Here is a 144,179-nt window from a genome sequence, read left to right on the forward strand (position 1 = left end):
TGTTTGCACAGTCATGCTTAAAACCGTATTTTTCACTGACTTTGCTTCTTTAACTTCCTAATTACATTTACATGTTTGTGAATGTGACTTTGTTTTTTTGTGTTCAGCATTATTAGAGAAACCACTTTTTTATTATTATTATGGTACTTGTTTCCTAGCACGGCGCCCATCGTGGGTGATCGCATACCTTAAGTTAAGGTAACTTAAGGTATGTGATGGACGCGACCGACGCGATTTTAGGGCTATTTTTAGCCTTTTCTCTGACCATTAAAAAATCGCGTCCACCGCATACCTCAAGTTAAGGTATGCGATGCGACCGACGTGATTTAACATTGAATGCATTGTATTCAATGTTAAATTCCGATGTAAAATCGGGTCCATTGTATGCCATTATAATGGCATACAATGCGACCGATGCGATAGACCCGATTTTACATAGGGAACAATGTTAAATGGCCCAATGGACCAGATTTTTGATTGTATACCCACCCTGATGGGTAATTTGTATGTAAAATGCCCTACCATCGTTAACGCCACCCCACGATGAACGCCAATGTAAAATCGGGTCTCAGGGACCATTTTACATCGGTTCCAATGTAAAAAATCGCGTCCATCGCATGCGATTTGGTGGCATGCGATGCGATCGACGCAATTTTTTTAGGTCCCGATCGATACAATTTTTATCGCTGGCGCCGTGCTAGGAAACAAGTACCATTATTATTATTAATTCCCCCGAGTGTATTCCGGCACGTGCATGGCTGCGGATGCATTTGCAACCATGCACATGAGGGGAAACCCATTCGGAGTCACTCATTTTCCCCTCTGTTCGCAGCGCCGAGTACGTTTAGACTCAGTGCGTCGAAGGCCATAGAGAGAAGGATGCCGCTGATGATGTCAGCGGCCTTACCTCCCAATGGTTAAGGAATGTCTGTGTTTTGTGAGGCACTCTCAGAAAACACTGGTTTACCACCCCCAAATGGGCGCTGGGTAGTGAATGCTTGGTTTTGTGTACCATTTATTTTTGTATTTGTGTCCCTTTTCCTGGCTTCTCTGAGTTCTTGAAGAAGTTTTCTTCTGTGCTGTGACTACATGACACCTCAGTGACAGGGTAAAGTACATTCTGTTTCCATCTGCAGACTGAGAAGTGAACAATTAGCGAGTATTACTCACTGTGTGAGAGTTGAGCAGAGCAATTAGATGCGTTATCATTTGACCTGTCATTGTGTTTACACTACCTGATGTCATAAGACCCATCACTTCCATCAGAAGTTTGGTGCTAGATAAAAGAACCCGAGAATCACTATTGCTAGCTCAGCACATTAATTTTGAGCTCCTGCATCTTTAGAAAGATAAACAAAAAGATACCTAATCCCATTTAGTCTCCTGCCGCTAGTCAGGATGCCGGCATCGTTGTTGTGACTGCCGGCGTCCCAACTGCCAGGATGCTTGCTCATCGTGCCTTAATGTCCTACCTGATATTCAGCCCATCATTTTTAGGAGAAGGGAATCAAGTAGTTACAGTTTGTTGTTGATATTTGGAAAATAGGTAATTTCTTTGTAATATTTATTATGCACAAATCATGTTTCTTGTGAAATATTTGTTTCTATTACTGCACTCTACAGATTTGTTTACCTGTTTACATTTTTATGTTTCCAGTGGAATTATGCGTCCTGGACTAAATGCAATTTTGGGACCTACTGGCAGTGGCAAATCATCGTAAGTAATGCTTCATGAATGGAATCTTATGTTTATAGATTTATACTAGTTAATTGAAGTTACAGTTTGAATAGTTAATGAGACCATTATTATATGTGCTGATGCAGATAAATCTGGAAGAAGGTTTCAGGATTCCTGTACTTATGTTTGTTCTGTTCAGTGAGTGTATGTGTTGGACTGCATTACAGTGTAAAGCAGGGTACACACTAGACTATGTGTACCCAGTGACCATGACTGGACCATGCATGAAGCTGGGACTGTCAAAGTGCACATCTTGTCGCTGCTGGGAGCTGCCAGCCATGGTGGGGCATTCGGAGAATGGGAGTGGGTATTGTCAGCCTGTTCCACCGTTTTGGGGCGACCTATCCTCTAGTGTGTACCCAGCTTTACTCTTTTATGCATTGGATAGTGAGATGATTGCTGTGCACATTTGGGTGTGTACATAAATACAGAGATATATAAGAAGAGGTGGTAAGTGAAAAATGTGCTAGAACTAGTGCTATTTGCCACTTAAGGTGGCCATACACTAGTGCGATTTGGCCTGAGAAATCAGTCGATATTGAGCATATCGCATGTGTTGCGGCCCCATGCACATCGAAACGGAGCCCCTAGATCGCAGGTGATGCATGTAGGATCTGTTGGATCATACAGCCTCCAGCAGCACTTTCTGGGATCACATGCAAAATAACCACATGCGATCCTGATCGGCTGCATCTACAATGTAGAGAAGTCGCAGCAGTTTATGGCCACGTTTACATTAAACATTGATGAATCAAAACATTGAAATGAAAGCGGACAGCATAAAAAAATTGACTTTGTCTTTACAATATCTGCACTCTAATAATTTTGCTCCTGTCATACTATTGTATGAATGGAAAAGCTAGACATTATTAAAAACTAAGCGCACTTTTGTGGCTTGTCATTTTTACACATATAGTCAGGGTAATCTGCTGGAATGTGTGCTATCCTGCGAAGCCTGTTTGTTGGTGTCGGGCTGCATACAAGATCTTACACACGCACAATGAAAATGGGGACAGTGGTTTCCAAACGGTGTGCCCTGGCACCCCAGGGTGAGTCGGGACACTTACAGGGGTGCCTCTGGTTGGTGGTTCAGGACCAATGAAAATTATTTATGGTAATTGTAATAGGCAAAACCAGTGCCGGTATCTGCCAATCATAAATTATGTGGACTAACCAGTGAATCCTGTCCCTCTCCACATAACTAAACCTAAGGACGACTTACCAATTCATTTAATTTAATATTATTTTCTAAATTTCTCAGTAAGACACCTTTGGCTTAGGGGTGCTTTGAAAAAAAATTCTTATACTTCAGGGTGCTATAATTCCAAAAATGGGCATCAGCCTGTTCTTTCTGTCCACCATTAAAGAGGCCATTTATTTAATTACTTGAAGCAGGAAGAGCCGCTGCTATAGCAACATGATGCATGCCACTATATCTCCCCCTCGGTGTACAAGTAATGTGCAGGTGTGGGGTGTGTTGGCACCTATGGATAAACACAGAACCTGAAATCACTGCAACTTGCTGTTTACACTTCAGGCTCCTGGATGTTCTTGCTGCTAGGAAAGATCCAAATGGCCTCACTGGTGAGGTGCTCATAGACGGGAAGCCACAGCCACCTAACTTCAAATGCCTCTCTGGCTATGTTGTGCAGGTAAGTTAATGTAGTAAATAGAAGCATGTGATATGATGGGTAATACTTTTACAAATGGGAAGATCTTTTTGAGGGCAAGTGATATCAGAGCTACAAGGGTGTGGATCATTAGGTTGATAGTCAAAACATTGTCCAATATTGGTGGACACATAAAAAAGGTTGACACAAGCAAAAGGTCGACTTTGAAATGGTCAACAAAGGAAACATGAGTTTTTCATATATATTTTTTGTGTCTATATATTGAAATCTGCTGACCTGGTCACCGTATGTGCCATGCTCTTGGCACACAATTATACTCTGCCTGAGAAGGGGAAGCAGAGGGCTCTGGGTGGGCTGGAGCCTTGTAGACCCTAGGTAAAATCTACCACTTACTAGTATCCTCTACTCATTCACTTTTTTTCACCAGTATGGTTTTAAAAATTTTAAGCATAGTAATTTTGACTATAACAAGTTTTTTTGTTGCAAATAGGAGTAGGTATTGCATTAACTATACTTAGTACAGTATGTCCTTACCACTGTTTCTTAGGAAGGGTTCTACCCAAACTTTGAGAGCGATAACAAATTAACCAATCAGCTCCCCTGTCCTTTTTCGAACAGCGTGTAAAAAATAAAAGTTACTGTAGAAGCTGATTGTTAGTGCTTTCTTACTCATCATACCTTAATTGCTTTACGTTTTGCCACCGTGGCTTTAATAATAACTTGGGTTTTTTTTCATTGTAAATATTTATTGGCATGTTTCTCTTTAAGGATGATGTTGTGATGGGAACATTGACGGTTAGGGAGAACCTGCAGTTCTCTGCAGCCCTTAGATTACCAAGAGCAGTGAGGCAAAAGGAGAAGGATGAGCGCATCAATCAGATCATCAAGGAACTTGGATTAACCAAAGTGGCTGACTCGAAGGTAAGATGTAACATCTGCATAGGGGTGTCTCCAAATATCCTGACATTCAAAATGTTGTTGTTGCTCGTATTATATGCAAATGTAACAGGTCTGTATTTTTGTTTTAGGTTGGCACCCAACTAATTCGCGGTGTATCTGGTGGGGAGAGGAAAAGGACAAACATTGGTATGGAGCTCATCACTGACCCTGGGATTTTATTCTTGGATGAGCCAACTACTGGTTTGGATGCCAGCACTGCTAATGCTGTTCTGTTGCTGCTGAAAAGGTGATGGAACCGTTAAACGTTTCCTAATGTGTAATCTATTCAATGCTTAACTGACTTAACAGGATATTCCTCTTTACACTCTCCTTTGAGTTCATGCCATTGATTTTAAGGTTGCATGCTCATCTATAATAGTAAATTATTTTACCAAGGTTCCCCTTACCTTCAGCCATGGCTAAAAATCGTAAGGTAGTGGCAGCTTATTGTAAGCCCGCTAGTTTTGATTGTTTCTCCCTCTCACTTGTCTGATTTAAGCAAGTATTCATTTATTATTAATTGATGTATTGCAGATGATTGGGAATAATGTGTTACATGCAGCAGAGTCGAGGTGACTGGGTAGAATTTGTTACCTACTTGTGTTAGTGCAGATTTAATTGTCAATATATATATTTTTTTTGCTTGTGTTTTAAAAATTCCTCATGCCTTAGATCAGCAATTTCCAAACTCGGTCCTCAAGTACCCCCAACAGCTCACCACACAAGTGCACTTACTACTCACTGACAGTTTAAAAAATCTACAGGTGGAGCTAATTATTTCACTTGTGATTCTGTAAGGATACTTGGAATACGTGCACTGTTGGGGGTCTCTGAGAAAGTATTCCCCTTCTCTGGGAATACAGTTTTTATACGGTACTTGTTTCCTAGCACGACGCCCCTCGCATACCGTATATAGTGGTATGCGATGCAATATTCACGTAAATTAACAGGAATGTACAATTAAATATCGCATGCCAGCATTTTTTTTTATTTGTACAAGCACCCTGATGCGTGCTTACAATGTTAAATGCACCCCCATTGTAAACGCCACCCCCACTATCAACGCCAACCCGAAGCGTGGCGAGCGCAGTGAGGAGCGGCGGTACGCGTCCTCTGACCTTTTCTTACACCCGCTATCCACGTCGGTGTGGAGTTAGATAGTGTGGCGAGCGCACGCGGAATACATGTAAAGTAATTTGCGGGGCTCGCCACGCTTCGGACTTGGTGGCTCGCTGCGCTCGCCACACTATCTGAAATCAACTCCACGACGACGTGGATAGTGGGGAATGAAAAGGTCGGAGGACGCGTACCGCCGCCCCTAGCGGGCACGCTGCGCTCGCCACGCTTCGGGTTGCTGTTGATAGTGGGGGTGGCGTTGACGATGGGGGTGCATTTAACATTGTAAGCACCCATCAGGGTGCTTGTACAATTAAAAATCACATTGCATGCCGCTATATTGCATACGATGCGATGTACTTCGATCAAAATCGGGGGCGCCATGCTAGGAAACAAGTGCCGTTTATACAAACCATAATATGATATTATTGGGTAGATGTATGAAGCAGCGATAAGGGACAATGATTAGGACCATAGGGGTTGATGTATGAAGCAGTGATAAGGGAGGAGAAGTGATAAAGTGCCTGGTATTAATCACCGGCCAATCAGCCTTATCACTGCTTCAACCCCTATGTTCCTAATCATTGTAATATATTTAATCACTGCATATGTCAAACCCTGAATATATTCCTTTAGGAAAGACCATTGTTCAGGTGGCAATCCCATTAGTGCCAGTTCCAGTATTTGTTAGTGAAACATGATTAGTTTACATTAGTGTGGTTGGCAAAACAATAGAAAGCTTTAGTACATCTTTATTGGATTCCCATAATGCCACCTGGGTGGGTGTAAGGTTTGCCTGAAAATGGCAAGACTAAAACAAGATCTCTTTAGAGAGAAAAACATGGAGTAAAGGATGCACATAAATACTTGTATCTCTCAGAGTAGTTTGCAGCCCTCTGCTTTTATGACCACCTTTGTAACCTCTGCCCAGGCATCGTTTTTAATACTGGAGAACAGTGGCCATAGTTTTTTGTCAGTCTTCATGCAAACACCTAGAAATACTTTTTTTTAATTTTAATCTTTTTTTTTTACCATTTGTAGGATGTCAAACCAAGGAAAGACCATCATCTTCTCTATACACCAGCCACGCTATTCCATCTTCAGGCTATTTAGTAGCATGACCTTGCTGGCTGGAGGCAGAATGCTATATCATGGGCCTACTGAGCATGCGCTGGATTACTTTACAGAACTAGGTAAGACATTCTGACAGAGATTCAGTGGTCCTTAATAATATCACACACTTATTAGGACTCTTTGCTCTGGGAAATAATGATTTTTGAGGAAAGTGCAAACATAACATTAATTGGTACTTCTATGTTAGTTGGGCGCCCACTAAGCCATTTGCTTAGTTTTCCGCTTCCCCTCGCGGGGCTCGGTGGCTCGCTGCGCTCGCCACACTATATAATATCAACTCCATGCCAACATGGATAGTGGGGGGTATGAGCGTACTAACTATAGTGGGCGCCCAACTAACCTATAAGTACCCATTAGGTCAGGTGTGTCCAAACTTTTTGCGATGAGGGCCAGATTTGGTGAAGTGTAAATGTGTGGGGGGCCGACCATTCAGCCTGACATTCTTTGAACCATTAATCGCATCAGAATGTTCCTACACTCTGCCCCCATTCACTCTGTCCCCCAGCCTGCCCCTTCACTGTATATTCCCCAGCCTGCCCCCCCTTCTCTGTATTTCCCCCAGCCTGCCCGCATTCACTGCATGTCCCCCACTCTGCACCTACTCTGTCCCCCAGCCTGCCCCTCCTTCACTGTATGTCCCCTAATCTGCCCCATTCACTGTATGTCCCCCAGCCTGCTCCTCCTTCACTGTATGACTGCCATTTACTGTATGTCCTCCAGCACTGTATATCCCCCACTCTGCCCCCATTGACTGTATGACCCCTTGCCTGCCCCCTCCCTTCTCTGTATGTTACCCAGCCCCTTGTGTGAGCCAGAGGATGGAGAGGCAAGCAGGCACTGCAAGGACAGGAGATGCTTGGGCTCCCGCCCTCCTCCACTCTGCATGTTACTGGAGCAAGCTTCCCCCTTGCTGCCCCCCTCCCCGCACACTGCTGTCACTGTGATTGCAGAGGAGGGTGATATATGATTATAGCAGCAAGGGTTGGACGCATACTCACCCGAAAGAGGCCAAACACATCTTACTGTGGTGGCCAGCACCTCCCCACTGCTGCACTAAAGGTGGGGACCTGTGCTCGCCTGGTACCCACCTTTATTGTCCTGTGCGTCCCGCATCTGATGCTCTGTCTGCTTCAGGCTGGAGGCTGCGGGCCGCTTAAAGTGACAGCGTGGGCCGCAATTGGCCCCCGGGCCGGACTTTGGACATGCCTGCATTAGGGTATAAGTACCCATTAATTTTAATAAACAAGTGTACAGAACTACTGGATATTGCTGCTTAGAGCAGGGCGGCTAATGTAAAAAATACATGCCAGAGGGCCACTTAGTGATTGTCGCACATTACTGGACATACACATCAGACCATTAACCCTTTGACTGCCAACATCTATGTGAGAGAGATGCAAAATATTGGCTAAAAATGCCAGCGCCCCTAATGGTGTGCACACTTGTACAATGTGCATGAGATTTTGACTATATAGTCAAAATCATCTGGATCGCATGCAGATCGCACAGGTTTTAACCCTTGCGATCCCGATGCACGCTCCCGTAAGTGTGTACACGCCATAACTCTTGATAAATAAACTCAAATAAAAAAATGTTGTGTAAAAAAAGATATTTCCTATAAAGAAACAGGTCATACATTGCAGGTCATTATGAATAATAAAAAGGTTTGATTGACAATTTTCACACCAATTTTGACAAATTCACTTGGCACTCAAAGGGATAAATGCTAAGAAGAATGTATTCCTTATGCTGAAATATCCTCTCTGAGACATTACAATGCTGTAAGGCTTCTCTAGTAATAGTGGGAATATGAGAAGGAGGACTCCTTTAAAAGTCCTATCTAGAAGTAGGTACTAAAGAATAGGAGTTGTGTCAAATGGGTTAGTTGAAAAGTACAGGTGCGTACACACGGGCATAAAATCACTGGCAATATGGTCGCTGAGTGACCATATTGCCAGCAATTGTAGTGTGCACCGGTGATAAATCGCCGGGACGCGCTCCCGTTTTTTAGCCCCCTTATGTTGGTCGCAGGAGCTTGCCAGCTGATTACCTCTGCGTCTCCCCCGGCAGAGATTCCCTTTTATCAGCGACCGTCTCTGGTCGCTAATGAAAAGGAGACACTGAGCAATGCTGAGCAATATATTGCTCAGCAATATATCGCCCCCGTGTGTACACCGCTTAATGCAATGCAGAGATAGCTATAAATGCACTAAAATAATGTGAGTGTATAGTATTCTCTCTCTCTCTGGGCCTTATTCAGATCTGAGCTCAGTACAAATTTGTTTGGAAAATGAGCAAAACCATGTGCACTGCAGGTGGGTCAGATGTAACCTGTGCAAAGAAAGTTAAATTTGGGTGGGGTGTGCTGTAACTGAAATCTAAATTGCAGTGTAAAAATAATGCAGCCAGTATTGACACTGCACGCAAACAAAATAACTCACACAAATCTACTGTAACTCTCTCTGCACATGTTACATCTGCTCCACCTGCAGTGCGCATGGTTTTACCCATTTTCCGAACAAATTTGTACTGAGCTCAGATCTAAATAAGGCCCCCTGTGTGTGTGTGTGTATATATATCTATACTAGGTGATTCATCGCGCCCTACGGGCGCTCTTCACACCGTCGTAAGGGGCTGCGCCCCCTTAATTTGTGAACGTTTGTATTGTGAGAAAGATGGTTAGAATTGTATGAAAGATGGCCTGTATTGTAACTTGAGTTATAGGTGAAATGTGTTAAATAGAGAGCATATGATGTGGAAGGGGGTGTGTATTGTTTTGTTTAATTAAAAAGAGGTTACAGAGTAAGATGTACATTGATAGTGTGGATGGTACAGTGACATTTGTAGGTGTGGGGGGGGGGCTGTGTGTGTATGTTGTTTAGGTGTGTGTGTGCAATAGTATAGTAGGGTGTTTCTGAGTCAGCGGCTCCCCACTGGCGGAGGTCACGACACAGGAAAACAGGAGGCTGGGTAGTGATAGGGTTGTGTGGGCATAAGGGGGACTAAAGAGGAGGGTGGGAGACACAGTGCAGCTTCTGCCAGTGGGTGAGGGTCCAGTGTGGCAGTACAGGAGTACAGGATGGTGGCCCTTAGTCAGTGTCTCCTCCTACTGGGTGGGAGTTCGGGTGCATGAGAGCAGGAGGCTGGGCTATGAGGCATGATAGGGGCATGTGGGCAAAACAGCGTCAGCGACTCCCCAGTGATGGAAGTTACGGTTCAGGAGAGCAGGAAGCTGGGTAGTGATAGGGGTGTGTGAGTATACGGGGTACTAAAGAGGGGCTTAGGGGTGCCGTGAATTGCGGGAGGGGCGCGGGGGGTGCCGTGAATCAAGGGAGGGAGAGGGCGCAGGTGTCTGCGAATCGCGGGAGAGGGCGGGGGTCCGCAAAGCGTGGGAGGGGTTGCGAATCGCGGGAGGGGGGGTGCGCGGGGGGTCGGTGAATTGCGGGAGGGGGGGGGGGCACGGGGCGCGATGAATCACCTAGTTGGTTATATATTCTTGTAGAAGGATGGTAGGATGTTGCTGTCATTCAGAATGCATTTACATAAACAGTAATAGTAGCAGTAAAAGATCTGACTTAAAACACCTACAGTAAAACCGAACCGGTGTTATATATTATACAAAGAATTGGTTGATGATGTGTAGGTTGACGTGCACATAGTTCATAGTTGTCACTGGAAAAAAATTGCTACAAGAAAAAATCAACACAGAAAGTTCAACACATGTAAATGTTGACATAAGTGTGGCACTTCATCGGTGTCCATGTCGACACATGAGAATGAATATGAAAACATTCAAAAAAAGAAAAATAAATCTTCAAAAACTCATGTCAACCTTTTTCATTGTCGACCATAGCCGTGCCAGTGTTTTGCATGTGCCATTTAATCCTGGGGTTGCCGTGAATCGCATGCGGGGGTAGGGGGGGGGAGGGAAGAGGTGAGGGGTGTCCGCGAATCACGGGAGGAGGGGTCGTGGGTGGATGCCGTGAATTGCGGGAGGGGGGTCGCGGGGGGGGGGGGTGTGTGGGTGCCGCGAATCGTGGAATGGGGGGGCGCGGGGGTTGCAGTGAATCGCGGGAGGGTGGGTCGCGGGGGCGGGGGGTTGCCGCAATGACAGGAGGGGGGGGGGTCAGGGGTGGGGAATCACGGTAGGGGGGGTCGTGGGGGGCACCGTGAACCGCGGGAGGGGGGGCCCAGGGGGTTGGCGCGAATCGTGGGAAGGAGGGTCGCGGGGTGCCGCGAATCGCAGGAGGGGGGGTGTGTCACGGGGTGGGGCCGCGATTGCGGGAGTCACCGGGGGTGCCGCGAATTGCGGGGGGGTGCTGCAAATCGCGGGGGGTGCCGCGAATCGCCACAAGAAAAAATCAACACAGAAAGGTCAACACATGTAAATGTTGACATAAGTGCGGCACTTCATTGGTGTCCATGTCGACACATGAGAATGAATATGAAAACATTGAAAAAGTGAAAAATAAATCATCAACCTTTTTCATTGTCGACCATAGCCATGTCAGTGTTTTGCATGTGCCATTTATTCATGGGGATGCCGTGAATGGGGGGGGGGGGGGGGGAAGGGAAGTGAGGGAGGTGCATACCCAACATGACCCTCTCCAGGAGGGACACATTGCTCTGTTTCTGGACTTTCTTCTTAATTTATGGATTACCATCACCTGTGCTTAAACACCTTTCTTATCAATTACCCTGTTTAAAATGACAGGTGATGACAATCATAAATTAAGATGGAAGTCCACAAACAGAGCATTCTGTCCCTCCTGGAGAGGGTCATGTTGGGAGGTATGGAGGTGTGGGGCGCTCACCTGGTGTGTGTGGTGAGTAGCTGTGTCTTTGCTGGGTAACATGGGGAGGCAGAGGGTGTCTGGCACTGTCTGTGGGCTCACTGGGCTGGTTCTCTGTCATGTGAGTCAGTCATGTGAGTCAGAGGCTCCACCCAGCGTTATAGCTCCAGACACACTTTGAGTGACAGATGTAGCCAAATATATAAGAGATATATATATATATATATATATCACAGAAGACCGGCATCAACCACTGCTCCCACGCTGAACAGCTGCGCTGGGTGCCCTCCCTGGGGGGTAGATTTATTAAGCTTGGTGAAGTGATAGTGTCTGGTTTTTGTCACCGGCCAATCAGCTCCTACCTGTCATTTTTCAAACCAAGCCTGTAACTTCACAGTTAGAAGCTGATTGGCCGGTGATAAAAACCAGACTCTATATCACTTTACTGAGCTTAATAAATCTGCCCCTGAGTATGTAGACAAGCAGCAGGGATATATATATATATATATATATATATATATATATATATATATATATATAGATAGATAGATAGATAGATAGATAGATGATATAGATATATGATAACATTAATTCGGTATATTGAATTTGTATTATATTTTATATTAATTTATCTCTGGTCTTCCTAGGTTATGAATGTGAATCTCATAACAATCCTGCTGATTTCTTTTTGGATGTAATCAATGGAGACTCAACAGCCGTTGCCCTCAACAATCTGGAAGAGTTGGATCTAGGTGTGTGTACAGTATATTTGTGTGTGATATCTCTATCTATCTATCTATCTATCTATCTATCTATCTATCTATCTCTATACATACATATACATTGTTTGTGTGTGTATATATATATATATATATATATATATATATATGTGTGTGTGTAGATGTCTATATACAGTATGTATATGTGTAGGGAAAGGATGTAATGCTTGTAAACTCTTTGAAAATGATATCGTATGCAAATGATTTGGATATAAAATGCCAGTGGTCGGGATCCTTGTGGTCAGAATGCCATTGGATCAGGGGAGTATTCTAAGCATAGCCCTAACCTTCCCCTCCTGCAACCTTACCCTCCTCCAGCCTAACCCTAAAACTAACCCTAATATATACCATCAGCATCTGTTGGCGTTGGGACCCCCGACTGCATGGATACTGACTACATCCTATTTTACCCTATTATCACCTTTCTTGTGCATAAAAGTTTTAGAATGATGTATTAGTTTGCACTATTAATAATTTGGACATAAGGATTATTACATTATAGAAATTTATTATGGCACAAGGTGTATTCAGGTCATTACCGTGTCTGCTTTGCTATTTTATCATTTAATAACTTTGTGTCGATTGGCCATTGATTATTTATTAATATGGTGCCCTGACTTCCCCTGAGCTCTCCCGGCAGCTTCCTGGGAGATCTCAGCAAGATTTTGCTATGATCCGATTTATCACATTTAACCCGGGGAGCTGCAGGCAGATGTGTGGGAGAATACAAAAAATCCTGTTCAAAAGACTGAGCGGCCGCTGATTGGCTGAGAGCTCTCAACCAATCAGAGGCTGCTGAGCTCTCTCAGCCAATCGGCGGCCACCCAGTCTATCCAAAAGACTGCTCTCCGGTCCCTGCTCACCACACCCGACTCACTGACGGCTGCACATAAGATTTATCGGTACTTATGTAGTAGCCAGGTGCCCACTAAGCAAATATCTTAGTGGGCTATTCTGCTATTGCATGCGATTTCCTATGTAATGTATTCACTGCTCTCTGGCCTTGGGCGGTAAGATCAGATCGCATCACATCGGTTCGCACCGCATTTGAAATCGCATGCGATTTTATAGGGTGCCATGCCATTTAATTTAGTATACACTTTGATGACATACAATGTGATTTACGCACCCCCCCCCCAATATCCACGCCACCCCCCACTATCCACGCCACTCCGAAGCGTGACGAGCGCAGCGGAATGTGACCTCCCGACCTTTTCATACCCCCACTATCCACGTCGGCGTGGAGTTGATTTTATATAGTATGGAGAGCGCACGCGCATTACGTTACATGTATTCCGCGTCCCCTTGCAGGGCTCGCTGCGCTTGCCACGCTTCGGGTGCGGTGGCTCGCTGCGCTCGCCACACTATTAAATCAACTCCACGCCGGCGTGGATAGTGGGGGCATGAAAAATCGGGCCCAAATTGCATAGTGTTTGTGGGCCGAAGGAAGAACAATTCTCTAATGCATAAGATTTATCAGTCTATATATTGAGAGATCTTAGGGATACAAAGCTCAAGATAGTCTATAATTTGTTTTGCTTCTTTATTGGGTACAGACAAAGTGAATGATAATGGCTCACAAACGGTGGTGGAGAGGTTGGCTACAGAATTCTGCAAAAGCAGCTATTATAAGGACACAAAAGCCGAACTGGAAAAAATGTCAAGCGGTGAAAAAATAAAGACCAATTTTTTTTCCAGACAAATCACATACAACACCTCCTTCTTCCACCAGCTGAAATGGGTCTCCAAGAGATCCATTAAAAACCTCTTGGGTAATCCTCAAGCTTCCATTGCCCAGGTAAGCCTATTATTTGTGCTGTTTAATATATATTATTTTTATATTGCCTTCTAGTTATGATTTTTTTTTTTAAACCAGTCCCAAGTACTGAAGGAATGGTGTGCACAAATACTATTTACATTATAGAAGATACATATATTTTTTAATTGGTACACCTTAATGTACCATGTGAATAAAATTATTGGAGAGAAAACACAATAAATATACCATACATGTTCTTCGTTTGTTGTACATTTCATTTATGGTAAATGTGCAATTGTTACATTTAGCTCTCAACTACCTTGTTAACTTGCTGTTCTTGCCTTCTGCATTTCTGTAGCCAACTATTGAATGGCTGTAACATATATTTTTTTGCATTGCCTACTTATTATTTTGCAAATGTTTCAGTTAATTCTAAACTATTATAATATATTATCATTAAGCTTCTATGTTTTGATTTGTTTTTCAATAAAGAGTGTGACCTGCCCACCACCAATGATAGACCTGTGCTTGCCCCAGTCTGATTGCTTAACCCATTGTGAAAATTGGCAAGCAAATATTTTTATTCACCATAATGACTTGTAAGGTTTACCTTATATAGGAAATGTAATCTTTTTTTACACAACATTTTTAATTTGAATTCATATAACAAATGTGAGCAGCGCTGGCATTTTTAGCAGATATTTTTGCGCATCTCTCACAGATGTTGGCACTCAAAGGGTTAAACAGCTGGTGGATTTTCATCTATGGTGGACTACAATTCTGGCTTGTTGCTGCAGGCCAACCTATTTATTTTTACTGTTTTGCTTTTTTGGAACATATTTGATATTGATTTGCTAGGGCTGTTTTTAGTCAATTAATTTTAGTTACATAGTACAAGTTTCATTGTGTCCACAATAACCATTGATTCAAATGATAATCATTAACCTGGTTGCATATATTTGGGATTTATACTTAATGAGGGGTATTTAATGCCCCTGACTGCGAGCAGTGCCGATAGCTCACCATCAGAGTATTCAACTCCCTCCCCTTCACTTGCCATTTCCCCCTCTTGGTTCCTTTTTGGCTTCCTTTTGTACTGACTTACAAGCAGTTTAATAAATGATAACCCCACTATATAGCTTGATTGTCCAATGTCTACACATTTGCTCAAAGAATTGGCTCTGGAAGTCTTACACCGCTTGGCCCTAGCTCTGTTGGATGCCATGTTAGCTGATTTTACATTATGGGTATTTAAATACATATAGCCAAGGAGCAGCTGATGATTTGGGGCGCACTGAGATCTGCTCGGAGCTTCCAAAAGAAATTGTTTTCCAGCAAGATAGGTGAGCGGAAGCAATACACAAATACATTGTCAATGGCCAAGGGTTTCTTACACGGGTCGAAAAGAGAAGCCAATGAATGGAATAGCTGCACAGGAGCGGAACCTACTGGCCAAACATAACCCTTTAGTACAGGGGTGTCAAACTCAAATTCATCGGGGGCCACATCAGCAGTTTAGTCACCCTCAAAGGGCCGGTTGTATCTGTAGGTCCCCCTGTATAATTATAATGCCATGACACCACAGGCTGCTCCCCCTGTATAATATAAAATGAATGCCATGACACCACAGGCTGCTCCCCCTGTATAATAATAATGCCATGAAACCACAGACTGCTCCCCCTGTATAATATAATAAAAGTAATGCCATGACACATAAATGATTATACAGGAGGAGCAGCCTGTGGTGTCATGGCATTATTATTATTATACACAGGGACACCTCAGGAAACAGCAGATATATATATATTTTTTTTATTGTGTGTGTGATCCTCATCCTCACTTACTGTTTCTCCGTCTGTCCTGCAGCTGCTGCGGCTTCCAGCTTTTCTTCACTGCTTGCTGCGGCCACACTGTCCCCGACTCCCGGTCCAGCTTCCCTGCCTGCTCCTACTTCTCTACAGACGCATGGGCGGGCGGCGTCATCGTCATGACGTCCCCACCCAGTGTCTGTCACTGCCAGGCATCAGAGGGAACAGGCGGCCGGGCCCTCCTCCATGTAGCCGTGGAGGCCGATGGCCATGTTTCTGTAGCCGCATACATATGTGCCTACAGGAACATGGCCGCCGACAGTGGAGGCACAGGTAAGGCGGCCGCAGTGGGGTGGGTAAGAGGGGATGGCCTAGGCAGGAGCTGGGACACACGTGCTTTAGTATATGCACTTGATTTAGGTGCATCCCCGCTTCTTTGCCTATGTTGTTGGTGCCTGTGTAGGCTTGAATGGCCTTTTGCTGCTCCTCTATCCTCTGCAGCATATAGAGCAGTGGTTCCCAACCCTGGTCCTCAAGTACCTGCAACAGTGCACGTTTTCCAGGTCACCCGGCAGGCGCAGACTACAGGGATAAATATGTAATATACAGCACAGCGCAGACTCTGTCAGTGCACCACTACACTACAGTCAGACTCAGCAGGTTGTCACGATCAGCAGTGTAGTAGTTAAAACTACTACACCACGCAGGTTGTCACTATCAGCAGTGTAGAACTACTACACCACGCAGGTTGAACTTGTTACTATCAGCAGTGTAGTAGTTAAAACTACTACACCACGCAGGTTGCACAGCGGGGTGGGAGAGTGAGCATGCACGCGGGCGCCAGGGAAGACAGCCAGACGTGCACACTGTTCAATCTCCTAGACTGGAGTGAACATGGTGCCCGCTCGGCCGTCCTTATATACATATAGTGACGTAGTGACGATGTCAGGATCTCGTGAGCCGACAGCGAGAATTCGCGGGCGCCGGATAGGCGCACTTCGAGTCTGGGCGGAAAAACCCGAACAGGCTCGTGACCGTGTTTGGGGGTGTCCGGATTCCCAGAAGCGATAGATATTATGCCCAGCACATAATATATTGAGATGCAAGATTCGACACACGTGCAATTGGCTTGCGATCCATGGGATTTGTCGGTGCGATTCATCGAAATCACACAATTGTATGGGCACCATAATTGATAACCTGTAGAAAGACATCTATTTTTAATTAAAGTTCCCATAATGCCTTAAATGCATTGGAAAAAATTATGCATCCAAAAAACTTGTGACACGACTTAGCTCCCACGTAATTGGCAGTAATTGTCTTAACTCATTTTGTAATGTGTGCACCCTTCTTTCTCTTTAATGTTTCCGACATCTCATTAGTGCTGGATTTCCAAAGCTTTCTATGCGTGGTACACAGTTCGTTAAACACCATTTCATCTTACCCAACTGAAATTGGTTCTGATATGATCCTTGTTTTCCACCACAACTAGCTTAATGGCTAATTAATCCGTGCCCCTTGATCTTTTTGGCGGGCTCTTAGTAATACAGTCCCACTTATCCCCAAAGATTTGGGAATTAAGAGCTAATACATCTTTACAGCTTTCACTTAAACAATCAGCCTGATAATAATTTGAAAATATTTTACCCACCTTTGTACAATGCAGTTGTCAGAAAAGGTCAAAGCGTTTAATGTAATCTCCTAATCTCCTCGCTGGTTCCTTTGTATCATTGCCACTTGATCACATACAGACAGTGCTATACTGTGAACTATATTTAAAGGGTTTAAGCTTTATTAAGCTTTTTCATAGTATTGTTTAAATAAATCAGCAATAATGATAGTAAATCACACAACAGAAAGATATCCAAAATTTTTAGTTACTTGTCTAGCGCCAGAGTATTTCATTGCACTTTACAGTAGGTAATGCAGTTAGCTGGTTAAACATCAGAACTGGTTGGCTGGTTGGAATGATAATCTGGCAGTGGGGCAGATTTATTAAGCCTAGCAGAGAGATAAAGTGGAAGGAGATAACGCACCAGCCAATCAACTGCCAACTGTCAAATTTCAAACACAGCTGATTGGCTGGTGCTTTATCTCCTTCTACTTTATCTCCACTTTATCTCTTTGCCAGGCTTAATACATCTGCCCCAGTGTGTGGGAGCAACCGTTTATCAAAGAATGGGTTATAACCGAGACACAGAGAGCCCTGGTAACAAGTTTATAATCTATAGGGAAATATGCACTGATACACAAGGATAAATGCTACATATTCCACATTGATCCAGCCTGTTTTAAGGGGATCTTTATGGGCTGTATCATCCAGTTACAAGGCAATGTTGGCTTAGGGTCAGTGGGATATGTGAGTGTACAAAAGGAAAATATGCAAAATTATGCATTAACTCTTTAGAGGGGGTGTAATTGGATATAATATGTAATGGAGGTTATTTGGGTAGTTCTGGAATTTGTTAAGCTTCTCTGGAATTCTGTTGTGTGTTAGAGGGCATTCCATAAGCCCCCAAAATGTCCTATGATCATGTATGGGAGAAGGTAGGTAGGAAGCGCAGATCTTGTGCAGAGTGGAGGGGTTAATCTGGGAGATATATTGAGAATAAGCTTGTCTTTTTTGGAAAGTGGTGAGATGACATCTAAGATAAAATGGCAGAAGATCCTTAGTAATGTGGACCAACACAGATGGTGGCAAAACTGAAGAGGATAGGTAGATTTGAGTATAATCTGCAGAATTTGCCGCGCTATATAAGAAACTGATTAATAAATAATACACAATACAATCCTAAATCGAACTAGAAATTTTAGTGTTTGGATTTATTTGATTACACTAGTCCGATTTGGCCACTTTTCGCCTGATTCCAACGGATCGGCTGAGAAATCGGGTGAAAAATGGCCAAATCGGTTGTGTTTAAATCTGATCCGTTGTCTTGTGGGCATCGGATTGGAGTCAGAGGTCAGACCTTCTGCATGTTCAACCTCCGACTTGGCGATACATCACGTGCAGAAGGACCGCATGCGTTCCTGTCACCCAGGAAGGTCCCGTGCACCTCAAAGATGATCGAATGGCCATACACTGCTGCGAGTAATGTATGGCCACCTTCAGGCATTCATATTTCTGTGAAATATCCAGTACCAATTATATTTGTAATTATACCTGGTCCACCTTTTACTTGCTGAGACAGTGTGGTGTGTCTGACTTGTTTGTGTCATTGTGATAAGAGCTGGGGAGAAACAAGTAATAGTTTTTTTGTTGTATTTTTTTCCACCTGATAAAGTGCCGAAAGTGGCTCTAAATAAAAGCAAAAAGAGCCATTTATCATGTAATAGGGCAAGATATATCTCTCCAGCGCCTTGTGATTGGGTGACCTTAAACTTGATAATAGCAAAATGCTTGCAGCTTTTATGCCATTTCCTCATTTATTAAGTATTGTTTTGTGTTTTCTACTTATCTGTGCAGGTACTGGTTACTCTTGTTCTCTCCCTTATTGTCGGGGCCATTTTCTTTGGTGTAAAAGAAGACCAGAATGGAATTCAAAACAGGTTGGTCACTATACCTAAATATAAAGTGTCTGTGGTAAAGAGTGACTTTGCGCATTTAGCGAGAAGTCCCCTCTCACACCCGGCCACCTCCAGAGTGTTGCTGTAATTAGACCTTGTTAGCAGGTCAAACCTGTTATGGGTCACCGGTGTCGAGGAAAAGTGGGTGGTATCCGACTCAGAGGAAGATATGGTTTTGCCACACCTAAATTAAGCTAGATTTGGAGGAGCGGCTAAGGATGTATGAGGCTTTTGTTCCTTCAGGGTGGGACAATTGATGAACAAGCTGGATGGTAAAGAGTTAAACAATATTAGATTAGTGAGTGGTATCCAACTAAACTTTTTGAATAATATTTCCATCATAACAAATAAATAGCAGACTATATTCTAGAAATGTTATATTGATGTGTCCCATCATATACACACTGATGTTTATGGTATAAAACATAGACTGACTCATGATAGACAGTCATATGGTCGACCACTAATGGTCGACGGTCTAACGGTGGACAGGGTCTAAAGGTGGACATGAGTTTTTAATGTTTTTAGGGTGTCTATGTTGACATAGGACGACATGGACACTAAGTGTACCGCGTCCGCTCACCATGCTTCGGGCTCGCTGCGCTCGGCACAGTATTTTGTTCTCCCTCCATGCCCTAGTGGATGGTAGGGCATGAAATAACGCCTGTCGGCTGAAAATTTAGAAAAAAAATGCCTGTCTACCTTTTTCATGTCGACCTTTAGACCCTGTCCACCTTTAAACCCTGTCGTCCTTTTGACTGTCTACCTTTTGACCCTGTTGACCTTGTGACTGTTGACCATTAGTGGTCGACCATATGACTGTCTATCATGAGTCAGTCTATGACCAGTCCGGATACTCTGGCTAGTCATAGAAAATGTTCACTTAGTGTGTATGCATGCAGCTCCACATAATCTTCAAAATGCTGTGGGGAATGAGCAGGGTTCTGCGTGTGTATATTAACCATATTTCTTATATTTCTTTACAGAGTGGGCTCTTTGTTTTTTATAACTACAAACCAGTGTTTTAGCAGCGTATCAGCCATAGAGCTCTTTATTGTGGAGAAGAAAATATTCATGTGAGTGAGTTTTTATCCTTAAAAGTGTGTGTTATGCGTCCTAACCATTGGTGTACTCGGGTATGTTGCTATTGGCTCAGCTAGGCCAGTTTCTTTCTGGCTTACAAACATTTTTAACTTGACATCTGAATGTATTTCCCAAGCCATCACGCCGGGCTTTAATAAGATTGTGATTTTAAAAGCATCTGAAAAAATGTGACTAAAGTTCATGTACAAAGTTCCTGGAATTGAGCTGTGCCCAAAAAGTCTGAGAAGGGAATTCAATTACTTTGTTGACTTTTATGGCTATTTTTTTAGGGTACACCAATCATCCTTTTTTTCCAGGTGCAAAAAAATGTGTTCCTAATTGCAATCATGAATACACAGCTCTTATCAAGGATTTTGTTTTTCCTAGCAGGTAAAACAAAATCCCTGATTAGTGCTGGCTATCAGGCATAATTGAATTACCCCCTTGATTAGTTAATCGGGGGGCTAATGCCCCCATAATATCTTCAATGTGCTAGAATTGAAACTGTTTATATATTTTTAGAGAGATTCTGTAGAGAAGGTACTGTATAACTTCCAACCAAATCTGTTATTTACTAAGTATTTTAATCCTTCTCTTTTCCTTCAGACACGAGTACATTAGTGGTTACTACAGATTGTCGTCTTACTTCGTCTCCAAGTTGCTGGGAGATCTGCTTCCCATGAGGACGCTGCCAAGCATTATTTTTACCTGTGTTATCTATTTTATGATTGGTAAGCATACAGTGCACAGTGGGGCAATTCAATTCAGCGCAATATGAAAAGCACCAATAAGTAGGACCTGGAGCTATTCATTTGTCCCCATCGCAGCCTGGTAATGACTTAAATTGGGTGTTTAGTTGCGATAACCAGCTTTCCCCAACCTAAGGGCCTTATTCTGGTTCACTCTCAGAGGCAAATTCCTTATCAAATGGACAAAACCATGTGCACTGCAGGGGGGGCAGATGTAACATTAGCAGAGAGAATTAGATTTGGGTGAGTTATTTTGTTTCTGTTCAGGATAAATACTGACTGATTTATTTTTACACTGCAATAAAGATCTCACTTTGAAGAAAAACCCCACCCATATCTAATTCTCTCTGCACATGTTACATATGCCCCACCTGCAGTGCACATGGTTTTGTCCATTTGAGAAGGAATTTGCCTCTTATAGTGAACCAGAATAAGGCCCTTAGTGCATGCGTTAAGGCAGATTACAGCATATAACGTAGGCACTAATTCCGATTTCTCTAGTTGGGCTTAACAGCATGGCTAATTGAATAGCTTCCACCTTCCCAGCAAGATATCTTGGTGTTGATAGTGTAGCTGTTCTGATAGAGGAAATGCACTTCTCCATACAGATTACTGTGGGAGCCTGTAGTTGTCAGTTCTGTGTGTCTAAATTATATACTCTGTTGACTATATATATATTTCTATTTTGCTCTTCAGGATTTAAACCCACTGTAGGGGCTTTCTTCACCATGATGTTCACTTTGACGATGATCTCCTACACGGCCACCTCTATGGCTCTAGCTATTGCAGCCGGACAAGATGTAGTTGCTGTCGCCAACCTTCTAATGACTATATGCTTTGTCTTTATGATTGTGAGTGTAGTTTCTATATTACCATGCCTGCTTGCTAAGTGTATTGTATATGTACACCTTGGGGGAAATTTACCAAAATTCAATTTGGCAGTTTATTGCGGTGCAATTGCATGAATTGCATATTTACCAAGGATTAATTTGCATGGTGTTGCATGTCAAACACTCAAGTTCATGGCAAATAAACATGGGTACAAACATTGTAAAAAAAACATACATTTTAGTGAAAAATCACACATTTACTAAGAATCGCCAGAAATCTACACTAAAATCGTATAAATAACACCCCTCGTTGTACAAAATCAGTTTTGTTTTTTCCGGTATCCGGACTATTTGTCTACAACAAGAAGATAGACAGCCATTAGGTCGACACCATTAGTTCGACAACTCAATAGGTCGACATGCTTTTAGGTTGACATGTCATTAGGTCAACATGCCATTAGGTCGACAGTGTCTAGGTCGACATGGTTTTTTCACTGTTTTTTGAGCCGAAATGTGCCGACAGGCGGTATTTCATGCCCTACCATCCACTAGGGCGTGGGGTTAGATTATAATAGTGTGCCGAGCGCAGCGAGGCACCGTGCCCGAAGCATCGCGAGCGAATCGGTTCACTTCAAACTGTGTCCATGTCGACTGTGTCGACATTTGGGTAAAAAAAAACAATGAAAAAAAACCCATGTCGACCTAATGGCAGTGTCGACCTATTGAGTTGTCGAACTAATGGTGTCGACCTAATGGCTGTCTATCTTCTTGTTGTAGACAAATGGTCCCGCATCCGTTTTTTTCAGCATCTTGACATACAGCATAAACACCATTTTTTTCACTAAGTTTCATTAAAAGACCTATCAAATCACTCCTCAGAGCACCTCTTCCAAAAAACAATGTGAAAACTATTTTAATTGTGGCTAAACCAATCAGAATGCTAATAAACACCCACCAAGTCAGCTAAATCGCTCACTTTTTTAGCTTTCAACCATGGCTGCTGCAGGTTGTGTTGTGCCTGGATCCAGGCAGTGATTTTATGTGGCCTGCCACAGCTGACTGAAAAGGGATCGGGGCCAAGAGACCAGCAGGAATGTGTTTTTGGGATTTTTTGGCTTTACTGCAATTTGTGCGAATTGAGGTACTGTACAACTTGTGATGTAAAGTAAGGCATAATTTTTGTTGTTTTAGCTTTGGACTTCCGAGGCATTCTATTTCAAATTGTAGCGCATTCAAATGCAACTTTCCATATGCAAAATGGATAAATATCTACAGCATCATACACCAGTGATGGCTAACCTTGACACTCCAGCTGTTGTTGAACTACACATCCTAGCATGCCCTGCTACAGTTTTACTATTTGGCCATTCTAAATCTGATGTGGGGCATGCTGGGATGTGTAGTTCAACAACAGCTGGAGTGTCAAGGTTAGCCATCACTGGCATACACCATTGAAAGACAAAGGGTGGTATTCAATGCTGCTGGCGAGGGTTTTTTTTCAACGAGGATGGCCTGTTTTCAGCGAAGATCATTAAAAACAAGCCATCCACACCGTCTAACCCCCTTCGCCGGCCGCTTGCCATATTCAATGTTCTGGTGAAATCCTCCCCTCAGAGGACAGTGAGGATTCCCTTGGATGGCTAGGTTTGCTGCAAATGCCGTTTTGACGGCAGCAATCGCAGTTTCCACCTCGCTGAAATGAACCAGTGAGTTGGAAATGGCGAGTGAAGGGAGGTGGCTTGAATACTGAGGGCGAGCTATGACGGCAAGCTATCGGCTCTGCTCGCCATCGTAGCTCGCCCTCAGGGCACTGAATATACCTCAATTACTTAAATAAAAATGCTTGTTAGTAAATGTTCTATTCTGTAATCATTTAGAAAACAGACATGTGACTTTTTAAATCTATTTCTATTGCTAAAATGTATTTTTGCTTTGTAGATCTTTTCTGGATTACTTGTGAATTTGACATCTATAATGGATTGGATATCCTGGTTGAAGTACTTCAGCATACCCCGATATGGCCTGACCGTAAGTCCTACACGCTTGCATAAACAGACAGGTTACAGCTGTTGATTGGACACTTGTTTTTACAAGGTTTTCAAACTGATTGTCACTAAAACATTTTACTCCTTACTGCTCAATTTTTTATTTTCATTAAACCGATGGTTCTGAACTGATAAAATTTGGAAAGGTTTCTTGGCGGAAACCCTGCTATACGTTGTGGGAATGCTTAATACTGTATATATTGATGTATTATTCATTCTGCCACCTGCAGCCATCCCCTTCCCCTCAAACACTTGCACGGCTCCTTACCCGCAGCCTAGCGCTGTCAGTCTGACAGTGGAGTGAGCCGGGTCCCCAGCACTGAGAGCGGACAGCGGAGACCCTGCTGAGTCCTGACCTCCTTGCCGTAAGGAGCCATGAACAGTGTGGGATGGGAAGGGGATGGCCAGAGGAGGCAGTAGTAGGATGCCGGGCAGGGACACTGCTGCTGGGTGTCTGTCAGTGCAGGGTAAGAGGGAGGGAGCAGGACTTCTGGCTGCCTGGGTGGGGGCGATCCCCCCCCCTCCTTCTCCGTTCCTACTCTAGGGATACAGGGAGCTGCGGCGCATAGTTTGGGAACCACTGCCCTAGGGCATAAAATACTGCCTGTCGGCACACGCCTGCTCAAAGAAATGCAAAAAAACCCATGATGACTTTTTGACTGCCCATGTCCACCTAATGCTTGTGTCGACCCAATGATGAGGTGTCTACCGAAGCCAATGCATGTCGACCTTAGGTGTGTCAACCTAATGACTGCATACCCTGTGATGAATGGCTGGTGGCACTGTAAAAATTAAAGATAATTAAAGTTCCTAAACAATTGATGACCCAACTCTCATATACAGTGAAAATGAAAAAGTCTGTACAATGCTAATAATGTCAGTGTCTCTGTGTTTATGTACAGTAGTACTTGGTGAATGGGCTTACTGTATAACATTTATTTCTCATTTCAGGCTCTTCAAGCAAATGAATTTCCCGGCCTGACTTTCTGTGTAAACAGTACCGCCACTTATTATGACCCCGCTCCTTGCAATGCGAGCAGCCCTGACTTTGTGTAAGTGTACATTTTGTGACACATCATGTATTCTTTGTTAACAACTTTGTCTGTGTACATTGAATGTATGTAGGTAAATGGCCGGTGGTTCTGTGGATTGGTATCAGGACCGACTTCCTGAAGGAAACTTTCTAAGGGCACAAATGGTATGCGATCATTAGGTGAATAGTCAAAAGGACGTCACATAAAAAGGTCAACATGCATTAGATCTACACAAGCAAAAGGTTGACATGGGTTTTTCATGATTTTGATGAAACCAACTTGTTCCTTGGTCATAGAGGGAGAATATAATAGTGTGCCGAGCACAGCAAGTCATGCAAGAGGACGTGGTACACTTATAAGGTGTCCATGTCATCATGTGTCGACAGACACAAAAATAACGTAAAAAAACCTCTTGTTGGCATTCTAACCTTTTCAACATGTTAACCTTTGATAGTCGACTGAATGATCACTTCTGGCATTAAACATTGCTTATTATAGCTCTCCCCAAACAAACAGCTCTAAGATGTCTGATTTTCTAGAGCTGTGTTGTGTGAGATTTGCCAACTCTGCTCCCATTACTTCCTATCCTGCAACCATTATACTACAGATGGAGCCGCTCTCATCTGGGTGAATGGCTTGGCACGCCTTGGCCCCATTCGAAAGCAATAGACGCGCGAGCGTGTGAGTCATATCATCGGCATTATCTTTCACTTCTTTTCTAGAAGTGGCTAAATAATGACTTCAATATCTTCATTTTTATGATAACACTTAAATGGTAGTTGTGTCTTTCAGTTCATATTACAGAGATGCAGTAAGCCTGTACTTGAAGATGAGCGTGTAGTGATGATATTAGGTTGCAAATGTACCTTTGTATTTTTAAGTTTGTGTATAAATGCTTATGACAACTGTGTTTCTTTGATGGTGGTCATTGTGCATCAGTTTTACTTTGCCATTCTGGTAAGGAGACCTTAACGTGGTGAGCAGGTAGATATATTTGTATATAAATGTATGCCAACATCCTCATAAATGAATCATAAAAGTAATGATTGTATAGTGCACCTGCAAACCCCCCTCTGTTTTGCATATAGCTATAAATCTCAGCAAGGTAGCACCTCTCATTACAGGGTGTGCAGTCTAGGGCCCCCCTCTTCCCATTCTGGTAAAAGCACTGATGTTTTAACACTTAACACTGTGGCGTTTGTATGTACAACCACTGGTTGAATGGGTTTCCGGTAAGTCAGGCATGTCCAGCTGTTGTGAAACGACACATCACTGCATGCCCTGCCATAGTTTTAGCATTCCCTAATCGCAAAGCTGTGGCAAGGAATGATGGGACTTGTAGTTTCACAACAGCTGGGAGGGCCATAGTTTGGAAATGCCTGCTCTTAGTGCTCTGATTTCCTCCAACAATCCAAAAATATATAAGCAGGGTAATTGCAGTCTTACAAATTAAAGTACACACACTTACTGATGTGGGGGCTGGTGCGTAGCTACATTTTGCAGCGCCAACAGAAGACAAAGCTAACTCCCACAAAGTGTGCAGATCACAGGTACACATTAAAAAGACGTGTCATTCTAATTTGGCCGTAAATAAAGTTTCAGACTGAGATTGCTCTAGTGTGCACCTGGCTTAAGTGTGTGTGGTGGTGAATATAAACTCCACTGGGACAGGGACTAATGTGAATGAATAAATGTTGTCATACAACAATATGGAAGGAATGGCACATACTCTTTTGCTCTTAAAGTTGTTAGATATGGATAATTTGTACTAGACCAACTTCAAAACTGGACTCGTTAAATAATAGAGTATTAGGTTGAAGGTGCTCCCGCAATCATATGTAAACACACTATAACATAACAAAATGCTGAAAAATCGTAACTGAAAGAATAAAAATCATTCTTTCAGTTGCGACTTTGCAGCTGTCTTTGCATTTTTTAATGCATAAATGTTGTCTGTCAAGCACTGTGGAATATGCGAGTGTGATAAAAATAATAACACCAAGATTGCTTATAAAACTGTTAAGCCCCATACACACTAAACGATACCGTCCGCGACCGATATAATTAACTTGGGGAGCGTGCATAGTTAACGATGTTGTGTATACACTACACAATATTGTGAACAATATCGCTCACTTAGCAATTCTGTTCACAATATCACCTACTGTTTATGGGGCTTTAAAGGGCTGACAAAATTCCCAGCTTCATAGTGCTGTAGATCAGCCTAATATGTGATCAATGACTAACCACTTTTATATTACTCTTTACAGGACCACTGGCAAGGACTACTTAACAAATCAAGGAATTGGATATGACACCTGGGGACTATGGCAGAACCATTTAGCGTTGGCTATAATGACTTTTATATTCCTTACGATCGCCTACTTGAAGTTATACTTTATGAAGAAGCTTACATAAGCTACGAGCAGCCAAAAGCACTATAAATGTTTATATGTACATATGTTCTGTAAACTGAATCACTAAGTGATCCTTCAATTCCTTTGGCTGATGCACATTTAAGCTTAAATCAGCAGTTTGCAGCCAATAGATTACCATGTATCGCCTGCTGAAGACGCACTACTGATTGATGTAATGCAGATTAGGGTGGCAATGTAAGCTTATTAACAAATCAATAACACAAATTCCCTTTGAGCTACACAATGATCAGTTGTGACCCTTATGACCTGATGGTGCTCTGTGTGTATGTTCCAGATACAGGGCTGTTGTGTGCAGAAATGACACAACATGTTTTACAGTACCTTTGTTCCGTTTCATGTTATAAGTATTACTTTACAGTAATGGAAATTGTACTTGTTCTGATTTATTTATGACTAATGTTTATAATACTATAATAGTTCTAATTTTTAGTAACTTTGTTTCTATTTTTATATGTTTTTTTTTTCCCTAAACCAGCTAAAATTGGTTTTGTAATAACTGTAATGAAACAATTCTAGGTTTATGCTATGCAGTTTTTGCAGGGACAAAATGTACAGCATTTTTGACAATACGATAACTTAATGTTTTAAAAAAAAAAAAAAACAACATCAGTGTTTGTGTCCAAAATAAATCAAATATTCATAAACTTGTTTAATGACTTATTTGGAGAACAGCTTTAGCATGTGTGGTGTAGCAATTGCGCTTATGTAAAGGGTACATACAGAGACATGGGCTCTGTCCAATTTGACGTGCTTCTTGCATTTGGTAATGTGCATATATTGAATTTACCATTTTGAGGTCACCTATCGCTACAGGCCCTACATACACAGCGGTGTGCTTAATTTCTAAGCAATCTAGTTAGATCACAATATGGGACAATGGGGCAGATGTATTAAGCCTTAACAAGATATAAATGCAAGGGAGATGGAGATAAAGGTCCAATCAATCAGCTCCTTACTGCCACTTTACAGGCTGTGTTTGAAAAAAGTCAGTTAGGATGTGATTGGCTGGACATTTATCTCTCTTTATCACCCTTGCATTTATCTATTGTTAAGGCTTAACACATCTGCCCCAAAGCCTGCCGTATTCGTACCTAAAGGCATAAATAATTGAATGTCTCCCATAAGGTGCAGTCAAACAACTGAACCCCCCCACCCCACCCCACCACCACCACCACAAAAAAAAAAAAACACTAAAAAGGAAGGAACTAAAAACTGCAGATTGCTTTTTAGTACCTTCATAATCTATTACACCACACTAACAGCTTGGATTTCAGAGTTGCAATTAACTTGTAGAATTTACAAAAACACTACAATTTCCGAAAAGATACAAAATCTTTTATTTTAAAGTGCGTATTGTAACATACTGTACCTATCGGTTCTACACCATACTATATATCTAGCAATCACACAATGCAATTTGCTGCTGAGTGATAAGATGCTCACACATGGTGCGTTTTGGGCTTGCGATGCGCGCACATCACATTGCAAAGTACAAGTATGTGCAGCACGTATTTTTGAACTAGGAGTTCAAAACGCATTCTGTTGTAGCATATTACATTCATTTTGAACTAGATGTGATGCGATCTAGTTCAAAACGCAGAGTACATCGCTTAGTGTTTCTTTGACTATATATCACACCATGTGTATGCACCTTAACTGTTGTCTGACAAACGTAAAAATGAGTGTCAATAGCCCCATTCATCTTACATAAATTCAGCATAAGGCAACGTATGACACTGGCAAATACAGATGACCTAAAACATTGTGTGATGTAGAAAATATTCATTTCTGTTCAGCAGAATTATTATAAAACTTACACGGATATCCATGAAACTTTAAGCACTTCAAGATGAAGTTTGTTCACAAAATAAAACCGTAACAACATGTTACAGACATATTTACAAAATGATTTTATCCCGTTATAGAATTTACTGGGAAATAATAAATGGTCTGAAAAAGCTTTGTTTATAGTTATGCATACATTTTCTACGTACAGTATTGTGTTGCCATTTTCAAGAAAACTTGGTATATAAAATGTATTCAATTAATTTCAGCTGGTGTAAGTAGCAAATTTATTAAATGTGCAGAAATGATATCTGAGCTCCAGATTAATTGGTGTATTGTTACTATGACAGAGCTTCTGAAGAAAGATCACCATCGTCCACATACCTGTTAATAGTTTTAAGTCATTAAGGACAAAACAGCTGATCCACCAATGTCCGCCGGCGAGGCATGTGCAGTTTGTTGGCCGCAATCGATCTCCCGCACCTAACGTTAATCAGCTGATCATATATCAACGGTAAAACTATTTACCATCAATGTCAGACCATTGATGGCTGATGTCCATCAGAAGATCCCTCGCTAATAATACTGTAATAGTCCATAGGATACAATGGCAATAACTATCTGGGTTTGGTAACTAGAGCCTGACTACTGTCTCGCCTGGATAAAATGTTTTATAGTGTTCATTTACATAATGCAGGCAATCATTTATACTGCAAAATCAAACTGGTTTTGCAGTGTAAATGATTGCAGCTTTAAAAAAACTGAATATTTCTTACCAAATCTCTCATTTTCTGAATCTCTCATCCTATTAAATTCCACCCTATGTGTCTTCAGATGCAGTGCCCACAAGTTTAATGGGGTGATCTAAGCACCATTTCTAAGCGATCTGACTAGATTACTTTAGTTTTCCTTGTGAATAGGGTATTAGTCACGTCGCCATTTTTATGTGTGCATATATTTGAAGTATAACTTTCAGTATGTGTTTATATTTCCTGGAGCTCAATGAGAGGCTTATTTGTGGTTTAAAACAAACAAAAAAATAATATATATATATATTATTTGTCAAAGGTTTTAAAGTAACTTGAATTATCATATACCCATTTACAAGGCAAAAAATAAAAAGCAATGGTATTTGTAAAACTTGCATGAAAACATATGATGGCACTTAAAGTACCATTACAATTCTTTCAACTATATGCTAATATACTAACGTTACACATAAGATATGTACGCACACATGTTCCTAATTGTGCCCATGGTACACTACCTAGTGCAGTCTCCTGACTACTCACTATGACGAATGTTTGGTGTATGCTCCCTACATGCTGCAAATATAGTAGGTTGGAGGAAAAGCAGTGAGTACCTACAATGCAGTACTCATGCCGATTAATGGGTCATTGTGGGCATTCCCATCCTCTGTCTTCGCAGCACACTAGCAATACAGGCTTTAGTGTTGTCCATGCTTGAGCACAGGTGACTTAATTAGTACATCAATTATTTTGATTTAACCATGTGTGTTAAGCCTGGATATCACAAAAACCTGCACGGTTAGTGTGCCTTGAGGAACGAGTTTGGCAATGCTGGCTGGAATTAGACTGTTCACCAATGCTGTAGAAGGAAATACACCACACTTGTGTGCATAAATTCTGTAAAAACAAATGGCGTAGAGTGATCTATGGTTTTGGCAGCTGGGTGAATAGCAGAAAAGCCACATGCTTACCTTCTCTAGCCTATGTGCACCTTAGTGTTATAAGAAATATGCCTTTATCACCAAATGTATAATTAAATCTGGCTATTTGCAACACTGGCAGCCACTCCTCCCCCATCAAGACCCTCTGTAGACTGAGAAGATGGAGGGCGGGAGTTTCTGGAGCGGGGCTGACCATTGATTCCACTAGGAGTCCCCAAGCGATGACTCATTTGGGAAGCGGTGTCATCAGATTCCCATCGCTCTAATTCCTCTCTCACCAGGCGCTCCATTTGTTCTCTGTGCACCTCATTATCCCGGCCAAGCCTTTCATCCTGCATAACAAAATGTACAACATATTTCACATTACCTATCTGTTACATAATGCAATTAAAATGTCACATGTGCCCTACACTCAGAGCTCCCACTAGGGACCTTCTATGTCTGCTTTATATTGCCAGTTTTCCCAAGGCCTCCCACGCACTCACATTTTTTGTACTCTAAAATTACATTATTCACATAGTAAGAGTAGCCGAACCGATCCAACAAGCTGTTCCCTTCGTGTGGCACTCATACTGTATGTACTCAATAAGATATTACATGCGTGACCACACATATGTAATACAAGAATATCAAACCACACTTGATGAGTGGAGAAAGAATAGCAGAGAGATTTACAGTTAATACAAATCACTGTGAAAAGAACACCATTCCATTGTGGTGGAAAAAAAAAATTATATATAGAATTATTATTTACAGATTCTTATATAGTGCAGCATATTCCGTTGCGCTTTACAATTGGAAACAATAGTGGTTAAACAAACCGACATGGAGGTAGGAGGGCCCTGCTCGCAAGCTTACAATGTATAGTGATAATAGGAGGGATACATAAGGATAGAATTCCATTGCAGGTCAGTCCCATCAGATTACAAGACAGTCCTGTTGGGATTTAATTAGATAGAATGCTACTGGAGGTTGTGTGGGGGTCCTGAATGATAAATTTGCCTGAAGAGGTGAGTTTTCAGGAAAAGCTTGAAATTTTGGAGGCTAGAGGAGAGTCTAAGTGTGCATGGAAGAGCATTCCATAAGGTGGGTGCTGCCCGACAAAAATCCTGCAAGTGTAAGTGGGAGCGGGGTAATGAGTGTGGATGAGAGACGCAGGGGTGCGTAAAACCTCATTTTATGACATAGAATAATATGATTGCATTAAATGAAAAAAAAAAAAAAAAATCGCACGGCACTAAAATGGCCCATGGCAAATAGCTTAGTGGGCGCCATTCTAGGAAACAAGTACCATAGAAGTATTTTATATTGAATGCGGTAATATACAGGCAACCAATGGAGGGACTGGCAGAGCGGATTAGCAGACGATGAACGTCTAGGCAGGAAGATCAGCCTCGCAGCTGCATTCAAAACGCATGTTTGCACAATTCTCTGGGTCAGAGGTTTTAACTAAAACCATGTCAATATTGTGTGGACTCCTTTTTACCTTTATTCAGTGTTATAAGCCAGCGGGTTTTTAATGGCAATGTATTACATGGCATAACAGCTATAAACACCAGTATTACATACTATTATGGAAAGCTTATCCGTCTTTTACTTTACAAAGTCAGATGATGTTGTTCCTTATCAATACATCTACTTGTTATCTGCAGGATGTTTTCGTTAATTATTTAGATGTAGAATGTGCGGCAAATAAAATTCAACTTGAAGTCGATAAATATTCAGCGAGTCAGTGAAAAATAAAGACATGTAATGAAATTATTAAGTGAAAACATACCTCAGTGACTCCATCCAGAAGTCTCGCCAGAACCTCTCTGCGCTTCATTTTTGCCCTCTCCATGGCTTCCAGTTTAACAATAACTGCATCGATTTTGGACACAATGCTTCCAATTGAGTGTTCCATCCGATCAACTCGTCTTACCAAGCTATAGGGGAACGATAAAATGTAGGGTTACTGAAAGCACTGATAGACAATTAACTGTCCGATTAAGCCTTAGGGGCCGCTTGCATGATCCATTCCTCTCTTGTCAATGCAGCCTCCCCGGCTTTTACAGATGTATATAGTATATGGTGGACAGTATAGAGCAGGGATGGGGGGCTTTGTCACTCCAGCTGTTGTTAAACGAAACATTCCAGCATGCCCTGCTACACTTTTGCTATTTGGTCATGCTAACTGTTCAGGGCATGTTGGGATGTGTAGTTAAACATCAGCTGGAATTCCAAAGTCCCCCACCCATGCTATGAGATACGGTCATTTGGTCTACAGCATGATGGTCGACATGGGTCAAGGTCGACATACGAAAAGGTCGACATGGTTCTAGGTTGAAAGGTCATTAGTTCGACAGTGTCTAGGTCGACAGTCAAAAGGTAGACATGGGGTTTTTCACTGTTTTTTGAGACGACGTGCCGACAGGCTGTATTTCATGCCCTACCATCCACTAGGGTAGGGCTGGGCAATTGCGGCCCTCCAGATGTTGATGAACTACACATCCCAGCATGCCTTGCAACAGTTTTAGCATGGCCACATAGCAAAACTAATGCAAAGCATCCTGGGATGTGTAGTTCATCAACATCTGGAGGGCAGTAATTGCCCAGCCCTGCACTAGGGCGTGGTGGAAGAATAAATTAGTGTGCCGAGAGCAGCGAGGCACCATGCCCGATGCATTGCGAGCGCAACGAGGGATACGGTGCACTTTAAACTGTGTCCATGTCGACTGTGTTGACATCCAGGTAAAAAATCAGTGAAAACCCCCATGTCGACCTAGACATTGTCGAACTAATGACCTATTGACCTAGAAACATGTCGACCTTTCCCCATGTCGACCTAATGACTGTCAACCATCATGCTGTAGACCAAATGATCCCAACCCCATGCTATATGGTAAGGAAATTGCACATGTATTTAAAAAACACAATAAATAAATAAAAAAACACTAGCTATAGACCACAGGTTTATTGGTATATTAGCATTATGCAATATCAGACTGGCTCCTGTAATCAGTGTAAAATTGAATCCTGTATGGACATAAGGTACCACAATACCTCCAGCAACCAAATCTGCAGATTAATGGGCTGAAGGAATATCCACCAGGCATCCAGATCTCTTGCGGAAAGGGTATGGCAAAACTGATCCCCAAAAGAGCCCATGCTATGATACCCCTTCATACAATATATACAGTGCTTTGCAAAATTATTCACCCCCCACCCCCCCTCCCTTGGCTTTTTAACTATTACAACCTGTACTTTAAATGTTTTTTTTTTATCTGAATTTTATGTGATGGATATTCACAGAATAGTCTACGTTGGTGAAGTGACATGAGAAAAATATTTATAAAAAATCATTTAAAAAAAAAAAAAATCTTAAAACTGGCATGTGCATATGTATTCATCCCCTTTGCTATGAAGCGCCTCAAAAGTTCTGGTGCAACCAATTACCGTTAGAAGTCGCATAATTGGTGAAATGAAGTCCACTTGTGTGGTCTAAGTGTCACGTGAAAGGCCCCAGAGGCTGCAACACCCCTAAGCAAGAGGCATCACTCCATGAAGACCAAGGACCTCTCCAAACAAGGTCAGGGACAAAGTTGTTGAGAAGTCAGGGTTGGGTTATAAAAAAAAAAAAATAATCCAAATCTTTGATGATCCCCAGGAGCACCATCAAATCCATCAACTTCAAATGTAAAGAACATGGTACCACAACAAACCAGCCAAGAGAGCCATCCACCAAAAAACTCACAGATCGGGCAAGGAGGGCATTAATCAGAGAGGCAGCACAGAGTCGGGATCCCGACAGTCATTATCCCGATGTCTGGATCCCGACTGCCTGGTCTCAGACAGTGTGGTCAGCGCAACAAAGCCCCTTGCGGGCACGGTGGCGCGCTACCCTCGCCACTTATTCTATTCTCCCTCTATGGGGGTCGTGGACCCCCACGAGGGAAAATAGCCGACGGCCGTCAGGAACCCGACCGTCTGTGTTTTAACAGTCGGGATCCCGACTTTGAGTTAATGACTGTCGGGATCCCAACTGTCAGGACCCCGTCCGGCACCCAGAGACCAATGGTAACCTTGAAGGAGATGCAGAGTTCCACAGCAGAGACTCGTGTATCTGCGCATGGGACCACAATAAGCCGTAAACTCCATATAGCTGAGCTTGATGGAAGAGTGGCCAGAATAAAGCCATTCCTTAGCGTTAAAAATAAGAACGTTTTGAGTTTGGCATGTAGGCGACTCTCCAAATGTATAGAGGAAGGTTCTCTAGTCAGATGGGACTAAAATTGAACTTTTCTGCCACCTAGGAAAACGCTATGTCTGGTGCAAACCCAACACATCCCATCAACTCAAGAACATCATCCTGGGAAACTGATTCGACTCAGGGGGGAAAGATGAACGGTGCTAAATCATAGGATTTTAATCCTTTACTCGGAGTCCATATGGGATATTTGGGATTTCAGGCACATGGAAGCGCTTTCACTGGGTGTACTTGCTCCTCCCCTCTACTTCCTCCCACATGACCAGTTAATATGAAAACTGTGCCTGATGGAATGGAAAGTATATGAGAAAAGGATATAACTATGTGTTAACATATAAAGTGTATTAAAGTGGTGACATGCAACCAGCACACCCATAACTCAACAGTGGCCAAGAACAAGGATTGGCAATATAACTGAAGACAAGAAAACAGTAAAAGGTATAACTATTTCAAGAGAACAGTAGCAGGATCCATTATTCAGGATCAACAAGGCAGCAAGATCCCGCACTGAGGCGGGCGCCCAACATCCCATATAGACTACGAGAAAAGGATTTACCGGTAGGTATTAATACTATTTTCTCTATTATCCATATGGGATATTGGGGATTTTATCATAACATATGGGAATTATACCCAAGATTCAAGGACGGAGAGGAACGTGCGGAGATTGCTGCAGCACCGCATTCCCAAACTGAATGTGCTCCTTGGCAATGGTGTCAAATTTATAAAATTTGACAAATGTATGTTGGCTCGACCAGGTAGCTGCCCTACATAGCTGCAGAGCCGAAACACCCCGGGCAGCCGCCCAGGATGCACCCAATGCCCTTGTAGAATGAGCCCTAACAGTAGCAGGGCCAGGTAGGCCAGCCACAGCATAGGTCTGTTTGATAGCAGTACAAAGCCACCAAGCAATAGATTGCTTTGAGGCCGGATGACCTTTTTTCTGGGCATCGTACAGAACAAAGAGGGAATCTGTTTTGCGAAGCCTAGCCGTCCTCTGGACGTTTAACCTGAGAGCCCGAACCACATCCATTGTAGTAGGGATCTCCGAGTGAGGCCCACCTGCTGGAACCACAACAGGTTGGTTCAAATGGAAGGTCGAAACAACCTTTGGAAGAAACTGTGGGTTTGTCCTGAGCTCCGCCCTATCCTCATGGAATATAAGGTATGGGCTCTTGCAAGACAGAGTGCCCAGCTCTGACACCTTCCATGCTGAAGCCAAAGCTAACAGAACTGCTGTCTTCCATGTCCGGAACTTTAACTCCACGGAGTTCAAAGGTTCAAACCAAGATGACTGCAAGAAGTCTAAGACCACCTCCAATTCCCAAGGAGGTGTAGGCGGCACAAAGGGGGGTTGAATACGCAGAACCCCTTGCAGGAAAGTCTGGACCTCCGGCAAGGAAGCCAATTTCCTCTGGAAGAAAATGGAGAGGACCGAAATCTGTACCTTTAAAGGAACCTAAATGTAGTTTCATCTCCAAACCAGAAAATAAAGGAAGCGGTCCAATTTAAATTCTGCTGGTGGAAATTTCAACTTCACACACCAGCCCACATATCTCCTCCAAATTATGGTGGTAATGTGCAGAAGTCACCGGCTTCCTGGCCTAAGTCATCGTAGAGATGACTGACGCATGCCATCCCTTGTAAGCTAGAATCTGCCGTTCAACCTCCAGGCCGTTAAACGTAGTTGCTCTAAGGCCTGGCAGACGCAGGTTCCCTGAGTGAGCAAGTCTCTTTCTCGAGGGAGGTACCACGGGTTGTCCGCTACCATGGCTTGAAGGTCCGCGTACCACGCCCTGGGAGGACTGTCGGGAGCTATCAGAATTGCTTCCACTCCGTCGGATCTTACTTTTTTAGCACCTATACCAGTATTGGAATTGGCGGGAATACATACACCAGGTTGTAGCACCAAGGTGTTGTCAGTGCATCCACTGCCTCCGCTTGAGGATCTCTGGTCCTGGAGCAATACCGGGCCAACTTCTTGTTGGGCCTGGACACCATCAGATCTATCTGTGGGTTTCCCCACTGATCCACAATGCGTGCAAAGACCTGTTCTTTCAGGCTCCATTCTCCCGGGTGAAGGTTGTGACGATTCAGGAAGTCCGCCTCCCAATTGTCCACCCCGGGGATGAACATGGCCGACAGCAGTCAGATGAGCCTCTGCCCAACTGAGGATCTTGGTGACCTCTCTCATGCAGGACTTGCTCCTTGTGCCTCCTTGGCAGTTTATAAAAGCCACTGTCGTCGCATTGTCCGACTGGACTTTTACCGCCTGATCTTCCAGCCAAGGTGCAGCTTGCAGGAGAGGGCATAAAACTCCGCTCTCAACTCCAGATTGTTTATGTAGAGTTTGGATTCCCAAAAGGGACCACCTGCCTTGGAAAGTCATTCCCAGCATTACGGTGCCCCATCCTTGGAGACTGGTGTTCGTCGTTAGCAAAATCCAATTCTGGATCCCGAACCTGCTGCCTGCAAGCAGATTTGGAGGATGTAGACACCATTTCAGTGATTCCCTGGATCTCATGGACAGAAAAATCTTCCTGTGCATCTGCAGGTGGGACCCCAACCATTTGCTCAGGAGGTCTAACTGGAACACATGGGAGTGGAACCTCCCGTAAGAGATCGCCTTGAATGAGGCAACCATCTTGCCCAGAACCAGGATGCTTTGATGGACAGAGACTTGCACTGCAGCCAATAGATCGCTCACCAGGATCTGGAGCGCTTGAACCTTGTCCCCTGGCAAAAAAAACTTTCTGCTCACTGGTATCTAGTACCATGCCCAGAAACAGCAGCCGCTGAGATGGGATCAGCGAGGACTTGGGAAGGTTCAGTAACCACCCGTGTGCAATGAGGACCTGTGTAGATACCTGATTCAAAGCCTCCTCCGACCTGGCTTTTATAAGGAGGTCGTCCAGATAGGGTATGATTTTTATCCCCCTCTTTCTGAGTAAGATCATCATCTCCGCCATCACCTGCGTGAATATGCGGGGTGCAGTAGACAGACCAAAGGGAAGAGCCTGAAATTGATAATGGTCCTTCAGAATGGCAAACCGCAGGAATGCCTGATGTGGGACCCATATGGGGATGTGCAGGTAAGCATCCTTCACATCGAGGGATGCTAGGAACTCTCCCTGTTCTAATCCCGCTATGACTGCCTGAAGGGATTCCATTCAGAAAGTAGTTACCTTTAGGAATGGATTGAGAGACTTTAAGTTTAGAATTGGCCGTACCGAACAGTCCGGTTTCGGTACTACAAATAGGTTGGAGTAGTAACCCCTGCCCCTTTCCTGAGGAGGGACAGGGATAACTACCCGAAACAGCAATAGTCTCTGTATCGCCTGTAACAGGGTGGCCTGAGTCTCTCTCAATGCTGGTAGCCCTGATTTGAAGAACCTGTGCGGGGGCGGCTTTGCAAACTCTAGCTTGTAGCCTTGCAAAATGAGAGTCTGCACCCAGGGATTGGCACAGAACACCTCCCACAGCTGGGCATAGTGTAGCAGACGAGCTCCCACCTCTAGTAAAACTCAAGATGGTTCTGGGCCATCATGCAGAGGGCCTTATGGAACTTTGTCCGGGAACCCCTCTGTGCATTGGAGTCACCTCTCGCCTTCTGGCGGAATCTGTTGGCCCAAAAGGACTGCTGCATGGGACTTGAGAAGGGCCGGCGCTGCGCAGTGGAAGTAGATGGGAGGAATGTTCATTTCCCGGCAGTAGCCTTTGAAATCAGATCATCCAACTCACTCCCAAAAATCTGTCCCCCGTATAAGGGAGATTTTCAACGCTACGCTTCGAATCACCGTCTGCCGCCCACTGGCGTAGCCAGAGGGTTCTGCATCCCCGGAGACCACCATGGCAGAATTGTGTGCATTTATTGCACCTAATTCTTTTTGTGCATCGCACAGCATTTTGCCCATGTTTTGGATGTGGCCCAGTTTCTCTGAAACCTGCGCCACAGTCATGTCCCCCTGCAAGCCTTCCAATATCTGGGAGGCCCAAGTATGGAGGACCTTAGCTATCCAGCAACTCGCCAGTACTGGGCACTGACATGCACCGCTAGCGGTATAAACAGCCTTAAGGGTAGCTTCTACCTTTTTATCAGAGCTGTCCTTCAGAGATGAGGACCCTGGTACAGGTAGTACCACCTTTTTGGACAAGCGTGACAAGGACGTGCCCACAACAGGAGGCTCCTTCCATACTTTTTGGCCTGCCGGCTCGAAAGGGAAGGCAGACACGAGCCGTTTTGTGAGCTTAAAAACATTGTTCTGGGCACTTCCAAGCCGCCTTAAATGTTTCCTCCAGATCAGCCTGTTCTGGATAAACAATATGCTGTTTTTCTGGGCTCCAAAGAATGGATCCCCCACTACAGACTCAGTTAAAGGGAGGTCTAACACTTCCAGAATGGCCATAATGAATGGCCATAATGAGTGATGCAGGCTGCGAGTCCTGTAAGGGCTCATCTAAATCCTCCTCCACTTCAGGTTCCTCATCTGTATCAGGAGGGACAGCATCTGCGCCCCGTTTACGGGAGTGTGTGGGAGTTAAATTATCCACTCTGGCTGACAGAACAGAAAGGTCCTGTCTGACCTTTTGAGTCTGAGCAGTGTTTGCAGCTAGCTGAGAGGCATCCTGCACCATGCTCTTTATAGAGCTAGCCCAGGCTGGTTCTTGAGGCAGACTGCATATTCCCACTAAGCTGGGGAGAGACACCACTGAGCACTGGGGAAATACAAGCTTCACAAGTAACTTGAGAAGTAGAAGCAGGTGAAAACTTCACCTGTGTTGGAATGGCCTAGTCAAAGCCCAGATCTCAATCCAATTGAGAATCTGTGGTCAGACTTGAAGATTGCGGTTAACAAGCGGAAACCATCCAACATGAAGGAGCTGGAGCAGTTTTGCCTTTAGGAATGGTCAAAAATTAAGTTTTCTGTTATTTTGTCCTATTTGATGTCTGCTTCACAATTAAAGAAAACATCTTCAAAGTTGTAAGCATGTTCTGTGAATGAAATGATGCAAACCTTCAAAACACTCCATTCTAATTCCACACATTTATAGAACGCTGCAAGAAAATGGATTTGGGTACAAATACTGTTCATACTACATTGATGTACTGTCATGCAAAGATTTGAACTCATAACCTGTTGTATTCCAGTCAAACCCCCAACTATTTGAGATAATTGATCCTGCATTATGAGATTTCCAACTATAGGAATCTACTTGTACTTTGTGGAAAAAAAAAAAAATCACAATTGCAGCTGATGATTAGATGTGTGGCTGCACACTACATAGGATCTGCTCAATTGCAATGATTTCTTCCCCCAAAGTAAAGGTAATTGGCAAGTGCATCCAACAGCACCCCCTACCCCAGACCACCCTAGGTACAGCCCTGCTGATTGGCTCACTGCATCCCCCTCTCTGAAGCACTAAAGGAAGCTAGGTACAAATGGAGCCATTCTGATTGTACTCGCCGCCAGCACACTAATCGCCACAGCAGCTCTGACCCCACTCTCAGCATTGGACACGTGAGCGTCCAAGACGCTGGACCAACAGATACAGGGATCTGGCGCACCAGCGGGTACAATGAGAATGGCTCCATCTGTACTTTTTCCTTTGGGTCATATCCAGTGTTCAGCAGCTTTGGAGTGACAAGTGTGCTGAGGAGTACTAAATCCCTGTCCCTGACCCACTTAATCTGTATACATTGATATCATTATATATCAGTGTATACAGCACATGCCCAGTCTAATCTAGTCTTTAATACTAACAGCTGTGCTGTCTATTGGCAAAGAGTGAAAACCCCTGTAACTGGGTTTTCTTTCTTTTTTTTTTTATGTGAGTGCTCAGTTGCTTTACAGATGCAAGGTGTTTTCTTGATAACCACTATCAACAGAAATGTAACAGGTGCACTCACACTTGGAACTCCTCATAGGAGACACCACTGGAACTGCTGCCTCTCCTGCGGGAGCTGTGCCCACTGTCCTCATCATCATCTTCTTCCGAGTCATCTAGACTGCGTGGGAAGCTACGGCCACTCATGGGACGAGGCAGAGAGCCCCGGTCCAGCTCCAAGTCCTCCTTGTTGGAAACAAACAGGCAGCTACTGATTGATGGTCAAGAGGAATGCAAAACATCCAAAGTAGCACAAAGTTTTCATTGAGAAATAAAGAAAAATACAGATCTGGGTGATGAGTTGAATACAGAGCAGTGTTTCCCAACTCCAGTCCTAAAGGTGCCCATACACGGTACAATGGTTGGATGCGATGAGATGCATCATCACATCTCATCACACAGCTCAAAAAGTATGTGCTGCACATACTTTTTGTACTAGATCTCACCTCATTCTATTGCAAAACCTATGCAATGTGATGCAATCTAGTCCAAATTGTATACAATAATTGTACCGTGTATGGACACGTTAAGAGAACCCTGACAGGGTATGTTTTTCAGGTCTCCTCACGCAGGGGGAGGCTTGGAGAGTGATAAAGTAGAGAAAGGTATTCTAAAAGCCGATACCCTCACAACATTTATGCGAAATACGGTACTTCATCTATGAAAGAGGTAATGAATTGGAGGGGGACGACTATGGGAAACTAAACCAGCAAGCTGGTAGATGAAAAAGGATTGAAAACTAAGGCAAGCCTAAATCTCATGGAAATGATCATGACTGCCATCACAGTAAGGGTATCATGGTAACTATACCAGCAAACATCAGAAATCAAAGTCATAATACATCATTTAAATAAATAATAACATAATGAGTTCATGTGAAGGTAACATACAAAATACATATAAAGTAAGACAGCAGATGGTACATAATGTTATAAGCAAGAAAAAAACTTTCATATTAATGTCAATAGGTAAATGATCTTAAGTGCATAAAGTGAGGAGGCGTTATAATGAAAGAAAACGTAATATAAAAGGACTACAGTATATGCATTATCTGCCATCTAATGTTAGAATTAGCAACTGCAGTTTTATTTGCCCTGTGAAAACTAGGAAGGATTGCTGAACTATGAAGGTGCTTACACACCACAAGATTTTTTTAATGATATGCACAATAATGACATTGTAATGACATTATCGTGTACAACAACTAGTGTGTGTACATCTCAGTTGTAGCTTAGTGAGGATTTGCCAAAACTACAACTGCCAGCGCTAGGCTGAAGGGATGGGGGGTGGGGAATATTAGGGGCGCTCAGCACAAGGTAAGGCCGTCTACATGCCAGGTCCTGCCCCATGATTTACCCACAAAAAATTTCTGTAAAGTGTAAGCGCTCCACTACGCAGTGAGGCATGCAAACATCACCGGCTGTGCAAGATAGCTACAAAGCCACATGCATGCCGGCCGGCCATGTCTGGGGTTGAAGCATTTGTACATGACGTCCTGCAGCTATCCACCGAGCGGTCTGGACAGGTCTGCATTATCACACCACACCCACAAAGCACAGCATCGTCACCCCCAACCAGCACTGATACTATTATCTCCTGTGACCGCGCATACGGAGAATTGTGCAAATTGCCAAATAGCGATTTTCTCATGTCTGCACTTCTGCCTGACTCAGGCAACTCCACAGCCGGCAACTGTCACTCATCGCGTGTATGCACTTGATGATTCCGGCTACCCACTGTTACTCCCGATACCACGCTCAGTACACAATGTCTATATGAATGTATACAGCACATTCCCAGTCCAATCTATTCTTAAATATTACCTACTGTGCTGTCTTTTGGCAAAAAGTGATCTGTATTGTCTCATGTGTACGCAGCTTAAGTCAATACTGTGTTACACAAACTCCCCTTCATGATACAATGACCTGTTCCATCAAACATTAGTATAGTTGTGATGTAAAAGTTATCTGTCATGTATCCAGAGGGGATGGCAGCTATTTCTTGGGGTGAACCAAAACTTAGCAGGAATAAATTCCCCATAAATGTTAGACATACAGCATGATTAGGGTGGCCAAGCCCGGGATCAGTGGGATCCCAGGATTAGCCCCCAAAATGTCTGGGAATTCGGGATTAGATGCGCAGTCTAATGCCGGGCAGCGCGTGAACAACCATTTATAAGCTGCCCGGATGTGGCAGACCCTGGCGTGCGATTTGCGCAGTGTGACTAGATCATAGGTCTGCCGGAGCTCTCTCGCTGCCTCTACCGCATTTTTCTTTAGGGATACCAGTCCCGGGATTGAGCATTTTTCAATCTCGATTCCCATGATTGAAAAAATGCCCAGGGACTGGCAATTTAAGTGGCAATATAACTAAGATTGGAGTTCTACCGATTATCTTCAGATTCTACCCATTATCTTCTAGAAGGTGCTAAATAAATTAGAAGTGGAATATGATTGGTAGCCATGGGATGTTGCCCATGGCAACCAATCAGATTCCACTTCTAATTTATGTAGCACCTTCTAGAAGAGAATAGGTAGAATCTGATTCTTATTTAGTCTCTGTAAGGGGTTATTACATTTAAAGAGACTACAAGCCTAGATATTAATGTAATGTGACTCATGTGGCATTATAGTTTATGTATGACTTGTACTTTACAATATTTTGTCTTATGTTTATATTATTTTGGGTTACTAGGTTTAAATCCATTTAGTTTAGGGAGATGTGTCTTAGATAATGTTACTGTAAATTACTGATTAGCCAGTTATATGAGTGCAAGTACATGGAATTGAGATCATCAACACTATGAACCGCACAAAAGGGAAAATGTGGTTTACAACAGGGCCAGATAATCCCTAAAGTAATAAAAACCTCAATAAAAACATTCAATGACCTACAGAACAAGCATAGCTTAAGAGATGGATAGAAAGCAGAATGAGCAAAGTAACTTTAATATAAAAAAACAACAACATTTGTTCAAAAGGTTAATTAAAAAAACACATGCATTTTACTTTTAAATTGATTTATTATCAACAATAGATAATATTGGTATAAACCACTTCAAAGTAGAATCACATCCAATAGAAAATATGTATTTATTTACAGTTTCGGTACTTGTGTAATAGCACGGCGCCCGGCTACGCTACGTTTTCAGCGTAGCCCAATGGCTGCCTAGTGTAGTTAGTGTAGTGACTCCGCGGCAGCCCAATGGCTGCCTAGCGTAGTGACTCCGCGGCAGCCCGGCTCTGTCCCCGGCAAGCCTAGTGAGCCCCTCTCACACAGCACCGGTAACTGTGAGATTTTAGTGAATAATAAAGAAGAAAAAAAAAACACATAGCAAAAGTACAATAATATCTAATAACAAGACAAAGAAAATAATAAAACAGTTATTCTTCAGTTTCTGTATTCACAACAAATGCAGCGGAATTTGACACCGCTGTGTCTGCATTTGAGTCGTCTGCTTTGTCGGCCTTTGGGAGCAGAGTTAGGGCATGAAGAATCCGCTGGAAAGCGTTTTCTGTGCCGACAGTTTTGCACCAAATAAATTCCTGAAGATTGGAGTCCAGATTTTGACACGCAGTGCCCCTTTGCCTTTTGTTACGCCACTTACAAGATCCCCAAAGGCGTTCGATGTTTTGAGTATGAACACCAGTCTCCGGATCCACAAAAAAGGGATTTTTGTAAGAACTTACCGTTCGAATCCCTTTCTCTGATATGGTCCTGGTGACACAGCTCAACATTGGGATGTAGGAGGGTCCGTAGGAGCCAGGCACCTATCCTAAAGCTTTTGGAGGGTAGGCTCCTCCCTTCTGCATCCCAGATTCCTCAGTTCAATCTTGCAAAGCCACTGGAATACATTAACTCAGTACAAACGCCTGCACATATTATATGCACAATTTTAAAACTTTAACTTTTCAACCATATATAACATGAAACATCATGAACACTGGCATACTTACTGAGCATAAGGGAGGGATCGCTGTGTCACCAGGACCATATCAGAGAAAGGGATTTGAACGCTAAGTTCTTACAAAAATCCCTTTTTCTCTTTCAATGGTCCTGGTGACACAGCTCAGCATTGGGACGTTCAAGAGCCAGTTCTTTGGGAGGGTACGCTCAGGTCTGCAGCTCTCATCACTGCTCGCCCGAATGATGCGTCCTCCGACGCGAACTCATGGAACCTGTAGAATTTGGCAAAAGTGTGAACAGATGACCAAGTGGCAGCCCTGCAAACCTGCTCAGCTGTGGGCCCGTGTCGAACCGCCTAAGAGGTGGCGACCGACCTGGTGGTATTCGCATTAATCCTGGCCGGAACAGACCTACCAACCTTAGTATATGCAAAGGCAATGACAGAACGCAAACACCTAGCAATGGTCTGCTTAGACACAGGCCAACCAATCTTGTGCACATCATACAAGACTAACAAAGTATCAGTCGTCCTGACACTTTTCACCCTGTCCACATAAATGCGCAAGGCGCGCACAACATCCAAAATCCTCAATTTGTCCCTTTTTCTGGAACCCTCTGAGGGTTGAAACACAGGAAAAACTATCTCCTGATTCAAATGAAAAGCAGAGACTACTTACTTTTGGTAAAAATTGGGGGTACTGTTCGAAGAACAGCCCTGTCATCATGAAAAATAAGAAAGGGAGACTTGCAGGACAATGCTCCCAACTCCGAGACTCTCTTTGCAGAGGCAACAGCCAATAAAAAGACAAGTTTCCATGTAAGGAACTTAAGGTCAGCCGACCTTAACGGCTCAAAGGGCGCCCTTTGGAGACACTCCAGTACCAGTGATAAGTCCCAAGGAGCCACTGGTTGCTTATAGGGAGGTTTCAATCTGGAAACCCCTTGAAGAAAGGTCTGCACCTCCGGTAGCATTGCTATCCTCTTCTGGAAATAGATAGACAGCGCTGAGATCTGTACCTTGAGTGACTGAAGGCTTACACCAGATGAGAAGCCATCCTGCAAGAACTCAAGTAACCTTGAAAGTCGAAATCGAGACGTATGTGATTTCTGCCTCTCACACCATCTAATATAGGTCTTCCAGGCCCTATGATATTTAGCCGAAGACACCGACTTCCTGGCCTTTATCATGGTATTCACCACAGCCTCTGAGAAACCCTTGTTTTTTAAGATGGCGGTCTCAATAGCCAAGCCGTCAAATGTAGCCGAGCTAAATCCAGGTGGAAGAACGACCCTTGGCTTAACAGATCTGACCTCTGAGGTAGACGCCACGAGTCCACAGACAGTCACTTAACACTCGAGTACCAGGACCTCCTTGGCCAATCTGAAGTCACTAGAATCACCAGGATTCCTTGTGATTGAATTTGTTTCAGAACTCTCGCCAGCATTGGAAACGGCGGGAAAACATAAAGTAGATTCCCCTCCCAGTAGATAGTCATTGCATCCACCGCTTCGGCCAAGGGATCTCTTGTCCTGGCATAAAACCTGGGTACTTGATGATTGAACCTGGATGCCATAAGGTCCACATCCGGAGTTCCCCACTTCCCTGTAATCTGGTGAAATATCTGTGGGTTCAGACTCCATTCCCCTTCGAGCAGTTCCTCCCTGCTCAGGAAATCGGCCTCGACATTCTTCACCCCGGGGATGAATATCGCTGATAAAGCTGGAACCTTCTGCTCCGCCCACAAGAAGATCCAGGAAACTTCCTACATGGCCAGTCTGCTGCGTGTGCCCCCCTGATGATTCAGGTACGCCACAGCCGTGGCATTGTCTGACTGAATCCCAAGGGGAGACCCTACAATCTTTCTCCTGCCAGGGATATCACCATCCACACAGCCCGCAGTTCCAGGATGTTGATCGGCAAGGCTGACTCCTCCGTGGTCCACAAGCCCTGAAGCCGTAGGTCCAGCACAACTGCCCCCCAGCCCCTGAGACTGGTAGTGACTACCAGCCAGTCCCAGGACTGCAGAGACCGACCCCACTGAAGGGAATCCACCTCCATCCACCATTCCAGGGAAGACCGGGTTTCTGGAGACAACACTATCTGTTCTGACCTCATGGTCTGAGTATTCCCTGACCAGGATGTCAGAATGTTCCACTGGAATACTCGAGAGTGGAACCTGGCAAACTGTAGCGTCTCGAAAGTCGCCACCATTTTCCCCAGCAGCTTGAGACACCTCCAAACTGATGGACTCTGAGGCCCCAGAATCTCCGGAACCAAGATGGACATGTCCCTGGCCTTTGTCTCTGGTAAAAATACCCGATGTAGATGGGTATCCAGGATAACCCCCAGGAACTGGATTCTCTGAGACGGCACGAGCTGAGACTTTTGTAAATTTAAAAGCCAACCGTGAACTTGCAAAAACCTGATGGCTTCTTTCAAGTGTTTCTGCAAGATCTCCGCCAACTCTCCGTATTTGGACGACCTGCTGTTCAATACAATCACAGTGATTCCCCTCAGTCGGAAAGCAGCCGCCAACACTGACATAATTTTGGTGAATACCCTTGGAGCTGTGGCCAGACCAAAGGGCAACGCCGAAATTGCAGATGCAGGTTTCCTATGGCAAACCTCAGGAGAATCTGATGTTCCGGGTGGATAGGAACGTGCAGATATGCGTCCTGGACATCCATGGACGCCAAAAATTCTCCCTGGTCCAGGCTTAGCAACACAGACCGCAGGGATTCCATCTTGAAATGGTCCACCGACAGATGGAGATTCAAAGACTTTAAATTTAAGATTGGTCTGAAAGAACGTCTGGCTTGGACACCAAAAACAGAGTGGAATAAAAGCCTTTCTTCCACTCCGCTCGAGGGACCGGGATCACCACTCCTTTTTTTAACAGGGACTGAACCGCCCCCAAAAGAGCAGAATGGAGCCGTGACTCCTTTGGCATTGGTGTGGGTAGAAATCTTCTCGGAGGAAGACCCCTGAAGGGAATCCTGTACCCCTGGGACACAATGTCCAACAACCAAGGATCCCGGTCCAACAACGCCCAAGCGTCCCTGAACCATCTCAGACGCCCCCCCCCCACCTTGACCACCGCTGGGAGACTCCCCAGGTAGTCATGCTGAGGGCTTGTCCTCCCCTTTTGTGCTCTGTTTCTTGTGGAAAGAACCTTGCCCCTGGAGGACTGGAACTTTCCCCTAAATGAGTGTCCTCGAAAAGACGCACCCGCTCTAGGGAAGGCCTGAAAGGACGGCCTAAAAGCCGAAAATCTTGAGGCCTGTTTTGCTGCAGGAGCCGGCAGGAAAGTACTTTTGCCTCCCGTGGCCTGCTTAATAATCTCTTCTGGCTCGGAACCAAACAGCAGCTTTCCTTTAAAAGCTAACGCCTCAAAGGCCTTTTTAGATTCGTTATCCGCCTCCCAGGCTTTAAGCCAGAGCACTCTCCTGGCATTGACAGACACCGTGGATACTCTGGAAGCCATTTTAAGTGCTTCCTCCTCAGCCTCAAGCACATACTCCGCAGTTGCTTTCAATTTCTCAGCTAGCAGTAACACACCTGGGTCAGCGTGTAAAATAGTACATAAATCACTGGCCCAAACAATCATGGCCTTGGATACCCATGCTGATGCTATAAGAGGGCGTAAAGTGAAACCCACCCCCTCAAAGATTGCCTTGAGGTTACCTTCAAGCTTCTTGTCCACGGGGTCCTTAAAGGTCGCACCACCCTGGACAGGTAGCACAGTGGCTTTAGAAAGCCATGCCACGGAAGCATCTACCACCGGAACTTTTTCCCAGAGGTCCGCATGAGCCTCAGGCATGGGGTACAGACTTAAATACCTCTTAGGCATCTGAAGCCTCTTATCAGGCGTTTTCCAAGCCCCTTCCAGCAGATCCTGTAAACCTTCATCAGTAGGGAAGGTAACAGTTTCCTTACGCTGCCGCTTAAATATTCCTTTTGCAGGAGTCTTATCCTCCACAGACAAATTCAAAGCCTGTTTTACAGCAGTAATCAAATCCTCCACCCCTGAGGCAGAGGAATCTTCAGAATAATCACCCTGATCCCAGGGGATGTCTGTGCACTCTCCCTCCTCTCCAGATTCAACAGCAAGCAAAGGCACTGAATAAGACCTCTTAGGAGTCCCCACAGTATCACAATCAAATCTGTCAAGCAAATCATTAAATCTGCTGATCCCTTTTTGCAGTATCCTGCATGACCTGAAAGAGCCCAGGATCTGCTTGGGTCAGAGGCAGGGAGCCAGAGGACTGCTGAGATGATAACATAGGTCTAGGGGAAGATACCAACACATCACTCTGCCTGTCCAGCAATTGCACTAAGGCATTTACAGACCTGCCCAGGGCACTGGCCCACGCAGGTTCCGATTGCTCTACTCTCTGAGGTTCACTGCCCATGGGTCTCACACCAGCGCAAGTAATACACAAGCCCCCCTTGGCCATCTGTTCAGAGGCAATATTTAGTGTACAAACACTACAAGCACACAATGCATTAAGGGCTCCCTCCCCCAAAGCCACAGACTGTTGCTCAGACATGATGGAAAGTTAACACAGTCACAGTGTACAGGCGTTTTATACAGAGCCAATGTACCACAGTCACTTATCTGTCTGAAGCTTTCAGAAGTGGGGAAACGATGCCCAGGAAATCCAATCACTCTGCCAGGTGCTGTCAGCCAGCTCAGCTCCGCTGCCAGCGTTCCGAATGGCGCCAAAACAGCAGGGTCCGTGACTTTTGGCGCCAACCACCCCCACTGTAGGATCTCCAAGTTCCAGTGTCTTCCCCTCTGCTGGGGACCACTTAAAACATGCCTGTGACACACTGCTGTCCTCTCATACAGGAGCTCAGTGTGTAAGCTCCGCAGAAAATGGCCGTCGCCATCATGGAGCGCCTGTCCCCCATAATCCCCACCTAGCGTGAAGCTGGTTTCAGAGCGCTCCGGAGCCCAGGCAGCTTCTTAATAGTAGCTGTAAGCGCTGCACAGGGAGACCAGACAGTGTCTCCCCTGTGCGCAGTGAGCTGACAGGACGCACTTCTGTCAGCTCCTGCTGCGCTGTCAGTGTGAGGATTCAGTGAGAATCCTCACCCTGTGCCTACCTAGCTAGTGTAAAAGTTAATAAAATAAAAAACTCCTAAGTAACTCTAATCCTTCGGCTGCTCCTGCAGCCCTTTAGAATAGCACCCACTCCAGTGGGCACCTAACACGAACTGGGGAATCTGGGATGCAGAAGGGAGGAGCCTACCCTCCAAAAGCTTTAGGATAGGTGCCTGGCTCCTACGGACCCTCCTACATCCCAATGTTGAGCTGTGTCACCAGGACCATTGAAAGAGAAATGATACCGGTGGTTTATCCGTGTTATATGCACGCCAGCAATCAGAATATATAGTCGTAACCATCCTATATATTTTTTGATGGCGGACATCAGAGTGCTGGCGTCACATCTGTCCACAGGTGTTACAAAACACTCAGTGGTGTCTCAGGATATGCCTCCAAACAGCCACTGTTGAGGCAGCACATGTCCGACATGACTTTTTCTCAGGAAAAATAGACTCTCGTCCACCTCCACTATTTTTCCTGGCCCGCCAATCCGGCGTTGGGGCTGTGACATTAAATCCATGGAGCAGGCCTCCCGCATAAGGATAGTATACATCACGGTGGTTTTGTTTGACAACTTTAGTTGTCGCACACAAAAAGATATGCTTGTGAGCTCCTCTGTCCATGAAAATATAAAACGAAGTAGGGTAAGAAATGGGATACGACAGCCCGGACACCAATGTGCCGCACGGAGACTGACCTTCTTTCGGCATGTTTTAATGTGGCAGTGCCACATACACTCCTTCATACTCAAGCGCATTTGGTGGCCATTAAGACAGGTTTGTGTCAGTGGCAGCAAATGGTGCTGTTGAAAAAATGCCACCGACGACTCCTCTGTCTGCGGCAGGTTAAACATTGTCAGAGGTTCTGCAGCCATTCCTAATTAACAAGGAGCTTATACGAATAATAATAATAATGATAAATAATACAGTTCACCTCTGACTGATTACTGGAACTGCGTAACGCTGACTGACTACGCTGACCGCGGAAACACTACGCTGAATCTGACAGGTACAATGACTACGCTGGCCACGGGAACACTACGCTACTTCTGACAGGGACGCTGACTATGCTAACTATGCTAAGTGGCCGCGGGAACACTACACTACTTCTGATTGACTATGCTAACCACGCAAACATGATACTGATTCTGCCAGGGACGCTACACTAACTACGTAACGGGCACCGTGCTATTACACAAGTGCCACAGTTTCTTATATAGCGCAGCAGATTCCGTTGCGCTTTACAATTGTAGAAATATATATATATACTTTGTAAGCAGAGACTGCGGCACTCAGGTTTTGTAAAATAACGAACCAAAGCCAAGACTTGTAGGTTAACGTTTCAGCCCTTTTCAGGCTTTTTTCAAGTAATGTAAGGCTGTTTTGTAATGCATTTAAGGCTGTTTTGAAAAAAGCCCAATAAAGGTCTGTCTTTGGTTCGTTATTTTATAGCGGATCAAAAATTATCCGCACTCCAGTTTTATTAAACTTCTGTTGTCCGCACTGTGTTGTCAATGCTTTTCTGTGCTTTTCAGTCACTGCTCTTTATTTGTAACTGCAATGCAAGAAAATTTGGCTTCCCCACTTGTGATTTCAACAAAAGAAGAGCAGCGTGCAGGGATACAGTTTTTGTTGTCCGAGAGTGTCTGGTGCCAATAAAAAAACTTTGTGCACAGTATAAACAAAGTTTTCTGAAGAGAATTCACATCCTTACATGTTAAAGCATGCTTCCTATAATCCTGATCTTGCCCCATTGGACTATCACTTGTTTGGTCCCCTGAAAGAAGCCCTCAGAGGTCATAGATTTACATCTGATGAAGAGGTGAAGGCAGTGGTGTATTCCTGGCTCGCAGCTCAGCTTGAAATATTATTAATAAGCGAATACGAAATCTTGTTGACAGATGTACAAAGTGTATTGAAAGGCACAGATATGGGGCAGCATTGACAGTGTAATGACTAGCGTTACTGCTTCACAGCACTGAGTTCATTGGTTTAATTCCCACCATGGCTCTAACTGTGCAGAGTTGTATATTCTCCCTTTGCTTGCTTGGGGTTTCCTCCGGGTACTCCAGTTTCCTCCCACAATCCAAAAATAAACTGGTAGGTTAATAGGTTAATTGGCTTCCAACACAATTAACCCTAGTGCGTGTACATGTGATAGGGAACATAGATTGTAAGCTCCACTGGGGCAGGGACTGATATGAATGTTCAAATATTCTTTGTAAAGCGCTGCGGAATATGTGTGCGCTATATAAAAAAACTGGTAATAAATAAATGTAGACAAATTATGTATGCGTGCAGATCATTTTTGACTCCCTCTAATAAATTCAATGGGACAGCCACTGGAATTACAGAAAAAAAAAGCAACAACCCGCAGACAGTATTTACCACATCAAAGTTTGCAAAGAGAATGAATGTAAAAACATGTTGCATTTATTCTCCCTAATAAATATTTCTGTATTACCATCAGTGTGTTGGTCATCCTATAGAAGATACATCCTTAGATATGCAACACAGAGAATATCTAAATAAAATAACACTCACTCTGTTCATGGGAATAATAACTGCACTCAGAATATAGCTGTAATGTAAGCACCACAACTGTGAGAGAAAGTTACACACAGTGCTCAGCCTTTCATTCCTGCTACAACACAGATGCCACAATCTTTGTAATGGGGCCTACACATGTAGCGATATGCTGGTATTTTCTGAGCGATTTGACTTAATTTAACTACAATTGCTCAGAAAATGCCCCTATAACGCTGTGTGTGTGCTGGCCATAGCGATGTAGATACGTGGCCCCGCAAGTCGGTATCTCCCGGTGGTTAATAGCCAGCACGGTGGTTATTAGTCAATCGGAGACAGTGTTCTCACTGGAGAACACTGGCCCTGACACATAGCTCAACACACATTGCTGTGCAGTGCTGTGTGATGTGCGATCAGAGCATTCTTAGCAATCTAGTATGACTCAGCACTCTCTCCTACACACATCGATCCTACACTCCCATTGTTCAATCAAAACTAAAAGAGAAACAGGCTCACCCTTTCTTTCTCCAGGTCATCCCGCATCTGCTGATGCTCATGCTCCGTAAGCTCCTGGTCCCCGTCTTGGTCATATTTGGCAAAAATTGCCTCAATTTCTGCATCAGTATGTCCTTTCCTGAAATAGGAGCAAGACACACGTGAAAAAAGTGAACACAGTATTTCACAACAGATTCTCTATTAGTGAATTTGGAAATTAGAAGAACATTCAGCAATGAAGTCTGCATAAACAAAGGTGTACTCCTAATTAAAATAAACCCAAAATAAAATGTATTCAAATATATGATCCACATTTCCTAATTACTGCATGCTTACATTTCTTACATTGCTCACCATCAAGTTATCATGTCTTTGTCCAAAATATACAAAGAGAATTTTTTCAGTTTTTCTTATTAAAAATAAGTTACAGTAGGACACAATGCAGCTAAACAGATGGCACAGTACTTATTAGGTATCGGGGCAGTTCAATAAGAGAGCAAAATGACTTTACCCTTTTAAGTCTTGTCGTAGCTCATCAAAATTCAGCTTTCCCCCACCTTGCCGGAGGCTCTCCGAAATATCATCCACAGCGCTTTTTTTCAGCTTGAGTTTCACCATAGCCTTACCAAATGCCTGGGAAGATTATATATAAATATTTTTAGTTGTATTGCCTTTACTATCATTTACATTTGTAACTAATAAAATTCTGAAAGTGAAAGAGTAGAAAGTTACTATTTCATGTTTTTACCACATAATTTAATCCACAAAGGTGTAAGAAATTAAAATATGTATCAGACATCAATTTTGATTACTGCGAAAAAACATTATTAGTGCTGTTAGGTACAAGCAAAATAGTATCCAAATAGTAATAACAATGTAGAATATATATACAGCACAGTATATTAAAGCAAGAAAGATTCACTTCTTCCTAGGTAAATAAAATGACCTTGGAAATTAGATTCCAACATAGATCAACTCGAATCGATCAGTGAGCTGATCCCCCGTGAGCCACTCAAGAGATCTGCATGTAATACTGCATACCGCATACAATCCCACCCCCCACTACTGGTAGGCTGTCAGAGTTGGACGTGGGATGTGCAAGCAGGTCCAATTTCCGTCTCTGACCTGATGCACATGGGACCATGCATCAGATCGGACTAGATATCAAACAACTGCGATTTGGAACTTAACACCCGATTTCTCGTCAATCAGTCAGAATCGATTGAAAAGTGGTCAAATCGGACATTCAATGGGCAGTATTCAGTTGTTTTTCACCAACATTACAGCTTGCTAAAGGGGTGATGAGCTGAAATGCACAAATGTGTGACTAAACCTGACCATAATGAGCGCGATATGCTCAAAAAAATAGATTGTTAAATATTGCCCCATAATTTTAGTCAGGAGATCGAATACCACCCAATGTGTCTTTTTAACAAAATGATGACAGATGCTTTGTGACAAATCAAAAAGGGGATTTTGTACTTACTGTTAAATCCTTTTCTCAGACTCCATAGGTGACACTGGAGAGTTACAGTGGGGAATAGAAGGCGACCACAGGGAGCTTGGGCACTTTAGAATAAATTAAGAGTGACTAACTCCTCCCCTTCTACTTCCTCTCCTAGGCAGTCTAGGTATGTGCCCGGAGGGAGCTGGAAGAAAGGAAAACAACACACTTCCGAGAGGAGGTCAAACATAACATAACAAGTCACACACACACTCACATAGAGTGAAAATATATTTCAAAGAACAGCAGTCATAACAGAATGAACTCATTCACGAAAACTTGGTAAAACTTAGAACTTAGACTAAGTATAACAGTCTCTTTAACAGCAGGTAATTAACCCAACCTGAAAGCAAACAGTAACCAGGAGAGACAGCGTCGGGTGGGCGTCCAGTGTCACCTATGGAGTCTGAGAAAAGGATTTAACAGTAAGTACAAAATCCCCTTTTCTCTTTCCTCCACTAGGTGACACTGGAGAGTTACAGTGGGGACGTCCCAGAGCTCCCAACACGGGTGGGATGACGCTGAGAGCCCCCTAACACAGAACGGCCAAACCGCGAAGCAGCTGCCGCAAAAGTGTCAAACTTGTAAAAGCGGACAAAGGTCTTCTGACCAGACCACGTAGCCGCTCTACATAGATCCTGTATAGAAACTCCACGGGCAGCCGCCCAGGAGGTACCCACCGACCTTGTGGAATGGGCGGAAATAGAAGAAGGTGGCACCCTAGAGGAGGCCACATAAGCTTGACGAATTGTCAATCTGATCCACCTGGCCAGGGCCTGCTTGGAGGCGGGCCAACCAGGACGCAAGGAGTCATAGAGGACAAACAAGGCATCCGACTTACGTACAGACTCTGTTCTGGCCACGTAAATACGCAAGGCCCGGACCACGTCCAACGCCCTAGACTCCTGTGAGTCCTCCCGAAAGGCCGGCACCACAATAGGTTGGTTAATGTGGAATGCCGAGACCACCTTTGGGAGAAACACACTAGAGGTGCGCAGCTCTGCTCTATCCTCGTGGAAACATAAGAAGGGTGCCTTACAAGAAAGAGCACTGAGCTCCGACACCCTTCTAGCTGAAGCCAAAGCCAATAGTAGGACAGTCTTCCAAGTGACATATTTCAGTTCCACCTCCTCCATAGGCTCAAATACAGAGGACTGGAGAAAAGCCAGTACCACATCCAGGTCCCATGGAGCAGTAGGAGGTCTGAAGGGAGGTTGCAGCCGCAACACCCCTTGGAAGAAGGTCTGTACCTGAGGAAGAAGAGCTAGCTTCTTCTGGAAAAAAATGGAGAGGGCGGATACTTGAACCTTCAAGGACCCCAGCCGGAGTCCTGAGGCCAAGCCTTTTTGCAAGAACAGCAGCAATCTGGCCAACTTGAAGTTCACCGGAGAGACCCTCCTGGATTCGCACCAGGCCACATAGGCCCTCCAGATGCGGTGGTAATGCACCGAGGTAACCTGCTTTCTGGCTCCTATCATGGTTAGAATCACCGCCTGCGGGATCCCTGCCTTCCTCAGGATGGACCTCTCAACAGCCATGCCGTCAAATGAAGATGCTGTAAGTTGGGACAGGCGAACGGACCCTGTGTTAGCAGGTCTTCGCAGAGAGGCAGAGGCCATGGCTCGTCTACTAACAGGCCTGTTAGGAATGTGTACCACGACCGGCGAGGCCAGTCTGGGGCGATGAACAGCACTGTCACCGACTCCCGTCGGAATCTCTGCAGAACCCGAGGGATGAGAGGCACTGGAGGAAAGATGTAAAGAAACTGATCCGTCCAGGGTGCCGTGAGAGCGTCCACTGCCACTGCCTGAGGATCTCTTGTCCGGGCGCAGTACCGGGGCAACTGGTGGTTGTGTCTGGAGGCCATCATGTCTATCTGCGGACAACCCCACCGACGGGTCAAGGTCTGGAAGACCTGAGGGTTCAGACACCACTCTCCGTGGTGGACGTCTCGGCGGCTGAGGTAGTCTGCCTCCCAGTTTTCCACGCCTGGAATGAAAATGGCAGACACGGCCCCTGCGTGCTCCTGCACCCAGCACAGAATCCTCTTCACCTCTCTCATCGCTGCACGGCTGCGGGTGCCTCCCTGCTTGTTTATGTAAGCCACAGCCGTGGCATTGTCCGACTGCACCCTGATGTCCTTGTTCCGGAGGACCACTTCCGCCTGGAGCAGGGCATAATACACTGCTCGCAGCTCCAGCACATTGATGGACATCTGTGCTTCCTCCGGGGTCCACAGTCCCTGGAAGTGGAGGCCCAGCGTGACCGCTCCCCAGCCCGAGGCTGGCGTCCGTGGTGAGGAGCGTCCAATTGTGTATGGCGAACCTCCGCCCCTCCTGCAGGTTGCTGGAGTTGAGCCACCACACCAGTGATGCTCGAGCCTGATGGGAGAGAGAGATCCGCTGCTGTAGAAACAGGTGTGAGCCTGTCCACTGGCGGAGCAGACACAGGTGGAAGGGGCGAGATCGAAACCGCCCGTACTGCACCGCCTCGAACGTGGCCACCATCCTTCCCAGCAGCCTTGTGCAAAGGAGAACTGTGACTGTTCGATGCTGCAGCACCAGTCGAACCGCTTCCTGCAGGGACAAGATCTTGTCCATGGGGAGGAACACCCTTCTCTGGACCGTGTCCAGAGTCATCCCTAGGAACAGGATCCTCTGCGATGGGGTCAGCTGTGACTTCTGGATGTTGAGCAACCAACCATGGGACTCCAGAGTCCGACGTGTCAGGTGGATGTTGTGCAGAAGAACCTCCTTGGACGGAGCCTTCAACAGAAGGTCGTCCAAGTAAGGGACAATTGTAACTCCTTGAGCCCTGAGTATTTCCATCATGACAGCCATCACTTTGGTAAACACCCGGGGCGCAGAGGAGAGGCCGAATGGGAGGGCTCGGAACTGCAGGTGACAGTTCTGGACAGCAACCGCAAGTATGCCTGGTGAGGGGGCCAGATGGGGACATGCAGGTATGCATCTTTGATATCGATGGATACAAGAAACTCCCCTGGTTCCAGGCCTGCAATGACAGACTGCAGTGACTCCATCTTGAAGCGAGTGAACCGCAAGAAGGGATTGAGCTGCTTCAAGTTCAAGATGGGTCTTACCGAGCCGTCCGGCTTGGGAACCAGAAAAAGGCTGGAATAGAATCCCTTTGCCTTTTCCTGTTCCGGGACAACCACCCCTAGGTCCCTGAGCTTTTGAATGGCGGCCTGCAAAGCCCTGCCTTTCTCCTGTGAAGCTGGCAAACCTGTGGGAAAAAAACGTTGAGGAGGAGGCAACAAGAAATCTATCTTGTAGCCTACTGCTACCAGGTCCTTTACCCATGCATCCTGACATGAACCGGCCCATACCTGATGATAAAACAGCAGCCGGCCTCCCACCCTGTGATCTGGACAGGAGCTGGGGGAGTCATGCCGAGGGCTTTGAGGTAACCTTTGCATCCAGGATTGGAGCACTGGCTGAACCTCTGCCTCTTCCTCGGAAGCCTCTGGAGCTAGTAGCCGCTCCCCTAGACCTACCCCTGAATCTGGGGGTGGGCCGAAATGACCGAAAGGACTGGCCTCCAGTAGTAGGAAATGACCTACGTGGGGGAGGGGCTGCAGTGGGCAGGAACTGAGACTTACCCCCTGTAGCCTGTGAAATCATTTTGTCCAGCTCAGGACCAAAGAGGGCCTCACCGGCAAAGGGTAATGCTTCCACCGCCTTCTTGGAGTCGGCATCTGCATTCCACTGTCTCAACCAAAGAGTACGGCGAGCAGAAACTGAGAGGGCAGAGATACGAGCCGCAAGCATACAAACATCTGAAGAGGCTTCAACCAAATAACCTGCAGCCTCCCGTATGTGTTCCACTAAGAGCAACATATCACTTGCCCCTGGGTCTAGAGAGGAGGCCACCTGGGATGCCCATACCTCCATGGCCCTATTGACCCAACAACCCACTTGTGCTGGACGTTGTAAAAGACCAGCGGCTGTATAAATATTCTTCAGAGCACTCTCTAACCGCCTATCAGACACACCCTTAAGGGTAGAGGCTCCTGGAATGGGTAACACTGTCTTTTTGGACAAGCGTGATACCGAAGAATCAACAGCAGGTGGAGTCTCACAAGACTTTCTAGCATCCGTAGGAAAAGGATAGGCAGTGAAAAATCTCTGGGACACCTGAAACTTTTTGTCTGGGTGTAACCAGGCCTTCTGCAAGTGTTCATCCAGCTCCTCTGAGGCTGGGAAATATGCAGACTGTTTCTGCTTTTTAGCAAACACTGAGGGACGCGCAGCCGGTCTCACCTCCTCTGTGACATTGAGGGTTAACCGGACTGCTTGTATTAAGTCCTCTAAACCCTGAGAAGGGACATCAGTGTCCTGTATAAGCGGAGCATCAGGCTCAGCATCAGGCTGAGCATCAGGGTCATGAAATTCACCCTCCTCTAGAGCTGGCATGTCATCATCTGTATCGTCTAACAGAGGGACCTGAGGAAACATCCTATTAGCAGAAGCCAGTCTAGGGGGAGGGGGTGTAGAGGTGTCTGCCTGCAATGCTCTAGACAGACTCTCCACAGCAGAGGTTAACTCTGCCTGCTGATCCCTGGCTGCATCCCTATCTTGTCTGGCCGAAGATAACTCAGAAGCTAGCTGAGAAATCACTACAGACAACTGGGAAGCCCATACAGGCGTATCCTGCCCCGATGTTGATGGATTGGGGGCTGGGGATGCAGCACATGAGGGACATAAAATGGCTCCCTCCGCGTGTGGCGCGAACTTATTGCTGCACTTTTGGCACGCAATCTTTTTACCAGCCATCATACACTCAGCAATCTTTCACAGAGAGGAGAGAAAGATGGAAATACCGGACAGGAGAGGAGGTATAGAAAAAAGGCAGAGTCTGCCACAAGCCCGATACGCGCACTGTATATAAATATAACTTGCGCCGGCTAAGGGACCTTTTTGGACACAGTCCAAGCCGCCCTGACCTCCTATGTCCCGCTGTGACTCACTGCACCAGGGTCACCGGCACTTCAGACGCCTCGAGGGAGCCGCGGATCACGCTGCTGCTTCAATGGCTGCCGCTCCCACAAAGAAGGAGGAAGCGGAAGTACCCAGCATGCCGCGCTCTCGCTCCTCAGGAATGGCGCTGTATTTAAAAAGTGCGCTGCCGCGGCTTTTTACACTGAATCCCCCGCTAACGGGAGATCAGCGCTATACTTACCCCTGCCATGGCTGTCGGGTGCGGCGTGCTGACTGGTCCTCGAGGCGCGCTGCAAGCAGCGGCGACGGGACCTCAGGATCTGTGGATCCTGCAGCCGGGTACCGGAGGCAAGCTGCATGCAGCTGCGACCGGACCCGCCGACAGCGCCCTCGTCGCAGGCAGGTAGGGACAGGGAGCTACCTGCCTGTCCTCTTGCTGATTGTAGCATCATTTTACAATAAAAATATATAAAGCTCAGGAGTGAGCCTTGAACGCACCCAGCTCCCGCAGGGCACATGCTAAGACTGCCTGAGTTAGTCACTCTTAATTTATTCTAAAGTGCCCAAGCTCCCTGTGGTCGCCTTCTATTCCCCACTGTAACTCTCCAGTGTCACCTAGTGGAGGAAAGAGAAATATTTGTCAGGTTTCTATTAAATAAAGAACATGCTGCTCCTGTAGGATTATGTATTAGTTCAGAGCCAGTGTATACACCACGGGTCCCCAAACACAGTCCTCAAGGTACCCCAACTATTATCCATGCTTGGCTACAGGTAATTCAATATGTACTTCAGTCATTTTGATTTAACCATCTGTGCTGAGCCACGTATATACATAAAACCTGCACCATTGGGCTGCCCTGAGGACTGCGTTCGCATTTCTGACTGAGACAGTTTTTCAGAATGTTTGCAAACTGGGTTATTTCATGTCCACCAAAGTGACTTACAATAGGAGGAAGAAACAAGTATTTTTGTTAATGGGGAGCAACAGGGGTTTGCAGCATACATTAATCACTCAGGACCTACAGTATAGTAATATAAATAATCTCTTACTTTTTTAATAAGGTCAGCCAATTCCATTTCACTTTTTTGCTGAGCCATGTCTGTCTTGACTTCTGAATAGGTATCACTTATGATTGCCAAAAACATGTTCTGTGAAAGAATTTGTTAATAGGTAATAATTAAAACAAATTGAATTGAAAAATTATACACATGCTTGTGGGATGATCCCTTTGCGCCGAGCGGCAGACGAGACAATGAATTCCGCCTGTTGTTCTGCGGTCGATCAGACCGCAAACGGGACAGGGTCACGGCCATCTGCGAGGATCGACAGCCGTGATCCCGGATTGCATACCCCCCACAATATACCCCCCACAATGTTGCATGTAGGGTTACCATCCATCGTGGATTACTCCGGACAGTCCGGTAATTAAGACGAGTCTAGGCGGGTGGGGTTCCCAGACTATATAATGTCCGGGAATAGGCATGAAGCTGGTCATAATTACCAGACTGTCCGAAATGATCCCGGATGGGTGGTGGTAACCCTAGTTGTCTGGGCCAATATGCTGACAGACAAAATTGCTGTTGTACATTAGCTGTAACTTATTTAGCCTTACAGTCTACACAGAAATGGACTTGCTTACAAAGTTGTAGCTACCACAATGAGGCCAAAAGAAGGGGCACTCCCGCTACTCATTACATATGAAGCCGGAATTTGGCGGTGGAAGCATGCATTATAATAGCAGACACTTTTAGCTGTGAAGCTTCGGGAGGCCACGCTAAGCGGTGACGTATATGCATTGTGGTCAACAGGAAACAGCCTCACGCAGCTACGATGTTATAGGACACATCTGTACTATTAAAGCAAGACCATTCTACAAAATAATTCAGAGAGACAACGATAGTGTTTGGACATTTAAAATGATATCTATATAACAGAAGTGTGATCTCCTGAAGTCAGACCAAAAATAAAAATCACACTTCTATTTCACAGCTGAAGGAAACATTGAAAAGAAATGCATTTAAAATGGGACAACCAGAGACAACACAACAATCAATACAAAGCACACACATACCAACAGTATGAAGAACATAAAGAACACAAAAGTTGTGAAGTATATGGGCCCCAAAATGCGATTGGCTTCCTCAACCTCAGTAAAGTTGAAATCTCCCAAAAGAATACGGAACTGAGTGAAACTGAAAGAAAGAATACAAGTTCAACAGACATAAGAAACTGACAAAACTGCTAGTCTAATGAAAGCTAAAAAATAAAAATCACCTACATCACCCTGTAATTAGCACAGGGCTTACATAATACAATTATCTGGCCAACCCAAAAGATATTGGCGCATCAGGTATATTTGAAAGACTATCTATAAATCAGTCTGTCCGACATGTAAAATTAACTGGTATGTCTGATAAATGTGATAGCTTGCCATCTCACCAGGCAGCTCCCGGGCGACAGGACCACATACAATACATCGTATCCGGCACTTTTGCATACAATGTATCCTATGCAATCCTTTTCTTGGCTGCGGGATCCGATAGATCCTTACTGCAGCAGTGACTATATCCGCTCCAATCCAATATGCACAAGACCATTGAAAACGGAGGTTAAACAATGCCTTTGGAATCAGATGAAAGGGCCCAAATTGCACTAGTTGATGGGGCCTTAACTGACATTTTATCTGATGGTGCATGCATAAGCAATGCTACTTTTTGAGGGTAGATTGGACATGTACGTTGGGATCCTGCCTTTTGAAATATTCACAAACATGTGGCCAGGATGTTGGAGGTCACATGAGTGGTAACTACTGTACTGTTAACTCCAAAGTACAATATAATGTAGCTGCTAGAGATTGCATAAATCAATAATAAAAAGTATCTGAAGATCATGCTTGCCTTTAACATGCAATTCATTTCTTAATAATGAATTTACAGAATTACATTGTATTTCGTACAGGATGCTGCTATAATATTAGGATTATATTATATTAGCATGATGTTATATTTACAATTGTACCAGCACTCCTAATATTCACATTTCTTTTATGAGGTTTTGGGTTTGTCCCTTTAGTAATACTTATAAATAAATCCAAATGAAGAAATGCGACTGTACTGTGTAAGGAGGAGTGTATACGGAGAATGACGTGGTGTAAATACTTACATACAATCTTGGAAGGTGCGGAAGTCATCAACTTGGCTGCCAAATACTAAGTAGGCAAATTGGGCATATGCCAGAAAAATGATGAAAAACATAATGGAGAAGCCCAGGATGTCCTTGGCGCAGCGAGACATCGTTGTTGATAATTGGGTCATGGTCCTGTTGAAGTTCACAAACTTGAATAGCTGTCAGTGAAGTAGGAAGATGTATCAATGTACAGGTACAGGTACTTCTATTTTGGTGATCTCACATCTCATATCACAATGTCCCTACATGTTACAGGCTACAGCCATGTAGTTTCAAGAATAAGATTGTTCCACCTTCAAGTTAATAAATAGTATGTTATACATAATGAAAGGTAAGCACAGTGGTTAGCATTGCTGCCTCACAGCATGTGGTTTGGGGTTTTATTCAACCAGGGCCTAATTTGTTTTCATACTGTAGAGTACCTTACTCTAAATGGCAGCACAGACTGTAAAGGCCCATACACACTTGGCGATATAGGTCACAATATCGTTAAGAAAGGGCTTTCTGAGCGATATTGTGAACAATATCGGCCAGTGTGTATGCTGTGCACTGTTAATGATGTTAATCACCTGGAAATAACTTCATAGATAAAATTGTGTACCTTATAAAATAATAAAATATCCCAATATAAGTGTATACTTCCTAAACATTTAAATAATTCACTATGGATGACATCTCTATGCCAGGTGTAGATATGCTAATATGTGCCATAAAGTTTATCCCATATAATAAAAGCCTATAGTTGCTACTTAACTCGATGGTATGCTGGCAGACACTATATGGATCCTACCGGAGCTCCGTTCGGGCTAGCACACACACACACACACACACACACACACACACACACACACACATCTCAGCATGACCGAGCCCCGGTTCCTAACAGCACCGTCATTATGACTGGCAACTATTACTTTACTAAAGGCTCTGCATAAAGGTTAAAGTTCTCGGTGTAGGAACTCTGCTGTATATTTATACCCCTTTTATACCAAAAACGCTGGGTCGCACCCGGGTTTTTGATCCCCGCTTCAAGCCAGGTGCGACCCAGCGTTTGCTCCCTTTTACACTGCCGCATCCCCCAGCCGCCACTTGGAGATGATGTCATCTCCAAGCGCCGATCTCCGAGCACCCCCCAACCCTTGCCTGGGAGGTGAATGGATGCCGCACAGGCATCATTCACATACTCCGCTGCGGTCCGCAGGTTGGACGTTCCCCATTCATGTAAACGGGAGCCCGGCGTACCAGTTTACACCGCCCTTTACCCAGGTCTTAGCCGTGTTCTACCCAGGTCAGGACCTGGGTAGAAGTCCCGTGTAAAGGGATATTAGTACCGCAAGTTTCTGCTCATTTATTTCTTACGCATTAAAAAACTCTTCTGTTGTTCAGAATTTTGTGCACACAGTTGGGGCAGATAAACCAATCTACATGAGAATGAGGCCAAAAGACTCACAATGCAATAGACAGTATTGACATAACGGAGGCTAGAGGCATTTATTGCATATAATGACCTTTGCCTCAGTGAGGTATTTGGGCTACTCCAGACATGTGTAAAACCAGTTTCACGGCTCAGACTGGTAAACTGCTGAATCCAGCATCAAAGGGTGAGATGCAGCAAGCATTGCAAAAAGCTTGCATACTGGCATTTACTAATGCCATATTGCGGTAAGAGACGTCCTTTGCGATGATAGGACTCCGGGTGCAGAACCCAGAAGTCCTATCTGCACATGCATCGAGTGACGCAAGTGACAGAAATGCCGCCGGTGATGCTGGGAGGGAACCGGTTGGATCACTCACAGTAGGGGAAGAGTGAAATAAGCCCATAGGCTTCTATGGGCAATGCCAATTTTAAAATTGCATTGCCCATCACATCCAAGCCCCAGAATGTACCGCATTTGGGGCTTGGTGCATATGGAGGCTGCAGCCAAACCTCCAAAAGTGACATTTTCTGAGGTTTGGACGCATTTTTTACTTTGCTGCATCCCACCCAAAGAGAGGGAAAGAAGAAAGCAGCCCTATGTTACGGTAGTTGGGGTACTCCTACTGCATTTGTTACTATTGGATTTTAAGCCAGGCCGGGCCAATCTGGAGAACGACAAGTTGGCCTGGCCGACTACGAACTCTCATGAAACAGGACCTTACTTTTCAGGTATTTATATTGTCCTCTACTTGTAGGTCTGTGCTTGTCTGTCTGTGTGCTACATTTTTCTGCCTGATGCTATTCCTGTTATCAAACATCGGCAGCACAATGTGTGTCCAGCAGATATCACATAAATTACATATGAGCTATAATATTTTATAAACTATTACCTTAACCCAGGCGAAGAACACAGTTACCGCAGCAACATTATTAAATTGTTTCTGCCAGTAGGCTATAGATTCAAAGTTAGGAAAAGCATTCATGTCCACGATGAGCTCCTTCAGTGGTCCTTCCACAGCCGACATCCTGTGTAGGTTTATTGCTATCGCCACGACAGAGAGCTGCAAGAGAGATGTTAGAGTAAGAAATTACACAAATCGGTACTTGTGTAATATCTGGGAGCCCGATTTTTTCATTGTATTGCATCGCACTACTTAAGGCATGCAATGCAATGTGATTTTTCATTGTAAAGACCAGATTTTTAATTGTATAGTCACCCATGGGTGATTTCATACCCCCACTATCCAACTACGCATGGAGTTGATTTTATATAGTGTAGGGAGCGCAGCGAGCCCCGCGAGGGGATGCAGAAAACATGTAAAGTAATCCGCTACGCTCGCCACACTACATAAAATCAACTCCATGCGTAGTTGGATAGTGGGGGTATGAAATCACCCATGGGTGACTATCCAATTAAAAATCGGATCTTTACAATGAAAAATCGCATTGCATTGCATGCCTTAAGTAGTGGCATGCAATGAAAAAAAAGCGGGCGCCCAGATAATACACAAGTACCCACAAGTCTTATTGTAGGCAACATGGATGATAAAGTATGATGACATATTTTTTTATCCCTTTTAAACTGGTGTCGACATTTTTAGGTGTTGGTCTTTAGACCATGTTGACCTTTTGGTGTCAACCTATTGAGGCTCTATATAGACACTATACATCTATAAACCAGAACCACCCATGGTCTGTAGTATCTGAGATACCCTGCTTTCAGAGCACCCCCTTTGGTGCTCTGAACCTACATTGGTGGCCAGGAAACTTGGCAGCGATGACTGCACCACCCATCACTATGCCGTATTACTTCGGCGCACCCTGGCTAGCAACCTACTCCGGCCACGAGCACGCTAAAAGAATTCAAGGACAAAAAATAGTATCAATGTTCTGTCTGTACTCACTCCGCCCAGAACAGAAGGTAGAAATACTGGTGGGACAATTAAAAGGCCCTGTGCTGCGAGAAGTAAAAGCGTGGGAAGACAGAAAAAATAAAACCACGTAACAAATATTTGAAAAACTGTGAGACAGCTTCGATGAGATCAGGAGAACTGAAGTCATCTGCATGCGAGGAAACAACGACCGGGTGAGTCACTGCGAGAGTTTGCACTAGGCTTACAGGAAGCCATGAAGGCTCAAACTTATGATAGTCAAACTATTCTTCTGAGGCCGAACTCAGAACAAGTCACATGGTGTAAGATGAAAATGGGCTAAAAGGGGGCAAGGATTATGAGGCCTTGGTGAAATCTTGATGGGCGACAGCTATTCGCTGTGGCGAGAACACTGGTGAAGGCATTATATATGGAAGAGTACCCGTGAGGCTTCCAAACTCTAAACTCGTACACTATAAGACTTAATGGTGGCCAGAATCAGCTGGATCAACTTCCAGGACATTCTGGGGCTTAGTGTAACAGTGGTCGAGCAAGGAGCGACTGATGAATCTGAGGCAGTTGGCGGAAGGTCTCCATGGTACACTGGGATACAGATCGGTGACATGAACACCCCAGCCGACAATCGAGACGGGGTACTGCAGGTCATGAAGAACAACACTGTCGCGTTCAGTCAACATCCTTCCGATTTTGGCAAGGCTGACAGTGTACCACCACATTCCCACTGGATCGACACCCCCAATCAAGAAGATACTTAAACCCTGGATCGCAGTAAGTTGGGGACATGGGGAAATATTACTTTATTTACAGACACTGGTCTAACGTTACTTGTGTTTAGTGGGGACCAAGGACATTAAGACACAGACTGCCATATAATAGAGCTGTTCCTATCCCCTTCGTTTAAAGTTTAACACAGCAGGGAGAGACTCTTTTCGGATAAAGTTTATGCCTAACTTCATGTTTATCGCTGCAAAACCGTGACCCCTCATTAAAGACAGGTGTACATTTATTAAGCTTGGTAAAGTGATAAAGTGTCTGGCCAATCAGCTCCTACCCGTCCTTTTTCAAACCAATCCTGTAGCTTCAGTTAGGAGCGGATTGGCCGGTGATAAAGTACCAGCCACATTATCACTTCACCGAGCGTAATGAATCTGTCCCCCCAGAGCCTTCTCAACTAATAGAAAAGGTAATGGAACCAGTTTATAGAGAACGAGGGTTTAAGTCATTACCAGACAAGATGGTTAACTTCGTAACTTTTATTGCCTCCCCTGCAGCAGGAAAATGGATATCTGCATGAGACAACCCTCTAATTTATGTCATGCAGAAAATTGAATGATTATTGACCAGAGAGAGACTCAAATTCTGACAGCACATACAGAGGGGAAGTTTTACTTTGATAACCTCAGTGCTCAGTTACTTTAATATAAAGGAAGAGATACTTTTTATTTGAGGCCATTTCACTTAAGGAATCACTGACGTGACACGACAGTGACGCAAATTAGGTAATTAACGGCATAGGCCTTTAAAGTCTACCGCATGCATATTATTTCATTGATACATCGCCTTGCCAACTTCAGATTCACCACGTCCTTTCGCAAAGGAATAGCAAATGCTAACACCGACGCCCTCTCCCGACTACCCGTGACAGATTTAGTAGAAGACCACGATACAGAGGAAGACATTAAGATGCCGCTGTTTAAGGCCTACAAAGGGAAGAAGACCGTTACCTCAGATCCCCTGTCAGCCACAGGGAAACCACTGCCGGAGAGTTCTCTACTCAACACTTGTAGTATAGACTGGAGTGAGGTACAACAGAAAGACCCAGTACTGAAGGAATTCCTAGCCCTGCTAGGCCAAAACTGCTACTTAAACCGAACCCAACGAAACAAAGCTGATCCTGAACTGATCAAATTGTTGTGACACAGTGACCATGTTTGCATCGAAGGAGGCATTCTAGTATGCGCCAGTATGGACCCCAGCACCCAACATCCCATAGCGCAAGTGATTGTTCCAAGAGAACAGGCCTCGCTACTTATCATAGCCTACCATGACAAATCAGTCCACTTCAGCATACAGAAGACTGAAGCCATCCTGTGCACCCAATTCTTTTGGGTGAGCATGCAAGAAGATCTGGAGAAGTGGTGCCGTGGCTGCATCCCCTGTAATTTGAAGAGACGGTACTTGTGGAGTATCACGGCTCCCACGATGGGCATCGCACATGAAAAAAATCGCATCGCATGCGATTTTTAACAGAAAAGCATCCAAATGCATTGAAATTTGTATGAAACATGTTCAATGGCCCCCAAATGGCATTTTTGAGGATGTACCACCCCCACTATCAACGCGAACCCGAAGCGTGGTGAGCGCAGAAAGCCTGTGAGGGGTGGCGGTACGCGTCCTACGACCTTTTCATACCCCCACTATCCACGTCGGCATGGAGTTGAGAATAGAAAGTGTTGGCGAGCCACCGAGCCCGAAGCACGGCGAGCCCCGCGAGGGGACGCGGATACCTTCACAGGTATCCGCGTCCCCTCGCAGGCTTCACAGGTGTCCGCGTCCCCTCGCCACGCTTCGGGCTCGGTGGCTCGCTGCGCTCGCCACACTTTCTGTTCTCAACTCCACGCCGACGTGGATAGTGGGGGTATGAAAAGGTCGTAGGACGCGTACCGCTGCGCTCGCCATGCTTCGGGTTCGCGTTGATAGTGGGGGTGGTACAGCCTCAAAAATGCCATTTGGGGGCCATTGAACATGTTTCATACAAATTTCAATGCATTTGGATGCTTTTCTGTTAAAAATTGCATGCGATGCGATCGCATGCGAGGCGATGCGATTTTGTAAAAAAACAAACCCGTTAAAAAACGGCAAAAATCGCATCCCATCGCATGCCACTATATATGGCATGCGATGGGAGCCGTGATAATCCACAAGTACCGAAGAGACATCTCGACACCTCTCAGAAAGACTCTCTGCAACCCATCAAGAGCCAACAACCTCTACAGATTGTCACTCTGGATTATGTGAAGCTAGAACCAAGTACTAGTCATCAATATGCCTTGACCATCACGGATCACTACAGCAAGTTCCTTGTAGTCATTCCAGTTCGAGAACTCACTGCCAAAACCACAGCCAAACTGTTCCTGAAACACTTTGCCAGACCTTACGGATACCCTGACTGCATCCTTACTGATCAAGGGCCTGCCTTCGAGTCCAAATCTTCCACGAGCTGTGTTCTTATTATGGTTGCCAGAAGGTAGGGACGACAGCCTATAATCCGCAAGGGAATGGGCCAACCAGACCATCATTGTAATGCTCCGCAGTTGGTCGGCTGCAGATCACACTAAATGGTTGACTTTACTTCCAGACCTGATGTACCTCTATAACACTGAGCACTGCTCTACCGTCTTTACACCGTACTACTTAATGTTCGGCCGACGAAGCAAGTTACCCCAAGACATGGAAATGTCCCCTGCAGTGATTACCCGGTCAATCTGCAGACTGACTGGGTCTGAGAACACCAGAAAAAGGATTGAAGCTGCTCGAGAGATTGTAACCCAATGAGTGGAAAACGTGCAACACTCAATGCCATGTGGGAGTGTCCCGTACACCGTAGTCAAAGTGCCAGATGGTGAACGTTACACTTCTGAAATACAGAAAACTCCAGAAGGACCCGTCAGTGTGGTGTCAAGGGACTAACTCAAGCTTTGTACCGTAAAAGTACCAGCTGAAAAGAAAGACTCACTTGAGGCAGAAGGGCAGGGAACCCCAGGGGGCATACCCTAAAACAATTCCATTTCATGAAACCCGAAAGTCAGGGTGTAGCACCAAGGGCATCCCGCCCTTGAGGTACAGAATATAAATAATCAATGTTGTGATTTTGAATTGTAAATTGCACTTTGCAAATGTTTTGCTTGAATGTAAAAAAAAAATAAAAAAAAATGTTGTTTGCAGCTCATAGGTAATGTTTACCTTTAATGTTTTGATTCCAAATGAGTGTCTATGCCAGGACAGGCATGCTTCCAGTGGGAAAGCATGTGATACCCTGCATTAGTAGTAGCCCCATTGGTGCCCTGAACCTACATTGGTGGCCAGCCCTGCCTATAGACATAGACTTAAACTGAATCCCTTCCTTCAGACAACTGTCCTGCAGCAGCCATAAAAAGTGATGTGACTGTGTGGAACTACGACCCAGGGCATCATGCCAAGACATGGAAAAGCGGGAAGACGAAGCCCATTAGAGATTGGCAGCCAAAGAGCAGGAAGACGTAGAGGAGTCGTCGTAACCGGCGCAAAGAGGGCAAAGAGTGAGCAGTTCCCTGAGCCAGGCATGGGTGTGAGGAGCCGTGACAATGACACCAGCACACAGCGCCCACTGAATAGAGAGAAAGAACGCCCCAGGAGACCAGACCAGCACAGCAGCAGTGACCCCAAAGAGCCCAGCGGTAATTGCTGCCACACAAGACCCCAATGCGCTAAAGAACAGCAGAGAGCCGCGCAGTGATCCCCGGCACCAGGAGTAGCGGTAAAATCACAGGCGTATTATAGCCATTTTGTTTAGTGTATATATACAGATGGAGCCGTCTCCATCTTTGCAGGGGCTGGCGATTCTATCGTCAGCAGCCAGCTTGCGCGCCCCATGGCCGACGGGCCCCTTCGCCGCCCCGATTCCCTTGCGCACTGGGCAGCATCTCCCTGAAGTGGAGACAGGCAGGGAGACGCTGCCCAGCCGCCGTGATACTGGGAGTCGTGTGCGCGTCCCAGTCCCTATCACCGGCGCTCGCCAGAGAAGGGGATCTGGTGGGCACCGGCAAAGGATGAGGACAGCTACATCTGTAAGTGGTCAGCTGTAATCATGTATGCAGAGAAACATGGAGCCTGCATCACTACTCCAGCTGGCGCTCTTCCCAGTTATAGCATATAAGCTGCGAATGTGTACGCAATTGTGAATAAGCTGCAGTAGCTCCAGAGTGGGTCGATTTTCATTCGCTTGCTAACATTTGCAGCCATCTGTAGCCAAGAAAATAACAATTACATTAAGCATACAACTTACTCCGGTCCTACTTCATTACTGCAAAATGTTTTCAACCAAGATTAATAAACAGCAGACATTTGTATGTAGAACTACGACTGTGGCCACTAGTCAGGTGTGATACCCACCACAATGATGACAATGTCCAGGCAGTTCCAGAGGCTGCGGAAGTAGTGCAGGCGATGAATGCGGATCTCCAGGAATTCCTCCACCATGTAATACAGGATGAAGAAGCAGAATGTTATCTCACACGCAGCCAAGAAAAAGTCAAACATGGACACATAGCGTATCAGCTTTACGGTCTGAAACTGTAGGGATGTGACTAGCCCACCAGTAGCTGGGAACTCCACCAACAACCTAAATGAGACAAAGGTCAGCGTTACACACTGTTCACAACCACCTCAATGCAACGGCAATAGAACAGAAGTAAATAATCATTAGATGTATCCAAAAGCAAGTTTGAATTAAAATGACATAACACAAACATGAATTTATACATGTATCTTGTTTACAATTAGATAAAAAATGCATTGTGTAAAAACTGTAATTGATCTTACATATTCTGTTCTCTATGGTTTTGATTAGTACCTATAAATTATAACAGCAGACATGGCACCTAGAGTATTTAAAATGTAGAAATATCATATCAAAAATTGTTTTACATCTCTATACAGCTCAATCCAGAATACTCCAGAACGTAAAAAAGGTAAACTCTTCACAATAAAAGAAAAATACCTGAAAACGCAGAAGATATTAATGTTTGCATTGTAAACGGTAAAATCAATAAAGACTGCACGGGTGCCTCTGTCCAACCACAGATTCTTCTTCATAATCCCAATCTGAGCAGCGGCCACCTCTTTGCTCCTTGAGAGGTCCAAGTAATACCCAGCCCCACTGTAGGTGGAAATGAGACCCCACTGACTGCTGCCATTCAGATTCTTTTCTGTGGTGTAGGTCCATCTGTACAGACAAAACATAGGATTATAGTTGTGGAATGACAACCATACAGTATATTTTAGAATAATCTCTCTGGACTACAGGGCCGTGCACACAGTTGCATGTGCAGCTGCTATTTTGTACTAGTGAGAATATGCTCTGTAATATACTAGATAACTTCATGAACAGTATATGATAGTTTTTTGCAAACTGCGTCTATTAGCATAATATACCTCTGGTGTGGTTATGCACACATTAATACCTTAAAAAAAAATACAACTGTATATACTATTGTATAGTGGCCTTAGGCACAAAAACAGATTTAATCAACAAAGAAACGGTATACCAGCAAATCTAGAATAAGTACAGTATGACTACAGTATTTACAGCAAACCGCTATTTACAGCAATCTAGAGAAGGTTACAGTAAAGAGATACCTATACTAACAGTCTATAGCATTTCAGCAAATGAATAGAACATAGATGGGAATCACATAGATGAGAATTACAGCCAACAAATATACCTTTTTGTTTGCAAGCGCGTCCAGGAGTTAGCAGTCTTTAGACATTATGTAAGTGTGTGTGTAGATTAGGAGACTGATGCCTGATATTTGTGTACTGTATACAATAGAGAATCAATAGTATACAATGAAACCTCTTTTCATTGGTCTGAGAGACACACACCCGTCAAGTCATCAATGGCCCACACTCTGGTTTTGGTTAGTATGTAGTTTCAAGGACCTGCCTTACAACTCAGGCATATCAACTTATTCTCATAAATTGCGAATGCTGCTGGTGAAATACTGATTCATAAGAGTCCAAACATGGTGATATTTACATTAAGTAGACTATATATACATTGCAGTTATGTGTTTTTATGGCCTTTCCTAGCGATAACATATCGCAATGTGCATCTGTAGCAAAATATATGCACAGTGTACTGTAGTACGCCACTCAAAGCACATGGATACACGCAAGTGCTGAAAAATGCCATAATGTTATTTACTTTTGTAAACACAATTTTGAATTTGACAGTACCAACCCTGAGCAACCCAATGCGCTCTCAGAATAAGAGTCTCACCACTCTGTTTGGCAGACTATGGCAACTGGGCTTCCTCGCAGATGGACCCCATCATCGTATGCTCTACTTTTGCATACAATGTATTGTTTGCAATGCCACTCTCTGCCACAGGATCCAGCAGCCCTTTTGTCAGACATGTCTATCTCTGTATCTGATCCAACGTGCATGGGACCATACACTTAATCAAAGGTAATAGGTTTTTAGTAAAATTAGAAATTTCAATTGTCAACTATTGTTTGTAGGTGTTCGTGGGGATGACTTAGGCCTGGGGTAGCCAACCCTAGTCCTCGAGAGCTACCAACAGTGCATGTTTTGCAGGTCTCCACACAGAATCACAAGTGAGCTAATTAGCTCCATCGGTGTATCTTTTAAAATGTGTCAGTGATTAATGATTGCAGCTGTGCAGCAGCTAGGTTGTCTGGAAAATGTGCACTGTTGGTAGCTCTCGAGGGCTAGAGTTGGCTACCACTGCCTTAGGCGGTAATCTGTGATGTGTACAAGAAATACATTATCCAGAGGCAGATAGTGAAATAAACAGAAGGAGAATATAGAAAGTCAGGAGGTACATACGCTGTTCCATTGCATAATCCGAAAGGGGCGGTGTCTTCATTCCTGACAGAATACATGTCATAGCAGTCCTTTATTTCATCCCTCAGGTCTTCTGGCACGGTGCAGGATCCATTTTTTACCCTAAGTTGGCGAAGACGTGGTAACCCAAGTAGCAGGTTCTCATAATAGATAAAGCTTTGATTTTCTGCCACAGTCCTGTTGTTGTACCACATGTCCCAGTATAAACCATCTAAAAGGGGTCCTTCTGCAAACTGCAACAACCAAAAAGTAGACTCAAAAGAGAAAATTTAAAAAGGAGGTATTCAATTTTACGTGCATTCATAACTATTGGCTTAGAGGACATTGGCGCATACATATGTTTTCCATGTATATAAACAATGGAGAGACATTTACTGCAAATAAATATTACTACTCTATACAACTGTGCATTATAGAACAGCCCATGATCGCCCTGCATTTGCAGAACAGGCACACAGGGCTCATAAGCTGCGACGACCCACCAGCTGGGAGAGGGAAATCAAAGATGCAGGAGCAGCATGCACTGCTTCCATCACTGGAGGAGTACAGCGAACCACATGTTTAGGTCTCTTTATTAGAGATCTGTGCACATTATCAAGTGTTTTTTTTTTCTTTTAAAATTGATCAAAAGGTCTAAAATCATGTCACATAGCACCTCAACAGTATCCACTATAATAAAATGCCAACGCTGCTCCTCACCTCTAATTTATTAGCCCCAATGTAGATCAATTAGCTGCAGTAATCTCTGCCTATTTAAATGACTCCATTACGCATTGTTTGTTATATTGAAACTTCTGAAATGGTGAGGGCGTGCTAGACCTCATAAAAATTTTGTGTAGATGCACACTCAAACAGGAAAAAACAAACTCTATATGAGCACAATGAAAATGTGTATAACATCAGCCCTAGTGTGATCAAATTTATTTTTAATATAAGATATCATGTCCTGTATACCTTGTGGAATCACGTGTGTAATAACTATATGGAAACGCTGATTACTTTCACGTGTAATAAAATACAGCATGAAAAGTTGTATACGTTAAGTCCAAGACCTTACAGTGTGATAGAAAGATGTTTTATATTAGATATAAATAGATCATATATGTCCTGCATTTCTTGCAGAATCATTTGTATGGAGAAGCTGATCACTTTAAGAAAATAGTATATAATAATCACAGTTGGCCACTAGAGGGAGGCATTGCATCAGAGGTGTGTTTTAATAATAATAATAATTGTATTTATAGAGCGCTCTTTGTCCAATAGGACGGAAGCGGACATCTATTAGAATGAACTTAGGTCTACAGTCATTAGGTCGACCCCACTAGGTCGACTGGCAGGAAGGTCGACATGACTTAAGGTCGAATTTGCATAAAGGTCGACATGAGGAAGGTCGATTGGTCATAAGGTTGACATGGGTTTTTCACTGTTTTTTGAGCCGACATGTGCCGACAGGCAGTATTTCATGCCCTACCATCCACTAGGGCGTGGAGGAGGTTATTAAAGCTGTGGCGAGCGAAGCGTGCCACCGTGCCCGAAGCATTGCGAGCGAAGCGAGCAATGCGAGGGTCCGATTCTCATTGCCAACTGTGTCCATGTCGACATTCGGGTAAAAAAAAACTGTGAAAAACCCATGTCGACCTTATGACCAGTCGACCTTCCTCATGTCGACCTTTATGCAAATTCGACCTTAAGTCATGTCGACCTTGGCCCATGTCGACCTTAAGTCAGGTCGACCTTCCTGCCAGTCGACCTAGTGGGGTCGACCTAATGACTGTAGACCTAAGTGTGGTCTGACAGATGTCCCGATTCCAATAGGACTCAAGGCACTTTTACACAGAATGTATAAATTATTCAATCTTCCCAATACGTATACAAGGAATAAAAGAAACCAGAATGTTGTTCAATTTTTTGATATAAGGTAAAGTCAATGGGCGGTATTCAATGAGAATACCTGCGAGGTGCAGCGAATCCTTTTTAGGATTCGCTGCACATTCGCCACGTTCCGGAGCCGGCGGGCTCCGGTATTCAACGTGTCAGGGGCTCGCTGCCCCTGACTGGCGAATATGAGCTCCTACGGCGATTGCCGCAGGGAGCCTGAGGACGGTGGCAGGCAGAGAGATGGAAGTCTCTCTGCCTAGCCCAGAACGTTTGTGGGGGTTAGGTGGGCTCCCCGGGTGCCAGGCAGCATAGGCTGCCCCCCGTGGGTGCCAGCAGGGGACCCATATTCACTATACCCGATCGTAACGATTGGGTGCAGTGAATATATGAATATGTAATGAGCGGCTCGGCTCCGGCGCCCCCTGCTGGCTGCTGTGTAAAAAAATAAATACATTTTTTTAAATAAAATATATATTCATGTGCTTACAGCACATGAATAAAAGTAGCATGCCCCTCCTCAGAATAAAATTCCTGATTTTTTTACACCAAATGTAAAAAACAAAACACTTTATTTTAAAAGTTCACATTCCACTTCTCCATAAAAAGATAGCGATTGCTACTCGGTGAATCATGGCGAAAAAAACCTTCAAATGTATTCGCCATGTGGTCATTGAATAGGGCGATTCACCGTTTTAGTCAAAAATTCGCCAAACAGCACAAATTCGCCATAAAAACATGGCGAATCAGGCTCATTGAATACCGCTTAATGTGTGAGTGAGCTACAGTATGAGGTGTTGTATTACTTTATTAACCCTTTGAGTGCCAACATCTGTGATAAATATCTGCTAAAAATGCCCAACTATGTGGGAGATGCGCAAACAAATGGGATACAGTCACTAGGTCTACGTGCACTAGGTTGACAAGCATTAAGTTGACACCACACCACTTTGGGTTAGGTCATTAGGTCGACATGGGAAAGGTCGACAGTCAAAAGGTCGACATGGTTTTTCACCTTTTTTTTTTTTAGGAGCCGTCATGTGCCGACAGGTGGTATTTCATGCCCTACCATCCACTTGACCAATGATGGCTAACCTTGACACTCCAGCTGTTATTGAACTACACATCCCAGCATGCCCTGCATCGGTTTTAGCATGGCCAAATAGTAAAACTGTAGCAGGGCATGCTGGGATGTGTAGTTCAACAACAGCTGGAGTGTCAATGTTCCCGAAGCATGGTGAGCACAGCGAGCCATGCGAGGGGACGCGGTGCTACGTATCAGTGTCCATGTCGACTGTGTTGAAATTCGGGACAAAAAAAAAGTGGAAAACTCCATGTCGACATTATGCTTGTGTTGACCTTAATGCATGTCTGTCCAATGATCCATACCCAAACAAATGAGGGTTAACAAAATATCCGCTAAAAATTCCAGCGTCGCTCACATGTGTTATATAAATTCAAATATAAAATGTTGTGGGAAAAAAAAAAAAGAATTATATTTTCTATATAAAAAAGGTAAACATTACAGGTGATGAATAAAAAGGTTTGCTTGTGTTTGTCAATTTTCACACCTATTTTGACAAATTTAATTGGCACTGAAAGGGTTAATGGCTCATCAGCACCTAGTATCATCAATTCTAAAGCTGTGTACACACGGGGCGATATATCGCTCAGTATCCCATTTGCATCAGCGACCAGAGATGGTCACTGATGCAAACAGGACCATATTGCCCGCGATATTAGCAAATATTGCCCCTGTGTGTACACACCATAAGAGGTTTAAGTTGCCCCTATAGGTCATGTTCTATCTGTCATCTCATTAATAAAATAGTTTTATACATAGATCAAAAATACTGACTAGTACAACCTGTTAAAGGGTCATTTGGTACATACTGTAAACTAATCTTTTGGAAATTAAATGCAAATGCTGCAACGAAATAACATTGATAAAATTTTGCAACCCAGGTCTTCTATTTTGTTAAATGAAAGTATATTATTAACATGGTTGTTGGTGCATTTAAATAATGTGTCATTCGCGCATCAACCATTTTTAAACGGATTAAAAAATGTAAGCATTGTTAGATCCATTTCAATAACTGATATTAAAAAATAAAACAAAGCCCAAAAACCAGACAAAACAAAGAACAATCAGACAAAGGGGCCTTGATGAACAAATTGGGTTTCGGGTCATTAGGTCACCTGTCAAAAGGTGGACTATTGGTTAACAGGCAGGTCGACACATAAAAAGATCAACAATGTCAAAAGGTTTTGTGATTTATTTTTTTTAAACTGACTTTACCATCCCAGGGGGCATAGGGAGAATAGAACGTGTGCTTGGCACCGTGCCCGAAGCGATACACACGTCGACCTATTGACCGTCAATCTAATGATCCACACCCGACAAATTGAAACAGTACATAATATAAATACCAGCAAGGGCATTTAAAGAGAGGAGAGGGCCCACGGCTACTCTATAGCTGCAGTGTAGATTCTGCCTTTATGCCAGAGTCTATTGTACATTCTTCAGGAACATGGTGTCTACAACTGGTTCCTGGGGACATCGCTTTTGGAAATGGGCAAATCAACAGGTAAATGACTACCAGTGATTTTTGTCTGCAGCGCCAGGGCATTACTTTATGGGTGCGGAGAGTGTGCAGATACGCAAAAGCATACCAGGGTCTTAAAGAGAGGTTTGATGGGCATTTAAGTGGCATGTGGAGAGGTTTTATGGACATGGAAGGGGAATTTTGGGGAGGTCTCATGTCACGATGGAGAGTAGCTTACTAAGAAACAGTAACGTAAGATCTGTAGCAGCAATGACAGGCTTTAAGAAATTGATAGATCAGCCATCTGCATTCCAGGAGTACAGCAGGTGGCAGAATAAACACTGCACTGTTGCTCAATAGGGCTGCACATACCAGTCAGTCTCCTAGAGGTCCTCACGCTTAATGATTACCTCCCGATTACTGATTATCTCATTCACACAAAATCATAAGCCACCAGAACCACCCCCCTTAACTGATGTTCAGAGGCAAATAAATAGCACCATAATGCAGTACTTTACCTTCCAGAAGTCATCCATTGTCATCAAGGTTTTGAAATTGGTTTTCTCAGTCTTTGAAATCGGTGTATCCAGAAAAAGCTGGGTCATAGCTTTTGTATAGTAAAACATGCTTAAAGTCACCATTCCATAAGTTACTGCAAGAAAAAAAAAAATAATAATTGCATATTTCAGAAGAGAGAAGACGTCACTCCGAGCCTGCAGTCATGGTCACATAGGGCCTTATTCTAGTTCACTCTTAAGGCCCCCATACACTAGCCGATTTTGGTCAGATTTCAGCCAGATCAGTCGGATCTGGCCGAAATCGGACCAAAATCGTCTAGTTTTGATGTTCCCTCAGATCCGATGCGCGGTCCCGTGCGCATCGGATCTGCGTCGGGTGGTCGGACCTGCTGCACGTCCGACCACCCGACTTGGGAGCAGGGGGGGCTGGGGACGCTGCGGGGGACACGTCTGTGTCCCCCGCTGCTGGGGACAGCGTCTGTGCGGCGAGAAGGTAGAGGGAGCAGGGGGGGCTGGAGACGCTGCGGGGGACACGTCTGTGTCCCCCGCTGCTGGGGACAGCGTCTGTGCGGCGATAAGGTAGAGGGAGCAGGGGGGGGCTGGAGACGCTGCGGGCGGGGGACACAGGCTGCATAGAGCCGGGCAGGGGGAGCCGGCCGGGAGCTGTCAGTAATGAATAAAAAAAAAAGCCCATACAATGAATGGGCGGCCTGTGATTGGCTGAGCGCTCTCTCAGCCAGTCAGCAATTGGCTGAGAGAGCGCTCAGCAGCCAATCACAGGCTGCCCATTCATTGTATGGGCTTTTTTTTTTATTCATTACTGACAGCTCCCGGCCGGCTCCCCCTGCCCGGCTCTATGCAGCCTGTGTCCCCCGCCCGCAGCGTCTCCAGCCCCCCCCTGCTCCCTCTACCTTATCGCCGCACAGACGCTGTCCCCAGCAGCGGGGGACACAGACGTGTCCCCCGCAGCGTCTCCAGCCCCCCCTGCTCCCTCTACCTTATCGCCGCACAGACGCTGTGTCCCCAGCAGCGGGGGACACAGATGTGTCCCCCGCAGCGTCCCCAGCCCCCCTGCTCCCACCAGCTCTCACCTCTTAGCCCCCCCCCCCCACCCCCCCTGCTCCCCGGGTTTTTTACATGTGATAAATCGAGACGATTTATCACATGTAAAAAATGGCACATCAAGTGCCAATCTAATCAAGCTCCCCCGGGGAGCAGCCGGGGAAGCTCAGGGGGAAGTCGGGGGCGACTTGTCCTAAGGACAAGTCGCCCTAGTGTATGGGGGCCTTTAAGGTGCCCACACACTAGAAAGATCTGCGATCTTAAGATGTGCGCATAAATTAGCCTTCAAATCTTTTGTCCGATCTGGACAAAAGATTTCAGGCCAGCGCACATCTTTACCAAAGATTTTTCTTAAGATCCCGTGTGCGTTCCTATGGATCTTTTGTTAAATCTTCTGATCTTTTGTGCAGCACGTAAGATCAGAAGATTTAGCAAAAGATCCACGGGAGCGAGCATCGGCCGATTTTCGACCGATTATCGGTAAATATCGTACGATATATCGGCCGATTTATCGAAAATCGGACAATCGGCCAAAAAAATCGTTCTAGTGTGTGGGCACCTTTAGAGGCAAATTCCTTCTCAAATGGACAAAACCATGTGCACTGCAGGGGGGCAGATGTAACTTGTGCAGAGAGAATTAGATTTGGGTGGGGTTTTAGTTCAAAGTGAGATCTATATTGCAGTGTAAAAATAAAGCAGTCAGAATTTACCCTGCACAGAAACAAAATAACTCACCCAAATCTAATTCTCTCTGCACATTTTACATCTGCCCCCCTGCTGTGCACATGGTTTTGAAGAAGGATTTTGTCAGAAAGAGTGAACTAGAATAAGGCCCATAGTGCTGTTCCAATTTTCTTTTACCATATCTGGATCTAAGCAATGGGCTATACTGTGGAAGAAGATTTATATGGTAACGGTCTCAGGTAGTCTCTACATAAATGTTTTTAAAGCTCTGTATTTGTTTTTTCTAATTACATAGGATATATAATGAACATGATTATTTTCTATAACTTGTACACTTGCACCAAAAACTCAGAATGAGCTGCAAGGAGGAATTGGCTCATGCACTTTTGTTCAACCCCTCTGAACAAGCTAGGTACTGTGTGGTTTAGATTCAGGAATGGGGCACAGGGAATAAGTTCATGAAGACGGAAACATCTTTGCACCAGGATGCGGACATTTGGTCTACAGCATGATGGTAGACAGTCATTAGGTGGACACCATTAGGTTGACATGGGAAAAGGTCGACATGGTACTAGGTCGACAGGTCATCAGTTCGACAGTGTCTAGGTCGACAGTCAAAAGGACGACGGGGTTGTCACCATTTTTTTAGCCGACAGGCGGTATTTCATGCCCTACCATCCACTAGGGCGTGGTGGGAGAATAAAAAAGTGTGAAAAAAACAGTGAAAAACCCCATGTCGACCATTTCGCTGTCGACCTAGACATTGTCGAACTAATGACCTGTCAAAACTAATGACCTTTCGCCCTTTTCCCATGTTGACCTAATGACTGTCGACCATCATGCTGTAGACCAAATGATCCCAACATCTTTGCACCAGATATTCAGTTGTAATAAATTATATAGGTCTACAGTCATTAGGTCGACATGGCAATTAGGTCAGCATTAAAATGGTCAACATGAAAAACAAATGTGGTTTTTCATACTGTCCAAGTGGACATAGAGTAAGAATATAATAGTGCAGCTGATCAATGCCCTGTGCCCGAAGCATGGCGCAGCGTGCCATGCGATAGGACGCGGTGCACTTATACAGTGTCCATGTTGACTTAAGTCGGCATAGATAAAAAAACATGAAAAACGACTTTTTCAAGGCAGCCTTCTCCATGGTGACCCATATGCACAGACACTATATCTTCACATCCAATTCTGTATAGGACTCTTACAGTCCTAGAGCACAATGAACAGTATTCAATGCTCTGGAGGTGAACTATGACGGTGAGCTGTGCCGTCAAGAGTATACAACTGCCCCCCCCCCACATTTGCCGTTCCACCTCGCTGGTTCTTTTCAGCGAGGTGGAAACAGCATCCAAAATTTCCTCATCTGTGGCAAGTACAGACTGTGGGTGACAAAGCATCTTTTGAGATACTGGTACTAGATATAATATCAATAACATTCGACCAGAACGTCGCTATATGGGGGCATGTCCATAGTAAGTGCCAGAAAGATTCTTCCCGGACTCCACATTTGGGAAACCGCGGGACAGAGATGCTTCCTATGTGAAACAATTTATCTGGTGTGTAATATATCCTGTGTATAAGAAGAATTGGATCTGTTGAAATCTAACAGTCATGATACTAAAGCGGGGACTGGCCAGGGCAAACTCCCAAGTATCTTCAGGTATGGGTCCTAGATCCAAGTCCCACTTAGCTTTAAGCAGGAGTAGGGTGTTGGTATATACAGATAGTTGGATATTAGAATCCAGGTTAGAGACCAAATGATTAGCCAAAGTACCTATCCAGAGACTTTTTAGTGGTGAGTCTTTGAGCAGTGGGGGGGCATCTAGAAACTGGGTGTCGCAGTGCATTCCACAGTTGTAAGAACCTATAGAAGAAGGAATTAGGCGCAGAGAGGTTGGAGCTGAATCCTTGAAATTATTTGAGGGTGTTTCCTTTGTACATGTCCCCCAATATAGAGAGATTCCCCATTGTCCCAACGTGGATCTAATTTGCATTCCGGCACAATATTTAACTAAACTTCAATTAATTTACTGTTCAATAATTTGTGGACAATAGCTAAAATTATTCAAATTCCTCAAATCTGGCCCTGGCATTTTTAGTGGCTATTTTACACACCTCTTACACAACGATGGCACTCAAAGGGTTAAAGCCACATCTGTCATATTCATGACACATCTGTTCCTGTTATTTGCAAGGGGAGGGAGGAGCATTTGTTATATAGAGGTGGCCGCATTTCATAACATAAAATGTTCCTTTTTCTGGTAACATTTACATTTTCACTTTAAATGTAAATTTTATATTTTTTAATTGTAAGTATAGCAGCCCTCATCTTTATTTAGTGGTTCCGCTTGGACACGATGCGGGCAGGGGTTGTAGGAACAGTATATTTGCACAGTAAAATTGTATGTGGCCATTCAGGAGGCCACATACCCTGTCACTATAAAGGCCCCTGTACATTATGTGTATATATACATACACACAATATAGCAATCCAAAAGGCCCGCCACTAGGGGGTGGCTGAGTCAGCGTAATTACCTTGCCTGCATGCCTTCATAATGGAGACTTGGCATCCCGCCATGTACACAGCGAATAAATTAATTTGCTATGTGTGTGTATGTATATAATACACATGTACACACAGTTGACACTTTTGTAATAAAGATAAAGGTTATGAAATGTTACAATAATGGTTTCCTGGTGCTGCTGCTTTTCAGAACAAGCCTATGACTATTACCAGCATTTTCCTATTTCCGTCTTCCATTTTCACTGCCTACTGATTTTTCCATTTTTAGCACTTTACTTTTCCATTGCTTCATGCTAACTATTACAGTTGTAGTCTGCAAACACCCAGTGCATACAGTACTTAGGAAGTCAGTAAGGGGGGGAACTACAACTCAATTCTGTTAGATAATGCTTAAAGTCTGCAAATGGTCAACTGCATGGGTCTTCAAACTGCGGCCCTCCAGATGTTGTGAAACTACAAATCCCAGCATGCCTTGCCACAGTTTTTCTATAAGGGAGTGTTAAAACTGTGAAAAGGCATGCTGGGATTTGTAGTTTTAAAACATCTGGAGGGCCGCAGTTTGAAGACCCATGCTCAACAGTCTATAGATGGTTCAGCAACTTATTTTTTAGTTATTCTGTAATACTACTACCAGATAAAAGAGAATGAAATATTTAAGTACAGTAGTAGTTTAACTACTTTGCTACAGAGGAAGAGTGGAAACATACAGTGACACAGAAATATTATATATATACACACACACACACACACACACACACACGTACACCAGTGATAGCGGCAATATATATTTTATTAGCAATGTTTCAACGCTAATGTATCGTCATCAGGTTAGCCTATATTTTCCGTAAGCAAGTTGGTACTAGGGGCGGGATGCTATATAGCAGAAATGCGGTAAAAACCCCGTTTTCGGGGTTTCTACCGCATTTCTATATGCTATATGGCGCCTCCGCAGTGTCAGCGCTGCGGAGGGAATCGCCAGCTAAAGCTGGCGAATCCCTGCAGAAGCCTATGGGCTTCTTACCGCAGCGCTGTTTGAGGGATCCGTCACGGATCCCTCCCAGCGTGCCCTGCGGCCGGCGCCGGGGTCTGCGCATGCGCAGATGGACTCCCGGGTCACAGACCCGGAAGTCCAGTGCCGGCACCGCATCGCAAGGGACAGCTCTTACCGCAAGAGCTGTCCCTTGCATGAATAACGGCATATGTTATAGCATATGCCGTTATTAAAAATGCGATGTCCGGCGAAGGGGGGCCGCGGATGTTATAACATCCCGCCCTAGATATCATTGATAATAAATCTTGAAAAAGTTTTCGGTACTTGTTTCCTAGCACGGCGCCCACGATTTTCATCTTCTGCCATCGTATCGATCGGATCGCATCGCATGCGTCCCGATTGCATGCGATGCGATGAGACCCGATTTTTAATTGTACAGGCACCCTGATGGGTGTTTACTATGTTAAATGCACCCCCATTGTTAAGGCCACCCCCACTATAAACGCTAACCCGAAGCATGGCGAGCGCAGCGAGCCCGCAAGGGGTGGTGGTACGCGTCCTCCGACCTTTTCATACCCCCACTATCCAAGTCAGCGTGGAGTCGATTTTATATAGTGTGGCGAGCGCAGCGAGCCACCGAGCCCAAAGCGTGGCGAGGGGACGCGGATTACTTCACATGTATTCCGTGTCTGCTCGCCACGCTTTGGGCTCGGTGGCTCGCCACACTATATGAAATCATCTCCACACCGACGTGGATAGTGGTGGTATGAAAAGGTCGGAGGATGCATACCGCTGCGCTCGCCACGCTTCGAGTTGGCATTGATAGTGGGGGTGGCGTTAACAATGGGAGTGCATTTAACATAGTAATCACCCATCAGGGTGCCTGTACAATTAAAAATCGCATGCCATTGTAATGGCATGCGATGCAACGCGATATTAAAATTGTACAGTCTTAGGACCCGAAAAAATCGAGTCCCATCGCATACCTTAATTAGTGGTATGCGATGGCATACGATGGGCGCCGTGCTAGGAAACAAGTACCGGGTTTTCCTTTAGTGAGGAGGAAATAGAGGTTTTGGCAATGCTCACACGTATGATAGTCCAAGAGTCATCAATTGGTGGGTTTCCCAGGTCCTTCACCCATTGGAGCTCCCGATTATGGGTATTTAGAAATTTGGCATAAAGCAAATAGTTAGAGCAGAGGGCCTCGTTCGGGGTCAAAGGTCTGGAGACAGAATGGAGAGGTAGAGAGTAGTATAAAATGACGGGATTGGATGTATACAAAGTGGTTTATAGTAGGCAGTTTAAATTTGTTCTGTAGGGCAACCTACGTAGCGCAATGGCATGAATCAACTAAACTGTATATTACAGTGATACCACCTGTAGACTATGAAGAAAACCTCCTGCAAATCAAGGCCAGGGGGGAATGCTGGGTTGGTAGGAGGTAATGTCAAATAAAGCGTGTATTGCCATAAATCCACATTGAGCAGGTAAAATCAACAATAGGATGTGTCTGCCTGATAGGTCTATCTGTGAGAGCTAACCCTATAATAGGAGGACATTGAAATTACATTACAAGAGTGAGCTTCTACTGAGACCCATATAGGGGTTTGAGAAGATGTGAATCATGCTACTGCTTGGCTTAAATCGGTTGAATAGAACTGAGTTTATTTGATAATCCAGTTCCACCATTGGAGGTCTAAAGGTGCCCACACACTAGAAAGATCTGCGATCATAAGATGTGCGCATAAATTAGCCTTCAAATCTTTTGTCCGATCTGGACAAAAGATTTCAGGCAAGTGCACATCTTTACCAAAGATTTTTCTTAAGATCCCGTGTGCGTTCCTATGGATCTTTTGTTAAATCTTCTGATCTTTTGTGCAGCACGTAAGATCAGAAGATTTAGCAAAAGATCCACGGGAGCGAGCATCGGCCGATTTTCGACCGATTATCGGTAAATATCGGCCGATATATCGACCGATTTATCGAAAATCGGGTTAGAAAACTAATATGAGGTGGTTTAAGCATCCAGACAAATTGCATTAACAATTTATGTTGCGCCAGGAAATATTTGGGGACCTAGACAGGAAGGGTCTTGAAAAAGAGAGCAGATGGGGTAATACGTTCATTTTAATAGCCACAATCCTGCGCAACCAGGAGGTGAGGGTTCGCCAGTGAAGGAGGTCCAACTTAATAGCCGTAAACAAGAGGGCAGAATTAGCCATAAATAGAGTCATAATAGACTCATTATATAAACTGCTAAGTATTTCATTTTGGAAGGATGCCAAGCGTTTTATTGAAACACCGAAAGTCACAATATTACAAATTGAATACAAGTATGATAATTTCAATAAAAGTAGCATGGACATTGGAAATTAATATCATTGTTTGATATTATCAATTTAACCATACATTGACAGTTATAAATAAAGGCTTTGTAGAAATAAAAGATGTGTCCGTGTCACTTCTTCATGTATAGTATGCAACCTGTCTGTCTATAAACCCTCCATGGCCCAGGGCTGCCACCCATCCCGAATTAAGCGAAAACACCATACTGGCGTCTAATACTATTGGGGATCCCCTGAAACAATTCTCATCAGAAACACTGGGTATCCCTGAATGAATTATAAAGTTTGGTTCTAATTTCCAATGAGAGCACCGTTCTATAGCTTTCCCATGTATCAAATAGTTTCTTAGTATGGCGTTCTTTGTTCAGAAGGCATTCAATCCACTCCATGTTGAAAACATGGAACAGCTTTGTCCTGAATAACTGCAGAGAAGGGGGGTAGCGTCGATCCATGTCTGCAAAATGGCCTTGCGTGCGACTGCACTAACAATCACCAAAAGTCGCTTGCTCCCTCTAATCATTCTTTGGTCCTCTAGTAATATACCAAAGATAGCCCAGTGGTCTGTAAACGGAACATAATTCACTAAATAGTCTTGCGCAAACTTCCTAACCTGAAGCCAAAACTATCTAATTATGGGGCAAACCCAGAAATAATGGTACAGATTTGCTTCACCAGCCTGACACCTCGGGCACGCTGCCGAGGGAGTCATCCCAGCAAGGAATTGTCTGCGGGAGAGAAGTATGCTTTGTGAAAAATGTTGAGGAAGATTCACTGGTATTGAATTGCAGGCAACAATTTCCTAGAGCGCGACAGTGCCTTGGATAGCTGTGGGCATGTTAAATTTGGAATTACCTAGATCCAGGCTTTGAATAACATGTTTTGTTGTATATGGGAGGATGGGGTGAGAGGTCAATGTTTGTCACTGGACAATTAGATTTGGGTGTTATTTTGTTTCTGTGCAGAGTAAATACTGGCTGCTTTATTTTTACACTGCAATAAAGATATCACTTTGAAGTACAGACACAGACCCAATATTACCCTAAACCACAGAAAATATTTGATTTGATGATTTCTGTATTATATGGTTGGGATGGCAGGATGTGTCATAGCACACACATAATTACCTGGTACTATGTGTGTAATTCAGCAGATGAATGGACATAAAATGGAGGCAGGTCCAGATGTACAGCAAATCAGTAGACGCCTTTGTGGTGGCTTGTAGGTGGGCTGACACGTTTCACTGTGCCCAAACTGCAGCTTTATCAAAGCTGCAGTTTGGGCAGAGAGAAATGCTGAACGCACACACAGTACGGATTTACTTCAGCTGGAATTTGATCCCACACACTGCCGCAATAGTTGAGAACTCCACTGACATGCTTCCATTTAAGGAAATATCCATCCAGCTGTGAAATTGTGGTAAATATATCTAAGTGGGACTATATATACCATACAAATAACTATAAGTATCAGCTTATACATTTGTTGTCTAAACAGAGGCCTTCATTGAAATGGATTTAATCGAAATGTATTAATGATTTCAGACCATATTGCATAGTAATGGTATGTGGTGACTTATTATTCAAGTTTCTATTAGAGCATTTAATTGCTATTAACACTGGATTATATTCTATTTCCCCTGAATGAAACATCAAGCGCTACATATTTATTTAGAATTTTTGTGGGTACCACTTATGGAAATCAGAGACATAGACTGTGAGAATGTGACAGGCAGCAGCTGTGTGTAAAAGAAAAGGTAATGATCTATATTTTGTCTTTACTTGTAAGGATGTAAGACTCAGGGATACTTAAGCTTCTCAAAAATTAAAAGACGTTGTCTTTCATGTTCTAGGATGCAATAGAGAAATAATAGACATAATTTAATTGGTTGCTAATGGCAACATCACCTCTTTTCCTTTTTAGAAGCTTTAGTAACATTTACCCCTTATAGACAATCTAGTGCAAAACAAAACTTGGTTCCCAGAATTATTATGCAAGTGACAGTCACAAATGCTTCACCCTGGCCTTGTAAAGTCGGTGTCAAAATAGGAATTCCCCTAGTGTAGTGAAGCATGAAGGCAGAAAAGCCCATAAAAGTGCCATAAGTGGCATTTAGGCAGACTTACATTTCCATGCTAGTTGTGTGGCTGGTCCTTCACATGAACATAGGATATTGTATGGTGACTTTGTATTAAAAACTGATCTTTGAAAGGATGATTTTTCTATTCTGCTCCTGTGTGCAGATCACATATAATTCATTTTTATGCTTTTATTTATTATATAATTTTATCGCATGTTTATTTTTTTGTGACCCTTTACTTTTTTTGCAAAAGGTGGTGCTACCCTTCTCTAAGTATGTAGACGAATATAAATTGAGAAAGAAAATGGTAGATATCTTTTGAGTGCACTTATTTATTGTGTGTTCTATTCAACTAATAGCATAACTTTTTCTATATAAAATTTAATGGTTTACAGATAGAGCCGGCACCTTTCTCTCCAGCCAATGGAAGGGGGCACACGTGCATTAGGATGGAGCTCCCCGCAGGGTCACAGCGCACAGCCGCCAAGTGACTGGGACGTGTGTGTTTGTGAGACACACGCACATCCCAGTCTGATGGAGTCCATCTCCATCAGCGCTCTTTGTTATTTTGGCTGCGCTCGCCACGCTATCTAAAATCAACTCTGCATCTATCTCAGCCAATCAGCCTTATTATTGGTGCATATATGGAAACTCCAGTATTTGTATATACATTACATTAAAGATATACCGTAGTAGGTTTGTTTTTTCCCTATCATTGGATTTTTATTTATTTATTATTATTATTATTATTATTATTATTATTATTATTATTATTATTATTATTATTATTATTATTAAATTGGACTCAAGCCACTAAACAGTTCACATATATTCTTTTATTCAATACAGGTGCCCCTTATATCACATTTATCTGGGGTCAGATTTGTCCTGTTTTGTTATCTGGGTAGCTGGCTGTCCCCTGCATCTGTACTTAGCTTTGTGCAGCCCGGACAGATCCGTGTGTGTATATGTATGTGTGTATTACACTCTCTGTTTAGTACAAACACCGCTTATGTCATATTTATTAGGGGTAACACATGTCCTCTTTCACTATCTCGGCGGGAAACGGTCATTCGGTCACCAGCATGTTGGCCGACAGTCATTAGGCCGACATCCAGGACGGCCAAAATGGGTTAGGTCAACAAGGTCATTAGGTCGACATGGGGTTTTTCCCTTTTTTTTTTGAGCCGACAGACGATACTTCATGCCCTACCATCCACTAGGGTGTGGTGGGAGAATAAAATAGTGCCCGAAGCATGGCAAGCACAGCGAGCCATGCGAGGGGATGCGGTGCTACATTTCAGTGTTCATGTTGACTGTGTTCACATTCAGACCAAAAAATTTGTGTAAAACCCCATGTTGACCTACCCATCCTGTCGACCTACAGTCATATCAACCTAATGATCCATACCCATCTGGGCAGTCTGCTGTTTCAAACTGACAGCAACATCTGTACTCAACCTCATGTAGCCTGGTCAGATCAGCTCAATTCTCCCCTTTGCTTGAATGCGGCATCCTCCGTTAGCACCGTTGTCTGTACTCAGCCTTATGCAACCCGGATATAGTAGTGGAGACATATAGATAGATAAAATCATATCTATCAGGTGATACGGTTGGTTGGACAACCTGAAGATGGTCGACAGTCATTAGGTCGACACCATTGGGTCAACATACTAGAAGTTTGACCGGTGTATAGTTCGACACAAGCATTAGGTCGACATGGGTTAGGTCGACAGTCAAAATGTCAACATGGGGTTTTTCACTGTCTTTTGAGCCGACATGTGCCGATAGGCGGTATTTCATGCCCTACCATCCACTAGGGCATGTTGGGAGTATAAAATAGTGTGCCCGAAGCATGGCAAGCACAGCGAGCCATGCGAGGGGACACGGTGCACTTAAAACGGTGTCCATGTCGATATTTGGGTAAAAAAAAAACATTGAAAAACCCCATGTCGACCTTTGGACTGTCGACCTAACCCATGTCGACCTATTGCTTGTGTCGACCTAGACACCTGTCGACCATCTCTTTGGTCAACCCAATGAAAAAATATATAAAATATAAAACACCATGTTGATGTGACGTAGTAACACATTATATGGACACATAGTCCCATAACAGGTGCTTGGAAAAAAGGCAACAGTTTCAATGGGAAAATAGGAACCTTCTAACTGCTACAGTAAAGAGCTGGCAATAAGCCCAGAAGAGGAGATCAAATACTTAAAGAACTCTGCCAAAACAATGCAGATACAAATAACAGCAAATTGTTACATATCGAAACAAGTAGGGACAAATATACCTGTAGAATATATCTCTACCATTTTCTATCTTGATTATATACGTAATAAACTGATCACTTGCAGAATAGAATAATGACAATGCTTACAGACCAAGAACTTTAAATAAATTCATTGTATGCCGGTATTATAAATCATATAGAGGTTTTTAGATAAGAAAACCTTTAATGTAACAGGATCCTCCAGGCCTCTCACACTCCTGCCTTGTCTACAAATATATGTAACAATTGGCTAAATAAATTAACCTCGCACCATCACTTGGATTCTTCAAGTTGACCGCCTCACCCTCCCGTGTGAGTGGACACTTACTTGATCTGGTCATTACTTGCTGTTGTGATATTTCCGGACTACTCACATTCCTCTTCCCCCTCTCTGACCATCACCTGCCCCCCTAACCTACACCTCTCTGCTTCTCCAACTCTGTTGATGCTTTCTACACCATTTCCGTATCCTCTCTTTTAAGGTGCCCATACACTGTACAATTACCATGTACGAGGAGACGTACGCTCCTGCGCACATCCTATCGCAAAGCTCAAAAAGTATGTGCTGCCTATACTTATTTTAACTAGATCATATAACATGCGATGTGATCTAGTCCATAAAACATACAATAATTGTACTGTGTATGGACACCTTAATTCACTTCTCTCTATCCTGCCCTGAACATGCCACTTTTTATGTAATGCTCTCATCAATGTTGCTCCGTCTTACTGCTACTCACCCGTGCAGCACAACATTTCAACCCTGGCATTCCAAACTCACCTGATATCTGCAAAAGTCTGCACGTACTGCCAAACAGTGGGGGAAATCATACTCTATGGTGGACTTCCCCCATTTCCAATGTATGCTTATCGCACAGTGCTGCTCTTTTCCTCTCCAAAACAGTCACATTGCAAAAAACTCATCCCCACCAAGCCTTCAAACCCCTGGTGTCTCTTTGCCACTGTCAATTCCCTACTCTGCCCACCCCCTCATCAACTTACTCCTTACACTCTGCCCTTGACTTTGCCACCCACTTCACATCCAAAATAGACTCCTTTGAGGGAGATTTACTAACATGCAAGTTCTATTTCACATGGGATATTGCTACGGACAACCAATCAGAATCTACCTCTAATTTATTTAGCACCTTCTAGAAGATAATAGATAGTATCTGATTGGTTGCCCATAGCAACATCCCACCTGAAATAGAACTCCCATCTTTGTAAATTTTCCCCCTCCAGTCAGGTCGACACATTCCACCAGACCCTCAACAGCCCACCCCTTCCTTTCTCTGACCACTTCTCCTCATTTTTCCTACCAACCCCAAATTACTTTTCCCCAGTATTTGGAGAGGAAGTCAGTGCCCTCAGGAACCACACCTGCACATTTCATGTTCTCATCTTGCCCATCTCCTCAAACTCCATATTCCTTACAATGGCACCTAGCCCTCAGTATCGGACACCCTCATGTTCCCCCAATTCAGACATGCCTATATACCATGTACTTGTCCTACATTGTCTTGTACAGCAAGTCACTGGTTTTCTTGTTTCTTCATTTGGTTATGTACTTTGGTAGGTGATGATGAACCACTGTGGTGCCACATAAATTAAGGATAACAACAACATGTCTCAGAATGACAATAAGCATATGTATTAAAGGGGATACCCATTATTGGACAACAAACGCTCCATACAAATATGCTCTTTCTGTACACCAAGGGCCAAATGTAATAGTCTGAGATTTTTGCTAAGTACATAGAATTTGGGGTATGGATCTTTGGATAGACACAAATTAGGTCTACAAGCACTAGTTCGACCACTGAAGGTCGACATGCATGAAGGTCTACATGGGTTAGATCAACACAAGCATTAGCTCGAGAGGTTTTTCACTTTATTGCCCCAAATGTCCACACAGTCGACATGCACACTAATAAAGTGCAGTGTCCTATCGCTTGGCTCGCTGTGCTCGAGCCACTATGTTATTCTCTCACCACACCCTAGTGGATGGTAGGGCATGAAATACCACCTCTCGGCACATTTTGGCTAAAAAAAGAAGTGAAAACCCCCATGTAGGGGCGTGGCCTGAGCGAGGAAGAAGGAGGAAGCAAGAAGCCAGAGCTCCTGCTTACCCTTCCAGCAAAGTGCATTAAAACACACTATTTGGGCATCCATCTGCACCCCCACCCACCCCAGCAACACCCCAGACCAGCGGGGGACAGTGTGGGAACAGCTGCGGAATCGGGAGACCCCTTATAGAGGTCTCTGCGGATTGCGGCCTAGTACCCCTACAAGCCGGGGCCTCGATTTTGAGCCGCACCCGCCGCCGGAGCTCCGCAGCGGCGATCGCGACGGGACTACCCGTTTTTCAACAAATTTCTGCTCCGGAGGTGCCCCCCACTACTGCCAGACATCACCAGGGGCTCAGCCCCCCTCCTAGAAGGTAAGAAGAGCCTGTGAGGCCGCCTCAGGCTTCTCACTGAGGACACGGCGGCCATCTTGGGAGCTGAGCTTAGCTGCAGCTGCGCTCCCCCTGCTGCTCCCCCAGCCACACACCTCACCCCAGACAGCGGGCAACGCACCTCATAGCCTCATAGCCCTCACCCCAGCACCTCATAGCCCTTACCTGCACAGGCACCCCCAGAGGGAAGCGCCCTTCCATACCCCACACCAGGCGCTGGAGGCAGTGGAGAGCGGCCATATTGAGTGGGGCAGACACCCCTCACTCTCACCAGTCAGGGCTTCCTGGGCTCTGCGTTCATACAGAGTGACAGGGAGATCTTACTACCTGACCTTGGGGGGCTGCAGGCTGCCCCATACCTGGCCCTCCTCCCCTGTGGCAGGCCCTGGTCATTTATCACCTGAATACAGCCATTCCTGTCCCCACTGCTGTGACTGCTCTATATCGCTTTATATTGGGACATATTTAAAGGTACAGCTCTGCTTTTCATCGCCACTGACCTTCCTGGGGTTAACCATTCTGTGATCTGTCACACCAATACCTAGAGACTCAGAACCCCTGCGGTGGTGCTACGGGGTCCACCTTATTCTCCACCAGGGGTACTAGCCGTGACAGGTTCAGCTTGAAAAAGAAAAGACTGCCCTACTTTTCGGTCTCTATTATGGGACTTCTCAAAGTGCTAAAACTCCTATCTATGCTAATTTAGCACGTATGACTCCTCCCGCCTTCTGCCAAAAGTAGGGGGATTCCTCAGTCTCACCTATGAAAACGGAACCCATTGTTATGTAACTTTCCATGAACGGATACCTTCCATAGCTGAACAGCACAATTGTCATGCCAGCCAAACGCTCCAAGACCCCCAAACCAAACCCCCAAATCTCCTTCTTCAAACCGCCCTCTCAACAACCTAGACCTACAGACGCGATCCCTCCCGCCACCCCCACGACCTCTCATCTCCCGTCTCCCATGACAACTCCGGTCGCCTCGCCAGCTCCTTGCTCCACGGTGGTTCCCATGGGAGATGGAGACGCTCTGACGGTGGGCACGATGAAGTGTCTTCTAACCCAATTTAAGGATGACGTCACCGCGGAATTCCGCGCCACACTACAAGCCTGCCAACATTCGATTGACGACTTAGGTGGGCGCACTAATCACCTGGAGACTAAGATGGAGGAGGTGGTGGGGTCACACAACAGCCTACTAGATTCTCATAATGAACTTGAGGCGGAGGTCCGAGCGCTACGTGACAAAGTAACGGATTTGGAAGATAGATCGCGGCGTAATAACATAAAGCTGCGTGGCATCCCTGAATCGGTGTCGAATAGTAGCCTGCATGACTATGCTATCAACCTCTTTAAGGGGCTCTTACCGCAGTCTTCTACTGCAACCCTTCTTATCGACCGAATACATCGCTTGCCTAAGGCCAGGGCGGCTCCGGATAATGCGCCTCGTGATGTCCTATTACGGATGCACTACTTCCAGACGAAGGAAGCTCTGCTTAAAGCTGCCAGACCATCCTCTGACACGGCTACATCCCTTGGGGATATCCAGCTCTTCGGGGACTTATCCGCTGCAACGCTCCTGAAACGCAGGTCACTGAAGCCTATTACAGTTGCCCTACAGAAAGCTGGTACCCCCTACAGATGGGGCTTCCCCACAAAATTGTTAGTGACGCGTGAAGGCTCCATTGTCCCTATCAACTCTGTAGAAGAAGGCCTGAGGCTACTACAGTCGTGGAACATTACTAGCTCCCCCAACCGCAGGCTTCAGCGGGACTGGTCTGTGGTTGAGTAGGGGGTAAGCCCTCCTAGTTATATTGTTCTGACTGTTACCTGTTTGATATACACTTCTTTTCCCCATTATCTAAATGTGCATTAATGTTTGAGTGTATGTCTTGCTTAATATTGAAGCAGTTACCACGTTATGGGACTTTTCTCAGTTTGCTTAGTCAAGAACTTAGGGTCCTATTACCTACCTATATATGTTATTTTGTATTCCAGCTAGGATTGGTTTAAGTACCTATAGTGTGATTGTATGTCTTGCTTAATATTGAAGCACCTACCACGTTATGGGACATCTCTCAGTTTCCTTAGTCAAGAATTTAAGGTCCTGCTATTTACCTATGCATGTTACTTCGCATTCCAGTTATGTTCTGATTAAGTATTTACAGTTATATGTCTTGTGGGGCTGAGGCCTCCCCCTTTCGTTAGAGCTATGCTAAATGACTGAGATACGGTAGAAGGTGGGGGGTATGCCACTACCCCCCCTACTCTATGTACACAGCCGCCTCGTTATGGCGACTGGCTAGGATCTCAAGAGAGATCAACTTAGTCTTTTTATTTACTTTCTGTTTTAGTTCCCCTATGTCTCCCCTTTATGTCGCCTTGTACACCCCCTACTTATACATCAGGTATAGTAATTTATTCTCTCGATTCCATCAACGCCACGCCAGCTGTCCCTTATGCCCGTCATGGTTAACATAGCTTCTATCAATGCAAAGGGCTTAAACTCCCCTTCTAAAAGAAAGGTAGCTTTAAATTATTTTCACAAACTAAAAGCACAAGTAGTAGCGGTCCAAGAGACTCATTTTCAAAAAAATAACCCACCCCTCTTCACTGATTCCAGATACCCTCACTGTTTTACGGCCAATGGTCCCACAAAAAAGGCTGGTGTAGCAATACTTATAGCTCAACACTGTACATTTCAGCTGTCATCTAAATATGAGGATCCGGAAGGGAGATTCCTGATTCTTGTAGGCCATTTAAATAATATTGAAACCACTTTGGTTTCGTGCTATGCTCCAAATGCCAAACAAATAGCATTCTGCAGAAACTTTTGCAGAACTCTCCAACAACACATGAAAGGGGCCTTAATGATACTAGGAGATTTCAATATGGTCCTCGATCCTGGTATTGATCGTTCACACCCAACCCAAAGCCGGCAGCAGAGGCCACCTAATGACCCCTCCTCTAAATTTCGTCAACTGCTCGCCGAATATGCCTTATTCGATGCCTGGAGATCCAAACACCCCTCAGTGCGAGACTACACCTTTTACTCCCATGTGCACAGGTCGTACTCTAGGATTGACATGGCACTGGTGGATAGAGAGACACTAGCATCCATTAGCAAGATTAGTATCCTCCCAATATCTTGGTCAGACCATTCCCCACTTTTGCTTAGCTGGGAGGTTAGTAGACGCACAATCGCCCCGGGCTCCTGGAGACTGGGTACATATCTCATAGCACAACCAGACGCTCGCCAGACTCTGTCAGATTCGCTGGACTCATATATTAAAACCAACTCCCCCTCGGATACCTCTGTCTTCACGCATTGGTGTGCGCTGAAGGCAGTGATCCGAGGCTCAGCAATACAAGTGGCATCTAGAATGAAGCGACAGTACAAACAACGCCAAGCCTCGGCAGAAAGGAAATCAGCCACACTAGAAAAAGCCCATAAAGCAGACCCTTATAATAAAGCCCTTTTTAGACAACTCCTAATCGCCCGAGATACAGTCAACACATTTTCCCTCACAGAAGTCCATCGTAATATCCAAAGGCTTAACCAAAGATATTATACGCTGGGCAATAAGGCAGGCCGCCTGTTGGCCCGCAAACTGAGAGGCCGTAGAGCCAAAGAACGCATACATGCAATTTACACCCCCAGGGGTACCAAAGTAGTTGACCCTTTTACCATAGCCGACACTTTCGCGGAGTACTACTCGCAACTGTATAATCTAAAAGATGATCCCAACACGCCCCAACCAACTTTAGCTAAAATAAATAAGTTCCTTGATAGCCTAGACCTCCCCTCTCTTGACTCAGTGACTTGCGAAGCACTTGGCTCCCCGTGGACGCTGAGTGAAGTAGAGGCGGCCATCGATTCATTCCCCTCAGATAAAGCCCCAGGCCCAGACGGCTACCCTTCTAATTTCTTCAAAGCATTTAAGACTACACTTGCACCTGTGCTCCTGTCGGTCTTTAACGAAGCCTCTCATTCCTCCTCCTTTCCTAAGGAGATGTTGGGGGCCCGAATAGTTACTATACCGAAGCCAGGCAAGCCGCCCACTGCGGTACAAAACTATCGCCCCATAGCTTTATTAAACACGGATATAAAAATATTTGCGAAGATGATAGCCAACAGAATATCGCCATTACTCCCCAAACTCATTCACCAGGACCAGGTGGGCTTTGTGCTGGGCAGGCAAGCGTCCGACAACACCCGGAGGGTCATTAACCTAATGGAGTATTGTCAACTCCAGGGCCTCCCAATGCTAGTTCTCTCCCTGGACGCGGAAAAAGCCTTTGATAGGCTCAACTGGGACTACATGAAGGCCACTCTCACTAGGTTTGGGTTCAAGGGAGGAATATTACAATCCATGCTAGCGTTATACTCCGCCCCATCGGCCTCGGTATTCACTAATGGCTGTTCTTCCACCCCATTCAATATCTCCAATGGGACACGTCAAGGATGCCCCCTATCACCCCTGATGTTTGCCTTGTCCATTGAACCCCTAGCGCAATGTATTAGATCTAGGCAATCTGTCGTTGGACCTGAGATTGGCGGGCTTTCTCATAAAATCAGCCTCTTTGCTGATGACATTTTACTATGCCTACTCCAACCTGAGGCTTCTCTCTCACACCTACACAATATCCTAGACTCCTATACAGACATCTCCTTCTACAAATTAAATACGACAAAAACAGAAGCCCTTCCTATAAACGTGCCGGAGGAGGTCCTACGTAGACTAAAAGAAAAATACAAATACTCATGGCAATCAAAATCGATTAAATACCTGGGGGTTAATCTCTCCAGAGAAGGGGACCTAATGAACTGTAACTTTGACCCACTATATAGAGCATTTGAAAAGATCACAAAAGAGTGGATGATGCAGGAAGTTTCTTGGGTCGGCCGTGTGGCAGCGGCAAAAATGGTATTACTCCCCAAGCTAATGTACCTTTTTCGTACAATCCCTAGACCCTTCCCTAAAGCTCTGTGCAATAAATTTAACCGCTTATTATCCAAATACATCTGGGGCGGGGCAAGACCGAGAATAGCTAGATCAACTCTGACTCTGGCCAAAAGTGTAGGGGGGGTGGCATACCCAGATTTGGAAAAATACCACTTGGCGTGTATGCTTGGCCAGATTAGGGACTGGTTCTCTAGAGATGCTCCCAAACCGTGGGTATCCATAGAACAGAACGCAGTTTTACCTTTCTCCCTATCAGATTTTCCCTGGATGCCGGGGGCTTTGGCTACCCGAGAAGCCAGGAACTGTAGAGCGATTCTGGCGGCCTTGTCCGCTTGGCACGGTCTGATCCATAGCACTCAGGATAAGGCCTTGCCCACCCCGCAGTTATCCCTCCACTCCATAGCCCTCACGATTCAGGACCTACAGCTAAATACCTGGCGAGATTTAGGCCTGCAGTCCATACAGGATGTCCTTCTTGATGGGACTGTAGCCCCCTTCTCTTTCCTTCAATCTAAATACAACATCCCGAAGCAGGATTTTTACAAATATCTGCAGGTACGGAATTGGGTGCAGAAACACATGCCAAAATCCCCAGTGCAGAGTGGTCTCCCTAAAATCCTAACATTTCTCCTCACTTCCCAGTCTACGAAAGGGAATATCTCTAGGTGGTATCAATATTTACTCAGCGTACAGCAAAAAGTGAAGTTCCCAGCACAAGTTAAGTGGGAGAGAGATCTTCCTAACACTTTTAACGAAGAAATTTGGGAAGCTATTTTTAAATCGAGCTTTAAGATTTCTGGGTGTGTAAACCACTCAGAAATGTTTTACAAACTGATTCATAGAATGTACTTCACCCCGGTGCGGTTACATACAATTTGGCCAGATGTCTCAGCTAGCTGTTGGAGGAATTGTGGAATGACGGGAGACCTTTTGCACATCTTTTGGCGCTGCCCTGCAATTCACACACTCTGGAGTGAGGTGTTCCTACTTATCTCAGAGGTACTGGGGGTGACTGTCCCAAAGGATCCTCTAGTGGCGCTATTCCACTATCTCCCCAAAGACACGATTGGAGAAGACAAATACCTCCTGGGTCATATCCTGATAGCTACAAAAGCCTCCTTGGCCTACCTGTGGAAATCATCCGAAATCCCTAATATATCAGTGATTATAAATAAGATACACAAACATTTTGTATTCGAGACAGTTGACTACGGTTTTTCCACAACGTCCCCATCTATACGCACAAAGTGGCTTAAGTGGTCCAAATATAGGGAGAGAACGGGCTGTCTTTCCACGCAAAACGTCCCGATTAGTTTGTCTTCCCTCAGATCCCCTAGTTTAAGCCCAAGGGCCCCTGCCCTGACTTGTGATTGACCCGTTGATTGACAAGTAGGATATTTACAACTTGTTGTTGTTGAGACATTGTGTACCTGATGTACTTCCCCCTTCCCCATACTCCCCCTCCCAATCTCGCCCTGTTTCTTTTTTCTGTACCCCCGTACCCCCATCCCTCCTTTCTATTTGCTCAATTACTGTAATTGTCTTATATCATATGTTGATATTTTGTGCAACTAAAACAAGAAATATTTTCTCAATAAAAATCTAATGATAAAAAAAAAAAAAAAAACCCCATGTCAATCTTTTGAATGTCAACCTTCCCCATGTCGACCTAATGACCTGGTTAACCTTCAGTCATGTTGACCATCAGTGGTTGTAGACCTAGTGACCCTATCCCAGATTTGTTGCTTTAGCTGCAAGATTTGCACTTATTTATTTATTAATTTTTTTGATAAGGTAGAAGATCAATGTTGTCCCAAAGCAGATTTTTGCTCCCACAAGCTGCTGCTGGCAGACTATCTGTCCATCCCTTTGCTACAATGCTCTATGATAACTGTTACACTGAGATATATAAAAGGCTACTATAGAATAATAGCCTGCTGTGAGCTTGTTTGAGAAACATTTGCCATGTGATATGTCCCTGTCTTTAGCCCTACAGTGGAAAAGCCCTTTTAGCCATTTTAGAAGGCTAGTAAGCATAAATGTAGAATATTTTTTCTGTAAATTTTAAATACTGATCATAATAATTTATGGAAGTACTTACAAATACATAAAATGAGGAGAAACACAGCATAAGTGACTAACTCGCGGAGGACACTCTTCAGGTATTTCTCTCTCGTAGCTATCCGATCTTCTGTATATCTTGTACCCCAAAGACCTGTAAAATGAGACGGAGAGAAAAATGCAGATTGGTTTATTTTAACCTTTTTAGGATTGTTCTTATAACCTTTCACCAGGTTCTGTTATAAATTCCAACTGTCATTTTAGCAAAGGATTAATAAGAACCCCATGAATAAGAATTAACGCCTCCTGTACTGTATATGAAACATGACTTCTGGGGAGATATGTGATCTCCCTCTCTTCTATATGCAGCTAGTAATTATTGAGGACACGTGACTTTGCCAAGGTTTACCAATTAGAAAAATATGCATGCAATATAGAGATATGTGTATGAGATCAAACCTACAGGAACCTCAGATATATTAACCCCTGATTTACTAGCACTGCCAAAGAATAAAAGCAAACATCACTGGAAATACTCATTTATGTATGGGCATAATTATTATTTTTTTTATTAACCCCTAACTGAAAATCTTAATAATTTTTTTCCATATATTTGTGCAGATGTATATCCACACTAAGGTTGTGAAGTAGGAATAATAAGTGTCAGAATTAATCAATGTACAAGTGGTGTGGAAATTTACTTCTCCGGCATGATCATAACTTCCTGTACCAGGAGCACAGGCAGAACAGGGAACTATGCATACACAAAACCAACTATGCATACATACAGACGCCAGTCCAGAAATACCTCTAATCACTACTCTTGGCACACTATTATTATTTAACTCTATGCCCACTTGGATGGTAGAGTATGAGCCAAGTCAGTCTAAAGCAAACAAATGTGAAAGAATCATGTCAACATTGTGTTGGTCGATCATGTTGACCCATCGACCTAATGCATGTGTCAAACTTTCATTAGTCAATCTAGGTGCTGTCCACTATCTTTATGCATCTAACTAGATCAGTGATTTTCAACCTTTTTACCTCGCGGCACACTAAATAGGACTTTAAAATTGCCAAGGCACTGGGGCGTGGCCTAGCAGGCAATGGTGGAGGACGCACCTGAAGTGAGCTCCCGTCTCCTATAGCCTGCATCAAGCCTATAAACCCTTCTGGGCTAAGGAATCCAATCCCCACCACGACGGAGGAGCCCCGGGCACGCTCCGACAGCACACAGGGCAGTGTCGGCGGAATCGGGGGAGACACTAGGTCTCCCTGCGGGTTGCGGCCTGTCCCTGCACCGCAAGCCGGGACCCTGATTAGCAGCCCCGTCCACCCCGACGAGCGGCACCTTAAAGGTCGCGACGCGACTCACCTCCTCTTCCGGCGGCTCTACACTGAAGAATCAGCTGCTGCGCTCCGGAGCGGAGGCACAGAACAGAGGGAAAGACCTCCTGGGCGCAGAACAATCGGCGGCGCCCGCCATCTTGCCTCACCCGGAGTCCCGGCGCGAGACTGCAGGCCGGAGGGGAGACTGAAACCAGAGGCCACCCAGTGAGTACACCCATCCAGGCTGGTCACAGTGAGCCCCCCTGGCCACATTATATCCTCTCCCCCCTGAGTGGCCCTGATCCTGCTGACAACCGGGCTGGGGTCCCTGGGGAAGGCTGGGAGGACTGCTTGAGCGCTGCACTGTGTCCCCTGTCTCTCAGCTGTGGAGTCACAGGGTTAACAGCCCCAGGGAGACCTGGGGCTCTAAAGCGCTGAGGGGATTGTCCACAGACATCAAAGCTCCCAATTCTAACTATCTCCACTTAAGCTGTCCTACAGCTTAACAGCTGGTACCTGTGTGCAGCTGAAGACATAGGAAAGCTGCAATCATCTACAGCACCCCATTACTCACTTCCATACCAGTCCAGATTCAGAGAAATCTCTCAAGCCTATACTCTATTAATGTGCCTGTGGCTCCACCTTGTGGCCTTTAGTCATATAACTACTCCATTCGCCTGTGAATGTTAAGGGAGATGACTTAACATACTCCACGCTACTCACCCGGACATGTAACCAAAGCAGACTGTCACTTATCATAACAAAAGCTCCCTCATCTGTCTGTTTTAACCGTACAATGTATTGATCTGCATTGTGGTATTGGCGAAGCTCCAGGCCAAATCATGCCGGCTAAACGCACCAAAACACCTAAACCTGTCCCCCAGGTAGCCTTTTTTAAACCTTCCCCGGCAAGACCCAAAATAGTAGTCGAGGTCGGTGAACAGCCACATAAGAAACCCCTACCTAGCCCCTCGAGGCTGGTTGCGGCGCCATCTAACAGCTCTGTACCAGCCGCTGATGCGTTGGAAGACAGTCAAGCCCTTACTGTAGGCTCTATGAGACTACTGCTGTCACAATTCAAACAGGATGTATCCGAGGAGTTTAAAGCTACGCTTCGGGACTGCCAGAAGTCAATAGATGACCTTGGTGAGCGCACTGTCCATATCGAATCCAAGATGGGGGAGGTTGTCTCCTCACACAACTCTCTAATCTCCTCTCATGAGGCCCTAGAAGCGGAAGTTGCCTCCCTACGTGATAAAGTCTCAGATCTGGAGGACCGATCGAGACGAAACAACATTAAAATACGGGGAATTCCAGAATCGGTCTCAAATAGTAGCCTAAACGATTTTGCTGTGAACGTCTTCCAAAAGCTTCTTCCCAATAGAACCTCTGCAGATTTCCTGATAGACAGGATTCACAGACTGCCTAAGGCTAAAGGTGCCCCCACAGATGCCCCGCGAGATGTCCTAATGCGGATCCATTTCTTCCACGTAAAAGAAGCGATTCTCAAAGCTGCCAGACCGTCCGAAGATTCATCAAGAATTTTGGATCAGCTCCAAATATACGGGGACCTATCCCAAGCTACCTTGGCCAAGAGACGCTCCTTTTACCCTATAACCTCGGTCTTACGTAAAGAAAATATTATGTACAGATGGGGGTTCCCCACAAAGCTGTTAATCAACCAAGATGGCTCTACGATTGTTCTGTCTTCAGTCGACGAAGGAAAACGCTTCCTATCCACATTAGTACCAGCGAGCTCGTCAGATACCCCGCCTCCTGAGCGCGGACTCCAGCTGGACTGGTCTGCATCAGGATCGAACCAGTGAGCCTGTTATGTGTAGAGAACTTATATTTCTCTTCACTCCGCTTGTTTACAGTTTAGTTGTTTCTGTTTAGATTTAAATTGTCTTATTAGGCGGTCTAGAGAAATGTTTTTTCTGCTTCCGCTATTGAAGTTGCTCAAATGCCCACTCCTTATTGTTAACCTTAGTTATATAGCCTCAACAGGTTGCTCTCCTATTGTTTTGTCAGTTTTTCTATATACTTAGTCAGGGGGGAAACTCCCTTTACATGTACCCTTGGGCCTAGAAAACTCCCTTTCATCTCTCTGCGTTCTGTCACCCCGGGATAACCTGGGAGCTGATGGGGCAAAATATTGAGGGTATAGGCCATTGATGTTATTTCCCCCAGACTTTAGATATGTTTGGTTATTGCTCCGGGTGTGATTATGTTACCACTACCCCCACACTCCCTTAGAGTGCCGCCATGGTACGGCGCCCAACTTTACCCCCATATGGGGGTCCACTCTACTCCTCCTTCTCCTTTCCCCCCCCCCTTTCCCCCTCTTTTTTCTCTGCTCCCTCCCCAGGTACTTATAGGAAACTTACTCACACTGTCTCTAACACATTGTTTTTTTGTCTGTCTCGGTTACACCAAGCAGTTTTCCAAATAGACGATAATGGTTAATGTCATCTCCATAAATGCCAAGGGTCTCAACTCTCCCAATAAAAGGAGATTGGCCCTTAAATACTTCCACAAACATAAAATCCAAATTGCAGCTGTTCAAGAAACACACTTTCTAGACTCAGCTCCCCCATTATTTTCTGACAGGAACTACCCACATTGTTATATGGCTAATGGCCCATCTAAAAAAGACGGAGTTGCGATTCTCATATCGCAACACTGCGCTTTCTCCCTCTTATCCCAATACTCGGACCCTGAAGGTAGATACCTGATCTTAACTGGATCCCTTGAAAATAGAGAAGTGACCATAGTGTCGTGCTATGCCCCTAATACCAAACAACTCCAATTCTGTAGAAAACTCCTGTCCAAAATTCAGCAATTGGCCAGGGGAGCCATGCTGCTCCTAGGGGATTTCAACCTGGTCCCAGACACATCTCTTGATAGCTCACGCAATCTGTCTCGGTCTTCCAGTCAGCCCTCAGGCCCCTCTAAAGGCCTTCGCCAGCTTCTGGCAGAAAGTGACCTGTTTGATGTATGGAGGGTTAAACACCCCTCAGTAAGGGATTATACCTTTTACTCCCATGTGCACGGCACTTAAGAATCGACTTAGCCTTATCTGATAAATGGTCCCTAGATTCCTTTAAGAAAATCAGTATTCTTCCCAGAACCTGGTCCGATCATTCTCCTATATACATTGAGTGGGAGATAATGCGCAGGACCACTGCCCCGGGCCCGTGGCGCCTAGGTCGCCGGTGTCTGGTTCAGCTGGAGGCTCGACAAGCTATTTGCTCATCAATAGAACACTATCTACAGGAGAACTCCCCCGAGGACACTACAACATTTACTCACTGGTGTGCCCTTAAGGCGGTAGCTAGAGGTTCGGCTATACAAATAGCAGCCAAGCTGAAAAAAGAGAATGCTAAATCCCTAGCACTGGCCGAAGCTGAACTTTCTAATATAGAGACTGCGCACAAATCTAACCCAACAGATAAAACCTTGGGAAAGCGATTGAATGCAGCTAGAGACAAGGTGAACAGCTTTTATCTGGCGGAAATTCAGCGTAACGTAAACAGGCTAAACCAGAAATTTTACCAACTGGGTAACAGGGCAGGTAGACTTTTGGCGAGGAAACTGAGAGGAAAAAGAGCAAAGGAAAAAATCCACATGATCCACTCGGATCGGGGATTAAAAATATATGATCCAAACGAGATAGCCAACGCCTTTTCTGATTATTACGCTAAACTCTACAACTTAAAAGATGACCCGTCCACCTACCAGCCCCACCCTGAGAAGATAGTTAAGTTTCTAGACAAAATCAACCTCCCTACCTTATCCCTAGAATCCTACACGTCCCTTAACGCACCCTGGACGCTAAAAGAGGTCCAGTCTAGTATAGACTCCCTTCCACCTGACAAAGCTCCTGGGCCAGATGGGTTCCCCTCTAATTTCTATAAGACTTTTAAAGCCCAACTATCCCCGATACTACTCCAAGTCTTCAACGAGGCCTCCTTGGCCAAAAGCTTCCCCCCCGAAATGCTAGAATCCCGCATTATCACCATCCCTAAACCGGGAAAACCCCCAACCGCAGTCCAGAATTACAGACCTATAGCGCTTCTTAACTCTGATCTGAAACTATATGCCAAATTAGTAGCTAACCGTATTAGTCCTCTTCTCCCCTCCCTCACTCAAAACGACCAGGTTGGTTTTGTCATGGATAGACAAGCCCCAGATAATACACGCAGAGAATTGGGGGTGATTGAATACTGCGCTTCAAGGAACATTCCCCTCTTAGTCCTTTCACTGGATGCCGAAAAGGCATTTGATAGACTTCATTGGGGGTACATGAAAGCTACCTTGGAAAAATTTGGCTTTCATGGCCGGATACTTGACTCCATCCTGGCCCTTTATTCGTTCCCATCAGCCAGGGTGTTTGCTAATGGTTGTATTTCCTCGGGGTTCAAGATAACTAACGGTACCCGACAGGGGTGCCCACTTTCTCCTTTAATCTTTGCATTGGCGGTCGAGCCTCTGGCTGAGCACATTAGGCGCAATGAGGGTATCAGAGGTCCGATGGTGGGCAACTCATCTCATAAAATCAGCCTCTTCGCGGATGATATTCTTGTGAACATCCTGGATCCCCAAGTCTCCCTACCAGCTCTTCATGAAGTGCTGCAGGAATACTCTGAAATCTCTTTTTATAAGTTAAATTCTAGTAAGACAGAAGCCCTCCCTCTGGGATTTCCCGCTGAGACCGTCGATAACTTGAAAGCAAAATACAATTATTCGTGGCAAAATCGGTCACTCAAGTATCTGGGCATAAACCTGGCGGCTGAACGTCACCTGTTTGATTGTAACTACGGCCCTCTATTGAGGGCGTTCACAGGGCTGACTGGAGACTGGATGATGCAGGATGTGTCTTGGCTGGGGAGAGTGGCTGCAGCCAAGATGGTCCTCCTGCCGAAATTAATGTATTTATTTCGCTCCATCCCAAGAGCCCCCCCAAAACATTGGTTTAATAAATTTAACCAACTCTTAGCTAAATATATCTGGAAAGGGACTAAACCTAGAATAGCAAAGAAGATATTAGCTCGGTCCAAAACAGAAGGGGGTGTGGCGTACCCAGACATTGAACTTTATTATGCCTCATGCGTGTTGAATCAGGCCAGGGACTGGTTTAATTTTAAAGAGCCCAAACCCTGGGTTGTACTGGAGAATACACTCTCCCACCCTATCCCTGTTGCAGACTTATTATGGCTCCCACCAAGCGAGTCTAAGAAACCCGCAGCCCTATGCAAATCTATTAAAGCAACCTTAGATGTCTGGTATAAATTGACAGCCTCCATAGCTAATATTGTTCTTCCGGCTCCCTTCCTATCCTTTAAAGCTCTGAAATCCTTAATTCCCAACCTACCACTACAGAGGTGGATCAACCAAGGAGTCAGCGTAGTGGGGGACCTATATGTAGAGGACAAGCTTGTCCCCTTCAGTTATCTGCAGCAGAAATTTCATATTCCCAAACAGGACTTTTTCATTTATCTTCAGATCAGAAGCTGGTTACACTCACACCTTGATACACCTTATGTTAGGCCAAACTTTCCAACCTTCCTTAAAACAAAGACCTGCGACTTTTCACATAAAGGTGGCATTTCATGGTGGTACTCTTACTTAATTTCCATAGATAGTAAGGCCAAACTGAAATCTCAAACCCTATGGGAGAGGGATTTAAACAAATCTTTCAATGAAGAGGACTGGGAGAATATTTTTAAATCCTGTTTTAAGATTTCCCGCTGCATCAATCACTCCGAAATGTTCTTTAAACTCATACATAGAGCATACTTCACCCCAGCCAGATTACACAAGATATGGCCTACGCCTTCTAATCTATGCTGGAGAAAATGCGGGAATATTGGGGACATATTCCACATATTTTGGGAATGCCCGTTGCTGGGTTCTCTCTGGGGTGAAGTATTTCATCTTATGAGCTCTATCTCGAACCGACTCATTCTTCCTGACCCAACCATAGCGCTTCTTCATGTTTTCCCACTACACCTTTCTGCTGCCGACCGCTATATCCTGGGTCACGTCTTAATAGCCACCAAGGCATGTATAGCTAAAGCGTGGAAATCAGAGGCAATACCGTCTATAGAAGGTATTAAAAACAAGGTGCACAAACACTACATCTATGAAACAACCAACGACAAATATTCCTCCTCTACAAACTCATTATGCTTGAGGTGGCTCGGATGGTCGGTCTTTCTGGAAGGGACAGACCAACCGATCTTGCACAGCAGTACCCCAGACTTATCAGTACTAAACCCCCAGTAGCTCCCCGTTACCGAGACAAGAGTTAATTTCTGGCTAATATGGATGCAGACTATAATATTGACATATTATTCTGATCTGTTGTACTAAGTGAGACAATGACGTTTACTATGTAATGTATTTCCTATACCTCCCCCCCCCCCCCGTCTTTTCCTTATATTTGTTTTTTGCTGCCTTTCTGTACCCCCCTGCTATATTGTTTTGTTTCTGAAAAATTTTCAATAAAAATCTAATATTAAAAAAAAAAAAATTGCCAAGGCACACCCTAAGATCCCCACAGGGCATAACACATTGGCCACCACAGGAAAAAAACAAACCTATTGCCCCCCACATTAAAAACAATCACACTGATCCCCACAAATAACAAAAATAAAATACATTGACCCTTTACATGAAAAGAAGAGACCAGTAAATAACATTTGAACTGGTGGTGACTGTAAATGGGTTTGGGCATCTCTAGATGTGGGGGCACACTTGAGAACAGCTCAAGGCACACTAGTGTGCCACGGCACACTGGTTGAAAAACACTGAACTAGATGGTTCGTCTAAGCTTGGTCGACCATTGCATGGTTGATCTAGACATCATCAATCGGATAAGATGCACAATAAATTATGATATTTTTAGCGGGTCTAGTTTAATTTATACCCCTTTTACATTGCCACAAAAACCCGTGTCAGCAGCTGTGTAAATGGGTCACACTGTGTCCCTTTACACAGGACTTCTACCCAGGTCCTGACCTGGGTTGAACATGGCTAGGACCTGGGAAGAGGGCAGTGTAAACTGGTACGCCAGGAAATCCGACCCGGCTTCTATTTACATCAAAGGGGGAAATCCACACCTGAGGACCGCAGCGTCCGCAGGTTTGATGGGGGCACACACAGCCTCCGCTGCTGTACTCTGCAGACAGCAGCAGAGGAGGTGAATGAATGACTGGGGGGGGGGGGGGGGGGGTTTCCACGGGGTCTGGGGGCAGCCCAGCAGCTTACCTTGGTGCTGGACTACCCCCAGCGCGGTGATCGGCGGTCTCAGCCGAGCGACCATATTGCCAGTGATTTGTTTGTGCTGCAGCGATAAATTGCTGGTTGCACGCTCCCGTGTTCAGCCCCCTAATGGTCTCTGATCGCAGGAGCTTGCTCCTCTACCACCCCTGGCAGAGGGTGACAGGGGGTGGTAGAGGGAAGCTAAGGGTGTCTAAGGAGAGGCAGAGGACGATGGGGAGGATAGGGTGGCATAAGAAAGGTGATGAGGTTGGCAGTGGGTGGCAGGGAGATTCAGAAGTTGCAAAAGTGTCTACATGGAGAAGCAGAGAACAACAGGGAGAGGCAGTGGGGAACAGGGGATGGCATAGGTTGGTAGGGGAATGGAAGTGGGTGACAGGATGGCAGTGGATAACTGGAGAAGGCAGTGACAGGGTGGAATGTGTAATGGAGGATGGCAAGGGTGACAGCAGAGGGTTATGAGCATGGAAGGGGGTGTTTGGCATAGGGTGGCTAGGGAGAGGCAGTGGGTGTTTAATTGATAAGATTATCCCCTATACCCTTTAACATCCTACATGTGTGCACCCATTTCCCATTCCCCCTCATGCTCCCCTGCTGCTGCTGCTTCATAATATTTAGATTCTATTGATCATCATGTGAGCAATGTCTTGTTAATGCTCAACAGACACATTTGTGAGGTCTTCCTACACCTTTTACTGAATACCTTAAGCCCCATACACACTAGAGCAGGCATGTCCAGCTGTTGTGAAACTACAAGTGAATGCTTAATCTATGGCAAGGCATGCTGGGATGTTTAGTTTTACAACAGTTGGAGGGCCACAGTTTGAACATGCCTGCACTAGAGGATATTGTGAAAGAGATCACACTTTCTGAGCCTCTTGTGTGTACACTCAATATCACTATCGACCCCCTCTTGGCTGAACATGCAACTCATTTTGGCTATAGGGTCATTCCATGATAAACATTAAAAAGATCATGTGAAAGTGTGAAGTAAATGTTGTTTGTGTGGTACATGATATGCTTTCATTTTGATGCTAAGCTTGTCATGAAAACTGGTAACAAACATGAAAACACCATTTTCATGGAATGACCCTATATAACCATCGACCTGCAGGTCCTGGTGATGTCACGATATCCTTTACCAATAACATTCAGTGTTTACACTCAATGGCCCAAATTCTCTAAACTTCAAAAGTGATAAAATGAAGAGTGATAAACAGCTAGCCAATCAGCTCCTGTCTGACATTTTTCAAACACTGTCTGTGAGACATTGCAGACAGGAGCTGATTGGCTGGCTGTTTATCACTCTTCATTTTATCACTGTTGAAGCTTAGAGAATCTGGCCCTATGGGCCAGATGTACAGATGGGTCTTGTCCCATCCTTGCTGGCGGGTCGCCATGGCGTCTGCGCTGGCGACCCGCCAGCAGCCACGCCAGCGAGGAGACTGAGACGCGCGTGCGTCGCACGCGCGTCTCAGTCTCCGTCGCTAGCGCGACGGAAACCCTGTCCGTCTCCGCCTCAGGGAGACGGACAGGGTTAGGGGGGGTGCGGGCAGTCGGCGGGGACCCCGGGTTACCGCCGGCAAGCCAGCGGGGACCCGGGGAAACGTATGGAAGCGCCGTCGGAAGGGGACGTGCGCGCGCGTCCCCTTCTCACGATCGCCATGGCGCTGGCGGGGGATGGCGGCTGGCGACGCCAGCGCCATCCCCTGCCAAGATGGGAAAAGACCCATCTGTATCAAGCTTCAAAAGTGATAAAATGGAGAGTGATAAACAACCAGCCAATCAGCTCCTACCTATCATTTTTCAAACCCAGCCTGTAGCATGGCAGGTAGGAGCTGATTGGCTGGCTGTTTATCACTCTCCATTTTATCACTTTTGAAGCTTGATACATCTGGCCCATATCTGCCATCTGCGGCTGTTTTGTTAACTACTGTATATCGGCCTTGGCCTGGATCGCCTACTGTGTATGTAGGCTGTTTTACTGCAGTTATAACATTACATTATCCAGAGTTATTCTGAAACAATTTTTAGGATAGAACGTAATCTACATAAAACTATGCTTTCCATTCTCAAATACAGCATACGATTTCAAAGGAGATTTAAGTTATAAAACCGAGGTGGACAACATTGCTAAAAATGGCCACAGGTTCTGTGTATTGCAAGCATTGCCTCCCAGTGACACTGATTTGTCTCACAGCATTTAATTTGATCACCAAATTCATTATGTGGACGTGACAAAGCACAGGCACATTCAGTGCAGCAAGGTTGCTAGGAAAACTGATGTAAATAGAACAACAGCAGAATTCCTTCACATGTGGAGGTCCAGGTTAAATCTCTGATAAAAACAATATTAAATCTACTGTACTCTATATCTACAACAGTGTACTTGGGGATTTATTTTGGGTACTTGTTTAGTTTCACGGCGGCACTTCCCAGCAGATCGTATGTAAATCGTATGCAAATTGCATGCAAGGTTTGCATATGATTCGATCTGCGATGCGATTTAACACACTCACACTATCTACGTCAGCCCGAAGCGTGGTGAGCGCAGTGTGCCCCGCGAAGTGAACGCGGTATGCATACTCCCGACCTGTTCATACCCCCACTATCCACATCAGCATGGAGTTGATTTCATATAGTGTGGCGAGCGCAGCGAGCCTGAAGCGTGGCGAGCCCCGCGAGGGTGCGCTTAAAATGAGCGGAATACACATCAAGTAATCCAGCTGTGCTCGCCACGCTTCGGGCTCGTTTTCCGCATGAGCTCGCCACGCTTCAGGCTCGGTGCGCTCACCACACTTTAAAATATCAACTCCACGCCGACATGGATATTGGGGGTATGAACAGGTCGGGAGGACACTTACCGCTGCACTCGCCATGCTTCGGGCTGACGTGGATAGTAGGGGCGTGCTAAATCGCATCACGGATCGAATCGTATGCAAAATCGTGTGCAATGTTTGCATATGATTTGCATACAATGCGATCTGCTGGGAAGTGCCTCCGTGAAACTAAACAAGTACCTTATTTTGTGTACTTTGTGGTTTCTGTAATTAATACCCCTTAACACCAAGCTAATTTCCTGAGTTATTGCTGGGGTCAACAGTTCGGGCCTCAGTGTAATGGCCTCCTTAAAAATAACCCAGGTCCAAAAACCCAGCAATCAAACCCAGGAAATGTTCTAGATTGAACACGGGTAAGACCTGTGTTCAGGGGCAGTGTAAATGGGTAACACCAGGCTCATCGGACCCACGACCCATTCAAATCAATAGAAGAGCCCATACCTGCCGACTGCACTGTCCTGCTGTCAGTCCTGAAGTTGGGAGAGAGCGCAAGCAGCCTCCTCTGCCCTGCTATGCAGGCAGCAGCAGTGCAGGAGAGTTGAATGGATGCCTGTGTGCGACATCCAAGCACCGCACAGACATCCAAGCACCGCACAGACGAAAGCTGAGTGCAGCCCAGCAACAGCTTTGCCGAGTGCTTGGATTGCCCATAGTGTGATGTAGGCGCCGCAGGGGTGTCACCTCCAAGCACCCGTGTCTGTGTGGAATATCCTGGGTCGGCGTTGCAGTGTAAATGTGGTGAATCCCAGATATGACCCGGATTAGAACAGTGTTCCAAATAGCGGGGTGGATCCGGGATTTTGATGTAAAAGCAGCACAAGTAGCTTAAGTCATTCACTGTAGTTATGTCAATAATGGCAAGTTAAAACTTTTTTTTTTTCCCTTCAGATTTCTGGACAATAGGGTGAGCAAAATAAAGTGAAAGTGGCACTACAATAAGGGCCTTATTCTGGTTGAGGCGGTCCGTTACAAATTCTTTCGGAGGGCGCTTTTTAGGTATCTGCGCATGCGTAGGCAACGCAATGCACATGTGCAACGTAGTGTCTGCGCAGTCGTTCTCATCAATACCGTCTACAAATGTGCACCGAACTCCCTCGAACATATGGGCGTCATGTGGGCGTACACAAGGGCGCGGTTTCAAAGTGGTCAAAACTGGGCATAAATCTGGGCGTACACTTAGGAGTGCACGGACAGTGGTAGGTGTGCATTCGGACCGGACACCGAGTGCAAGCGAACCAACAGTCCATAAGCAAGTTTCAGTTCTCGGAGAGCACTGGTTCATGCGCTAGGCATTCGGATCGCCCAATTAGTACGCCCGCACCTTAAACACTCGCAGCTGACCACAATACAATCCACTCCTCTAGTCATTAGTGATTAATTACACTCTTTTCACAGGTTCAATTGGAACCACTAAGACAGGTTAAGGGGCAACAATTAAGTAATAACAATTAACATGATGTAAGGGTTAATCTAAAGTGCAAGTAATGTGTTTAATTATCAATTAGGAAGTATTTGATTACATTTAAAAATAATCTATGTGTTATGAGGTAGGCTAATTGGATAAGTGTGTCATGTTGCAGAAGCATGACTTCCGAATAGAGTAGTGAGGTTTGCGGAAATACACCAACTCGGTGCGTACGGTCAGCTTCCCATCCGTTCGGACGCAGTAAGACCGTGCAGAATCTTTGAGTTCCCACCGCACACGCACGTTTGGATGCAGTCTGAAGACACTACCTCTTCTTAGCGAGTCCATCAAAACGGATGCGGACGACCTGTGGGCGTGTGTTCTTAGTATGTCCGCCGTGCATGGCGTTCGGTCATTTCCGAAAGAAGTCGGAACGGACCGCACCAAGCAGAATAAGGCCCTAAGTGAGAGTTACAGAGGGCTAAACTCACACTTGTGCACATTAGAGGTGGATTAAAGTAGCTGAAATCTGCTCACATTGTGCATTTTCCAACCAGTTGCAATAGGCCAATTCTGTTGCACCTCCATGTACTTCCAGCAGAATCTGTCTTCTGAGACACGTGATAATTTGTAATAGGGTCAGAGTTTTCTGAGGTCAGAAGATATCGCTCAGAAGGGCCCTTCTAGTGTGTACACTCAAAATAGTTAGCAATGAGCACATTGTTAATGACCCACTCTCCGTATGTATAAACTAGGGGGAACCTCCTTAACAAGGATCATGCTGCAGCATGGCTCCCTCTCCCCCGTAGCTCTTTCCCCATCGGCATTGAATAGGTCGGCATGCCTAAGGTCAACATCGATGAAAGTTCAACACAAGCATTAGTCGACAGTCAAAAGGCCACACAGTTGACACTGTAACGTTGCAATGCTGCGCTCGCCATGCTTTGGGCACACTATTTTATCCACCTGTTGGTGAAAAACCCATGTCGACCTTTTGACTGTTGACCGAATACATGTGACGCCATATCGACCAATCCCCATGTCAACCGTCAGTCATGTTGACCTTGATGCATGTTAACCTTCCTTTTGTTGACCTAGTGACCATGTAACCTTTCTAGCACTGTTAAAATTTTTGAGGAAAATTAAATTCCACGCTATATTGGTCAAGTAGGCCCAATATCGCAACTTTTTCTGCCCATCTCTATGGAGTGTGAGGAAAAATTTGTGATGTAGAGAAGTGTGATTTACCATTTTGAAACAGCAAACTGCGACCATTGTATACAGATTTACTAACTACAAGATTTTGCCTCTTTACAGATTTAAAAGACATTTCCACAGTACTATATAAAACACATTAAATCAGGCATGTCCAAACTGTGGCCCTTCAGCTGTTGTGAAACTACACATCCCAGCATTCCTTGTCATAGTTTTAGCATTCGCTAATACCAAAACTGTGGCAAGGCATGCTGGGACTGGTGGTTTTATAACAGCTGGAGGGCCATAGTTTGGACATGCCTGCATTAAATATATGATTTATGAAATGATTTAACAAATATTCTCCATTAAACAAGCAGATTGCCAAAATGTAGGTGAGAGGTATCCGGATGGCTGACAATGTCTAGGTCGACAGTAAGTCTTCATGGAAAAGATTGACACATGATTGCGATTGGGAAAGTAAAATGTGCCAAGCACAGCGCGGCACCCGGCCTGAAGCATGGCACACTGGGGGTCCACATGCTGAAGTGTCGACATTGACATAAAAAAAAAAAAAACTTTTAGTCATTGTCGACTTTGTGCATGTTGACCTAGGCATTGTCAAGGAAGGAACAGAGGTCACACACATATGATCCCCAATTCCCACAGTGGCTGTGTCAGGAGGCAGATGTTACAGCAGCACAATATTCAATCCAAGAAGTCACAGCAGCGTCCCACCTGCATGCCTGACCCCAGCACATACAGGACACAGGTGAGATACACCGCTATGTGCAGATTCAGCCGGCTCACCTCTTAGCATGTGCAGGATCCTGCCAACCCCGTCCTGCCCCGGAGGCTGCTCGGTGCCCGGGCCGGGTCTGCCAGTTGCAGTGCCAGGGTCCCCCCTTCTCCGGCGCCCCCTTTGCCCCTGGCCATTTGAATCATGATGATATCCCACCAGCCCTGTACTTCCCCCGCTGCTGGAGGACACCAGGGAGGAAGACCTCCTGCCAGGCCCAGCAGAGGGGTGCCACTCCACATCCATCTCCACCACCATGCCCTCCTCCCCGTCTTCCTCTTCCTCCATCCCGTCCTCCTCAGCCTCGAAGCCCGGGTTGTCCCTGCTCCACGCCTGCCGGGAGCAGGAGGATAGCGGGGACGGAGTGGATCCCCCCGGTGGCAACCTCAGGGCTTGGGCCGGAGCCTGGTCCTGCCTGGGCAAGGTGTCCATCTCTAACATGGCTTGGGGAGGCTGCAGGCTGGGGGAGGATGCGGCTGGCACTGCCTGGTCCCGCTTTTTCCTTCTCTTCCTCTCTTCTCCCTCCAGCTCTGGCGGCGGCTGAGGCTTTACTTTGCTGGGGTTCACCATGCTGCAGCGGGGCGAGGGCGCACCGGGACACTCTGGCACTGCTTTCCCCCAACCCCGGCAGCCATCTTAGTATGAACTCTTTTTAGTTTTTCTTTAGGGTCTTTTTCGCGTTTCCTCTCTGTAATCTCCGCCCTCCTCCCTCTCACACACAGATCCGCTATGCACCACTATCCCCTCCTGTGTCCGACTCCTGTGTATGGCACTGGCAGGCTATAAGGCTGGGCAGTGCACCCAGCAGCTTGGCAGCCCCTGGCACTGCACCCCATCCTCCTCCTTTTTCACTTATAACTTTTAGAAACTTTGAAAAGTTTAACCCCCTCATCTCTCTCCAATTACATACACATAAGAATCCACTCATAACAAAGCCAAGCCTCTGTGGGTGTGCAGCTGAAACCAGCCATTTCATCATTAACTTGACCAAGTTAATATTGTAATATTCTGCGCAAAAAAAAAAATAACTTTACACAAGACACCTCCTGTATTTTGGTACACTTATACGGTATCCAGGTCGGCATTCTTAGGTGTCGACCTAGTTATTGTTAACCAAGGTCGACCCATTATCCCAGAACCCTCTATAATCGATCCTCATTTTATTGGGTAGTTGTTTATTTTCATCCTGTAATGCTGCGCACTGCATCAGGATGTTCCTGGGGAATGCAGAAAGCATGTTTGTTTGGATGGTTCCTAGGTAACAGTGCAAATAAACTTAGATCCTATGCAAGACCTCCCAGTTACATACAATAGGTCACCCATCACAAGTTACCACTGAGGGAATTGCCACAATAGCAACGAGATTTTTTTTTTTTTTTTTTTTTTGTCCTGTTACATACAAGTTGTTACTACTAGTATAGAAGTTTATAGATATGTGTGTGTGTGTAGAGAGAGAGAGAGAGAGAGAGAGAGAGAGAGGGGTGGATTGGGAATTAAGACCAGCCCGGGAAATATCTTGAAGCAGCCCTAATAGGTAAGGGGGGAGGGGGGGGCGGGGTGACTCCCCAAAATCCATATACATTCCACCAAACATTGTCTGCAAGTAAAGACGGACCTGTTGCGTGCCGCAGACGCACCCGATTTTTAGGGCCTAGTGATATGTGGGTGTGGCCTATTTCAACTAGGCCATGCCCCATTTTCGCAGCTGTGGAGGCATGGCTAGTGGCTCTCTGAGCTGCTGGCTATGTCCCCAGCCCCTCAGGCTGCAGAATAGGCTCATGCACACAGCATCTATTCTGCAGCCTGTGGGGCTGGGGCGATAGAGACGGGGGTGACAGGGAGTCTCCCAACTGCCCCCCCACCCCTCCGTGGGACACACTGAGTATGGGCCACCTCCCTTAAACACATTATGCACCATAACAAGAGGGCCCCTTTTTCTATCGAAAAACCTGTACACCTTATGCCACACAGTATGAGCCAATATTTACATTAGGATATATATACACAGGGAAATGAGAACAGTGGTATGTGGGGGAACACTGGAGTAGATGGGTTAGATATTGCGAAGAGGGGCACTGAGTTGGATGGAGATGTCCTGGCGAAAGGGGCAATTAAAGACCCCAGAAACGTTGACCTAAGACCCGCTGTTTTTGTTGGATAGTGGAGAGTGCCGGAAGCGCATGGTGACATGCACAGGAGGTTGTATTAAGGTCGTCCACGGCACCCACAAGCCGTTTTGCAGTCAGCTGGAGTACCAGATTGCAAAGGAGATTGTATATATATATATATGAATATATATATATATATATATATATACATATATATATATATATACAGTCCCAGAATCGCAGCACTCAAAACTTTTTTTAGTAAATCGATAAGCAGGTTTTAATAAAGCAACGTTTCAATTCCAATTAGGTATTTTCATCAGGCATGAAATATGTCTCTTACCTTATAACACCCATCAAATGCTGCACGCCTGGGCCGACGGGACCACGCACCCGGCGGGAGGAGCATCTCAATGACATCACACACTGACCAGCTATAGGTTGTCAGCGTCCTGTATGCAAAGTGAAAACCATCACCATCAGGGGCTGGCTGGCAACTTTTAGACTGGGGGGAGTGTCCAGAGCACTGGCCCATAAGAAACCGCCCATTCTTAAATCGATTACAGACAGACTGGCACAGCCACCACTACACAGTACCCATACCAAAATGGTAACAAGCATGATAATTAATAGTCCCCCATAAACAATTGAAATGCTCCATTGGGCGCCCAGTCACAAGAGCCGCATAAAAAAAAAAAATCCAATTGCCCCTAGTGAAAGCTATCCATAGACATTATGACACTCCAATACAAACATTGAAATACAGGGTAATGAGAACTGGGAGAATTTAAGCTTGGGGTAAAGCTGCCCGGTCGTTTCAAAAATTCTCATTGAAATGTTTGCATACACACCAAGAGATTTGCCTTGGTCTATCCAACTTGTATTTCTTTATCATCCCAACATACGGTGGTGCTCTCGCTGTGGAAACAGCGACAGCGTAACTTTCTATCTCCACCCCATATGGGACGATCTTGTTTCACCCAGCGGTGATTGACAGGTCAGGGAGTATATTAGTCCATTCAGTGAGTGTAGTAGCCATGCCCTCTAACTACGCTCTCCTTGGCTGTCTCGTCCACCGGTGATTCCATCCAGACTGATCCCTCCAGGTCGCGGCATCGCAATCCAGCCCTGCAGCTTCCAGCGAGTTGGACCGGCCACACTCCGGCGTGATCATGAGCAGCTTTGCCTTTTGGCTTGTGTATACATAACGTGTGGTATCCAGCCCACAGCTGTTGTTCACTTGGTACGAGTCCTATATATTTGTACCGTGGATGTTGTTCTTCTTTTAATAAAGTGTTTTATTGGGTATTGCTGGAAGACCAGGCAGAGGGAAGTCAGGGGAGAGGGCAAGGAATGAGTAGTGGGGACAGACTAGTGCTGGGAGAGCAGGCAGGATTCTTGTTGAATCGGTCGGACCGCATCCGCACGGTACAGAGATTTTTCTCTTCTGCGCATGCGTACCATTTGCTATGCGCATGTGCAGCGATAGCACACCGATCACGAACTGACCTTTCCCAGCAATAAATCCTGTCCCATTTTTAGGGGAGAGGCAAGAAAAGTGAGCAAAACTGGGCGTATACCTGGGCGTACACGGGGGTGTGCACTAAAACTGCATGAGGGGACAACCGCCTCGCTCGGCGAGCGCACGGTGCCAAAGAGTGCTCAATACCACTCTTGGAGTTTCCACATGAGTACGGCCACCCTGGGTCTGCTAATTAACGCCAAATAAAATTAAATTACATACACCTGACTGCAATATTAACCAATGCTGCAGCCTATTTAGTGGAATAGCTAATTTCAGTACCTGCAAGCCATACACATCCCTGAAATACATTGTAAGGTTCTCTTTCTACACTTCTCACCATTTCAAGGTAGGTTTATTTTTATGTAGTATTAATCCAAATACACATGTTTGAATATGTGGATTTAGTTATATGTTATCCATCAACACCCTTAGTGCAAGTGTGCTTTTCATCTTAGGAAAACAGGATACACAATTCATAGGAGTCTGCATGTGTCAACTTTTTCACCCCCTCCCCTCCCGTGCTCGGGCATACGCCTCCGCCTCTGATCGGAGCTGCATTCTGTTTCCAATCGTTGAGGCTGGGGACTGTCCGTGCACGGGAACGTACGCTCATATGCACGCCACTCCCCATTGTCGGGTGCCGACTCCGTCCATGTACGGATGTGCTGTGGGCGGAATCACGCTTGCAAGAAAGAATGCGGTATTTGCTCGTACAGACCGTATGCACGGTATATAGTTAGTAGTACAACAGATTACATAGTGACCTTTAAAAGTTGTTTATATTATCTGTTAATAAATAATAATAATCTGTTGCGAATCACATGGAGGATGGACTCATGGATTTTAGAAAGCATATGTCTTGAGTATGGGTCTGCGATGCACTCTAGTGGCTTCAAAGAGTATAACAAGGGTGTTGAAGTATTGGATTTCTGCACCTCATACAGTATATCAGCAATGAGAAGGACCAGGGCTGCCTTCTGACAAAATATTACATCCATGTGAATCAGTATCTGAATACATTTTTTTAATTTCTGGGTAGCGGATGCGTAACTCCCCCATTACCTAAACCTAACCTCCATAACCAGCCACCTAAACCTTTTTGTGCATGTATGTATGTATGTATGTATGTATGTGTATATGTGCATGTTTGTGTGTGTGTGGGGGGGGGGAGGTCGCTGCACTTGGTGTATTGGCTCCAAAATAAGTGGCAGTGGTTGATACTGTGCTGGGACTGGGCGGGAGTCCTCCCCTCCAATGCACAGTGCAGACAGCGGGACTCTGGTAATATGTGGCATCACAATGTCATAGGGCAGTCATGTAAAGCTACACTGGGAACGTTTTGGATGTCCCAGATTTCTTTATGGGGCCTCCTGGGACTCACTGGGTCTAGATTGCATTGCATTATGGGGTGATTCTAATTCCTAGATTTCTAAAATCGAAGCTCGCAGCTTACCAAGCCCTTGTCACGCCACCCTGACGAATACTCACCCCCACGCCGCCATTTTGATTATATTAGCTGACTGTTTAACTATGTATTCTCTGTGCTTCTTCTTCAATTTTAGTTCATATATTGGATTACAGTACTGAATGTAAAAAGGCTTTTTTGATATTAGCCGGAATATCAGTATCTGGCTATCCTATTATAGCCTGTTATTTTCTCCTGAAAAATTATCCATTTTTGTGTCTCCTTAGGCTGTTTCACAGGCTCCGACTGACACTGGGCGGCAAAACACTGCATGGACAAAAGCCGTGGACTACACAGTAGTTAATAATGGACAGGATTACATACCAGAGTTTCTCTGCCCGGCGTCAGCCGGAGCGTGTGAAATTGCCCATAGGCTGGTTATTTGGCATTTTGCATAATCGCCAATAATTGCCAAAGATCAGGGATAATTGGATAGACCCTGGGAGATCCAATAGTAATGGTAATTTACTGCTGCTAATGGGATACAACCCTCAGACCTTACCACATAGTTGTATTAAAGTCTTGGCAATTAGACACAGAAGATAATAATTGAGTTTGAATATTTATTATCCACATATTTAAAATAACACAGTTATGATTGTGATACATAGGATAGTATGGAAATAGTGTTGGGAAAGGCCCGTGAAACGTATAGGTAGTTTGTTTCTACACAATCAAGTATTAATGCATGCAGTAGAAATGTGTAATTCTACATTGCACAATACACTGGAGATGGCATACATGTCCCTAGTGTTATGGAAGTAGTCTCTAAATAAAGTGTTAAGTAAACATCAGCAGCAGGTACACAAAACATTCAGATCCATAAGTTATCATAGCAGGTACTGTTGGAGCTAGTACAGTAATGAAGCATTGTGATAGGCTAATCATACGCATTTACTTGTTATACATTGATTCTGGAGGTGTGGCACCATGGGAATGACAGGCAGTGTAAACCGCAGCATGGATACATATGATGGAGTTACTGGTCAGTTCTTACTGTACTGTGATAGATTATACTTGCCTTCAGACTGGCCAAAGATCACAGCATGACAAGTCTTTCACCTACAAAATATGACACTTACTGCAAATTGTGCTGACATTTCTAGATAAATAAGATAAGCTTGTGCTTAACTATATTGGTAAACCACCACAGCTCTCCATTGATATGTTTATAGCAGCTAGAAGGCTTTACACGCAGAGGGTTGAGCCTGTGTCTGGGATATCTGTCACTGTGAAGCGCTCACGTAGCAAATTGATTTTGAAGAAAGCACCATTAATAGTAATGATGGATAAAATGGTACTCATCTGTACATCAATAGAACGCTTGCCAGTGTGTTTTATTATGAGCTTTGTAAAGCCCCATACACACTAGGCAACCCTGGCTGCAGAATATATAGTTAACGCTTTGAGTGCCAACATCTTTGTTAGAGATGTGCAAAATATCCGCTAAAAGTGCCAGCGTTGCCTACATTTTTTATATAAATTAAAATTAAACAAAGTGTAAAAAAAAATTATATTTGCTATAATAAGCCTTACACGTCATTATGATGAATAAGAATTGTCAATTTTCACATCTATTTCGACAGATTTACTTGGCACTCAAAGGGTTAATAATATTGACCGCAGCCGCAGGTGGCTGATAGTGTGTACACACTGACGATATCAGTAAACGATATCGATCAGTGATGTCACTGGGACCCGCTGAACATGCGTGACGTTTGGCTATTTAGCCAAATTGACATGCATGCTCTGCCAACATGAGCGATGCGCGGGAGCATGCATTGTTAGCGATATACACACTAGAGGATATAGTAATAGAAATTGCTCACAAAGCCCTTTCTGAGTGATATCTTTTACTTTATCCTCTAGTGCAGGCATTCCCAACTACGGTCCTCAAGGCACACCAACAGTGCAGGTTTTAGTGATATCCAGGCTTCAGCACAGATGTTTAATCAGAATCCCTCAGATACCAATTAAGTCACCTGTGCTCAAGCCTGGATATCAACAAAACCTGCACTGTTGGTGTGCCTTGAGGACCGTGGTTGGGTATGCCTGCTCTAGTGTGTATGGGCTTTACTCATCTTAATATCACTTAGCACTCTATTTTGTTTGGTAATGGTAAGGCATGTCAGATGTTGGCTCAAACATATGTACAAAATCAATAAACCATTCACACATATAGAAAGACAGAGAATAGAAGTAAACACCATTTAGGCTGTCATGCTCAGGGCTCAAATATAGGTGAATTCACTGGTCTCTCCTCCGAGCTCTCTTCAGATGTATCTGGCACAGGTGTTGTTCCCAGGATGCCTTGCAATAGGTTTTGCTTAGTGCTGTGCTCATCACTGTTTTCCTCCGAACTCTCAGTTCTGCTTGTGCTCTCAGTGGTCACACTTTCATCAGTTTGCTGTGAGGAGTTGTCATGTTCATTCTGTTCAACAATGGAAACAAAACAGGCTTGCTCAAATTAAATGACAGACATATCACATACATATTCCATTAAAGCTTCTTTGAGAACTAGGGGGCTAACCAGTACCCACCCAGCGAATGGTGGTAGGCCCACCTCCCCTTGCAGCATGTTTATGCACGCAGGGCCTGCAAATGGATGTTTAACATAAACATTCATTCGCAGCCTGTGGGTGAACACCTACATCATGCGCATATGCAAAACATTGGTCCCTGTGCAAACAATAGCTGACTAAGGGGGGTATTCAATCACCGGTGAGCATCTCTTGTCGGGGAGATGCCCACCGGGCCCTATTCAATGCTGTCTTCCCCGACAGTATTGAGCAGGGTATTGAGCGCAGAACGAGCCCAACATCACAAGCTGTCAGGCTCGTTCTGCTGAGAACGGCCGGGAAGTGACGAGCTGCCGGCTGCAGCTCGCCTCTTCCCGGCCACAGCTCGTGGCCACGCCCCCTTCTCGCTCCCCAGCAGGCGGGACATTGAATCCCGCCTGCATGCTCTCGGTCAAGCTGACTGAGAACGGAACTGGGTCGCGGCGGTCGAGCAAGCTCGACTGCCGTGACCCTCACATTGAAGACCCCCCTAAGAGTGGACCAGAATAAGGTCCTTAATGTAAAGTTGCAGGAAAAATCAGTATCCTATCAAAGGACAATTTGTATTTATTTCATTATTAATTATGGATACTGTGCCGTATATTGTGATATAATGCGAATCAAAAGAGCCAAGTGTAATGGGGTAATTGTCTTAAGATTTTAGCAAGTTAACAGATGAATTTAAAGCTGCAATGTTTAGTAATGCAAGCCCAAACGAGTTTTGCCTTACTAAACTCTGCCATTTGAAATGTATCTGCTAATTTGCTTAAATCTCAGGACTTTAACCTTATTTTATTTGTCCCAAGGTGTGCAAAATAATAGTGTAACCAGGCAAGTCAATGAATCCAGCATCACATGTCAACCATGCGACAAGTGAGAGGACTATAACACTGTACGGCTCTTTTATACAAGACATGAAAGGCGAAGAGTTTCTGTGCCAAAGTTACTGTAGGAGCATTTGCCATGTTACCTGTTCGGCTGAACGTCTTTTGCGCAAACTATCACCTCTTCTCATTACAGCTGTTGTATCATCAGGGGTAGGGGCAATGCTGACCTCTTCCGAGGAGGAGTCTGAGTGTGAATCTGACTTGGACACACTGTGGCTTTCACTTGAAATTGTATCCTTTGAAAAAAATAAAGGATTTAATAAACAAAGCTATCAAATCACTGTATATAGACACTATTCTTATTGCACTCGATGTCTTCTTATATATATTGAATTTGTAGTGAGGTATTGCAGGTGGCTTTACTTGCTCGTGTCCATCGCTTAGTGCAAGTGAATGGTAAATGAACAATTAAAAATGAAATCCATAGTAAATAAATAATTGCCCTAGTTTGCAACATATTAATGCTCTGGGGTTTGATCCAACACAACATGATTGAAAGACATGTGACTACAACCTTCTCAAGTTCTCTAGGAAGCTAAGTAGAGCACCAAGCTAGCGATGGCTATCGTTGCCATTGCCATTGATGGTTGCCATCGATGGCAATTCTGCAACTGGCCATCGATAGTGCTAAACTATGCAATGGCTGACCATCGATATTTTTACATATCGCTGGTCATCCATTGTGCTTGATTGATTGGCCTGTGGGCCAATCAAAGCACGGGGCGGTGCTTTGTGGGTGTCTGGTGGTGGAGCTATGCTCCGTGTCCCGGCACTTTAAAAAAAAAAAAAAAAATAGCAAAACATCGTTTTGCTGTTCCATCGATGGAGGGAAACCATCTGGTTCTCCCCCATCGATGGCAAAAGTATTTGACATCGGCCACGAACCATCGATGATTTCAAATCATCGATGGTCGATGGCCATCCCTACACCAAGCAAGTCCATATAGTGGTACAGACAGCCCCCTAGGTGTTGGTCGTTTGCTCTCTTTTTTATATTATTTTATTTTCTATCAAGATATATGTTAAAATATGCATTGCCCAGTCCAAATCATGAGAGGATTACATTATAGAAGGGGTAATAATGCGGGAGAAACCACTGCTTACAGCTGCCGGCTGCTCTATGGGACAGTACACAATCAGTAGGTCAGAGTTGAGTGTGTTGAGCCCTTATTTTAGGTATCCAGCACATGCTGAGCAGAAGGGCATGGGTACATTGATTTATGCATTCCAGGGCCAGACACTGTATGTGACCCATTTAGTAAACGTGTGTGTGTCTATTTGCGACCCTTTGGGGTTCATTTACTAAGATGGGAGTTCTATTGAAGATGGGATTTTGCTATGGGCAATCAGATTCTTTCTATTATCTGCTAGAAGGTGCTAAATAAAGTAGATGCTTGCTCTCCCTGTATAATGTACTTCATTATAAGATCCTCTCTGTATATGCATGTGTATCTATATGTGTGGAGGTGGGCCCCCAACTGGCATATTGCTTAGGGCTCAGTGTGCTAAATCCAAGTCTGAGTCCTGTGTGTGTCTTTAGCAAGAAAGCTGAGGACCGGACGGAGATGGAAAACAGGGTAAATGTACTTAGCTTTCAAAGGCATACTGTAAGACAGGGTTTGTATAATAATTGTTGCCCCCCAAGATAGATGGTATAATATACTAACCTGGTCTGAGGAATCTGAAAACTGAAAAAAAAAAAAAAAAAATGAAAAATCAGTCTATGTTTTCAAATCAAGAATACCAAATACAGTATGTGGGTTATAAATGTCCTATACTCCCTTCACATCGCAGATACTGGGTCACCCCCGGGATTTGGACATGTGTCGTCCCAGGATCGACCCAGGATTTGCGAGGTGAAGAACTCCTCATAGCGACTCTGCAATAAGCCGGGTCGCTGATGTCATCAGGGGGTTGGGGTAGGAGACAGCGCTTGGAGCTGACACTACCTCCTCCCTATAGTGTGAACGGGACCTGGGATGCTCGACCCGGGTTACCCGTTCAGACTGCCCATCATCCCGGGTAAAACCCTTCTTTTAACCGGGTTGCTGGACCTGGGATTATTCAAAAGGCCATTTCACACCACACAGTGACCCGGGTTGGATCTGGGTTATTTGTGTGGTGTGAAAGGGGTACTAGATTAACAGCATTATACCTGTTGCACTTAAAATGCTTATGAAGTATATCAACCCATACATATATTTAATCAATTGGGATGAAAATTCCTCTGTGATGTGGATAGGAGATAAGAATATGCCCGAGTGCATTGTGGGAGAGACATGAGACAGGCCTGGGTAGTATATGTGTGGCGGAAGAAAGTTGGGAGTTACATGGGGGATAATAAGCCTACTGTGTGCCATGGCTGCCATGAGTATTTATTTTATTCCGCAGCCATGATTGATATTGCATACGATACATCGTATGCATAAGAAAAGCATAAAATGTATCGTATGCGGTCCAGTTGCCTGGGCACTGCTAGGTGAGTGGGTGGGTTATCACATGTAACCTTAATAGCTTTCCTAGACATACTGATGTCCACAGGATATTGCAATGTACTAAATGCAATCTGATCTGCTACCATGGCACTGGCTAATGCAATAGTATAATGAAAGCTAACCATCATTCCACAATTTCCGCAAATATTTTACTTTAACAGAAAATATCATAGTAAACACATTTTTTTAAATAAATACACAAATATGAAAAAATAAGATTACAGGTGACTTGATCGACAAGTACAATGTACCTTGCAGAATGTGAATAATACAGTAACTGTAGCACAATGCAACTTGTTTCATCTATACAATCATATTATTATAATGTCTGTTAAATTGACCCAAACTACTACTACTACTACTACTGAACAGATTTTCATGAAAACTGTGTAATCTTGTAGTGGAAACGACATTGTACCTGGCCAGCAGCACGTCTACGGCGACGACTGTCACCTCTTGCTGCATATTCTTCAGTGGTGATATCCTGACTTGGTGTTGTCTCATTAGGAGGAGGGGCAATGCTGACTTCTTCTGATGAAGAGTCTGAATGTGAATCTGATTTAGATTTACTGTGACTTTCACTTGAATCCTGCAAGAAATTCAAATTCTATTCAAATAATTCATCTTATACCACAAATAGTCTGTATTTCATAGTTTTAATTCAGCCTCATGTGGTTTAAGTGATGGATGTGGACTACCTTCAGTGCTTGGAATATCCAATAATAGACAACCATTTTAACTATTCTTTGACTATTGCTTTGACACTAAGCGTGTAGGCTTTTTCTTGATAATGATCACATTTATAGAACAATTGTTTGATATTTATATGACTGCATATTATAGTACATAATATTTTATACAATATTTTTTACATAGTGAAAAATCTATATCATTTTTGTATTGATAGAGAAAATAGTTTTGGAATGTATAAGAAGACAAGGCGGCCATAATCTGAATCATAATGGAAGTTTCTTGCACAAAGGAATATGAATTAAATCAATACTGACCTGGAGTGAAGAATCTGAGGAGTCTGAAACCTGTAAGTTTTAGAGATGTAATTTAGTCAAACATTTTACATCCAATAGAATAAATAAATAATTCACATATAAGACTACTAGTAAAACTGCTCAAAGCAAAAGCTAGTATGCTACCTTCTGTGTTTATGCATGTGTGAAAAAGAGATGTCGTTTCACTTTCTGCCAGCAGATGGCAGTGTTTCGGAGACTCACGGACACTAGACATATATATAGATGATATATGTAGTAAATTATAGTAGTATATTATAGTATAACCTGTAGTAGTATAAACTATAGTAGTGACTTATCAGCATTTTATAAATTAATCTTTGAACAGTCAACATTATGAAATATGAAATATAATACATCACACCCCAATTGATGGCTGACATTTATGTAAAGTGTTTTTGAGATTCTTGTAATACAATATACTGTGTGTCAGTAACCAGTGTACTGTCCTTAGAAACAGTAGTCTCACACAACTATTTAACATATGAGCATGAGTGAATATGTATACTGACTGCAGCACAGCCGGATGTACAGATGTACTTACTTACACATGCTAATGACGCAGAAGTGCATTAAGCGTGAATACAAGATATATGTGTACAAGGATAGAATTTGGAATTGCATGTTAATACTGCCAGGAAAAGAGAAAGACCCACTGTAGCATGAGCTGGCAAAATACCATTTCTCAATATGGGGTACTTTTACTTACCTACATACTAGTAAGACCTTATATGGCCATTGGGATGAGTTAATGGCAAACTCACAATACATACAATATTATGCTAAGAAGATTAAACTCTAACTCGGGACCATTCACTATGTATGGCAGACAAACTAATTGGATCTATGCCATGTCTATTATTTATTTCTATGGGCGAGATTGACTAAGCCTGGAAAAGTGATAAAATGGAGAGTGATAAACCACCAACCAATCAGCTCTTACCTGTCATTTTTCACTTTAACATGACAGTTAGGAGATGATTGGCTGGTGGTTTGTCACTCTCAATTATATCACTTTTCAAGCTTAGTACATTTGGCCCTATAAGAACTACAATGTCCAAATCATGTTACATGCATCTAAAAAACATATCCAAAATACGACCCTATCTCACACAAGACACTACCAAATCTCTTATCCATGCACTCATTATATCCCGCATTGATTATTGCAATAGTCTCCTAACTGGTCTTCCCAAGAACAGACTCTCACCACTGCAATCAATTTTAAATGCTGCTGCTAGGCTGATCTTCCTAGCAAGATGCTCATCGTCTGCTGATCCGCTCTGCCAGTCCCTCCATTGGTTGCCTGTATATTACCGTATTCAATATAAAACACTTCTACTTGCTTATAAAGCTATTAACCATACTGCACCAGCATATATCTCTGCACTTATCACAAAATATCTCCCATCTCGACCACTACGCTCTACACAAGATCTGCGTCTCTCTTCTGCACGGATCACTAGCTCCCATTCATTATTACAGGACTTTTATCGGGCTGCTCCCATCCTATGGAATGCCCTTCCACGCACATTAAGACTCTCCACCAGTCTCCAAACTTTCAAGCGTTCCCTGAAAACTCACCTCTTCAGGCAAGCCTATCATATTTAAGTTCTACATGCATAACCCTCCGAGGCACTTATGTATTATATAGCTTCCCTTCTGGACTTGTAACTGCTATGCTATTACTGGTGCCTGTCCTTATGTTTCCCCCCTATATCCCTATAGATTGTAAGCTTGCAGCAGGGCCCTCCTACCTCCAAGTCTGTCTGTTGTTACCCAGTTTGTCTTATCACTGTCTACTATTGTAAAGCGCAACGGAATCTGCTGCGCTATATAAGAAACTGTAAATAAATAAATAATAAATAAATAAAGTACAGAAAGCATAGAGACAAAGCCAGCTGTGAGATATACTTACAGGATAAGCACAGGTCATGCCTATGAGGCAAATGATGAGCACAGCAGTTTTCATTTTCAGCTTGATATCTGCAAAATAAAAAGGTTAATATAAATATTTGGAATAGCCTTGATCCTTCGCTTCAAAATCACAGGATTTGCTTTGCAGTACCTTAGCTTGTCTGCAATCCAGATAAAACTGTACAGCACTGGAAGCTTCTCTCCAATATTCAGCAGTGGAGTGTGTGACAGGCAGAAGCAATGTTTTGCTGTGGAAGTGCCCAGAACTCACAGAATTTAAACTGTGTCCACAGACACGACACCCAATCACACAAGGCTATGGTTGTGACACAGTGAGGTTCCTGACCACCTGACCTGCCCACACTCACCCACACTTCCCCTTGGTTTTGTGGTATTTCTGTCAACAGAACGCAAAGGCTTCTGCAATAACACTACTGTGTAATTAACTCGTTTTATTCAGATGCATACTATTTAGCAATATGTAGGAAGTTTAGACAGTGATTTGATTGTGTTTTTGAGAGGAGATTACAATGTGGTCAATGCATTTACCTGTCTCGATTCTTTTGGAAGGAAATGATTCTGGATGGACTTGTGATGAGTAAGACAGGTTAACAGTCTGGTATGTAAGGTCAGGTTTATATAATTTTTTTCAGCATTTAACACTAGTTTATATAATAGTTTATATACTTTTATACAGTAGACATATCATGCAGGGGGTTGGAATATATTTATTGATTCTAAATTTGTTCATTATTAATAGTTATTTATATATCCCCAGCATATTCTGTTGCGCTTGGAGAGAATGCAGCCTAGCGAACAAGTTTGAATAGGGCCCATAATTAATTTTTACACATCATTTTTTAATTTGAATTTATATAACAAATGTGAGCAATACTGGCATTTTTATCAGATGTTTTACAAATCTCTCAGAGATGTTGACACTCAAAAGGTTAATAAGACAATCTCATTTAAAAATGAATATTAAGGACCTTATTCTGAATGACTCAGACGCTGCCCGCAGTGCCGCCTCCCCCCAATCGCACGCGCGACCCCCCCGCATGCCTGCGAATGGATGATTTACATAATCATCCATTCGCAGGCAGGGAAAAATCATTTAATGGTCGCCGACCATCGAATGATTTCTCCAGCACTCGCAGTTCAGAGACACCTTTAGGGTGTCTCTAAACTGCGGGCGCCCTGTGCGAGGACAGGGTGGGCAGCTGACATCTGGTGATATCAGCTGCCCGCACCACGGCCTCATTAGACTGAGAACACCCAGCGTTCCCATATGCTAATGGGGTTGCCCAGCATCCTCCGCCCGCTGTGTAGGGTGCGTGCACCCGGCAAACAGAATGTTCACCATGGGTGCACGCACCCTGCGTCTGCATCTGTAAATGCATCTGTGCACACCATCGGTCCTCCATGCGAATAAATCAGAATAAGGTCCTAAGATTCAGTCTTTGAGGAAACAAAACCAGTGAGAAACACAATATTTCATCCACTAGGATGGTCATACTGTACATTGTAAATGTGGACACTAAAGGGTGAAGAGGGAGGCATGCAGTCACTGCTGGGTGCTGGTAAATTGATACATTGCAGATCACATAGGTGTGTTTTTGGAACAGTAGCCAGGCCCTTTTCTTACTATATGTCAGTGTATATATTATGTTATATATGTTTCACTTAGCGCGTAAGTTATTCTAAAATCGGTACTTGTGTATTTTGGCGGCGCCCATCGCATCGCATACCATAACGCATACGATGGTATGCGATGCGACGCGATATCGTACGATAGTGCACGATGGCATACAATTTTGAAATTGTATGCCATTGTACATGGCATACAATGCCATACGATGCGATGCGATTAAACATTGTATAAGCACCCTAATGGGTGCTTATACAATGTTAAGCACCCAAATGGGTGCTTACAATGTTAAATGCACCCCCACGCCACCCCCCCCACTATAAACGTGAACCCGAAGCGTGGCGAGCGCAGCGAGCCCGCGAGGGGCGGCGGTACGCGTCCTACGACCTTTTCATACCCCCACTATCCACGTCGGCGTGGAGTTGAGAATAGAATAGTGTGGCGAGCGCAGCGAGCCACCGAGCCCGAAGCGTGGCGAGCGGACGCGGATACCTGTGAAGCCCGCGAAGGGACGCGTTTACCTGTGAAGGTATCCGCGTGCGCTCGCCGCGCTTCGGGCTCGGTGGCTCGCTGCGCTCGCCACACTATTCTCTTTTCCACTCCACGCCAACGTGGATAGTGGGGGTATGAAAAGGTCGTAGGACGCGTACCGCCGCCCCTCGCGAGCTCGCTGCGCTCGCCACGCTTCGGGTTCACGTTTATAGTGGGGGAGTGGCGTGGGGGTGCATTTAACATTGTAAGCACCCATTTGGGTGCTCAAAAGCACCCTTTAGGGTGCTTATACGATTTTTGGTCGTATAGGGGGTCAAAATCGCGTCGCATCGCATGCCATCGGGTGCATGGCATGCGATACGATGCGATCTGTTCGTCGTACGACGGACATCGGGGGCGCCGCCAAAATACACAAGTACCCTAAAATCTCCCACCACAGCACAAATAGTATTCTAGAGCAGCAATACAATTGTATATGGTGCAATGGCAACAACAAGTTTTGTGTACCGCACAGGTGGTTTAGAGCCAGTTCTAACAAAGGTTCTTATTCAGTAGATAAAAACATTGCTCAAACCATTACATAAGTGATTTAATAACAATGGTCATGCAAATTCTATCTCTATCTCAGCACCATTACTAGCAATGCTCTGGAGATTATCTTATAATAGGGAAACCAGAAGCATGAGCATGAATGCACAGCGATGTTGGGGAAAATTGCTGGGCTGAAAATCATCCAATGGTTCTTTCTATGTTGATTTTTTTTTTTTTTTGCATGTTAAATTTTTATTTGAGTTAGAAAACAAATAAATGGTTACAACAGTGGAAACAATTTCTTTTCGTTTTTGAAAGGCTCATACTTAAACAGTCTCTTCTGTCATTAAAAGAAATATTGTAATCAGGTATAAATCAGGAATGTGACATGAAGGGTAGCGTTACGTTTGGGTATAATTCCTAATAAACATTTTAAGCATGAACTTGCTGTGTGCAGTTTCAACGGAAAATATGTCTCAGTAATATATTATGTAGGAAGGAGAAGGGGGGAAAGAAAGAAAGAGAGAATAAGGGGAAGAGGGAAAAGCCGGGTGTGGGAACCAGCTAAGCATCTGGTGAGGATTGCGCTGTTTCCTATTTGTGTGCTTGGGCTCAGGACGGAGTTTGAAGCTTGTTAACGATATTTTTGTATTTGTCTGTCTCACAGAATTCTAGCCAGGGGAGCCAGATCATGGAATATGTTTGGAATTTGTCTGGGGAGGACATTATAATGTCATCCATTGATCTGTATAGCTCTATTCTTTGGAACCAGTTTAAGAGGGATGGTGGGGAGGTGGATCTCCAATGGACTGGTATGACTGCCTTCGCTGCGCTATTGAGATATTTCAGTACAGATTTTTTATATTTTGATAAGGGAGAGGAGTGTAGGTTGAGTAGCCAGAATTCTGGACTGTCTGGGATCTCTGGACCCAGTATTTCTTTTGAGATCTCGATCACATTGTTCCAGAAGGGTCGTAATGTCGGGCATGTCCACCATATGTGTACTGGGGAGCCCAGACCAGAACCACATCTCCAACAAGTTGCCGAGACCCCCGGGAACATCTTGGAGAGCATGGATGGGCAGCGGTACCAACGGGAAATAACCTTGAAGTGGGTTTCTAAAGTGAGTATGTTAGTGGAGCTGCTCCATGACTTCTCAAAAATGGAGGTCCACTGTGGCCCACTAAGTGTCAGGTTCAGGTCGTTCTCCCAGTCTGTGGTAAATTTTGGTAAGGTGGGGAATTGGTTTTCAATTAGGTATTTGTATATGTGTGATGTAGTATGCGCTGACATGTTCTGTGAACAGACTAGTTGTTCAAAAGGCGTTAGGTCTCTAGAGCCTGCCTCCTTCATTTCCTTAGACTGGAGGAAATGTTTGACTTGGAGGTATCTCCAAATTTCCTTATTGGGGAGGAGCCACTTGGATTGGACCTCTGGGAATGGCAGCACCCCCGAAGAATTATATAGTTGGCCCAATCTTGAGATGCCTGCCTCACGCCATGGCTTGAAAGCCATTTTGGAGTCTCCTGGCAAGAACTTCGGGTTATCAAACAATGGTGTCATAGGGGAGTATACTGATGAAATGTACTTCTTGCTTCTATTTCGTTTCCAAATTTCAAGGGTTGGGCCTATGGTCGGGTGTACGATCTTGGGTATGCGGGGCAGCCATGTCACAGTCCCCAGGGGGGTCTTATAGAATGAGTTTTCTATGGTCACCCACTGTCTTGTTGTTTTAGGATTGGCCCATTCGTAAATTCTGTTTAGCAGAATGGCTACATAATAAGTTTCAAAATGGGGGAGTTGGAGGCCCCCCAAATGTTTCCTTCTATATAGGTAGTCCTGTCTGAATCGGGGGGATCTACCACTCCATACAAAATTTCGGACCATCCGGTGAAGCTTTACGAACCAGCCCCTGGGGACTAGAACCGGCAATGCCTGTAGTAGATAGAGGATACGGGGTAAAACATTCATTTTTATTACATTGACCCTTCCCAACCAAGATATGCCTTTGGAAGACCACAAGGAAAATTCGCGACGGAGTTTGGGGATTGTCGGGGTGAGGTTTAGAGAGTATGTAGATGTGAGATGTTTCGGAAGGAGAACCCCTAGATACTTGATGTATGCAGGGTTCCATCTAAACGGGAATCTCTGCTGCAGATGGGTTTGTGTGTCTGGGGGGATGGTGAGGTTAAGAGCAGTCGATTTGCTATAATTGATTTTAAAATAGGATAGGTCTCCAAAGACTTTGAACTCCTTCATTAGGTTTGGTAGGGAAATCCTTGGGTTGGTAATTATTGCTAAGAGGTCGTCAGCAAACAATGCTAGTTTGTATTCCGTATCTGCTATCTGCAAACCTGTAATGTTAGGGTTTGCACGAATGCATCTCGCTAGGGCCTCCATGCATAGAACGAAAATCAAGGGGGACAATGGGCAGCCCTGACGTGTTCCATTCGAAATAATCACTGGGTCTGATAGGCTTCCATTGACCTTAATTCTAGCAGTGGGATTACTGTAGAGTGCCAATATCCTATGTAGGGAGGTGGGCTTTAATCCTATATGTTCGAGTAGGCATTTCATAAATTTCCAGTTTACACGATCAAATGCCTTTTCGGCGTCGGTGGATAAAAGCATTGTATGGGCAGAGGATTGGGTTGACTGATGGATTAGGTTTAACATCTTGGTGGTGTTGTCACGAGCTTCTCGCCCCAACACAAAGCCCACCTGGTCAGTATGGATTAGGTCAGGTAGCAGTAGCTTTAGTCTGTTAGAAATTAGTTTAGCGTATAATTTTAGGTCGACATTTAGAAGGGAGATGGGTCTGTAGCTGGGGCAGAGGGAAGGATCTTTATCTTCTTTGGGTATTACGGTGATATAGGCTTCTAGTGACTGGGCTGAGAAGGGCATTGTATTTGTTATTGCATTAAAAGCTCGGAGCATAATGGGCAGCAAGGATTCACTAAAAGTTCTGTAGTATGTGATCGGGAGGCCATCTGGCCCTGGACTTTTCCCTGATGGCGTGCGCTTAATCGCCTCATTCAGTTCCTCTTGAGTGAAGGGCCTATCTAGGTGGTTCGCCTCAGCCTCTGAGATCTTTGGGAAGGCCGAATTCCTGAGGTAGGTCAGGAGTGTGTCGTCGGTTATTTGACTGGAAGCATCAGGAGAGCCATCCATCAGATTATAGAGTTTTGAGTAATAGGTCTGGAATGCCTTCGCAATGTCAGATGTCAGGTGGCATTTCTGTCCACTGTCATCTACAACCTCTTGTATATGCATGGAGGCCCTTTGCGCCCTCAGTGCTTTTGCCAGCATTTTACTAGGTTTGTTGCCCCACTGGAAAAAGCGGCTTCTACATTTAGTGTAGTCCATTTTAATCTTATCTGACATGAGTTTGTTAAGGGCGTGTCTAGTTTCAGTTAGTTCTTGGAGTACTTCACGCGATTGGGAGGATTTGTGTTTGGTTTCTAGATTATGGATTGTTTGCAACAATCTTTTTTTTGTTCCTCTTTTTGTTTTTTAACATATGTGCCGAGTTGGATTAGTTTCCCTCTAACGACACATTTATGTGCTTCCCACAGTGTAACAGGTGAGATGTCAGGAGTGTCGTTAAGCTTGATATATTCAAGAATGCATTGTTTTAATTGATCAGTGCAGTAGGGGTCTTGAAGAAGAAGTTCATTTAGTCGCCATGTGCGAAACGTGGGTTGGTTTTGAGATAACTTCAGGGTAAGGGAGACTGGTGCATGGTCTGACCACGTGATATGTCCGATGTCTACATCAACCAACATATGTAGGTGCTGGTGATCTATTAATAGGTAATCTATCCTAGTGTAGGTGTCATGAGGATGTGAGTAAAAAGGTATAGTCACGATCCGTTGGGTGGCGCAACCTCCACGTGTCGACAAGTTGGTGTTCATGTAAGGACCTGCATACTTTGCGGTGCCATTTGTCTGGCCGATTCGAATGGGAAGAGGATGAGTCTAGTGGTGGGTGCATTAGCCAATTTAGATCCCCCCCGACAATCATAACACCTGCCTTCAGGGCATATATCTGGTTGAGCATGCTGTCAATAAAGGAATGTTGATTGGAGTTTGGGGCATATAAGTTTACTAATGTAAAAGTTTGGTTGGATATTTTACATTTAATTAATAAACCCCGTCCCTCAGCTAAAACATGGGTTTCCACATTAGATGGGGAGAGTTTACGATGGAGAAGTATTGCCACTCCCAGTGTCCTACCCAGGCTGTTGTTTCTGTAGTATGAGTCAGTATAGTCTCGGTTGCGTAAAGTTGGGGCTCTGCCCTCCTGAAAGTGGGTTTCTTGGATAAAGGCAATGTCTGCTTTGTCCGTTCTAAGCTCTCTTAGGAGTCTGGATCTTTTTTCTGGAACATTCAAACCCTTAGCATTGATAGATATAATTTTAAGAGTTGGATTCATCACATAGAGGGTCAGAGTAGTTCTCAGCTGTGATCCAGGGATCTAGATAATGATTTAGGCACAGCGTGACTAGTGGTAGTGGTTGCAAGAGTGGTTCCCGGGGACAAGGTGGCGGGATGAGGTATGGGGAAGGACAGAAGGGGGAAGTAGAGTAAGAGGAGGAAATCAGAGAGGCATTAGAATAGAAGGTGAGTAACAAAGCAATAAAGATTTTTTGTTTTTAAATATAATATTTTCAACCAGGAGGTTGGAGCTGAGCATGTATGTTGTCTTGAGCACCCCCAACAATGTCCTCACTCAAAAGATCCCTGTGATACCCTACAAATGCACAGGTATGACTTCAAGGGGTGTCTCCTCACAGAATGTTATTTTGCCACACTGGACTGGATAGGAATGCCAATCAGAGACCATTTTTTCAATGCTCCATGGTTCAGATGAATATGCACTGTCTACCTCTTACGAGAGGCAATTTCAGACAGCCGTAAAGTGTTGTTTTGGCCAGAAATTCTGCAAAAGGCCAGGGATGAGAAAAAGCAGAGGGAATGGAAGACTTGTGGCATGCTCATGGATAAACAAGCTCAGTAGGAGAGGAGAAAGAGACAGTGGTTGTGAAAGAGACAGCGTAAAGAGCGCAAAGAGGGCTTTAGCTGTAAAGGTGCAGAAATGCCATCCCAGGAGAAGGAGAAATATAGGGAATATAGCCAAACACCATCAGCCTGATATTGTGGAGGAGCTTATTGCTATGAATGAATGCTACTGCACCATACTATTGGGAGCCTAGCATCAGCATCTCCATTGATGATAGAATTCTTGTGCCAGTATTTCGAGTGCCAATATACCGCTCACTGCCATCTTAACTTCATCTGGTGCCGACATCGCTCCATCTATACCCAGCTAGATTATTTTATTATTTTTGTCATTATTATTTTTTTTCTTATTTAAATTATATAGACCTATAAAGTCAATAATCATTTATGACTAACACCTGATTCAGTTATATACACTGTAGGCCTAGAACTTTACTTAGTTTCCTATTAATTCTGTATATTTTTTTATTTATATCTCCTGATTCCTAATGATATAGGCACACCACCTCTAATATTCTTTTGAGTCAATATTTTATGAATAATTCCTCATTCAATTATAAAGGCAGATTATTCCATGTAATTCACATTTTAATTAACATTGTTGTGGCGTTCCTTACCTACTCAATCTTATTTCATTTTATATGCTCTGCTTCCGAGCTTTCTGTGTAATATATTATAGCAGTTACCTTCAGTTATGAGAGGTGTTTTTTATGATTAATGGATAAATAAGTTTATTCATTAATTTACATATAGGTAACAGTAGGGACATAGATAGGGGGGTTTGGGGTATCTGTGTGTGACACTTTACTCTGGGCCGAATTCTTTCGGATGGCGTTTTTTAGCCATCTGCGCATGCGTGGGCAACGCTATGCGCATGTGCCACGCACGGTCTCCGTACTCGTTCTCACTAATACCGTACAGAAATGTGCACCGCATTCACTCGGGAAATTTGGGCGTAATATGGGCGTCATTCGGAAGTACACAGGGGCGTAGTTTCAAAGTGGGCTAAACTGGGCGTAAACATGGGCGTACATGAGGGAGTGCACTAATTCTGGTAGGCGTGCATTCGGACAGAACACCGACTGCAAACGAACCAACAGGCAGGAAATATGCGGTCTTCATAAGCAAGTTTCACTTTGCGGACACCACACGGTCATGCGCTAGGCATTCGGATGGCCCAATTAGTACGGCCGCACCTGAACCACAGTCATCTGAACACAATACAATCCACTCCTCTACTCATTACTCATTAATTACACTCTTTTCATTGCTTCGATTGAAACCATTGCAGCCTAAATGGACCATTACTAAACACACAAATATATGCTGAAACAGAACTTGGTATCACTAATATAGATATATACATGTCACTTTTACATTCAGCAATAACAGCACACATTTAGGGATCAAATGAAAAATTTATTACAGTTAGGGAAAGCATAACATTTTATGAGTTCAGAGAATAGTCGTGAGTTTTGCGGAAATACACCGCATTGGTGCGTACGTGCAGCTTCACGTCCGTTCTGACGCTGTAAGACCGTGCAGAATCTTTGTGTGGCCACCGCACACGCACGGTTTGGATGTTGTCCGTAAACACACCCTCTTCTTAGAGAGCGAGTCCGTTTCGTATGCGGAGGACCTGTGGGCGTTTCTTCTTACAATGTCTGCACAGAGTGGCGCGCGGTCCGCTCCGAAAGAATTCGGAAATTTACGCACCAACCAGAATAACCTTCTCTGTTCTCTCCTGTATTGCTTATTACAGAATCCTAGGTGAAATAATAAATACGCACATGTGCTTTTAGACAGCATGTGACTAATTAATATTCATGTAGAACTCTAAATTGCAATGTGTGAGGAAGTAAAGGTCTTTGTTAACCATAGGAAAAAATATATTTTTGACTGCTTTAAAATAGCTGTATTTCCTATACTAACACATGATTCTGTGGCTAAGTAAACTGTTGATGACAAAAACTTATATGATCATGCCAATTTGCAGTAGTAACTTGATTGCCCTCTTACTAACCATATTAATATATAAAAGTGTCATTGGGATTATCTTTAAATGAACTCTTTGGTTGTCAGCAATTGTAGTTAAAAATAGATATATATTTCATACTATTTACAATCACAGAGCTAGTCTACAACTCCCAGCAGCTTCTGTGGTACTATGCGATGTGCATCATGCTCATTACCAATAACACCGATGTCATGTTGTTATTGGTAATGAGCTATAATCAGAAAGTATATAAAAAAACAAGGATTGAAAATCAGATTGTTGGGGTTAAATGCACAAGTGAGACAATGATTCAATTACTAAAATAACCTTAGGTACTTGTTTAGTTTCACAGCGGCAGCGCGTGCCGCTTTAGCTATGAATCTTGGCAGCTTGCCAAACTGCCTTACTTCTCTAAGCTACGTTATCAGCGTAGCGCCTGTTTGAATTATGGAAGCTCGCCAGCTGCCTTACTTCAGTAATGTACATTTTCATAGTCCTACACTGACTCCGCGGCAGCGAAGCACTGCTACTCCTAAGCTCCTGTGAAGCCTAGTGAGCGCCTCTCACACAGCGCTGGCGCCTGCATGATATCCTCTCTTCTGTGGAGAGGCGCTCCATCTGTGTGAGACGTAGGAGCATCTCAGACGCTCCAGCAATGAGACACCCCTGCATCTGAGTAGCGCGTGCCTCTCCTGAGGGGGTGCAGACGCAATGCGTATCATGCACAATGAAGGAGGCATTTGCCAGTGTTCCATGTTACATACTGGCAAATGCCTCCATTTGATACCCCCACTATCCACGCCATCCCGAAGCTTGGCGGTACGCATCCTCCAGATCTTTTCATATAGAGTCATGTGAAGTTATCCGCATCCCCTCGCGGGGCTCGCTGCGCTCGCCACGCTTCGGGCTCGGTGGCTCGCTGCACTTGCCACACTATATAAGATCAGCTCCACGCCGACATGGATGGTGGGGGTATGAAAAGGTTGGGAGGACGCGTGCAGCGTCCCCTCTCGGGGCTCGCTACACTCGCCACGCTTCGGGATGGTGTGGATGGTGGAGTTGTTTCAGGAACACATTCACACCTGCAATATCATGCAGGAGCGTCTCATTGCTGGAGTATCTGAGATGCTCCTATGTCTCACACAGATGGAGCCCGCATGATCCCCTCTCCACAGAAGAGCTGGCGAGCTTCCAGGATTCAAACAGGTGCTACGCTGATAATGTAGCTTAGAGGAGTAAGGCAGTTTGGCAAGCTTTGGCAAGATTCATAGCTAAAGCGGCACGCGCTGCCGCCGTGAAACTAAACAAGTACCTAACCTTGTTTTAATAACACAATCTTAAAAAACTCTATTAATTTTGTGGAAAAATTGACTCATTACAATAAAAGTTGCTTCAGGACCCCTCTGGGATTTGGGACCCTTAAGCTTAAACTTCAGTACATCCGCCCATGAGTACAACATATGAGCACATTGACTGCAATTGAACTGAAACCTCTGAGTAAAGGCTCCATTCAGCAGTGTTATACTGAGGAACTGTCCTGATCGCCCATGACTCGTAATAACAAACTTGTAAACTGTTGGTGGGGCGAATTGACATTTTTAACATGTTTAATGTTTCTGATTCCCAGATGGATCAATGATCATCGTCATCAGATCGATAGTGCCAGCAAGTCAGGGAACTGTAGCCACTGTTATATGGTGTTATGCAAATCATTTCTATATATTTTTGCAGCCTCACCTTGGGCCTTATTCGAGTTCACTCTTTCTGACAAAATCCTTCTTAGATGGACAAAACCATGTGCACTGCAGGGGGGCAGATGTAACATGTGCAGATAGAAATAGTTTTGGTGATTTTTTGGTGATTCTTTGTGGGGTAAATACTAGCTGCTTTATTTTAACACTGCAATATAGATCTCACTTTGAAGTAAAACCCCAACCAAATCTAATTAGATCTGCACAAGTTACATCTGCCCCCCTGCAGTGCACATGGTTTTGTCCATCTAAGAAGGATTTTGTCTGAAAGAGTGAACTCGAATAAGGCCCCATGTGTATGAAACAAATCGCTTAGCTTAAGTTCTGCCACTGATTTCATAAACAATACTTGTTTTCACTTGTGTTTTTTCAGTGAGATTACAAGCTGACAAATTCTTTAAATATATCGATATGTTTGTGCCAGATGATGGTGTGCACATGTGGTAAACCAGGTGTTTGTATGGGCACAGGTAAGTCAGTCAGGTGTAGTTAGTACATGTGAAGTCTATTCTTGTAGCCATCTGTTGAACTCTTCTTCTATCACAGGAAAAATCTTTTACAGGTTCTGAAGATTACAGTTACACTACAGCAAAAATGCAAGACTCAGAAATGGAAACAAATGACATGACTTACTCAAGCAAAATAATCAAGAGTATTTATTCACAGTGTGACAATGCAGTTAAACATATTAAGACTAATGAACATTTACCCTTTGGTATTAAAGTTTAGGAAGATATGATAATCTAGCATTATAACACAGTAAAGACATAAAATACACCCCTGGGTGTAGCGAGTTGAAAAGATGTGTGTGTGCCCGGAAGGGCGCCCAACATTGCAGATTGTCCAACATTTTGAACAATGTGCAGTGGCAATTGCGATCACGTTTTCTTTGCAATCGTCAATTGGGGAAGTTCATACATCAGCAATGGTTTAGGGCAGTCATCACAAAAATAAAAATTGCCCCAATCCATCGCTGATGTATGGCCAGAATATTCTACATAACATTACCTGTGTAACTGATCTCCCAGCTGTCATTTAGCCTGTGATGCTGCTGTAGCTGGCTTCAAAATATTAATGCCCGCATGCTTAGTCTTGTGGTTAACCTGTATAAAGCAATGTGTTTTTTTTCCACACATCAGCCCAATGTCCACCGCCATGGAACACCAGGGACAGAACCGGACTTCAGCCATGGACTGGGATCCCCCTTTACTGGAGGGATTCTTTTTTTTTTTTAAATTGAGTGATTTTTATAAAATTTTCTGATACACAGATTAACATAGCAAACAGACAAATTTATCGACTGAAATTTTGAGAAGATGAAGTAGAAAAAATAATAAATAAATAGATAAATAACCAGCCACAGTACTCATGGTATGGCCGAGAGACAGTGTATAAAAAAGTGTCCCCCGGCTGTGGCACGACACCGCTGGCTGTTAAAGCACAGTGCTGGTTCCAAAATACGGGAGACCCCCAGTTTTTTGTCTCCCATATCTTTGGAACCAGGGCTGGCTCAATGAGTCTGGGGCTGATTTGGCTATGGAGGGGGAACCCCATGCCATTTTGTTTTAAAATTTTCACTTTAACACATTTAACACAGAGAGATCTGTGCATGGTTCTGGCAAATTCATCAGTCTGAAATTGGTCTATTGTGTTTGCGAATTTTGGTAACGTTTACCAAAATCACACCCTATTACATTTGTGATTTCGGTACTTCTGGCGCCGTGCGTCTGAGTCCCCTTGCGGGGCTCGCTTCGCTCGCCCACGCTGCGGGCTCGGTGGCGCGCTACGCTCGCCACGCTATTTAAAATCAACTCCATGCCAACATGGATAGTGGGGGTATGAACTATCCATGTTGGCATGGAGTTAAGTTACTTTTTTTGACATATTTTGTGGCGAGCGTAGAACCCGGAAGTAGCACGGCGCCATGCTGGCACCGTGAAACTACAGAAGTAAAGTGATTTCTATACATTATAATGGGAAAACATCTAGATGTGATTTAAAATGTGAAAAAAATGCCAAAATGTGCGATTTCAACAGCAAGAAGTGCAAAATTATACCGCAATTCGCATCCTATTATATGTGCGAATTACACAAAACAGGTGAATACGGACGTAAATTGGCAAAAGTCAGAAATTGCACCCTATAACATGTCACCCATAGGGGTAAATTTACCAAAATGGATGTTCAATTGAAGATGGGATGTTGTTATGGGCAACCAATCAGATTTTATCTATTATCTTCTATAATTAGAATTGTTGCTACAGGTATGAGCAACACAGAGCCAGCCCTAGCCTAATTGATGCCCTAGGCAAGATTTTGGCTGGTGCTCCCTAGCACCGCCACTAGTTCCGCCTCTGACCCTGCTCCCCTTTCCCAGTACCATCAACCCTGATCATAGCAGTCATCATTTTGGTGCTCCTACCCGCAATATTTTAAATAGAAACAGTGCACACATTCGGTGCGCGGCCCAAACAGGGGTGTGTTCTTGCTGGGAAGGGGCATGGCCACACAATAGTACCCCCAATTCAAATTATGCCACACAGTAGTGCAACTGTATTCACATTATATCATGCGATGGTGTCCCTTATTCACATTACATAACAGAGTAGTACCACTTTACCTTATATATATTACTCCACACATTATTCAAATTATACCCTTAGAAAAAAAAAAGAGAAAATATTTTAAGCACCTCCATGTCCACACTGCAACCCAGCACAAAGCAGTGTGTGCTGGGCAGAGGAGAAGAGCTGCAGCTGCTGCTGTCACTTGGCCCTTCCATCAGATTTTGGCCTGGGTAATTTGTACCCCCTACCCCTTTCTCTCGGCACCCCTTATAATACCACACAGTAATGCCCCTTGCACATGACACACATTATTAATGTCCTTATAAACATAATGCCCTTTACACATTATGCCAACATTTATTAATGCCCTTCATACACATAATGACACACATAATGCCCCTTACACATATGTTGCACATTATTAAAGCCCTTATACACATGACATACATAATGCCCATTACACATATGTTGCACATTATTAATGCCCTTATACACATGACACACATAATGCCTGTTACACATATGTCACACATTATTAATGCATTTATACATGACACACATAATGCCTCTTACACATATGCCGAACACTATTGCACAACCAACCCACCCGCAGACAGCACTCGCACAGCCGCTAACACTGTGACCTCTGCCTCTTGCATGGATACAGATGTTTCCTCATACATCTTGCCTCAATAGGCCATGCAGCTCCTGGTCAGTTCTGCTAACGTTGGGTGCCTTTTTTGCTGAAAATTTGCCTTATTTGCATTGTTATGTGACCAGGACACACAAGGAGCTTCTAGTGATTAAAATTATATGCAGCATTCCTATATTCTGTGTGCGGTATTCTGTGTAATGTCCAATTGTGGAGGGCTCAACGCGTTTCCCTGGGTCAAACACCCAGCTTCTTCAGGAGCAAGTATGCATACTTGCTCCTGAAGAAGCTGGGTGTTTGACCCAGGGAAACGCGTTGAGCCCTCCACAATTGGACATTACCTTTTACTGCATCACCTCACCGGGCTCAATTCATACCACAGCGGACCTACGCTTTGTGCAATCTGCACCATCCCATCCGGACTCATCATCCGAGGCAGCGACCGGAAAATACAATCATCCTCCAGGTTTACCATCTTTCCCACCAGAGGAACCTAATTCCACCATTGGACTCTGTGTTTTGGGACTGCTTTTGGCCACCTGGCTACCTGCTGCTTTATGGGACTACCATCTGCGACATCCGTGTGGTAATATACACTCAATGCCCGTATAATA

The 144,179-nt window shown here is 44.5% G+C and overlaps 3 protein-coding genes across 5 annotated transcripts; 1 reads left to right on the forward strand and 2 right to left on the reverse strand.

Annotated features, from left to right (window-relative positions):
* The first annotated feature begins 1,660 nt into the window (after positions 1-1,660).
* On the forward strand, positions 1,661-28,087 carry ABCG2 (ATP binding cassette subfamily G member 2 (JR blood group)). Its single transcript, XM_083179141.1, has 14 exons — positions 1,661-1,717; positions 3,276-3,390; positions 4,138-4,290; positions 4,398-4,555; positions 6,466-6,617; positions 11,999-12,103; positions 13,687-13,928; positions 19,164-19,246; positions 20,251-20,340; positions 20,954-21,078; positions 21,793-21,947; positions 23,865-23,954; positions 24,923-25,023; positions 27,276-28,087. The coding sequence occupies exons 1-14, from the start codon at positions 1,665-1,667 to the stop codon at positions 27,421-27,423; spliced, it is 1,770 nt and encodes a 589-aa protein (XP_083035267.1). The 5' UTR covers positions 1,661-1,664; the 3' UTR covers positions 27,424-28,087.
* Positions 28,088-28,756: 669 nt separating this feature from the next.
* On the reverse strand, positions 28,757-115,739 carry PKD2 (polycystin 2, transient receptor potential cation channel). 2 transcript variants are annotated; one of them, XM_083179139.1, is made up of 15 exons: positions 114,939-115,739; positions 100,117-100,230; positions 78,612-78,745; positions 73,655-73,905; positions 71,804-72,028; positions 71,197-71,425; positions 65,044-65,214; positions 62,713-62,894; positions 61,622-61,742; positions 60,600-60,698; positions 53,599-53,720; positions 53,109-53,226; positions 41,073-41,233; positions 32,696-32,843; positions 28,757-31,250 (listed from the first exon to the last, which is right to left on the reverse strand). In XM_083179139.1, exons 1-15 carry the CDS (start codon positions 115,495-115,497, stop codon positions 31,011-31,013), a joined length of 2,874 nt encoding a protein of 957 aa, XP_083035265.1. In that variant the 5' UTR covers positions 115,498-115,739; the 3' UTR covers positions 28,757-31,010. The 2 variants fall into 2 exon arrangements, with proteins under 2 accessions (XP_083035265.1, XP_083035264.1); XM_083179138.1 differs by having other exon boundaries at positions 41,073-41,236.
* Positions 115,740-120,648: 4,909 nt separating this feature from the next.
* On the reverse strand, positions 120,649-129,146 carry SPP1 (secreted phosphoprotein 1). Of its 2 annotated transcripts, XM_083179143.1 has the most exons (8): positions 129,059-129,146; positions 128,909-128,976; positions 126,973-127,002; positions 126,384-126,554; positions 125,138-125,158; positions 123,554-123,706; positions 122,233-122,456; positions 120,649-121,087 (listed from the first exon to the last, which is right to left on the reverse strand). In XM_083179143.1, exons 2-7 carry the CDS (start codon positions 128,960-128,962, stop codon positions 122,250-122,252), a joined length of 636 nt encoding a protein of 211 aa, XP_083035269.1. In that variant the 5' UTR covers positions 128,963-128,976; positions 129,059-129,146; the 3' UTR covers positions 120,649-121,087; positions 122,233-122,249. The 2 variants fall into 2 exon arrangements, with proteins under 2 accessions (XP_083035269.1, XP_083035268.1); XM_083179142.1 differs by lacking the exon at positions 120,649-121,087 and having other exon boundaries at positions 122,027-122,456.
* Between the last annotated feature and the right edge of the window lie 15,033 nt (positions 129,147-144,179).

Source organism: Crinia signifera, chromosome 1 (assembly GCF_055691185.1).
Source record: "Crinia signifera chromosome 1, ASM5569118v1, whole genome shotgun sequence".
NCBI lineage: Eukaryota > Metazoa > Chordata > Amphibia > Anura > Myobatrachidae > Crinia > Crinia signifera.

Coding starts and splice junctions, on each gene's coding strand:
- PKD2 (XM_083179138.1), bottom strand. CDS start 115,497: ATGGTGAACCCCAGCAAAGTAAAGCCTCAGCCGCCGCCAGAGCTGGAG. Junction 72,029..73,654: donor GGATTATGCAATGGAACAGC/GTATGTACCTCC, acceptor TTGTCTGTACAG/ATGGACCTACACCACAGAAA. Junction 71,426..71,803: donor AATATCTTCTGCGTTTTCAG/GTATTTTTCTTT, acceptor TGTCTCATTTAG/GTTGTTGGTGGAGTTCCCAG.
- SPP1 (XM_083179143.1), bottom strand. CDS start 128,962: ATGAAAACTGCTGTGCTCATCATTTGCCTCATAGGCATGACCTGTGCT. Junction 125,159..126,383: donor GTAGACGTGCTGCTGGCCAG/GTACAATGTCGT, acceptor TTTTTTTTTCAG/TTTTCAGATTCCTCAGACCA. Junction 122,457..123,553: donor AAAGACGTTCAGCCGAACAG/GTAACATGGCAA, acceptor ATTGTTGAACAG/AATGAACATGACAACTCCTC.
- ABCG2 (XM_083179141.1), top strand. CDS start 1,665: ATGCGTCCTGGACTAAATGCAATTTTGGGACCTACTGGCAGTGGCAAA. Junction 1,718..3,275: donor ACTGGCAGTGGCAAATCATC/GTAAGTAATGCT, acceptor TTTACACTTCAG/GCTCCTGGATGTTCTTGCTG. Junction 21,948..23,864: donor TATGCTTTGTCTTTATGATT/GTGAGTGTAGTT, acceptor TTTGCTTTGTAG/ATCTTTTCTGGATTACTTGT.